Raw genomic sequence first — 144,179 nt, forward strand, 5'->3', positions numbered from 1 at the left:
TAAACGATAAATAACCTTTTAGTAAAGTCCCTTATATTTAGGACATACTTACATAAACATTATTTATCTGAAATTCAAATTATTAAAAACTTTGACTTTTTGTGTATTTTACTCACTACATCAGGCAATCCTACCAGAGTGGTAAAAACCTGGCGGAGCTTCTGTAGCAGAGATGATAAACAAAAAACAAAACGCAACCATGACCCCAGTTTTCTGCAGCCATCCCAGCCAGCGCAAAGTCTAACTGGAAGCCAGAGCGAACAGGCGTCCAGAAAAGAGACACCGTATCTAGGCAACCACGGCGCGAACTCACCTGACCATCCGCTAGATTCGGGTTAGACGTGCGGTGCATCCTGGGAGTGAGTTTTCTAAGTTCGGATTCGCCTCCAAAGGCCACGGGACTACAACTCCCAGGAGCGCCAATGGGTCGCTGCGAGGCACGCTAGGGAGTGCTGGTTTTACCCGGTTGAAGAGTCCTGGTGGGTTGCTTGTGTAGCAAGAGACCAAGGCCGATTTTTAGAGAACCGTAACATTAAGAATTAACATAAAAGGTTAAACCGAGCATTACTGCTTTCAATACAGAGAAAACAAGTCTTCCGGAACATCGTGGTGACACGTGTAGGCGCGTGCTGACGTTACATCGCACGCTGATGGGCGGGGAGTCGCTCCTGCGCGTGACTCCAGTTCCTCTTTTTGATTGGCTGTCCTGTAGGTGCGGCGCTCGCGCGCGGACGCCCTTGATTGGTGCCTCGGAGCTGCTGGGTGGGACTCCGGCTGCAGCCGCGGGAGGTCCGGACACTGGCGGCCATGGGACTTGCCGGTAAGTACGCGTCTGACTTCCCGTCGCCGGTCCTCTCTCCATCTTCCAAATTGGGACTGGGCTGTCCTCAGGGGAGCATAGCCGGTGATGGAGGGGGAGAAGCCGACCCAGCTTGAGGCTCAGAATTCGGGGTCGAGGGGCTCGGGAGTCGAGTGGGGCTGAGGGTGCGCTGAGGCGGCCGCACTGTAGCCGGTTCCCTGTCGGCTGAGGCGGGCGGGACGAACGGCTCCGGGACCCTCGGCCTCGGTTTCCTGCTCACTTTCTGGCCGTCTTCCTCCCTTGGGTCCTGGCGAGACCCCGCGCGGGGTCGCTGACTGAGGTGGAGTCATCTCTTCCTTGGCCCTGGCGCTCCCCGGCGACCTCAGAAAGTGAAGCCGGACGGCGCCCGGGGGTTGGGTTGGAAACACGGTGCTCTTGCCTCAATCCTCCCCGCCCCCAGGGCCCCTCTAAGGTTTCTCAGAAGTCTGCTGATGATGACTGTCCAGGGACTCATTGACTGTGGCTGTGGATTTTACGGCCATCTCGCATTTGCCACTTAAGTGGCTGAGTGGGGACCTTGGACAAATCGCTCAACTTGTCATTTGGAAAATAAGAGAGTTGTTTCACTAGATCTCCAAGCTTCTCTTCAGCTTTAAAATCTTAAGATTTTGTGCTTGTACCGTTTGTTGTGCTTTTATGCCATGAAGGTGTTAGGCGTGATACCCTGATAGACAGGTTGCTTACAGAACATTGCAGGTTAATGACAGAGCTTTAAATCATTTCATTTGGTTCTTTACTCACTGTTTTCGTTATCATTCATCTTTTAAAATTGAATGGAACTGGAAATTCAGGTTTAAGTAAGAAACCACAGTAAGAAAACGTTACTGAAGCTACTTAACAGTACAAACTTATCTCTTGATTTGGTAATATTGAATCTTAATTAGTAAATTCAGCTCAACAAACACTTACTGAGTATTTCTGAGACTGTATTTAAAATAAAGATGACTTTGTTGGAGAGAATAGATTTTGCACAAGCTGTTGCTTTGCATTTTCTGAGTTTGTGGTGAATCAGAAACTCAGACATTTAGAATGGCTTCCCATTGTATAGTTGAGTTTCTGGAGGCATGGAATTCACATTTGTAAAAGCTGAGGATGAGTTTCACTTGCTTTCTCTTTACGTTAAAAGTCTTAAGAATCTGTAGTCATATTGAATGTTTAGTGGGTATTTTGCACTGATGATCTCGGGACCCCTTAGCTGAACATTTCCTACTTCAGATGTAGAAAATGGCCCCAGATCTAGCCCATCTCTAGTTTTTATCTTTAGATTCCAAACTGAAGAAAGGGTCATTCGTTGAGGGAAGATGTACATAACCGAAAGTTTTAAGAAATGAAAGGAACGGTTTGATTATCACTGTTTTTGAATAAGGAAGGGCAAAGTGAGGTCTGGCATGTGCTACCAAGTAATACTTTAAAAAGTTACTCTCAAAAGACGGTTCTTACTCTGGATATATTTTAGTGTAAATTACAGAGTTAATACTAGCGAACTTGATGGGATTCATTGAGTCAATGGCTTAAGCTCCGAAGTGAGGTTAGCAAGCCTTTTCTGTAAAGAGTTGCATGTCTAATTGTCAGGATAAACTGCTTGGTTAGTACGGCAAAGTATTATTATACTTTGGTAACAAAAATTATTTAAAATTATGTGTAGTGGTATTCTTAGATCAAAATTAAGATATGAGGACCATTGCAGTGTCTAGTTTTGTTGTATGGCCCACAGTAAATGGTATGCAAGTAAATGCTGTCAAATGCATGAATTCATTGTATGTTTTATTTCTAGGGAAAGAGCTAACAAATTTACATTAACATTAAAACGATATGTATGTCTGGATTTGGAGTGCGGAATGCATTTTGTCTCTGAGCTGAGATCCTGTCTACTCTCTCTTTCAGGTACTAGAGGACACTTGTCTTAACTGGGTTGCTCTAAGGACTAATGCCTAAACCATCTCAGCATGGCCTGTAGAGGAAGAGGTGGGCATGGCCAGCCTTCCTCAGCATCACTCTCCTGTGTCATCCCTGGAAGTCTTCACACATTTAGGACCTGTGCCCATAATGTATGCATGGTGTCGGACTTTTTCTACCCAAACATGGGAGGCGTGGAAAGTCACATTTACCAGCTCTCTCAGTGCCTGATCGAAAGAGGGCACAAGGTCATAATTGTCACCCATGCTTACGGAAATCGCAAAGGCGTCCGTTACCTCACTAATGGCCTCAAAGTCTATTACTTGCCTCTGAAAGTCATGTACAACCAATCTACAGCCACGACCCTCTTTCACAGTCTGCCATTGCTCAGGTACATATTTGTTCGGGAGAGAGTCACGATAATCCATTCACATAGTTCCTTTTCTGCCATGGCCCATGATGCCCTCTTCCACGCCAAGACAATGGGCCTCCAGACAGTCTTCACGGACCATTCCCTTTTCGGATTTGCTGATGTCAGCTCGGTGCTTACAAACAAGCTTCTAACTGTGTCTCTTTGTGACACAAACCACATAATTTGTGTCTCTTACACTAGTAAGGAAAACACTGTGCTAAGAGCAGCACTGAATCCTGAAATAGTATCCGTCATTCCTAATGCTGTAGATCCTACTGACTTCACTCCAGACCCAGTTAGAAGGCATGATAGTATAATAACTATTGTTGTTGTCAGCAGACTTGTTTACAGAAAAGGTAATGAAATGATAGCTACAATTGTACTGCATAGCCTTTTTTTCCTTGTAGAAAGCTGTTGAATATCTGTGTTAAAATGATTGTTGGGCTTCTCATTTTGTTTTACGGTTTTATAACTACTTCTGTGTTAAATACAGTAAAGAAGGGTCTAATGTGTTTTATACATCCTAAAGGAGAAATTTCTAGAACAGTGGTAAATACTATTTCTACCCTCACCCCCCCCCCCACCTTTGATGTTTTAATAGTTGCTTAAAGGAAAAACAACCTGATGCTGTTTAATAGTTAAGGTCTGTTGAAAATTTCCCTGCATATACAGTGAAAAGTACAGCCCACCACATAACCCTTTTTTTTCATTGCAGATATTTTGAAAGCTAAGAAAATCACAAGGGTGAAAACTAATATCAGCTGTAACTGTGTGATTCAGGGATGACCCTAATGAATGTTTTGATTTATAGCTTTCCTGTTGTTTTTAATTCATTTACTCAGAGTCAGTGAGCTTGTTCTGCACATTGCCGTTCTGTAGCTTGCTTATTTCCTTTCAGTGTAGATAAGACAATAATGTATTGGCAGGTAAGTGATGAAGAAAGTGGGGTTAGATGGCCCAAAATCCTATCCTGGTTCTGTCCTGCTGTGTCATCGATGACAAGCTACTTAACACCTCTGAGTCTCACTGTTTCCGTTCTGTGTGATCTGAGCAGCAGTGGTAATCTTAGGAGGTTCAGTGATGGGTCCTATAAAGTACTCGGGAAGGGTCTGCTGTGCTCAGAGAGGATGGCTTCAGTGCCTCTGCAGCATTTCACAGATACCACAGCCTCGCTGACTGAGAGTCTGAAGCAGTCCGGTTATTCAAAACATAAATGGTCTTCTGGATGGTATCAGAAAACCAATTGTCAGCCATCAAAATTGTCACTAGAAGTAGGGAATTGTGAAAAAGATAATATGTAACCACCCTTTTAAATATTTGAATTTACTCAAAATACTGTTACCATGCACCGAATTGCCAATAAGAAGATGTAGGCCTGTAGGCTTAAGAGTATTGGTTCATTGGTTTGAGTGGAATCATCTTTCTTGCACAGCCATCTTCAAGAAGCATAATTTACAGTTGCCAGTCTGGGTCTCTTACGTGTGATGAGACCCTAAAGGCGTGTGAAGTGATGTACCTCTGAATTTTTCATTTGTTTTTGATCTTACACAATGGTTCAGGATACCCCCTGATCTGACAAGGACTTTTTCTATATCTTGACTGAGTGTTTCAGGCTGTTCAGCTTAGCTTCACAGAAACTCATTTTGTCCGTTTATGTGCTATTTAATTAGGTAAGCCAAATACAGTAACAAGTGCAGTTGGTATCAAATAGATTTGTGGAGAAATGCAGCTGATTCCTGGTAAGCATTCAGCTCAGCAGTGGGGTCCGAAGTGTCCCAGTGCACTGGGGAGTGCAGATGTGGGCCTTGGTCAGAGTGGTTTAGGAATGGAGAGTCTTGGTCTGCAGTGAGCCGATAAACCGAGGTTGGTGAGAAAACCACTGAACTGCGTTTTGAGGGGTGCAGGCAGTGGCATGCTTTCATTCTTTACTTGAAGAAGATGTGAATGGAGCAGCATTCTGTGTTCTGAATCCCTCTTGGGATATTGGTGATGTGTTTATGCCTTTTTTTTTTTTTTTTTTAAAGCACCCTGGTGACATAACCAGCTAAGAAAGTGTATGATGCATACATGGTCAAGGATCAGAGCAGAATTAACTTATCTGTTCAAAGATTGAACCTGGTACCTTTACCTCACTAATCATGGTATTTTAACCAGCTGAATTAACCAACAGCAGGTATAGCCTTTCCTGTTCTCAGTTCAATAATTAAAAAAATGTATCAAACCCTCTCCATTTGCCAGTAACACTCTAAGACAGAACAGCCATATCTGTAGCCCCAAAGTGAGTAGTTATATTAATGATCTGTTAATTATTAATAGATTAATTTCTTTAGGTGGTGTTCATGTGGACCAGATATCAAGGCCACTGGAACGTATTAAGTAAGAGGATAACTCAAAGTTCCTGCTTCCCAGGACCCCTGGCCGGCCTCTTTCCGCCTCTGTCGGGCCTGCTTTGCTCTTCAGCAGGGCTCCGCGGTGCTCCTGTGCGTGCGCAGGCGTGCCCTGCTTCTTGCTGTAGTGGTAATGACGACCTGCACTTATATTCTGCAGTTGATAAAGCCTGTGCGTGGTACAGTACCTCACTTGACCCTCCCAACTGTAGTGTAGATGTTATCTGCATGTAACAAAGAAACTGAGTCTCAGAGAGGGTAAGTAACTCACCCAGTTTACACAGTAAGTAAGAGAGAGAACCAGCCTGAGTTGAGCTCTTCTCAAGTTAAGGTCTCCTGTTCCCTCCATCCTCAGCCCAGCCATTAGCCTAGGTATAGATTCAGAAAGTTCCTTAAAATACTGTCAGACTGTGCTTTAGAAGAACTTTGAATCAGAAATTTTCTAGTCCATTTTGTGTGAATATGGCAATTGAAAGTCTTTGTGTGTGTTTTGTTGCGTTAGGCTCTTGCTAGAGGTACCAGAGCATTTTTTATTTGTGGGGAGCACTCAGTAGATGTTAGCTGTTGTTAATGACTCCGATTATTACTCTATATGTTGTTCTAACCTTTGTATTAGAAGAAAGAGGGGAAGGAATTATAGGATGCTGATTGATAGACGTCAGTAAAACATCTGGTTTATCTAGAAATCCAGTTGATGGGCTTGATGATACACTTGAAACAGAGATAGCTAAGATTTTAATGAGAAGGTTTCATAATTCATAAATAAGATTTTAATGAGAAGGTTTCATAATTCATAAATGCCACATGTGAGTTTGCTAATGGAGTCATATTTTAAAAATACTAGCAGAGTTTATTTAATCCTACTTTGAATTATTTAGTTAAAATGAGCCTTTATTATTTCTCCTGCCATCTTTTTAATAATTAATCTGCCTATATGTGGGAAGATTGACTGAAGTGCAGTTCTTGTGTATGTGTCTATGTGCATTTTTTAAGCTTTAATTGGCTTATTTTACATTTACTTTTGAATGTGTATGGTTTGTCATTGTTAATGAACTAAATTCTCAAACATCACTACTGTCTCTTTGTATAGCCACTTTTCAGACTAGTGGAGCAAAATTTACTTTGCTGCTTTTTATTACCTGAGGTTGTATATACATATTATGAGAAAGTATTTCATTAAAAGGAAAGAAAGGACCAACATACACCCTTTTGTTCTATAGACTGTAATGATCTGGCACATGAGGTCCTGCCACCTTCATCCACTGTCATTTGGGGCAAGTGGGCTATCACAGGTTTAGATGGACTATTCTTATAAATTTTGCTAATACCATAGCATTCGTTGCAAAATCCTGTGTACAAACTGCATTCTTAACAAAATGGAGGCAGCAGTTATGTTTTGCTGCTTAGCCCTTTCCTATAGTAGGAGGTAGAATCACAGTTCAGTAGAATTTGTGGTTGAGAGAGACCTTTGACTTTAGGTACAGTACTCTGTTCGTTTTCTTTATCAGGAAACTTTCCCATTGTCAAAGACCTTGCTTGTACAAAGGCCGGAATAAGACCCAGATCTCCAGTCACCTCTCCCGTTCTGTAGAAAAATTTAACTGAAATGTTAGCTACCTTTAATGCCTTTTTTAGTCACAGGCGTTGTGTAATCACAGGTGAATAACTTGAATGCTGTTGAAACAAAATAGTCCACGAACTGAGTGGGTAGACGGTAACAATGGGTGTCAGTATATATCTTGCAGAATTCTTGGGGGACCGCTGATGGTTTGTGAGTGATTCCGCCATTCTAGGAAAGGGTTAAGGGAATTTGTTTCTCTGCTTATGTAAGCTAATACTTTTCAAAGTGAGTGGGTTCTCAGTTCTGATAAAAATTTTAAGTTTAATTATTAACATCTCCAACATTCAACTTTATGTTTTCAGGGACCGATTTACTTAGTGGTATAATACCTGAACTCTGTCAGAAATATCCTGATTTAAAATTCATAATTGGAGGAGAGGGACCAAAGAGAATCATTTTGGAAGAAGTACGGGAAAGATACCAGCTCCATGACAGGTATTAATGGATTCCATATTGTCTTGGGTGAGAAAATATCTTACATAAATTTGGTTTTGGTTTCATGCCTGCATTAAGTGGGCTGCTTCTGCTACATGTACTTGATAAAACAAAGTAATGCGAAGCCTGTTTTAAAAAATTATATAAAATGGAAACCCTAGATAGGGTATTCGTAATTTTTTTGTTAGCCCAATATTACTTGACCTTAGGGGACACTGGTTGGGGCACCCAAGAATGCACAAAAAACAGCTACTTTGATTGGAAATGTTTGCAGATTCTCAAGCCATACTGAGTTGTGATTTAAATAGCATGGCCCAAATCATGTAAACTGCTTTGCACATACAGATTCAAACATTTCTCTTCCTTGTTAACTTAGATAACATGTGAGCTATGTGCATGTGGAGCCTCAATTTAAAAGAGACATTTTCCTATGTAGAAATGATAATTTAACATTTACTCATCAAAGTGTATTAATCTTTTCATGGAATGCAAACTAATTTTGGAGAGGATGAAATTTGATCTATGACAGAAGTTAGAAATATGTATAGCTGTATGAGTTTTAACCAAACAGTTTTATATGACTTTTAGATCAGAGTTGGGTGACACCAGTCTTTTGAGATGGAAAACGTTAGAAGCTTATGAACGATATTTCTTTTATACCATGATTGTTACTCCCCTCTTTCTTCTCTTGTTTCAAAAATCAGAGTGTGTCTCTTGGGAGCCTTAGAACACAAGGATGTTAGAAATGTCTTAGTTCAAGGACATATTTTTCTTAATACTTCTCTTACGGAAGCATTCTGCATGGCGATTGTGGAAGCAGCCAGTTGTGGTTTACAGGTAAAAAGCTCGGAGGGCTTATTACATTGTTGGGGTTTCTGCATGTGTATTTTGAAAAATAATCAGATGCAGTCTGTTACATTTTTTTAAGTTGGTTTTGCTTGTTTACCTGAGATGAATTCTGGTGGATCACATTTTTTTGTTTTGTTTTGTTTTTCTTTTTAAGGTTGTAAGTACCAGGGTTGGTGGAATTCCTGAAGTACTTCCAGAAAATCTTATCATTTTATGTGAGCCTTCTGTAAAATCTTTGTGTGAGGGATTGGAAAAAGCTATTTTCCAACTGAAGTCAGGAGCATTGCCACCTCCAGAAAATATCCATAACATTGTAAAGACTTTCTACACCTGGAGGAACGTTGCAGAGAGAACTGAAAAAGTACGTCACGTGCTAGAGAAGGGTATTTGAAGATTGTGTCTGGAATTCTTACCTGATGTTTCACATACACATTTACTCCTTTTATATAGGTTTACCATTTCTGCTCTATTGCTTAAATTTATGAGGTCTCTTTCCAAATGAGACTTCTTTTTGTGTATACTAGGCTAAGTTTCTAGTCAGATCATTGCCTTTGACATCTGAAAAATAGTAATGCAGTATCTAGACATTTCATTAAACTGGCCATATAAGAGTTACAGATTTTTCTAGAAGTAACAACAATTAGAGGCAAAACTAATATTAAAATCTACTTTTAAACATTTTCTTGAGGCTGTTTATAATTCTAAAGCATATAGGTCTATTAGAAAATACCTGGTTTTGCTTAGCCCAGTTGTGGCAACTTTGTAACTTACAAATATTTAATTCAGGCTACTTCCTAAAACTTATGTGGCTCTTGCTAGCTGCTGTGATTTTTTTTTTTTTAATTGAAAGGAGATTTTTGCATCTTTGGGCTGATGGGGAACATAGTAAGTTAGAATTCCAAATGCACATGACAAATGTAAGTAGGATCACAAATGGAAAGCAGCAGTAGAGAATTTCCAAAAGGACAGGTGCAGGAAATAGGTTAATGTCCTTAGGTGGGAGAGTACAGTTGTGGGAAATGTGTCTTTATTTTGAGGTCAGTACTTCAGTTATTCTACTCAATTTCATCTTTGTTTAACTGCCTCTCATTACTTCGTCTGCCTCCTGCCTCTTATTACAACATAATAAGCTGAATGGAAATGCTGTGCTTCTTAGTATTTGGAAACTTAGTATGCAAAAGGACAGTTGGTTGGGAGCCTGGAGAAGATAGTGCTGGGTACTCTTACTAGATTCAGTGGAGCAACTAGTTTCTAGCCCAAAGTTGAGAGCTAGATAGAGCTGAGTAAGCAGAAAGGCTTTCTTGTGTTTATATATATATATATATATATATATATATATATATATATATATATATAAAATTGCTTTACAATGTTGTGTTAGTTTCTGCTATACAATAAAGTGAATCAGCTACATGCATACATATATCCGGTCCCTCCCACCCAGCCCCTCTAGGTCATTACAGAGTCTTAACTGGCCTAAATTGTAAATTCCCATACATAAGGTGAGCCCGTATTTGAATGGAAGGGCAACAAAACTCTCCAAAAATTGTCATACAAATTTTCCATTGAAACATGAGATAATTTGTATTAACAAACAGTTTTGACTGAAATGACCCTGAGATATTTTCTAGACGTTAACTCCACCAGTGACTCCACCAGTTTGAAATAACTACATTTCCTTGTTTTCCTGTGGAAGTTGGGGCACAGCACTGAGTACTTGCTGGGAGTGCGTGGCAGAATTGTCTCAGGAGTGTTTTCAGGCTCAGTTCATTCTATTTTCCTGTGCCCTTGCCACTGCTGGATTCTCACAAGACCCTTTGCTGGAGGGTAGGGGCGAAATTCAGGAGTGGCGGGCAGGGATATTTGGTTAGGCAGATTTTCTTAGTGAGGCCCATCCTGACTGAGAACCATATCTCTAATTGTGCCTTGCCTTTTTGATCAACATGCAAACCTCAGAAGTGTGCCCTGTTATACATAACAAGTTCAGGGACAAAGAACTACGGTGACAGTTTTTCAGCCTGTGTTAAAGGAGTGGATTAGGGTTTTAGTTAAGCCACAAATTTTCCTTCAGTTACGCTTAAAGTAATAGTAGAACATCTGTATTGTTTTCAGTTTTACCCTATGACGGTTTATAGTATACATGCAAAGAAGAAAGTGAATCCTTATTGCTAATGGATTGTCAAGCCTGTCATTCTCTCCATAGTAGCAAAGTATTATTTTGTCACTTGAGATCATAAGTTAACTGACCTAGAAATAAAGGTGGACACACGGGTCAGTTTCTAGTTGCTCTTTTAATTCTACCTGTTTCACACAGGATGTTTGATCCCTTTAAACTCCTTAGTTTAACTGCTATTTAGAAAAATTAATCAAGAAATTAAATTGGTGTTTGTGCTGGAAACATACTTTTTCAGTTATAATTCACCACTCAGTGTAATGCTTGACATTTATTGTTCAGTCGCTAAGTTGTGTCTGCCACTTCGTGGCCCTGTGGCCAGGCTTCCCTGTCCTTCACTGTCTCCTGAGGTTGGCTTAAGTTCCTGTCCATTGAGTCAGTGATGCTATCTAACCATCTCCATTTCCTGGAGGAGGAAATGGCAAACCACTCCAGTGTTCTTACCAGGAGAACCCCATGAACAGTATGAAAATGCTCGACACGAGGAACTCGACAAAACCAGCCCGTGCCTTTCAGAGACCATTGATCTTTAGAACTTGCTCTGCACATCAGAACATTCCTGAGGTCAAAACGAGACAGTTTACAGATCTGATACCACGAGAATGAGCACGAGTAATGCCCAAGTGCAGTTAAAAAACACGAAGGCCAGCCCATTTTATGTGTTTGAAGTAACTTCAGAGAGCTTTTTTTTTTTTTTTTTTTAATATTTCAGAGTTTAGTGCTTAGCAGTTCTTAAAAAAGCAAGCCATCTACTTACCAATTCTCAGAAGTGAACTTTATTTGCCAGTGTTTGGCCTGTCCCCTCTACCCAAATTTCCCCTACCCCTCTCCCCTCCTTTGATTTGGCACCCATGAAATGTTTCTGTTTCCTCCTTGCCTGTGCACAGCAACTAAGCCTCTCCTGGCTGTGAAGAGAAGAGCCTCTCTGAGCCCTGGATTGTAGCTCCCTGGTGGTAGTTGAATCAGGAGTCCTAAAGGGCCAGTCCCGCTTTTGGACGTCACTGCTGAATTAAATAAGTCTCGGCAGAGGTGACCCCAAAAGCCATTCCAGCTTCTCAGGACTTTGGAATTCTCCTAGTTGGTTAAATATTGATAGGGATCCCCTAGGGTACAGGAGCCATGGTAAATTCATCTGGGTCAATACACCCCCGTGATTTGTCCAGAGGAGGCACTCCATAAGTGAGTCAAATGGCAGTACTAAGTGTAAGCAGTTTCATTCATCACATCTTTACTGTAACAACAGTGAAATGTAAGTGCCTCCTGTTTACATCTCTAAAGCACTCCTGACTTGTGCAGGTCGTTGTTTTGTTGCAGCCTGCGATGTTTTGCTCATTTTTGGTTCTGTCCCACCAGGTGTACGACCAAGTGGTAGGAGAAGCTGTGTTACCCATGAGCAAACGGCTGGACAGACTCATCTCTCACTGTGGCCCTGTGACAGGCTGCATTTTTGCTCTGTTGGCTGTATTCAACTTTCTCTTCCTCGTTTTCCTGAGATGGGTGACTCCAGATTCTTTCATTGATGTTGCAGTAGATGCCACAGGGCCAAAGGGTGCCTGGGCTCATCGATATCCTTATCAATATAGTAAAAGGGGGGCTGAGAATACTGAGCTGTCTGAAACAAGATAGAAGAAAGCCTGAATTGTGAGATTTTCAATACTTGTAATAGTTCTATTAAGACTATTGAAAATAACCTTGCTTTTTTTCTTTTTCATTTTAAACTTAATTTAGTAAGTTATGCTACCTCTATATCATTCAATGTTTTATTTTGAGGAAAGATAAACACTTATGCAATTCCTGAGTGCTGAAACTCCTTGCACTTATTTAAAATTTAGGAGAGAGCATTGAAGCCACTCAGGTATGCAATTTTTCAGACTACTGAAATCCCTCTAGCAGAGATGTTTTAATGTTATATTTTGGAAGCTTTGGGTGCTGAAGGGCCAAACGTTTCCTGGGCATTTTTTGGCCAGTTTTAAATGTTCTACCATTAGACGTTCACCAGATGTTTACAGGTTTTCTTTAGGGAAGTACAACAACTCTATGAGCTATTTTTTTAAGTCATGTTCATACTACGTTTATTAGACGTTGAAGTCATGTTCATAACTTATTGGGTACACTCAGTAAGTGTTCTATATAATCAGGTTTCTTGAGTAAAATGGGCTGTCAGCAACCAGCCTGTTTGAAGCACCTGTCACATGTCGAACTAGATGCTTCCTGCGTTAAGAACCAGGGGATGCATTCATTCCTTGTTGATCACTCAAATAAATGGCTCACTTCGTCATAGTCATATTTGACATGAAGTGGTAAGATATCCACCACGCCAAAAATGCTGATGGTTTTTAATGCCAGGAAAAAATTGCCTGCATACTCCGAGTTCTTCTCTGATCCTGTTGAATGCATTCTCCTAGGTCAAGCCTTCGTCTTCAGTTGTATGTATGAAAATGCTTCTTCCTTTTAAATACTAGGGACCGATCCCACTGTTGATGATAGTGCAGAGAAACCCTCCACATCTCTCAGTGCATAATTTAGTCCTCTGTCAATGCCTTCGTGTTTTCCGAGCAGAATGTACGAGGTGTGCCATCTCAAAATCAGCTGCTACCCTGGATCTTTGATAGAAGTCACCTCCCTTCACTTGTGGCCTAGCTGATGCCTGATAAGTATTGTCAGTGTGCAGAAGTCTTGACCCAGAATATTTTGTTTATAGCTAGTTGAGTCTGAAAATTTTAGGAACAGTCTCTTTGTGGATGGATGTTTTTAACTATAATTGTTGTTGCCCAGAGCCATGGGTTTTTAAACCCCAAATTATCCACATGGTGTGTCTTATTAATTCTTTGAACTCCTTATTAGAATAAATTTTTGTGATAAAGGACTGTGAAATCACAAAAGTGAGGCACTGTGGACGTGCTAGTTAGACGCTGGCAGTATTGTGATTCTTTACAGGATTTTTTTTAATGACAACATTCACAGAACTTTTAAAAAAGTATCTTAACATGTCTGTTAATTGGTTGCCACTGATACATAAGAAATATATTTGTGTTTTAAAACACAAATGCAAGAGTACAGTTTTTAATATCTAGAAGTTAGGGGTTCTTTTGTTAACGAAAAACAGACTGACCCAAACCATTCGATCTCACTGGGATTTTTAGGCATAGAAACTGAATTATATAAATATGAAATAAACAGTGCCAGTATTCTTGATAAAGCGGGGAACTATATAACATTTGTTTTTATCTGTTCATTAATTTTTAAAGGCATACTCCTGTTTTTTCTTGTGTTTTATTCTTAGCTTTTTTTCCCTTCAAAATTATCATTTAACTATTAAACTGCCATTTATTTCACATGGAAAGAGGATTTAATGTTCTTGCATGAAAAATATGTAAGTTGCATATTTTCCTTATTTTTTTCTTTAATAAGTGGAAGTAAACTTGCTTGTTCTAGTACATCTGAATTTTCAGGCTTCCTGAATACCTTAATTGTAACTGTCAGTGTTGCACTGGTCAATATGTGGAAACATATTGTTCTACCCTGCTACTTTTACATTTATTTGAAAGTGAACTTGCAGTGATAAGGAATATATGAAAAATATATTGTGTTTCTTTTGATGTTGCAAAAAGTAGCACATGTAAAGCTGGTTTATAAAAACACGCTACCTGTCCAAAAATAAAGACCAAAATGACATTTTGACATTTTTCTGAATTTGCCTTGTTTGAGAAATAGAATATTATTAACTAATTGAGCAATACTCCCCCCACCTACCTACCTCACATGCTTTTTTTAATTTTAGTGCAATCTGATGTTTTGCTTGGTCCGTTAGTGAAACAGGAAATATGGAAATATCTTAGTTGATTAATTACTCTGTCATCTTTTCTTTCTAGAATATTCTTTGTTTTAATCATGGAATAGCAAGTTCAATTGTGCCTTTGTTTCCTGATCCAAACAAGCCTGTATTTTTCACTTCACTAGAATTACTATGTAAGACAAGTGAATACTCCTGTAAACTATTGTATATGTGAATTACATAATTATACTCTATCTTGTAAGCTATTTTAAGAAAAATTGGAATTTTGACTTCATTTACTGAAACCTAGTATACCATCAGTCCCTGCTTCACCTGCAGCCTACTCACAGGACTGACCTTCCTACGTACTTGACCTGGCCCCAGCTAGTGCTTGCTTTAATCTTTACATCAAACATCTCTACCTGATAGCTTGTCAAAGGAGCTGTGAGGGGTGTGTCCCTGTGCTATTTCCCTGGTAACTGGTGAGCCACCTGACATCAGTTCCCCTATAGCTGCTAATCTGCCCCTTCCCTTAGTAGCGAAACCTCCTATCTCCATGTCCTGCCATCCTGCTACCTGTTACTTGCAGCACACAGTGGGGTGTCACTCCAGGACCTTGCTTCAGATGTGTAAGATTCCCCATCTATTAAACCATTGATGTCTCTATCACTGACTCTGGGCTCTTTGATCTTGAGGTGGGGCAAGTACAGGGCTTGGCAGGCCTATGGGGTACAGCCCAATGCCCAGTTTCTCCCACCTCCTTTGTTGGAAGCAGTGAAAAGCAGTTCCCTACATTGATAAATTCTTTTTTGTTGTTGTTTTTAATATTTATTTACATAGTTATTTGACTGCTCAAGGTCTTAGTTGTGGCATGTGGGATCTAGTTTCCTGACCAAGGATCAGACCCAGGCCCCTTGTACTGGGAACTCGGAATCTTAGCCACTCTACCAGCACGAAAGTCTCCAGTGATATGTTCTGATTTATATTACACCAAAACTTACTTTTAGCTCAGTCACGGTATAATAGGTCTGTGTTTAGTTTCACAAAGTTTTTTTACAGGCCATTTTATCCTTCTCTGCATTCCCCAAAGATGCTAAATTGTATTATCCTGTGCTGGATTTTTAAAATATGAAATTCTGAAAATCAAAGCTCTCTACAGTAGATTTTTATTTGTATTCAATAATCCTTTGGGGAGTTGATTTTCCGTTATCCTTTACACTTGGCTATGGCTCAGTTATTCTCAGCAGGATGTGACGGTGGTGATTTTGTCCCCTAGGGGACATCTGGCAATGCCTGGAGATATTTCTGGTTGTTCCAACTGGCTAAGAGTGGGGCATTGGCATCGCACACCAAAGAATTATCTGGTCCAAAATGTCAGTAGTGCCAAGGCTGAGAAACCCTGATGCTCTAGATGGTTTTGCCTTCTTTACAAGATACTGTGAGTTAACTCATCTTTTCAGTAGCCTTTTACGCCCATCTCAAACGTAGTGCTCAAATTTAGTAAAGATAATCTCTTACATAGTACGAACGTCAAGCTTCTCACGGCCAGCTTTTCTGGTATGTAAAATGAAGAGTACAGTCATGTTTTAGATGAAAAAATTAGGTTCAAAACAAGATCGAGTAATATTAGGTATTACTAGATACGTCACTGGGCCAACATGGGTAAATGATCACCTTCTTCCAGAACAGTTGGAGAAAGAAACATGAAAAGAACTTAAATACTTACGTTTATGTATTTTAATAGCTTGGTTAGGTAATCTGAGCTTGGTAAAGAAAACCTTGCATGCTAGTATCTGTTCTTGCAAATGGAAACCACACAGGTTCACACAAGTTTGTGCTGGCGTGGAGATACTACACTGAAATGGGTACGTTATGTATTGTGCCTTGGGGTTGATTCTCATTCTAATTTGTCTGAGTGCTAGGAGAAACTCCTGTAGTTTTGCATCAAGCATTTATTAAATAAGGTTGATTTAGTTGTCTCCTATAATTTTATTTGGGTTTGTCTTTTCCAATAGGTTGTAGAAATTTAGAAAATGTAATGTAGCCAAGAATGAAAGAGGAGACTTCGAGTTTCTGCATCTATTTTTCCCAGGCGAGGTATATTAAACAAATCAACTTTACTTGTATTGGCCAGCCGATGCATGTTGAAGAGTTAGGATTACAGGAGAATATTATCCAGCTAGGGAAGATACTGATTGACTCTTTGGATACCTCACCCGGAGTCTAGGGCATCTTCATCCTTTTCATTATAAGTCCTCCATGATTGACTATAGCCCACATTTTCGAGAAGGAAGCACCACCTTTCCTGACAATAGGAAGTAAAGATCAGAAATGTTACTAGGGGACTTTGTCATGGATGAACCTATTACAGCAAGTGGTCTAATGCTTCCAGTCTGGAGAGGCATCCAAGCTGGGCCTTTTATTAAATACTGCCTTAGAGTAAATAGCCTTTCATAACTGGTCATATTTTAGATTTGGGCTTTATAGCCTCAGCATGAAGAGAATATTGAAGCGTTCCAGGGGCTGGTACTTCCCACCAAAAGCACAGAATGTAATATTAGTACTTCTTTTTTATGAACTTCAAATAACTTGTTTCATCTCCACAGGATCTGAGAAGCTTGTTCTATCTTTCCAATCCTGCCTTTCAATAGAACGTAGTAAAAACTGGAATTGAGGGGTAAAAACATTTTGGACTTGAATCCTGTTTGTTAAACAACACTGAGAAATGTAGGTCTAGAACTATTGGTGTTTCTGGTTCGAAGGAAATTTCTTTCGTTCATTTCACATTGCCATGAATGTCAGTGTATGCAGTCGCCAAATCACAGTTAGCTTAGAATCTACAAACTCAGTTCTCCGTAACAGGAGCACAGAGAGCTAGAAGGTTTAAAATAGATGTCATATGATACCAATTATAACTCAGTGAAATTTTGCAGTCCCAAGAACCTATACAGAGTGTAAGCCAAAATGGAGGACGGTTCTGTTTCCTATGGCTTTAAAAACATTTTTATTACAATGTTTGCTACTTTTTTTTTCTTCAAGCTTTTAATTAAAGTGTTCTTGGCACTCCTAACCCATTTCTATATCGTCAAAGGAAATAGAAAAGAAGCGGCTAGAATAGCAGAAGAGATCTTTGGTGAAATTTCAGGTAAAAATACATGAATTTGTTCCCAATTCTTTAAAAGAAACCTCCTAGATAATTCATATGAATAGTATTTCTAGAAGACAAATTTTATTTATACTTTGGCTTTGAGTATTTTATTTATACTTTGGGTTATTTTAAAAAATTATTATTTAAAGTAGCAAAGGGTGTTGACTGCACCAATTTGTGAAAGATTCTCAGCTTTTCTGCAAGTTAGTAGTTTCATTAGCAGTTACTTTTTAAGAAATAAATAGAATAGTGGCTTTCTAAGAGTGCTTTGAGAAACCTCATTTCTACTAACAACAAAATTACTTTATAGAATTATTTTCTTAAATATTTTAATCAAATGTTAACAATACATTCTAACAAAACTTTCCCCAGGAAATGGACTGACCAGTAAATTTGATTTAAAGTAGCCATAGGTATGCTGTGTGTGTGTGACACATACACATATATATATGTGCTGTCATTTGCAATTTGAATTGCTTAGCCACTTGTCACTGTCAGGGGAAACCCCTTCACTGAATCCATTTATACCCAACAGGGTGCAAAGCACAGCAAACATTATTACAATATGAAATGCCGACCTTTGGGCAAAACAATTTAAGGTCTCATGCTTTGCAGAATTTAGTCTCTACTACTTTTAAGAAATGATGCACCTTAATTGTAGGGAGATGCTGCAAAAGTAAATGAATCAGATATTGTTACTGCTGGGACTGCCACTTGATAAGAGGAGGATTTATTCATAAACAGAGTTCCTTATTTCCCTATGTATTTTTAGTGTTTGTAGGGGTTCCAGGGTTACCTCATTCTTTATCTAGTATCCATTTCATCTTGCATCCTAGATTCTCTTTTCAAAATAGACTTACGTTGTGTGATTCCAATACAGTAGACAACTTTAAGGACGCTAGGGAAAGCAGCCCTATCCAAAGAGATAAGACCTCCAAAAGCAAAGCCTCAGAATGCTTCAATTAACGGGGGAAAATGAGAAGAATCTCGAAGGTTCGGAAAGTGGCAGAAGCCTTGGAGTGTGGAAAGAGATTTCTTTTGGGGATTATATTTGTCATACATTTCAGGGAGGTATGTTGCTTTGACTTGGTTTAAAAAAAAAAACCTAAAAGTAACTTGAATTTCAAGTTAAGCATAATCTGAAAAGCTATTTTCTAATTTAACTTGTAAATCGAGTCGGGGCTGTCAAAGTTTTCATCACACAGTTTTGATGTTCTCATAGATACATCCTCACAGTTTAAATTAGGTAAAGTCAGATAGTCAATATCAGCAAGAGCGTGTTGAAAACATTTTCTCTTGGTGCTCATGTGCATTATTTCTGCCTTTGTGGCCCTCAGTGAAGTACTCTCTTAAGAAAGGTTTATAATAATAAAAACCTGGAGCCGTAATACAATTTTCATAAATAGAACTCACTTATTCTTTAGCTCAAATATCTTTACTTGTTGAAGCTCCTAGGATAATATTCATTTAATTTGCAAATGGCATGGTGTTACAAAAGTCAGAAACATGCTTTTTCGATGATCACTAACAAGAAGCAATGGATTGAATAGTGCTTGTTAATTTTGCAGTTTAATTTTCTTGCTGTATACATACATATATATGTGTGTGAGGATGGTGCATTTGCTTCTACACATTGCACACATATATAATAGTATATCCAGATTTGGTAAACAAGGCCTTTTATAATGATGTAGGTGGTAATATGCGAGAAACAGTGGTTTTTACATGATTCCAAGAGTTTTTTTTCTTTTGACACTGTTAATAGATACTATATACATTTAAAACTAGACATTTTAAAAACCAAGAACAAAATTTTGTCTGAGTGTTCAACTCAGATCAGAAATTGACTTTGCTGCTCGTTGGTCAGACAAATGTTTGTTGGGAAAATATGTGACATTTAATCAGTAAGTCAGCTAACTGATTTACTGAAATCTCAGCCCAAGGTTACCTTTCTTGACTCCAATAGCATATTCTGTTTCTGTAAATTATCGTCAGGGCTATCAAAAACAAGGAGAGGCAGTAAAGACGTCAGCCAGGACAGAGTTGAGCCTGCCATAGATCCTAGCACTTTAAGTTGCTGTACCTAGCATCACATCCCTCATTTAGTATCATTTTTTAGCTGTAAAATTTTTTGTAAAGTTTTTTTTAAAAAATATTCTGGAGTACATCATTCAATACTTTCTTTATGGTTTAAACTGTTCCATTTGTAAATAAGTCATCAGAATTGAGTTCAGCTATGGGCTTGGGTGGGTTTTTAGTTTTTTCAGGCTTCTTTGTGTAATTTGTCAATAATAGATACATATTTTGCAGTTTGAAACATTGTTATTGACCTTTGATATTCTCATATCTCCAGCACCTGATGCCTCACTGGTCCTCCCTTCAGCACCTGGTCCTCCCTTCAGCCGTAAATGTTTCTCTAGACACATTCTCTCTCCTGAGGGATGTGTATGATTTTTCAACCTTTGCTAATTTGGCCAGAACTGAAGCTCTATATTTAGTACAATAACTTGGTCATCAAACTTGATAAAAATAAAGTGTAGATTCAGGTTGATAATTTGTTATTCACAACCCTTGGGCCAGACACATTTCAGGATTCAGGCGTGCAGGGGATACTGAAAGGATTACGCAGTGTTTATACTGGGTATTACCACAGCATTCCCAGCAGAGCCTGGAGCTGCCTCCTGCAGGCAAAGGTTTCAATATTTCTATAGTGAAAGTATCAATATTCACACTAAGCGAAAATACAAATTAAAAATAATAGGTTGTTAAACCTGAGTCATGACCATGTTTTGCTGTTAAAGGATCTTGGATACAACTGGGGAAAGACTTGGTTTTCAGAATTTGGGGAATTTTACAATTGCAGATAAGAGATAGTGGAATTACACCCTTGGAAAAAAGAATGAATTCTCTTCCAAGTGTTTTGCCTAAAATCAGTTGTCCTTCTTGTTTTTCTAAATTCAAAGGACTGACTGACCTTGATTTGATGGCCACACCTCTGCCTGACTTATCACCCTGACTTCTTTTTCCTGACCTTCCCACTTCCCCGGTTTTTTCCTGCCTTCAGTCCGTTCTTGCCCAGCCCTCCAGCTCATCTTGTTCAGTGTGCTTGTCTCTGCAAGCCTCGGCCCACCCATCCTCTGAGTGGTTATGTATCACAGTGCCTGTCGGCTGTCCCACGTTGGAACTAACAGCCCTCGGCAGGGCTCTGCCACCCGACCTGTCATCTGCTCAACTCTCTTGACTCCTAATGGGTTCAGAGGAAGCTTCTTTCTGTCTCACTACAGAATGATGTTCATTGACAGTAGTTCATCTCTTGACCAGAGCTGAGTGTTCCAGAGAGAGTGCATTTTAACCCAGTTGTATTATAATATTTTCATTAACTGGGGGCATTTCTTATGTCTTTTCCAGTTACCTTTGTTTTCCTTAAAATATTTAATTCTATTAAGTTCTTATCTGTATTTTGATTCACATCCAAAATTCTTTTGAAATTTTCTTTTTTTGGTAAATGCTGTTGGAGAAGATATTCCTTCATATGATTTTGGAATTTGAGAGAATAAATATTGCTCCATGGGCACTAGAGATGATAACCAGTCAGGCAATTTTTTTTTAAATAAATAAACCAGTTGTCTCAAATACTTGTTGAAATTAGGAAGGGTAAAATTGCAAAAAATTAATAATTGATTTTTATCTTGAATACCTGGAACTTGGACAACTGTATTCCATCTGAACCCATTTTGTTCTTGAAATCTATGGTTTTGGACGTTGTCATGAAATTGTTATTCCAAGAGCCTGAGAACCAGAGATATAAATCACATTCTGAGAAGAAGTCAAAGAGGGGGATGAAAAAGTACTTGAACATTTTCCATACACCTCATCAGGAACAAGTAAACATATTGGTAAAGTAAACTTATCTTCAAAATGTGCCCGCGGCCCTGTGACACAGGAAGCCTGCCAAATAACTAAAAATAGACTGCTTCAGAAGCGAAGGGCTGATTCCTACTTCAGCATTCATTTATTTGGAGAGCTTAGATGCATATTTCCTGAAAGGAATGGAAAAACTCTCTAGCTGCCAAATAACTTCTATCCTCAATTTCTCACAATTAGCTCCAATTTGCAAAACAAGAATGATAAGAGCAAGAGACTGTGTGTTGGGAATCAGAATAGAAAAACAAGAGCCCACCATAGCAAAGTTTCTGGAAAAGGGTTTTTTGTGAATACCCTTCAAGGTCCTTTGAAGCAAGTGATGGGAAACAGAGTGACTGGGAAGGTGACTTCCCCGAGAGTGGCTTTATTTCTAGTGGGGAAACCGAAATGACTTCCATACTGAAGGCAATCCACTTGATTTATTTCCTGTGGTTTACAGAGAGAAGAGGCATACAGCAAAGTGCTCCCCACGAGTCAATCTACCAGAAGGATGAGCAGGGTGGAAAAAGCACTCGCTCTTAAAACCAGAAGAGGATGTCTTCTCAATTCTCAAAACCTTTAATTTCAGTCCTGTTTCTGCCACTTAACCAGAAATAAGATCTGAGGTGGGGTGAAGGGTTTGTTTTACATCTGGAGTCTTGAGAGCATAGGGATGGAGTGTCCAGGAGGAAGTAAGTTTAGATCAGTTGGAGCCAGGAAGGAGGGGAGCCTGGCATTTCACCTTAGAGCCGGAAGTCTGTTTAGGCAGGTGACTCACCAAAGTGCCCCTGTGCTCCTCAACTGGGAGTAAGAGAACTGGAGAGTGGTGAGCAGACAAGCCCAGGATCACTGTTCTCTTTTCCTCCAAGGATCGCAAGGTGGCCTGAAGGCTTGCCTCGGCCTCGCCAGCCTGGGTGGGGGAGTTGCGGGCATCAGAGGATGCAACACAGATGAGGGGGACAGGAGGAGGGAGAGGTGGCCAAGGCCAGTGTGTAGGGCAGGGGCCTAGGAGGGAGCCCCAGTGTGGAGAGCTAGCATGGGAACCAGGAGCAAGACTGCTATTGAGGCCCAGTGGGCAAGACTGGCCTCCTTCCAGCCCCCGGAAAGGTGGGTCCCCACCCCCCTCGCCTCTTCCCACCCCTCCCACCCCCATGGTACCAGAGGAGCTGGCATGTCAAGAAGGAAGTGGGGACCTGTGTGAGAACGTGTTGCCCTTCTTGGGCGGAGAGACGGCCACCTCTTGCCGAGTGTGGGCAGAGGAGTGGAGATGACAGTTTAAATCGGACTGAGCGGTAGATGGGTGGTTTTGAAATCGCTTTCTTGCAGTAGGATATAAATACAGATAAGTGCACAAACCATGGTGCTTTTGACTCCAAACACCCCAGGTGAGTCTGGCCCCTTTTGTACTTTGTGGAGATGGAATCATGTGGCATATCCTCTTCTGTGTCTGGCTGCTTCATCAGCGTGACATTTTGAGAGATTGGTCCAGGCTGTGTGTATGGTGTGGGTCTTAGGGGCCTAATGAGTAAGAGAAAGTTACTAGAAATAGGATGAAATCGTGGTTAAGATGGCCTGCTTCCTAGCAGGAAAGGGGACATCAAAGTCTGCCTGGAGGCGAGTTTTAGATAAGGCCATTTCATGTTGCTATTCTTAAGTTAATATTGCTAGAATTATTCTCATAATAGCAAGTTGCCATTTAAATCTTGGTTTTAAGCAAATACTTAAAGAGTGCCTTCAGGTGACTCGGGTTGACTGGTTATTATTAGGACACAAGAATAACCAAGCCATGGCTGTGGGCTTGCCTTTTACATTGCCCAGGGCACTGAGTTGCCATCCATCGGGAAGACCACCCTGCTAAGCCCACTGCTTGTCCATCTCTGAGTGCGATGACATGGAGATGTAGTCAAAGAAAACCAAGGCTGACTATTGAGGATTCTTTGCATACATTATCTCATTATTCCCAGCTTATGCAAATGATCAGTGTCCAAAGAGATTTAAAAATCCACTCATCAGCTTAACTGACTCAAGAACAAGCGGAGATAAAAACATAACATTTTCAGGTTAAACTTTCGGTCTGTTTTTCTTATTAGAAAAAGCATTCTACATGTCAGGAGTATGCAATTCACCAGTGATTAGATAGATGAGATAGATAGATACACTTTTTATTTTGGAACTAAAGTGGTACAAATAATTCCCATTTCTCTTTGCTCAGCCTACATTCACATTTACCCAACTGTCCCGTTAATAATCCTTTATATAGATATATATCTGTAGAGAAATAGAGAACCAGATGGGTCACCAGATCCCACATTCAGCCCATAGATAGTTCTGTAAGCACTATCTTTTCATATATTGAAAATCACATTTTCATACCAGTTGCTCTAATTGTGCCAGTTTCAATACAACCCTGTAGAGCCCATTCTAGCAAAAGGATCCAATCCAGGCACCCATATTGTCTTTAGATGTTGTGTTCCATCAGCCTCCTTCAGTCTGGTTACAGGCCAATTATTTTTGAGACTGTCACTCATTTTGAGTTGGTTCTTGGTGTCCTCATAATTAGATAACAGGCTATGCATTTTGAGCAGGAATGTTCCAAGCGACGCTGTGTTCTTTTCACTGTGTTCCCTCCTGTGGTACGTGACATGGCTTGTCGCATTCCCTCAGATGGTATACTGTGCCAACTGGTTCCATCACTTCTCAGGTTAACTTTGATCCCCCCAGGCAAGGTGGTGCCTACAATTTTGTTCAACTGTACACCTACCCTTGTTCCCTTGATAACTATTTAATTATTCTGTGGGGAGAACATTTGAGGTCGATTTTATGATTTCTCCTACGTGTCTTAAGTTGGTGTTCTACTATGAGGAAGAGCTTCCTCTTCTCCCTATTATATTTATATCAGTGAGGCCTTAGAGATTCCCATTTTTGCTTGGGTATAATCATGATTTATTTTCATGCTCAAATCGTCCTGTATTTGGCCAGTGGAATCCCCTTCAAGGCACCTTCTGTACTTTTTGACATTCCCAATCATTCATTGAACACTTTCTGACAAGATATTTGTAGCCCATCTTATATCTTTCCTGGCTTAGCTTTGAAATCAGCCATTTCTCCAAGGAGTCCTGGTTAGGTTTCCTCACAACACAGACAGTGCTAATCTATCTGTCTGTCGAGATACGTCTGTATATCTATCTATAGGTATAGATATATTGATATATCTGTAGAGAAATAGAGAATCAGATGGGTCACCAGATCCCACATTCAGCCCATAGATATTTCTGTAAGCACTATCTTTTCATATATTGAAAATCACATTTTCATACCAGTTGCTCTAATTGCTCCAATTTCAGTACAACCCTATAGAGCCCATTCTAGCTTTTTCCCTTTTCATAACCCAAAGGGTTAGAGAAAATAAAAATCTGGTGGGATTTTTTTCTTTGTCAAGGTTGCAGATATGGGAAAGGCTGAGTTCTTAGCACCATCAGGATCACCTGGAAAAGGGTGATAAGATAGACCCTCTGTGTTAAATGCAAACTGTATGACATGATTGACAGTGTACCAAGAACACAGCTATTTTTTGAAGAAAGGCCAAATTTTGCAAACTGGTATAGGTTTTCTTCCAAAAAAGATGATTACCTTTGGCATGTTTCATACAAGGTTGCTTCTCAAATGCACATTTAAGCAGGTTAGTCTTGTTTCTTGACAAGCAATTACAAGAAAATATATTTGTAAGGCAGTTCTGAGGTTGTTTCTTAGAGCCCTACCCTACTATGTGTACTTATTAATCATTTTCTTGAGCGCCTAACATCATGGATGTACTTTATCAGCCTGCTTAGAGACCAAAAAAAACCTGCTAAATACTAGATTACTGTTCCCCCAATTTACAGATCAGGAAATTGAAGCTCAAATGATTTTTGTAACTTGTGCATTTTGCCAGAGATAGTGGTTGAGGCAGGACTTGAATCTAGGCAGTGGGGCTCCACTGGCCCCGTGCTTATCCATCACATTCAAACTGCCCAGCATAAACTTTTGGAGAATTATGTCATCTGAACAACATTTTGCATAATGATAACAGATTGGCTTCATTACCAAAAGGAAAGAATTATCTAGGGGATTTCAAACAAAACCATTTTCCCTGATCCCTTAAGATTCTCCTTTCTGGCATTTAAGATATTGAGTCTTAGGGTTGAGGTGAAGGCGGGGCGGGAGGCAGGGGCAGAAGGAAAGTGGGAAAGTTCACGAACCACCTTTGCCCTTCACTTTGCCTATTCGGAGTTACTAGATTCAATCACTGAGCAGTATTTATTTGAATGAAATGTATTCCTTATGAAAACTGCCCCCAAAGCCAGAGAGATGGACTGTGCTCCCTGTCCACGCACAGCACCACACCCCTGTGTCACCTGAGAGCGGCTGACCGGAACACCTGATGCAGGTGCCAGCTCCCCACATCTTCCCTCAGACCTCCTCTCCTCACAGTAGGAGGAAGAGTTCTCCTGATCTTGACTCTGAGCTTGATGTGTATTTCAGATTGCTGGGCTGATCGGTCTCCACTTCATGAAGCGGCAGCTCAGGGGCGCCTACTGGCCCTGAAAACTTTAATTGCACAAGTAAGTAAATGAGAGACTCGATCCTTTGTGCTTGTGCTATAATCAGGCATTATTCTTAATCAGCTTTAAAAGTAGCAGGGATCTTGCTGGCCCCATCTGGGTCCCAGCATGACCGTTCTAGATGTATGTGTCCTCTCCCAACTCACTGTTCCTCCTGCCTCTCCTTTCTTGGGGAACTGGCTGATTTTCTGCTCATTTCCATCCTTCCCCTTCTGGGTCTTTCTTTGCATCATAGAACGTTTCCCCCTGATGCTGTTGGAGGATGCAGCTCAAACTTTTGTTGCACTGACTCACCTTATTCTCTCCCATTGTGCCTTAATAATAGCAGCCTTGAAGTTGCATTTATCAGCTATTGCTCTGCAACAAAGTATCTTGAAACATAGTGGCTGAAAAGGACAAATGCTTAGACTCTCATGCTGTCTGTAGACCAAGAAGCAGCTTAGGCTGGGTGGATCTGGCTCCAAGTCTTTTGACTCCAAGTCTCTCAGAGCCAGAACCATGGCGGTTCAGGCTGCAGAGTGTCAGCCAGGGCTGCAGTCATCTCACAGCTTGATCAGGGGAAGGATCTGGTTCTAACCTCACTTATGAGGTTGTTGGCCACTTTCAATGCATTGACGCATGGGCCTCACCTTGGGACTGTGTCATGAAATGGTAGCTGGCTTCTTCCATAGACATCATGAGAGCCTCAGTACATAGCCTATAGCCTATCTCCAAAGTGACATCTGATTGCTTCTGCCACATTCTCTTCATTAACTGGGTGTCAGTAAATCCTGCCCACACCCAAGAGGAGCAGAGTATACAAGTGAGCTAATACCAGGAGGCAGGAGCCATCTTGATCACTGGGAGCCATCTTAGAGGCTCACTACCCCGATGATCTACTATTTCAAGAGCAAACATGAAATAGGTCAACAAGTGGGTAGATCTTACGCCTTAGGAAAGATTTATTCAAATCATAGTTACTAAGGCTACTTTATTTATGACTGTATCCCTAGCAGTGTGAATAGTAAGTATCTGTGAGATGGATGAAAGCATCCACAGTCCATTACTTTGTTTCAAGAGTCTATGTGTGTACAGATGAAGTAAGTCATTAGAGCTTTTTCCCCACATCTTGCTGCTGCTGCTGCTAAGTCGCTTCAGTCGTGTCCGACTCTGTGTGACCCCATAGACAGCAGCCCACCAGGCTCCCCCATCCCTGGGATTCTCCAGGCAAGAACACTGGAGTGGGTTGCCATTTCCTTCTCCAGTGCATGAAAGTGAAAAGTGAAAGTGAAGTCGCTCAGTCGAGTCCGACCCGTAGCGACCCCATGGATTGCAGCCTACCAGACTCCTCCGTCCCTGGGGTTTTCCAGGCAAGAGTGCTGGAGTGGGGTGCCATTGCCTTCTCCATCCCCACATCCTAAGTACCACCAAAGCTGGCTTCCTTATTTTGAATTGAAACAGCTGGACACACTGTTCTTTTTCTCTGTGTGTATGTGCCTTTTTTTCCTTTCTCCCTTGAGCTGTGTTACTTCTTAAGAAAGTAGAGGCAAAAGGAAAACAGTACTGCCAGTTGAATGGACTTTGCACTTGATTTTATTAAGTACTTATAATTTATTTGGTTCGATTTTTTCCTTCCAGTTTTATTGAGATATAATTGACATCCAGCACTGTAATAAGTTTAAGGTGTACAGCATAATGATTTGACTTACATACATCATGAAATGATTACCACAATAAGTTTAGTGAGCATCTGATGTCTCACATAGATCCCACGCTGAAAAAAATTTTTTCCCTTGTGATGAGAATTTTCAGTATTTACTCTCAACTTTCACATATAACACACAGCAATGTTCATTCTATTCATCATGTTGTACATTATATCCCTAGTACTTATACCTGGAAGTTTGTACCTTTTGACTCCCTCAATCCAGATCTCACCCCCACCCTCTCCTCTGGTAACCACAAATCTGATCTCTTTTTCTGTGAGTTCATTTGCTTTTGAAGTATAATTGACCTACAACACTATGTTAGTTCCTCTTACACCACATAGTCATTTGCTCTTTCTGTATTTCAAAATATTTCAAATGTATTTTCAAATGTATGTTCAAAATATTCTGTATTTCAAAATAATTACCATGAGAGGTCTAGTTACCCTCTGTCACTAAAGATATCACAGAATTATTGACTATATTTCCCATACTGTACGTTTGATCCCCATGACTCATTTGTTTTGTAACAGAAGGTTGGTACCTCTTAATCTATGTCATCTATTTCTCTCCTCCTCCTCAGTCATTAAGCACTTAAAATGTTACTTGGTTGGAGTATTTTTAATATGTGACATGTTTACATAGCTTAAAAATTAAAATGATAGGAACCTCCCTGGTGGTCCGGTGGTTGAGACTTTGCACTTCCAGTGCAAGGGGCATGGGTTCGATCCCTGGTTGGGGGCTGGAGTCATGCATGCCACACAGACGAAAAAAGAAAAGGAAAATTAAAATGACAGAAAAACATACACAGTGAAAAGTCTTGCATTCACTTCCTTCCTCCAGTCTCCCCACCTGAATATTTTTATTAGTTTTTTGTGCATGTGTGCTCAGTCACTCAGACTGATCCGACTCTGCGACCCCATGACCCTATGGACTGTAACCATCCTCTGTCCCTGGAATTCTCCAGGCAAGAATACTACTGGAGTGGGTTGCCATTTCCTACTCCAATTAGTCAATATACTTTTTCTTTTAGGACACTTTTAAAGAAGAGTTGCAAAGATAGTACACAGAGTTCCAGCATACCCTTCACCCAACTTTCCCTCCTGTTCATATTGTACGTAACCCTGGTAACTAGTCAAAAATAAGAAATGAACATTAGGAGAACACCACTAACTGAACTACAGACTACTGGGATGACACCAGTCTTCCCACTAAGCTCCCTTTTCTTTTCCAGGATCCAGTCCAGGCTATCACATTGCTTTTAGCACTTTATTTTTAACTGTACTTCAAAAGCATGTTGGTTACTATAGTATCCTTAAAAATGTAAAGAGCATTTTTCATGAATTTTTCAGCTTTTTCATAGCACACCCCCATTTATTTACCCTTACACACTGGTAAACATTGGATTATTCTCTTTTCTACTCTGTTTTACATACAGATAGTTTGATGTTCTATGAGCAAAACATTAAACCAAGGATCGGGAGCTTATGATGATCACACCGGCTGTCACTGACAGCTTGGGAACCTCAAATCTTATCAGTAATTTGAACTCTGCTCCTCTGTTTTCTCATGTGATTCACTGTAGCTCATCTTCCAGGCCCGTCCACTATTTCTTGTTGTTGTTCAGTTGCTCAGTCATGTCCGACTCTTTGCAACCCCATGGACTGCAGCACACCTGGCTTCCCTGTCCATCACCAACTCCTGGAGCTTGCTCAAACTCATGTCCATCGAGTCAGTGATGCCATCCAACCATCTCATCCTGTGTCGTCCCCTTCTCCTGCCCTCAACCTCTCCCAGCATCAGAGTCTTTTCTAATGAGTCAGCTCTTCACATCAGGTGGCCAAAGTATTGGAGCTTCAGCATCAGTCCTTCCAATGAATATTCAGGACTGATTTCCTTTAGGATTGACTGGTTTGATCTTGCTGTCTAAGGGACTCTCAAGAGTCTTCTCCAGCGTTGTATTTGGACAAGTCCAGGGATTCTGAGTTTGCACAGGAACAACGTTTTTTTCCTAGCACACTGCCGCCACCTTGTGGACATTTTTTGCCCAAGCTCCAGGGCTTGCGGAATTCTGGTTGCCTGACTAGGGATTGAACTGGGAGCAAGGTTGGAGGGGGCGCTCGGCAGTGAAAGCACGGAGTCCTAACCACTGGTCTGCCAGGAAATTTCTTGTGGACTACTTGTTAACATGCTGTAATTTTTATTTTCTTAAAATGAAAATATATATGGGAAAAGGAAAAGAAACCTCCTTGTGTTAGATATCCAATTGTAAATATACAGCACATCTCTAGAGTAATGACATCACATTCCGGACATAAACATAGACAGATCAGGGAGGCACAGTGGGCAGTCCCAGCTGCTGGCCGCTGGAGGGATGCAGCCAGCACCATGGAGGTCTGATAAGAGGGGTGGGAACAGATTGGGCTTTGGGGTTCAGGATCATGAACCTGGGGTTTTGGAGGGTTTCAGTAGGTCGGTTACGAGGCAGGAAATCAAAAGCACAACTTGACTGGGTCCTGGCAGAACCTAAATGCTTTTGCAGACTAACAGTGGTGATCATAGGGAAGCAATAAGGGCTAAGTTGTTAGAATCAAGACATGGGGATTTCCCTGGCAGTCCAGTGGCTGACTCCGTACTTCCAATACAGGGAGCATGGGGCGCAGGTTCAGCCCCTGGTTGGGGAACTAAATTCCCACATGCCACAGTGCAGCCCGCCCCCCGTCCCCCCCCGGCCAAAAAAAATAAAAATAGAATCAGGGCATGAAGTCAGCACTGGCTGGCAGCTTGGTTGAGCCTAGCATCTCACATGGACTCCAAGGGGAGGAAAGTGGAGCACAGCAGGATGGGGAGGGCAGATGTGCTAGGACTGGGCGTAGGTGTGGGGATCTAAGGAAGGAGATGAGTGTCAGTGGAGGTGTGATGGTCAGCATCACTGCTACTACGGCACGGGAATCCTGGGAGCACTGTCTGCTTTACTGACTACTCTTGAGCCTGAGCAGCATCCTTCTGTGCCAAATCCAGTTGTACCCCCCACCCTGGGACTCTGCCACCTGGATCAGAAAGAGTCCACACGTGACAGAGGCAGAGGAAGAAAGGGGAAGTGGGTAGACAAGGAAGACGAAGGAAGAAGTACGAGAAGGAAGAAGTATGAGATGAGGGGAAGAAGAAGGGAACCAGAAAGTCCTTGATTACCAAACAGGGTGCATGTCTTACAGGGAACAAGGTGCCTGTCAAGTCTGTTTAGCTGTGGAAGGTCTGCAGCCAATATGTGAATAGCAGTGTTCTGGCTGGGTTTCCCCACTTCACCCCACTCCACCACCATTTCTGTCTCCCCACTAAGCTCTTAGAGGAGAGAGATCCATGTTACAAGCTTTGAAGCTCCAAATGCTGGCACATCGCCCGGTCCAGAGTGCTGAATGAACTTTTGCTGAATCAGTGAATCAGAGGCTCCTAGCCATGTTTCAGTTTCCCTGGTCATGGCCTCTACTCCTCTCTAGATGGTATCTGCAATCTGTGAACACTTCACCAAAAGACCCACAACCTTGTTTTCACTCTTACTGCTTACACAGCCTTTAACCCACTTCTCTCCAAATTGTAGGGTGTCAATGTGAACCTGGTAACAATTAACCGGGTCTCTTCTCTCCATGAGGCGTGCCTTGGAGGACATGTGGCCTGCGCTAAGGCCTTACTGGAGAACGGTGCCCACGTGAGTAGCATCCCTGCCTGCAGGTTTGGTGCCCTGGGACAGCTCCTAATCCCTAAAGACCCGTCACCTTCCAGAATGTGCTTATCTGTGGTGGGGTGTGCAGGCCTGGCCCATCTGGGCTCATGTTCTTGGATGGTCAGGAAAATGCTGCTGGTATATTCCTTTCTTCAGCCTCTTTAGTAGTAGTAGTTTAGTTTCTAAGTTGTGTCCAACTCTTGCGACCCCACAGACTGTAGCCTGTCAGGCTCCTCTGTCCATGGGATTCTCCAGGCGAGAATACTGGAGTAGGTTGCCATTTCCTTCTCCAGGGGATCTTTCTGACCCAGGAATTGACCTGGGTCTCCTGCATTGCAGGCAGATTCCTTACCGACTGAGCTACGGCCTCTATGTCCCTGTGCAAATGTTCAGATGAGGTAATTCACAGAACTCATTCAAAACTCATATTAACTTGGGCAAAAACAAACAAACAAAAAAAAACAGCCTGAGTAAAAGTCATTTGAAAACTGATCTTGTAAAATTTATTTTAAAAATCTTTAAAAGAACACATTTTAAAAGAACAAAAGCCACTTTTAATTCAGCATTGTACACCCACAACGATTTTTATTGAGCAAAATTAGACTAAATGAGCTTGTAATAAACTAGTACCATGGAAAAACAGTACGAAGTGAACTTTAAAATTCTCTCCTTTTCAAGGAGTGACTGAGGGGCTGTATGTAGTACAGATATCAGAATAGAATTATGAATTTAATACTTGTGAAAATCTCAGTGACCTTTATTTAGTTACCGGATACTGATTTTTTAAAATTTTTATTAGAGGATATGATTTACAGTGTTGCATTCGCACCAGATATTGTTTTGATGTTAATTCCACTTTTAAACTCAGCCCTTGTATTCTTTTCTTTGTGAACTGTAATGTTTTTAAGTGCTTAATGAAGATATGTCTTTGCGTTTTATATGGAAGTTGGGTTTCTACTTGTAGAACTGAATGTAACAGTCGTCCTTAGGCAAAGTGATTTTCCTGATGCCACAGTGGTTGTGCATGTTCATTAGGTTGTGCTTCTTTGAGGGCAAGGTTGGGTGGGGGCCATTTCCTGTCAAGCTAGGTGACTGGAGTCACAGGTGGGAAATTGAGGAGCCTCTTGGAGGTTCTGTGGGGGACAAAGAAAGGAGAACAACATGGTCTCTTGTCTTTGGCAGTCTCATGAGGGAGCAGTCAGTAAATATTATCTTATTTAACATTCAGATCAGAATAAGAGAGGAATAAGAGAAACTTGATTTATCAATAGAAAATTCCTCAAAATTGTCAGTTCCACGGGTACCTCGAACTTGGTGCATCTGAAACTGTGCTTATCGTGATCTTCCCTCTAGGACCAGCTCCTCCTCTTGGATTTGCAGCCCCAAACCTGAAGTCATCTTCATTCTTCCATCTCTCCATCTGATTAATCACAACATCCCAGGAATCCCTAGGGTGTTATGAATTTACCTACACTTGTCCCTGTCCTTGTCTGTCTCTGCCATCTTAGTATTTTATTTAACTTTCCAATTCAGAGGGGGCTATCCTGGCACTGTGGGGAAATATCTTGTTTCTGAAACAAGATAATTGAGGATCCCATTGATCACAAGCATATATCCTTAGTTGTTGAGGCAAAATGGTTTGACATTCAACCCTCATTGTCCTATATTTCAGTCTTATCAGAGTCTCTGCACTGAATGCCTTGATTCCAGAATGTTCTTTCCAATCTGTTGCTAATACTCAAAGATACCTCCCAGCTGTGCTTGTTCTCACAGGCCTCTCAGATCCCTGGAAGGCACTGAGATTGGTTAAAGACATCATGTTTTTTTTTTAATTAGTTTATTTTAATTGGAGGCTAATTGCTTTACAATATTGTAGTGGTTTTTGCCATAATGCTCAAAATTCTCCAAGTCAGGCTTCAGCAGTACATGAACCGTGAACTTTCAGATGTTCAAGCTGGTTTTAAAAAAGGCAGAGGAACCAGAGATCAAATTGCCAACATCCGCTGGATCATCGAAAAAGCAAGAGAGTTCCAGAAAAACATCTATTTTTGCTTTATTGACTACACCAAAGCCTTTGACTGTGTGGATCACAATAAACTGTGGAAAATTCTGAAAGAGATGGGAATACCAGACCACCTGACCTGCCTCTTGAGAAACCTGTATGCAGGTCAGGAAGCAACAGTTAGAACTGGACATGGAACAACAGACTGGTTCCAAATAGGAAAAGGAGTGCATCAAGGCTGTATATTGTCACCCTGCTTATTTAACTTATATGCAGAGTACATCATGAGAAACTCTGGGCTGGAAGAAGCACAAGCTGGAATCAAGATTGCCGGGAGAAATATCAATAACCTCAGATATGCAGATGATACCATCCTTATGGCAGAAAGTGAAGAGGAACTAAAAAGCCTCTTGATGAAAGTGAAAGAGGAGAGTGAAAAAGTTGGCTTAAAGCTTAACATTCAGAAAACTAAGATCATGGCATCTGGTCCCATCACCTCATGAGAAATAGATGGGGAGACAGTGGAAACAGTGTCAGACTTTATTTTTTGGGGCTCCAAAATCACTGCAGATGGTGACTGCAGCCATGAAATTAAAAGACACTTACTCCTTGGAAGGAAAGTTATGACCAACCTAGATAGCATATTAAAAAGCAGAGATACTACTTTGCCAACAAAGGTCCGTCTGGTCAAGGCTATGGTTTTTCCAGTGGTCATGTATGGATGTGAGAGTTGGACTGTAAAGAAAGCTGAGTGCCGAAAAATTGATGCTTTTGAACTGTGGTGTTGGAGAAGACTCTTGAGAGTCCCTTGAACTGCAAGGAGATCCAACCAGTCCATCCTAAAGGAGATCAGTCCTGGGTGTTCATTGGAAGGACTGATGCTGAAGCTGAAACTCCAATACTTTGGCCACCTCATGTGAAGAGTTGACTCATTGGAAAAGACCCTGATGCTGGGAGGGATTGGGGCAGGAGGAGAAGGGGATGACAGAGGATGAGATGGCTGGATGGCATCACCAACTTGATGGACATGAGTTTGAGTAAACTCCGGGAGTTGGTGATGGACAGGGAGGCCTGGCATGCTGCGATTCATGGGGTCGCAGAGTCGGACACGACTGAGTGACTGAACTGAACTGATGTGAATCAGCCATGAGTGTACATGTGTTCCCCATCCTGAACCCCCCTCCCACCTCCCTCCCCATCCCATCCCTCAGGGTCATCCCAGTGCACCAGCCCTGAGCACCCTGTCTCATGCATCAAACCTGGACTGGCGATCTGTTTCACATATGATAATATACATGTTTCAATGCTATTCTCTCAAATCATCCCACCCTCGCCTTCTCCCACAGAGTCCAAAAGACTGTTCTTTACATCTATGTAAAGACACCCATGTTGGTGGCTGTTTTCTTTGTGTATTTCGCCTGGTCACAATCTCTTCAGGAGTCGTTTTGGCATATGCAATTTGTGTGGATTGTAATAGACCAGAAAGGAAATCTGTGGCAAGAAAGAACTATGGGGGAATCACTGAGGAGGTTTTTTTGTAAGCACAGATTCTGGGACCTTACGCTAGATGATTTCTGTTGTACTTTTTGTTCCTGACATGTTTGTTCATGATTTGGAGGGGGAGTCGGCTCCATATGAATGGAAAGTGGAGATAATTGTTGTTGTAAATGTTTATTGAATGCTTACTGGGCACCAGGCAATGTTCTTGGGCACCAGGCAATGTTCTAGGTGTTTCCCATATAGGAACTGAGCTGATCCACCCAGTAACCTCATGAGGTCAATTATTTTATGGTCCTCATTTTACAAGTAAGGAAACCCAGGCACTGGAGGTTACTATCCCAAGCAAGATATCTGAGCACATAAAGAGAGCTGGGATCTGAATACAAGCCATAGTTGTTCCAGAGACCGTGTTCTACGCCACAGTATAGGACCACTCCTCAATAGCCAGGAGGCTCCTAAGAAGCTCTTAAGTACCTCTGAATACATTTAAAAAACTGTCCCTGTTTGCCCCACTTGTGATGCTATTTATAGGTGACAGTTGATAGACTACTGGTACCTAAAAAACACAGTACTGTAAGGACATAGAGTTGTCTCGCTCATTGACCAGCATGGCACGTTTCCCCATGCAGATACATAGGAATGCACACTGGGAGATGGTGAGAAAGAAATAGCAGACTGTCTGGTTCTCTCCTTGCCGCTCGTTAGGTCAATGGGGTGACAGTTCATGGAGCCACGCCCCTCTTCAATGCTTGCTGCAGTGGCAGTGCTGCGTGTGTCAACGTGCTGCTGGAGTTTGGCGCCAAGGCCCAGCTCGAGGTGCATCTGGCCTCACCCATCCACGAAGCCGTGAAGAGAGGTAAATGAGGCATCACACCACACACAGAGCATTCAGGGGGCTCCCTTCTGTCTGCATGAATCAAGGGTAGAGTGTTCACCCTGCAAGGATCTCCCAGTCCTTCTTCACCAGTAGACTAGGTGTGCTTAGTTAATCCTACAGCAGTAACTTCAATAGGAAATAACACCGGGGAGTGACATAGCTTTTCTTAGAACTGGGAATGGCTGTCTGCCTCAGACGTCCCATTTCCTGGGCTCAGTCTCTCAGTCGGCCTTACTTGAGGCTCTTTGCTGGTGTTTGGGTGGGAGCTGGTGGAGTTAAGCATACAGGGGTAACTTCATGAGTTGTGCTGTGTTTCTGTCTCTGTCCTCACTAGAAAAGAACAGCTCATGCCCCAAAGTCCATAAAACATCAACCACGACCATAAAATTGATTGTGAAAGTGTCTGAAAGCCCAGACTAATCGTTTCTCTAATGGAAGATTAAAGGTGACTGTCCACAACAAGCAATATATTCTAGATGAGCTAATGGCTCTCACGGTCATTAGTTCTTGAAAAAAAGGCTCCAGCTTTAAAAAGCATGCCATTGGAAACCTTGAATGGACTCTAGATTTCTATATTCTCATAGAAATGGTGGAAAGAGTAAAATTAAGGAATTAGAAAATGATGTGCAGAGACTTCCCTGGTGGTTTAGTGACTGAGACTCTGAGCTCCCAGTGCCGATGGCCTGAGTTCGATCCCTGGTCAGGGAACTAGATCCCATATGCTGCAACTAAAGATTCTGCATGCCACAACTAAGACCTGATGCAGCCAAATAGATAACTATGTGCATAGACTAGACGTGAACAAGAAGAGCCATCAAAAGGCCAACACCATCTGACAGAGGTAACACCCAAAGAAGAACATTTCTGTTAACCAGCAGTGGAGATGTTCTCTTATATTGAGATCAGAAATACAGCAGAGGGAGTTCACTGGTGGCATAGTGCTTAGGTGGCATCAGCTCTTCCACTGCTGGGGCCTGGGTTTGGTCCCTGGTCAGGGAACTGAGATCCTGCAAGCTGTGTAGTATAGCCAAAGTTTTTTAAAAGTTTTAATTAAAAAAAAAAGAAATACAATGGAGAAGTTAGAACACTGTAGAACAGTGATTTTTGCTGGTATAATGAGGATTAAAGTGTTTCAAAAGGCAATAGTGAAAGATTTTTCCTAGGTTGTTAAACCTGTCACTTGGTAAAATTATTATTATTATTATTATTATTATTATTATTTTGCAGAGGATTACTATCAATGATAGGGCTTCCCAGGTGGCACAGTGGTAAAGAATCCTCTTGCAATGCCAGAGACTGGGTTTGATCCCTGGGTCAGGAAGATCCCCTGGAGAAGGAAGTGGCAACCCACTCCAGTATTCTTGCCTGGAAAATCCCATGGACAGAGGAGCCTGGTGGGCTACAGTTTATGGGATTGCAGAGTCAGACATGACTGAGCGCGTACACACACACACTATAAATGGTACAAAATCCCTAAATCTCAATGCAAAATCTCTATGGTATTGATGTCCTGTACATATTTGATAAACATTTCTTAATTAATAATTGATGCTGATTATTTCCCAAACTTAAAGTAAGTCCTTTAAATTGTAGGGAAATAGTCTACTTTGGAAATGAAATAAAAGTGTTTAAAATGTCTTAAATTTTGATTCGAAGTAAAATTTAATCTGTTATTTGCATTTCCATCCAAAAGTTTTAAAATGGATGAATACTGGGAGTGGTTTGAAATAAGTAGTTCTGCAGTGTTTAGATGGTTATATATGGAGTGTTTGGTATCTATGTGTGTGACATATATATATACACACACACATATATATGCCTATCATAAACAATGAGTTCATCTGTCTCCTCACATTTTTTTCTTTGTCATAAAAACATGTTAGGGACCAATGTCCACAGAACAGAAGAGCAAATAGCAAATTTCTTATTCTAGATACTATATTAGTGCCAATCATTTGACTTTTATATAATCATTTTTAAAAATCTTCCTGAGAATACTTAAATTTAACTCAAGCTAGATTCAGTTTCTTCTGTTAAAAAAAAGGGACAGGAATTATTTTAAAATGTTTATTAGATGCACTGTATTTACCAGGCAGTTTTAGGTCCTGATTAGATATTATTTCTGAATTCCTACAGCTTTAAACCTCTACGGACAAGTGGAAGGGGGTGGTCAGTTTGAGTCAGTACTTTGACAGATTAATGCTATAATCCAGGTATAAAATTACTTAGTTGAACAAATAGATTTGAATTTGCTGAATCTTTATTTATAGGTTTTAATGCATAATTATGCTTAATTCAGACTTTGTGATAAATCAAGCAGGCTTGATGAAGCTTACTTTTATGTCATCTATAAAGAAAAGGTTGGTTAAGCTAATCAACAATAAGATTTTTTTTTAAGGAAACATTTAAACCTTCAAAAAAGAACAACCTCTTTGTAAAACTCCCATCAATACCTCAGAAGCAATTGCTCCCAAACAGATCATTCATATGCTTCAAATTAATCATGTCTGTCTATTAATGGGGCCAACTCTCAAAGGATATTGCTTGCTTATATAGTTCTTGTTAGCCACTAAACTTAGACACTAAAGTGCATTTGAATAGATTTTATACTTGAAGCTTTTTATTAATTCTCATAGGAGTCTTCCAGGTTAACCAAAATAAGGAGGTACATGGAATGGCCATCCACCTAATCTTACATGCATGGGCAAAGAAGAGAAGGAGAGATTTGTAATGGAGAGGGATGGGTCAGGGCTGGGCCTTGGATCTGAGCACTGGCTTTTCAGAGTAATAATGGCATGAGTCATTTGTCCCCCTGGGTCTTGTAGCCTCTGCCTGTAAACCAGGGACTTATTATAGAGAGTGATTTCATCTGTATTCCTTGGAACCCTTGGTTTGGTTGGAGGTACCTCAAAGGCTGTGAGGAAGAATTTCAGTGGGGGGTGCATGGGCATGCTCTTTTTTTTAATGGTTTTATTTTGGAAATTTCTAAGATTTCCCCCACTCCTAAAGTTTTTTTTGCTATTGAAAAGAAAATCTAGGTTGTTTCTAAAGCCCATTCCAGATAACCAATCTTATAATTCTGTGAATAGTTAATATTTTCCTTACTTGAGTGAGGTTTTCTTGTGTTCTACCAGGTAATAGAGAGTGCATGGAGATTCTACTGGCAAATAACGTTAACATTGACCAAGAAGTGCCTCACCTCGGAACTCCCTTGTATGTGGCTTGCACCTACCAGAGACTTGACTGTGTGAAGAAGCTTCTAGAATTAGGTAACTTCCAGTAGTCTTTTCATGAGAAGAACTGAATAATCTTGCTTTTCCATGGCTTCAGAGACAAAGTTCTTGTCAGGCTGGACAAAATTCTGACAGCATTTGATGTTTCAGTGCTTGAAATGGAACTTCAGAAATGAGTATCTGTAGCTCTCAGTTGTGCTTCCTTTGATGTTGGCTCCATTTACCTGTTATGGTTCTCCTTGGTGGCCTCAAGGGAGAGCAAGAGTCTCTTTCCCATAAATCCAAGGGGAAAACAACCAGTTGTATTTAACTGGCTCTTTTTGAGTCACATGCCCATCTCTGAACCAATCATGGTGGCCAAGGGAATACCCTGACCAGATTGGCTTAGGCCTAGATTTCAGTCTGCACTGCAGTGGTTGAGCTTCACTGGAAACAGGAGCTGGGAATCACAGAAGATGGTTACCCAGAGGGAAATCTAGGTGTGGTTACCAGGAGGATCAGTTCAGTTCAGTTCAATTGCTCAGTCATGTCCGACTCTTTGCAACCCCATGGACTGCAGCATGCCAGGCTTCCCTGTCCATCACCAACTCCCAGAGCTTGCTCAAACTCATGTCCATTGAGTTGGTGATGCCATCCAACCATCTCATCCTCTGTTGTCCCCTTCTCTTCCTGCCTTCCATCTTTCCCAGCATCAGGGTCTTTTCCAGTGAGTCAACTCTTTGCATCAGGTGGCCAAAGTATTGGAGCTTCAGCTTCAGCATCAGTCCTTCCAATGAGTATTCAGGACTGATTTCCTTTAGGATGGACTGGTTGGATCTCCTTGCAGTTCAAGGGGCTCTCAAGAGTCTTCTCCAACACCACAGTTCAAAAGCATCAATTCTTCAGCACTCAGCCTTCTTTATGGTCCAACTCTCACATCTGTACATGACTGCTGGAAAAACCATAGCTTTGACTAGATGGACCTTTGTTGGCAAAGTAATGTCTCTGCTTTTTAATATGCTGTCTAGGTTTGTCATAGCTTTTCTTCCAAGGAGCAAGCATCTTTTAGCAGACACTTCCCATAGAATACTTTAGATCAACCCTGCTAAATTATTTAGTCGTTTTTAAATTCTCAAAGACATATACAGAAACTGAGAGTCCAAGGAAAAGTAAAAGGTCTTGAAACTTATTTGGTTAAAGGTTCCCTAAACTTAGCCACTGCCATAAAGGTGCAGATTATAGTAAGAACCTTTAAATAGGAATTTTTTTCTCTGAGGTTTTTGTCTTTTTTTTTTTAATCCCCTATCATTTGCCAGTCCCTATATTAATTCATAAAACTTTTTTTGATTCCAGTTTCAATACTAAATACTTATTTAGTATTAATCCCAGTGTAAGTACTAAGTAAACTTAGCTTGTCCTTTGCCGAAACACAAAATAGCTACTAAAAGGAGCTGCAAATATTTTATTTTGAATGTCACACAATTCCTATAAGAAAGCAGGTAAAGCATTTAAAATGACTAAAAATATCTTTTTAAATTGACATCTTCATCTTTATTAGTTAATGACAAATGATTTTTCACACAGTTGTGCCAACCTGAACTAGCTAATCTTATGTGAAGTTTTGCCAATAGTTTACTACTAAAAATGCATCTTTTATTTTTCAACTTCTCAAACTATAACACACAGCAAGGCATGCATATATGAAAATATGTAACTTAAAGTAATAAACAACTGCCATTGCAACCCAACCCATGAAAACATATAAAACATTGCAAAGACAAGTCCCCCTTGTGACATCTCCGCAAAACTATACCTTCCCCACCTCCTTCAAAAAAGTTACTAACATCTTGTCCTTTATGGTAATGATTTCTTTCCTTTTCCCTTTAATTTTGCCACCTAAGTTCTAATTAATAATAAGAATTTTTAGTTAGATTACATATTTTAAATTTTGTATAACAGGCATCATATAATATGTTTAATATTGCACTGGCCATCTCTTGCTCAACTATATTTGTTTATGTTATTACAAGTAGCTGTAGTTGTTCAGTTTCATTGCTGAGTAATACATAATGTGTATCTATATAGTGCAGTGTCTTTATATATTCTACTATTGAGGCTTCCCAGGTGGCGCTAGTGGTAAAGAACCCCCCTGCCAATGCAGGAGACATAAGAGATGCAGGTTCAATCCCTGGGTCGGGAAGATCCCCTGGAGAAGGACACACTGAGCGACCAATAAACACATACAATATCTGATATGAAGTGCTGGTCATAGGGTATGCAAATATCTGTTCATTATGAGATATTGTGTGTGTGTGCCAGTCGCTCAGTTGTGTCCAACTCTGCGAAAAGGAAAGATGAATGCAGAGTTCCAAAGAATAGCAAGGAGAGATAAGAAAGCCTTCCTCAGCAATCAATGCAAAGAAATAGAGGAAAACAACAGAATGGGAAAGACTAGAGATCTCTTCAAGAAAATTAGAGATACCAAGGGAACATTTCATGCAAAGATGGGCACAATAAAGGACAGAAATGGTATGGACCTAACAGAAGCAGAAGATAAGAAGAAGAGGTTGCAAGAATACACAGAAGAACTGTGCAAAAAAAGATCTTCACGACCCAGATAATCACAAAGGTGTGATCACTCACCTAGAGCCAGACATCCTGGAATGTGAAGTCAAGTGGGCCTCAGGAAGCATCACTACGAACAAAGCTAGTGGAGGTGATGGAATTCCAGTTGAGCTATTTTAAATCCTGAAAGATGATGCTGTGAAAGTGCTGTACTCAATATGCCAGAAAGTTTGGAAAACTCAGCAGTGGCCACACGACTGGATTCATTCTAATCCCAAAGAAAGGCAATGCCAAAGAATGCTCAAACTACTGCACAATTGCACACATCACATGCTCGTAAAGTAATGCTCAAAGTTCTCCAAACCAGGCTTCAGCAACACGTGAACCATGAACTTCCAGATGTTCAAGCTGGTTTTAGAAAAGGCAGAGGAACCAGAGATCAAATTGCCAACATCCGCTGGATCATCGAAAAAGCAAGAGAGTTCCAGAAAAACATCTATTTCTGCTTTATTGACTATGCCAAACCCTTTGACTGTGTGGATCACAATAAACTGTGGACAATTCTGAAAGAGATGGGAATACCAGACCACCTGACCTGCCTCTTGAGAAACCTGTATGCATGTCAGGAAGCAACAGTTAGAACTGGACATGGAACAACAGACTGGTTCCAAATAGGAAAAGGAGTACGTCAAGGCTGTATATTGTCACCGTGCTTGTTTTAACTTATATGCAGAGTACATCATGAGAAACGCTGGGCTGGAAGAAGCACAAGCTGGAATCAAGATTGCCAGGAGAAATATCAATAACCTCAGATATGCAGATGACACCACCCTTATGGCAGAAAGTGAAGAGGAACTAAAAAGCCTCTTGATGAAAGTGAAAGAGGAGAGTGAAAAAGTTGGCTTAAAGCTTAACATTCAGAAAACTAAGATCATGGCATTTGATCCCATCACCTCATGGGAAATAGATGGGGAGACAGTGGAAACAGTGTCAAACTTTATTTTTTGGGGCTCCAAAATCACTGCAGATGGTGACTGCAGCCATGAAATTAAAAGACACTCCTTGGAAGGAAAGTTATGACCAACCTAGATAGCATATTAAAAAGCAGAGACATTACTTTGCCAACAAAGGTCCATCTAGTCAAAGCTATGGTTTTTCCAGTAGTCATGTACAGATGTGAGAGTTGAACCATAAAGAAGGCTGAGTGCTGAAGAATTGATGCTTCTGAACTGTGGTGTTGGAGAAGACTCTTGAGAGCCCCTTGGACTGCAAGGAGATCCAACCAGTCCATCCTAAAGCAGATCAGTCCTGGGTGTTCATTGGAAGGACTGATGCTGAAGCTGAAACTCCAATACTTTGGCCACCTCATGTGAAGAGTTGACTCATTGGAAAAGACCCTGATGCTGGGAGGGATTGGGGCAGGAGGAGAAGGGGGTGACAGAGGATGAGATGGTTGGATGGCATCACTGACTTGATGGACATGAGTTTGGGTAAACTCTGGGAGTTTGTGATGGACAGGGAGGCCTGGTGTGCTGCGATTCATGAGGTCGCAAAGAGTCGGACACGACTGAGCGACTGAACTGAGGTGTGTGACCCCATGGACTGTAGCCCTCCAGACTCCTCTGTCCATGGGATTCTCCAGGCAGGAATACTGGAGTGGGTTGCCATTTCCTTCTCCAGGATAAAAGTACCATTTTTCAATACTTTTCTCGTCAAAATATTTGGAAACTGTCTTAGTAGGCATTGCCGAGGGTTTAGGCTTCAGTCACATATTTTCACAGATTTGTCAAATATGTCATGGCGTTTAAGATGTCTTTGTGGACAGCTAGCATACTTGAGGCTCACTGTGTTTCTCCACTAATGTGTAGTGTTAAATTGTGGTCATATGCTTTCTTAAGGAGCCAATGTTAACCACGGTCAATGGCTGGACACCCCTCTTCATGCTGCCGCCAAGCAGAGCAGTGTGGAAATCATCCACCTGCTGATAGACTACGGGGCTAACCTCAAGTGCAAAAATGCCCAGGGCCAAAGCGCACTTGATCTGGCAGCTCCAAAGAGCAGCATAGAGCAGGCGCTCCTGCTCCGGGAAGGTAAGGAAGGGTGGGCATCCCCTTTTCCACAAGCACATGTACTCTCTCTCCTTCCTGCCTCCCTGTAGACTGTCTTACCTATTTGCTTTTCCTCTTTCTAATTGGGAATGGCACGTGGGAGCAGGCGAGTGCTAGCATTGCCAGACGGGATTTTGTCACTTATAACAAAGGGGCATTTTCATATACCTGTTATGTGGCCTTGTTTGTGCATTAACAAGAAAAGAGAGAAATTTGTTTTCACCTTAAAAAGGTGGAACTGCCCCATGTATCCTGGTATAAGCACATGATTGAGCAGACTGCTTTGTAATACTTGAAGGCAATTTAGGGGAAATGAGAAAAATTTGAGTTAGATATGGTCAAGTGGACACAGAGTGTGTCTTTCAGAAACTGGACTAAATGGTGAAGTTGTTTGCCTATTCTCCAGCTCAGGGAGTCAGTGAATCTGTGCTCCCCATTGCCCCATGCCCATATCCACCATGGGCTAATGAATCTCTAGACGCTGGAGGAGGGAAGGCAGGCCCTCTACCAGGCTTGATATCCCAGATTCTACGGAGAACCATGCTGTGTCCCCATAAAAAGAGAACACTATCTGAGCCTCTCCTGAGCATGTGTGTGCTCAGGAGACCATTAAAGTAATAGTAATTATTCAGCTTTCCATATGTCAGGCATTGAGCTAGGTTTGAAAGAAACATTGATGCATCTCACTGAATTCTCAAAACCTCAAAGCTATGAGAACTTTATGGTAACTTGTGCTTTAACCCAGCTCCAAATAGAAACAAGAGGAGCACAAAGAGATGGGCTTTCAGAAGGTCACACAGCTACTAAAATGTAGGACTAGGATGCTAACTAAGAGCTAAGATTCTAACTTGCACTCTTCTTATTACTATTATTGGAGTACTATGGATTTTTGGCTTCCTTGGTGAGTCAGCTGGTAAAGAACCCACTTGCCAATGCAGGAGATGCAAGAGATGTGGGTTCGATCCCTGGGTCAGGAAGATTCCCTGGAGAAGGAAATGGCAACCTGCTCCAGTATTCTTGCCTGGAAAATTCCATGGACAGAGGAGCCTGGTGGGCTATAGTCCATGGGGTCGCAGAGAGTCAGACATGACTGAGTGCATACACATATTATTAATTTACAATGTCATGTTAGTTTCAGGTGTATAGCAAAATGATTTGATATATATATATATATGATTTATATATGTATAAATATAGATATGTATATATAGATATAGATATATATGGGCTTCCCAAGTGGTACTAGTGGTAAAGAACCCACCTGCCAGTGCAGGAGATGTAAGAGATGTGGGTTCGATTCCTGGGTCGGGAAGATCCCCTGGAGGAGGGCATGGCAACCCACTCCAGTATTCTTGCCTGGAGAATCTCATGGACAGAGGAACCTGGCAGGCTACCGTCCATAGGGTTGCAAAGAGTCAGATGTGACTGAAGTGACATAGCATGCATGTATATGTATATTCTTTTTCAGATTCTTTTCCCTTGTTGGTTATTATAAAATATTGAGCATAGGTCCCTGTGCTATACAGTATGTCCTTATTGTTTCTCTCGTTTTATATATACTAGTATGTATCTATTAACCCCACAGTCCTAATTTATCCCTCCCTTCCTTCCCCTTTGGTAACCATATTTCCAGTGTGCATTGTTATAGTTTGGATGCCACAATCCTGAATCTTCTGAAACAATTTCTAATGAGGAAGAGTTTAATTTCACTCACCAGATCCAGTTTGTGAAACCACCCCCATGTCTTGTATACCTTATACCTTCCAAGTGGGAGGCTTGCATCTGTAGTTTTAGTGCTTCTTAAGCTTCATGGTGCTTACAGATCACCTGGAAATCTCCTTAAAATGCAGATTCTGATTCAGGAACTCTGGGGTGGGGCCCCAAAGTCTATATGGCCACCAGCTCCCAGGTGATGCTGATGTTGCCAGTCTGAGGACACACTTTGAGTAAGACTGGTCTACATTATTTCCAGTAGTCCGTGTCATTAATGGTTGTTCTTTGATTTGAGTCTCTACTCACAGCTCCCAGTTTGGAAATACCGGGTACTTAACAATTATTAGCTAAGAATATGGTTTATAGCCACTGTCACATTTCCTGTTTCCTTCCATCAAAGATGTCTCTGGGTCCAAGATTTATATTTCTTCTAAACAAGTTCCTCTGCCTTCCATCTTCATAAATACAGCTGCTCACTCTAGAAGACTGGACACCAGCTATGTCAGAGGTCACTCTGAGGAGCTTTAGTTGTGTGACAGGAGAGACACTTTGCATTCTAGCTTCCTAAGGTCTTGACTAAGGGCGATGGTCTGCTCCTCCAGGTATCTTTTAGGCACATGGGTGCTCCTTGGCAATATCAATCCCAAGTGTTATGTGGCTCTCGGCCTGCGTAGTCACTATTTCTCATGGGGTGCAAGATGCTGTGACAGTGGGCTTTTCTTGGAAAGGAAAGCTTTGTATAGTCCAGTAATTACATAGATCTACTTGCAGCAGTCTTTGTTGATACAGTAACGAAAAGAAATAACAGGGCATTACAAATGCCCGTGCATGCCGAGGATCCCAGCCAAATGCTCATTCAGCCTGTTCCACCATGTTTTTGACCGTGGTTAATTTGTTTTCCTTCGGGACTCAAAACCACAGGCATGACAACTCTTTGAGACCTCAGAAGACTGAGGTGCAGGCTATAACTGGGTCTAAGTGGGTTGTATCCTTTCTCCAGATCCTCTGTTGAGCTGGGATCCTTGTCAGAACGAAGGCCCCCGCTCTGAGTGTGAGTAGGGACCCAGCCAGCACCACCTCAGGGGCAGCTCAGGTCAGGAGGTCCCTGAGGCCTGACTGTCAGGCCCTGCACGTCTCCTCCCGCCTCCTCTGTGACCGTGTGTTTGAATTCCTCCCGCAGGCCCACCTGCTCTTTCCCAGCTGTGCCGCCTGTGTGTCCGGAAGTGCTTGGGTCGCAACTGTCACAAGATCATCCACAAACTATACCTGCCGGACCCACTGGAAAAATTCCTCCTTTACCAGTAGTCCCAACTGTCTATAGGAAGATGCTTGGAAATAAAGAGGTTGTTGCCTGCTGTACCCAGGGTGCCTAGTGTAGATGCACAACAGCTAGACTCCTGGTGTCTTCACATGAGCTAAGCTAGTTAGAGCATAACACTGATGAACTGGAGTATGTGGGGAATGGAGACTCCTGATTAATTTAGCATTCTTTTTAACCAAGGCGCAGTCAGAAACCTTTTCATTTTTAGTTCTCGTTAAGAAATTTTTAAAAATTGTGAAGTAGAGTGAAACTAGTAGGCAGTTTTTCAAGATTCATGATTCTCTATTATCTAATGGTTACCATTCTGAATAGCATGTAGACACGTAAATCTGGGTGGATAAGATTATGATGAATATAAGTCTTGCACGATAGATTCTTGATTCAGTTATTCCCTCCTTCCCCTTTGTTTCCTTTCATGAATAAATCTCTGCTAAAATTTTATTTCCTTGTGTTTTATTTTATATATAAAAAAGCCAAATACTTTAAAACATCACAGTTAATTGAAGCTTGCAGTTATCGAGGTCCTGGTTGATGTTGGTTACACCTGGGAATGATAATATTTTGAATGTATTGGGCTGGCCAAAAAGTTGATTTGGGTTTTCCCAGACAGTGTTATAAAAACTCGAACAAACTTTTTGGCCAATTCACTATTAGGTTAAACACAGTTCATTATTAAAATTAGTTTCACTTCTTTTTAAATGTGACTGCAATCCAATTTTAAATTATACATGTGGCTAACATTATATTTCAGTTGATACTGTTCTAGACTTTTTCTGATTTTCATGACTCAGATATCAATAAGTACTCGTAGTTAACTATTTGGGGGATAAAGATTAAATTCTTATTTCATATCAATTTAGAAACAAATATTGGTTTTTAGAAAATGTTAAAACATTTCAAATGATGGTATAAAATACTGGAATAAAATGTTCATGAATATAAATGAAAGGGGAGCTCTTTTCTAAGGATACTATCAAAGAAACTTGAAAGGAAAATACTGATAGATTAAAATAGGTATCACAGAATATGCAGGAATTGGAGGCTTTCTGTCTTCTGAGTGTTTGCCAGAGTGCCGTTTTTGGTCTGCTTGCATCTTGCTGAATGTCTAAAGTCTGTGTTAAGCCCAGGATGTCCTAGGGTGTTCAGTCTGTCTGTGACCACAAGGAACTTGACAATCCTGCTGTTGCATCCACTTTTGAAAATTTTAGACCATGAATTTCATGAATCGCTTGTATGAATCTCCCAAATCTGGTAAGTGTGTGTGTGTGTGTGTGTGTGTAGGGGGGCTCTGTGTGTGTGTGTGTGTGTGTGTGTGTGTGTGTGTAGGGGGCGCTGTGCTCCTAAACTGAATCCCAAGAGATCACTCCCCCAAACCGATCCTTCTGCATCCAGAATGGGTATGGAACAAGTCCAGATCCCTGCATCTTGGTGGTATTGTGATGTTTGATGGTTTATGATTGGACACGAGATAGTATTTCTTCTTCTTCTTTTTTTAATGAGATAGTCTTTGCATTCCCTTTGAGCCCTGCATTCCATCAAGCTAGAATTAGACCCTAAGTTGAATCATCTAGTTTATATGAGATTATATGGCTTGCTTTTGGGGGTTCTGACCACTAATACGGATTATTTCATTTTTTTCACAGGGTATGGAATGTTTTATTCCCAAAGTGGTGTGACTTCTTGCCATTTCAATCATATTTGAAATACTCTGCAGTAACTTCTCCATTCATTCATGCATTTTTTACTCAGCATCTATTATGTGCCAGACACAGTTTGAGGCTATGAGAAAGAAAGATGAGGTTCTTGCCCTTGAAAAACTTATGTGTCAGTGGAGGCAACAGGGAATAAGCATACACATGTCATCATGACAGGAAATGATAAAAATAAAGGAAATTGTGGTTAAGAGTGATGATGAGAGCCACTGTTTTAAGTAAGTTGATTAGGCAAGGTCCCTGGCTAGGTGACTGAATTTTGAAAGAAGTATCCATGTGTGTATCTAATATTTATTATTTAGTTTTTGCTATTAAGGTTTTAGTGACTGTTTTCAGTGTATTTTTAGTACATCTTGACGGGTTTTTTTGTTTGTGTCTTTGCTTGATTTAATGTAACAATCCTATTACAAAAGTATTCTTTTAATTGAAGTATAGTTGATTTACAGTGTTTAGTTTCTGGTGTACAGCAGAGTGATCCAGTTATACACATATATACCCATTGTTTTCCACTTTCTTTTCCATTATGTTTATTGCAGGATGTTGAATATAGTTCCCTGTGCTATACAGTAGGTCCTTGTTTATCTATTTTATATATAGTAGTTTGTATCTGCTAACCTCAAACTCCTAATTTATCTGTGCCCCCTCTTTGGTAAACCATAAGTTTGTTCTCTATGCCCATGAGTCTGTTTCTGTTTTGTAAGTAAGTTCATTGGTCACATTTTAGATTCCACATTTAAGTAATATCATATGGTACTTGTCTTTTTCTGTCTGACTTTGCTTAGTATGATCTGTAGGTTCATTGATGTTGCTGCAAATGACGTTATTTCATTCTTTTTTGTGACTGAGTAACATTCTGTTGTGTGTGTATACCACATCTTTGTTACACATTTATCTGTTGATGGATATTTCGGTTGCTTCCATGTCTTGGTTATTGTGAATACTATTGCTGTGAACACTGGGGTGCATGTGTATTATCAGATTAGAGTTTTCTTCAGATATGTGCAAAGGAGTGGCATTTCTGGATGATATGGCAACTCTATTTGTAGTTTTTAAGGAACCTACATACTGTTCTCCATGGTGGTGGCACTAATGTGCATTCCCACCAACAGTGTAGTGGGGGTTCCCTTTTCTCCACACCCTCTCCAGCATTTGTTTTTTGTAGATTTTTTTGATGATGGCCATTCTGACTTGTGTGAGGTGGTACCTCATTGTAGTTTTGATTTGCATTTCTCTAACAATTAGTGATGTTGAGCATCTTTTCGTGTGCCTGTTGACCATCTGTGTATGTATTCTTAGAGAAATGTCTATTTAGGTCTTCTGCTCATTTTTTGATTGGTTGTTTTGTTTTTTTTTTAGGGTATTGAGCTGCATGAGCTGTTTGTATATTTTGGAAATTAAGCCCTTGTCAGTTGCATCATTTGCAAATATTTTCTCCCAGTCCATAGGTTGTCTTTTCATTTTGTTTATGGTTTCCTTTGCTATGCAAAAGCTTATAAGTTTGATTAGGTCTCATTTGTTTATTTTTGTTACAAATGTATTTTTTGATTCCTGTTCTCCCGACAAACTATTTTGTAATGATTTTCTAAGTTTCAAACTCTTTGGAACTATCCTTTAAAATGGTGGTTACAATTTCTTAGCTATTTCCATATTGTTGGGTATTTAATTATTTATTTCTAATGTCTTGCTATTATAAATAATGAGTGTGAACTTCATTTTGATAAATCTTAAAACAGTTGACGTATTTCTTAGATTTTCAGAAGTGGTATTTCCTAAGAAAATGATTTAAAATAATAGTATAAAATACTTTAAAATATCTACATAATGAATCATTTTAAGGTTAAATTATTTTCATAACCAAACATATACCACATATTATCTGTTCAAATGCCATCTGTCTCCTTACAGAGATATCCAATATATTCATCTGTATACCATGTGCCTATCATCTGTCTATCCATCCATCATTTATCTGACTGTATCCATCATCTGCCATGACCCATTATTTTAAAAACTAAGCTTGCATGTGTCACTTCAAGATGCAAACCTCAACTCTCTGAAAAGCCCATCAATTATTTAAAAGGTTGGGTACATCATGCAACATCTCTAAGTTTTTGTTCATATTTTATTAAGGAACCATTTCTCCCAAAGTAATTCTCCTCCCTGATATTTCTAATATTGCCATGTCAAACAAACCTGAGGTTTACAGATAATTCTCTTTTCAATAACAGTGTTCGTTGCAGAGACGATTTTATGTGCTTCCCACATAGAGAACAGCTGACTCTTCAGAGACAGTGCCTGAAGTTGTCATGGTGAGGGCTGAATCATTGTCAGGGAAGGGCACTCTGTACACTGGAGGACCTCTCGTTTACTCCCATTCCAAATCCTTGCCAGGGGCTACTCCTGCATGAACATTTGCATGTGAAATATCAGTACATCATCTTTCTTTAGCAGAGTCTGTACCAGGACAAAGGCAGGGGTCAGACAGGGTCACGGTCACAATAGCAGCTTCATCTTTTAACATGAGTGTAACCTGTAGAAAATTATATACTAAGTTTTAGTTTTCATTAATTAAATTTCCTCTCCTGCCAGCGTTATGTCTTGAAAATCTTTCAACTTGCAAAAAAACTTGCAAGAATAATACAATGAATATTTGTCCATCTTATCACTTCGCTTTGTCAGTTGATAAGATTTGCCACATTTGCTTATGCCTTTTTGTATGTGTATATGAACATATGTATGTATATATACATATTTGTATGAATGTGTGTATACACACTTACATATATAAGTAGGCCCATGAATAATGAATACCTGTACACATATTTTAAAAAAATGAACCCTTCGTAAGTAAACTATGAGTGTTAACAATTCTTCACCAGGGCTAGGATTAGGAGGAGGTGAGTGAGGCAAAAAATTTAAGGGGGCACCGAAAAATATCATCAGAAGAAAAATTGTAGTGCAGTATTAAGAAAATTCAAATGTTAAGGGAAAAAGGTCCCCAATGACCAAAATATCAAAAATTTTAATAAAGACAGGCTGTGGTTTGTTTTACAGCCCTGCATAACAGTGTAATGAAAACAGTGTTCCCAATCAGCCCAAGGTCCTGGGACATGGGGCTGCTGGGTTTATGAGGAATGACAGTGGCTTGTGAACAGAATGGGCAGTGCTGACTTTACATATACTCAAGCAGTTTGACCATAGAGCTTACATTAACTTTTTCTTAAAAAAAATTTTTATTAGGCTGCCCCAGGTTTTAGTTGTGGCATGTGGGATCTTAGTTCCCTGACCAGAGATCAAACTTGGGCCCCTGCATTGGGAGCACAGAGTCTTTAACTACTGGACCACCAAGGAAGTCCCAAGTTTTTCTGTTTGGTGCAAAATATGTACATAGGGACATACGTTTCTCTCACACTTCCACAAGATGAGTACTTCAAGTAAGCATGTCCTAAGAACACAGCTTCTTTGACAAGTGTGGGCGATGCAGTGATCACATGCAGGAAGTTTGACATTGATGCACTTGGAGTATCCGATATACATCTATATTTAAATTTCTGTGGTTGTGGCACTGATGTCTTTTATGCCTTATCCTCCCCAATCAGGATCCAATCAAGGATCATCACATTTACTGATCAAGTCTCTTCATTCTCCTGTCATTTAGAAAGCCTCCCCCCGCCAACTTTTGTGTTTTATGGCACCCCACTGGCATTTTTGAAGAGTTCAGCCTCATTGTTATGAAGACTCTCTCTCAGTTTTGATTTGCCTGATTGTTTGCTCAAGAATACTACATTATGCCCGATTTTCAAAAAAAACACATCCTTGTTTGAATCATATTGCACTGATCTATGGAGTAAGAATGAGTGACAGCTTTCTAAAGTAACAACAGCAGCCAGCTCAGTGTGCGGAGCCAGTTAGGCGGGCACAACTAAGACAGGACTTGGTTCAGGAAAAGCAGATCACACCAAATGACCAGAGGAGAGGTGCACCTTTTAGGTTTTAAATGTTTTGTACTGGAAAACTTGCCGGCTGCAATGACAAGAGGTTTCAGCTCTGGGGCCGACTTTGACTGATTGAAGGTGACTTCCAAGTCTCTCCAAGGTGCAGGAGAAAAGTCTTGGAATCCCATGAGTGATGTCAGCCACAGATCTACAGGTGAGGGGTGGGGCAGAGTCAGTGGCCAGTGTTAAGTCTGCATTTGATAAAGAATGATTATGGCCTTACTGCTGCTACAGGCCATAATTCTTTTTTCTTACCTAACCTGGGCTGAGTTTCCTAAACATGCAGACAGAAACAGAGACCGACTCAAAGCTGGTAGATTGTTTTGCTCTTGCGGCTTCTTGTAAGCCAAGCTGTTTCTCTTTAATGAAAGCTCATGTACATGTAGTTCAACTCTATCCACATGTGGATCCTTAAAAATGCATCAACTTCCCTCGTAATATTTTTCTAATTCCTGACTAGAACTGTTGTTAAACAGTTTAAAAAAAAACAACAACAAACAGTTCCCATCTTCCAGCATCCACAGGTGTTGATCAGCATTATGAGAAGATAAAATGGTGATTAATTCCTTCCCAGATGCTAAGGCAACAAGCTTCAAATCTTCTTTATTGTTGTTTTGGACAATCAAGTTAACTTTGAACATAGAGAAACATTATCTTCTTGGAATTTAATGAAAAGTAAATAAAGCTTTACAGTGAAGATTTTGCTCAGAGAATGGGATGCTTTCCAGCTCTCCTGCTGCACTGTCTATTTAACTCCTTGACAGCCAGTCTACACTGGGAGTAAATTTCTCCCTCTGCCAAATACAAGGTTCATTTTTCTTCAGATCTTTCCTGATACAGAAATGAACCATATATATATGCTTATGGCATTCTCCGTTAATTCTACAAATAGAGCTGGAGGGCAATTTCAGTTCAGTTCAGTCGCTCAGTCGTGTCCAACTCTTTGCAACCCCATGAACCACAGCACGCCAGGCCTCCCTATCCATCACCAACTCCGGAGTTTACCCAAACTTGTGTCCATTGAGTCGGTGATGCCATCCAACCATCTCATCCTCTGTCGTCCCCTTCTTCTCCTGCTCTCAATCTTTCCCAGCATCAGGGTCTTTTCAAATGAGTCAGCTCTTCGCATCAGGTGGCCAAAGTATTGGAATTTCAGCTTCAACATCAGTCCTTCCAATGAACACCCAGAACTGATCTCCTTTAGGATGGACTGGTTGAATCTCCTTGCAGTCCAAGGGACTCTCAAGAGTCTTCTCCAACACCACAGTTCAAAAGCATCAATTCTTCGGCACTCAGCTTTCTTTAGTCCAACTCTCACATCCATACATGACTACTGGAAAAACCATAGCCTTGACTAGATGGAACTTTGTTGACAAAGTAATGTCTCTGCTTTTTAATATGCTGTCTATGTTGGTCATAACTTTCCTTCTAAGGAATAAGTGTCTTAATTTCATGGCTGCAATCACCATCTGCAGTGATTTTGGAACCCCCCAAAATAAAGTCAGCCACTGTTTCCCCATCTATCTGCCATGAAGTGATGGGACCGGATGCCATGATCTTAGTTTTCTGAATGTTGAGCTTTAAGCCAACTTTTTCACTCTCTTTCACTTTCATCAAGAGGCTCTTTAGTTCTTCTTCACTTTCTGCCATAAGGGTGGTGTCATCTGCATATCTGAGGTTATTGATATTTCTCCTGGCAATCTTGATTCCAGCTTGTGCTTCATCCAGCCCAGCATTTTGCATGATGTACTCTGCATATAAGTTAAATAAGCAGGGTGACAATATACAGCCTTGACATACTCCTTTTCCTATTTGGAACCAGTCTGTTGTTCCATGTCCAGTTCTAACTGTTGCTTCCTCGACCTGCATACAGGTTTCTCAAGAGGCAGGTCAGGTGGTCTGGTATTCCCATCTCTTTCAGAATTGTCCACAGTTTATTGTGATCCACACAGTCAAAGGCTTTGACATAGTCAATAAAGCAGAAATAGATGTTTTTCTGGAACTCTCTTGCTTTTTCAATGATCCAGCAGATGTTGGCAATTTTCTCTGCCTTTTCTAAAACCAGCTTGAATATCTGGAAGTTCATGGTTCACGTATTGCTGAAGCCTGGCTTGGAGAATTTTGAGCATTACTTTACTAGCATGTGAGATGAGTGCAATTGTGCAGTAGTTTGAACATTCTTTGGCATTTCCTTTCTTTGGGATTGGAATGAAAACTGACCTTTTTCAGTCCTGTGGCCACTGCTGAGTTTTCTAAATTTGCTGACATATTGAGTGCAGCACTTTAACAGCATCATCTTTTAGGATTTTAAATAGCTCAGCTGGAATTCCATCACCTCCACTAGCTTTGTTTGTAGTGATGCTTCTTAAGGCCCACTTGACTTCACATTCCAAGATGTCTGGCTCTAGGTGAGTGGCAATTTGGCAGTATTTAAATTTTAAGTGAACTGATTAATAATTATAGATTCATATGCAGTTACAAGAAATAATACAGAAAGGGCTCCTATAGGTTGGCCCAGTTTCCCCCAATGATAACTTTGTGCAAAACTGTAGTACAATATCACAACCAGGAAATCAACATTGAGACCATCCATTGATCTCATTTGGGATTCTTGTTTGACTTGTACCCACTTCTATGTGTCTTTAGTTCTGTAGAAAAGATCACATGTGTATGAGCACAACTTGGACCCAGTGTGTCCACTCTTAGTAATCTCACCTCTGGAAATAATTGCATATTGTCACTGAGCCAAATCTGGGTCCACTCAATGTGGTAAAGTTTATTGACACTGCGTTGTGATGAAGGAATGTATAGCGTTTATTACAGAATACCAACCAAGGAGAATGGGCAGCTCATGCTGCCCAAACTCTCCAATGGCCTTTAGGGGAGGGGTTTTAAAGGCATTGTGAGTGAGGGAGCTTCAGGCTGTGTGATGAGCTTGTGCACAGTTCTTGGATTGGTTAGCATCATGATGATGTTTCAAGCATCATCAACCTTTGCTTTTTGACCAGTCTGAGATCTACATGCTTATGGTCAGTTTTCATCTGGAGGGGGCCTGCTTCCTGTAAAAACAACTTAGGAATGTGTGTCAAACCTTTGTATCTTTCAGGGAACTGAGAATTCAGTTAGTCCCCTATGTGGCAGATTTATAGTCTAAATTGTTACCATTTTCCCAGCCTAACAGCTATTCTTTGTTTCTAGTCTTCACATTTCCTACTTACTAATTCAGATTGGGGAGGCCTGGGAGAGTAAAGCAAAAAAGCCTTTTACTGAAAAGAACAGGGACACGGGGGCATGTGTAGGGCTCCAGTTACCCCTTTTCTTTGATAGTCTTCTGTCTTTAGGGGCACAGGTTCAGGACAAGAAAGGGAATACACTTTCAAATAGGTTAATCATAAACTTGGGGAACAGAGTTTAAGGGGGACTCAGTCTCAATATGTGCATGAAGCCATATGTAGAAATCTATGAAGTGCAGTATTTTTGCAGTAGTAAAAGAAAATGGTAACACCCTGCCTCCATCATTAGGGGAATAATGAAATACTTTTGGTGTGAAATACTTACGAAATGCTCTGCTGTAGTGAATAAAGAAAAGGACAGAGCTATTGAGTTACTCTGCTGAAATGAAAAGATCCCCAAGACAAAGTAAGTATAAAAAGTGTTTGTGTTAATGTAATTACAATCATGTGGAAAAGGCACAGCAATAAATGTGTATCCCCATGTATGCAGGAAAATGCACTTTAAAATATGCAGGACATTCCTCAGACTGTAAGCAGTGGCTCCCACATGGGTCAACTGAGGCTCGGTGAATCTGAAACAGTAAGGCTGTATCTTTGACATTAAAAATAATCGGTGATCACTGCACAAGCAGACTATGCTTGAGACTAACTCAGAGCCTTCCCAAATGGGGAAGGAAAGTCCCTTTCTACTTGGAGAGGGAGTGGAAATCCAGGGGTGGCCATCAGCCTGAGCCAGCACCCGAGGGTATGGGGAAGCTGGGTATATTTGAAAAAGACACGGATAAAACCCCAAATGTTTTGTAACGGCAAATGGGGAAAACTCCACACAGTAAAACTTTTTATAACTAATCATTGAAAGATAGTAGCTCACCTCCAGGCTCCCCTGCTGCCCAGCAATCCATTTTTTTTTCCAGTAGCAACCCTGAATTATTTATTTAGAAGTTAAAATATAATGTGTGGAGGAGGGTGAGCAGGCATTTAGTGCAACCCCTGCAGTCAGAAGGTAGAAACTAGAAGTTCTTTCCAAATGTGCATTTTTGTAACATATAGACACATTTTCCCATAAGAAACTCCCAGAAAAATTGAAACCACATGTGCAGATGGTCAGGGCGTGCTGTGTTAAGTTGCTGTGCAAGCAATTCAGCAGGGCTGCAGCAAAACCAGCTTTCTCAGCTCCTGGGTTCTGGGGCTTGTCTCAACAACAAGAAACCCCCAAACAACAAGTGGATCCAGTAGGCAAACAGTGTTGCAGCAGGCCAGCGGTCTCCTCCCCCAACCCTGTTCCCTGGGCTCTCCCAAAGTTACAGACTGTGAGTTTCCTTCCTGATAAACCTCAAGGCTTCCTCACTGATTGGTCTCAGTTTTGGAAAGGACGTGACATCAGCAACTTTGCAGACTTTAGGCTGGGGGGCTGCTGTGGGCTTTGGGCAGCCTCCAGCCTGTTAGGTAGAGCGTGCGTGCGTGCGTGTGTGTGTGTGTGTGTGTGTGTGTGCCCCCGTGTGCGCGTGTCTATTTGACCACAGGTAGTACTCAGATTACCCTGCCTGTCCTGTTCTCTGCCATCTGACCAGGAGGGTGCCGCTCAGCCACTCACAGCCCTGGAATTTCCCAGGAGCCGGGGGAGCATGGAATTTGGACTTTCCTGAACAGCTGAAGTGGAGTGTGGAGCTTGCCCAGCCCAGGAGAGCACCATGGATGGTGAACCACCGGGCAGAAACGGCAGCAAGCCCCCGGACATGAGGCTACTTTCCAACCCATTGATGGGGGGTGAGTTTAGGGGCTGTGTTGTCAGCCTGCTGGGGAGGTCGGTTAAAGTGCTTAGGAGAGAAGAGAGACGAGGGTGGGGCGATTTCATGGCTTCATCTGAAATGTGGCCACGGGGTAGTTACTGGACAGATGTCCATGACTTGCTGGTATCTGTCCTTCACATGGTTGTTCCAAAATGTGTCCACCTCTCTCTGCAGGGTCCTGTGGACCACGTCAAGTCACTGATCACAGTTTATTCCCCAGGAGAAATGTCAGCTGCAAAGAATTATTTTTTGTGGGTCAAATATATCACTGATATTCCATTGGAGGTTTGAAAGTCATTTCTAAATAGGAACATCTTCACTGCTAAAACATTTATTAAAAGGTCTTAGGTATGTGTCATTTGGGTGGGGCTGGGTTTATAAATGATGTTCAAAAATTGAGCCCTGATTGATTCACTTTAAAAGGAGCCTTTTTTTTTTAACCTGTGGAGCAGTGTCTTAGAGGTATGATTCTCCCCTGTCTTGTGGTGTCTTTGTTAATGCATAGAGTCCTATACCTCTGGGAAACTGTCATTTCCTGTGAGCACTCAGCAGGTACCTGCTGACTGAAAGGATTCTGAAAAATGGGTCTAGACATTAGAGGAGGCTGATTATATGATTATATTCAGCACCCTGGGAGGCTGCTCACAACACTTGTTGGTCAAAGGGACAAAAAGCAGGGACCCTAAATTCAGCTAGGACTTACAACTCTCCTGCTGTTTAGGTGCTGAAGGGGGAAAACACACACACAAAAAGAAATACAAAATGTCTTCCCTCTGGCTCATGGAGCAGACAGGACTGCTCAGGTTAGTCGTTCGTTTATCCACTTTGGCTCATAAAAGGAGCAGAATCCTCAACAGCAAGTAGGATTTGGATCTGCCAAGGCAGACCTGGCTTAATCAGAGATACTGAGTATGAACTTAGAGCAGTAGAAAGCAGAGTAGCACCATAAATAACTTTAAAAAATGGATTTGATAAATATATTTTTAAAGCAGCAAACCAATCAGTATGGAGAAGAATCAGTAATGTGGTTGACTTCTGCATGATGATTTTATTTTCATTTCTACCTAAGATGGGGCACCAGCCACTTTTCACTGTTCAGGGTTTCTAAAGGTCCTAATCCAGGAATTTCCTGGCAGTTCAGTGGTTAGGACTCCACGCTTCCACTGCAGGGGGCATAGGTTCGATCCCTGGTCAGGGAACTAAGATCCTGCATGCTGTACTGCTGTGGCCAAAAATATAAATAAATGAAGGTCCTAATCCAACCCTGGTTGGAGCTGGCTGGGTGGGTGTGGGTGGGCAGGCACTATATATTTAGTGCACTGTCACAGCTGGACTGCAGTGTCTTAAGGAGTCTAATGAGAACAAGTGTGGAGAGATGAAATCTGAAAATGAAGCTTCAGAAGCTAGGTGGAAGAGTTCAGCCTTCATGAGGCAGGGAACTAGGAGCCATTGATGGTTCTGGAGTGGAAGCTTGGCCATAATAAAGACTGTAAGTAAATTAATGTGGTAGCCATAGTCAGGATAGACTGTGGAGAATTTATGAGAAATTACTGTACTAATCCACTGCTTCTCAAACTCGTATACATCAGTATCACCTGGATGGATTGTTAAAACGCTGATGGCTGGGCTCCACCATCTCAGATACTAGGTCTGGGGTGGGGCCTGGAAATCTGTATTTATAACAAGCTCCCAGGTAATGCTGGTGGTGCTGTTTGGGGACAATACCTTGAGAACCACTGTGTGAAGCTGATATCTGGATCAAGCATCAGAAATGACAGAGAAAGGGAAAATATGGCTTGTATTTTCAGAGGAAAGAGATATCAAGCTCTGTTGCTTGATTAACTCAGCTGGTAAAGAATCCACCTGCCATGCAGGAGACCCAGTTCGATTCCTGGGCTGGGAAGATCTCCTGGAGAAGGGATAGGCTGCCCACTGTAATATTCTTGGGCTTCCCTTGTGGCTCAGCATGGTAAAAAATCCACCTGCAATGCGGGAGACCTGGGTTCAATCCCCAAATTGGGAAGATCCCCTGGAGGAGGGCATGGCAGCCCATTCCAGTATTCTGGCCTGGAGAATCCCATGGACAGAGGAGCCTGGCGGGCTACAGTCCATGAGGTTGCAAAGAGTCGGACATGATGGAGCGACTAAGCACAGCACAAAGGAGAGAAGGTGGCCAGAACTGCAGTGTTTTCAAAGCCTAGGGTAATGTCAACTCAGAGGGCTCGATGAGAGAGAAGTCGGGAAGGGGAGCCGGCTTGGGGATCAGAGTGAGATAGGGAGGAGGACTTGTGTTTGAACGGGAATGTGCCAATGGCCATGCCCAGGGCTCAGCATGAAGGTGCGGGACAGAGGCTGGGCAGTGAATTCAGGTTGGGAATCAGGCCTCAGGCTGTTCTGCAGAGGGGCTGGGCTGAAATTCTGGAGAAGGAGACATTGTCTGATAGCTGATGGCTGAGAGCCAAGGATGGAGCCCTGGGACAGACTTCCATTTGAGGACGGAGAACCAGTAAAATTGGACAGAGAAGCAGGAAGAGACTCAGATGCTGTCATTTCACAGGGACTAAAGGAAGAGTTTTCCAAGAAGCGGAAGTCACAAGGGTGGGCGCCAGGGCCCCTCTGCTTACCCAACTCCTCTACAAATGACCCACAGACTACTGCATTTTCGAAGCCACTGCCCTCAGGAAGCCCTCCCAGACTTTCTCCCAGCCCTTACCCAAGTGGAGGCTCGCTCTCCCTACTGTGCATCAGCCCTGCCCCTTGGGCAGAATTTCACTGATAGCCGGATTGCATTTATTTATGCTTCGGAAGCCTTGACCTTGGTGAAGTGTGGAATGTGAAACACTCAGAATGTTGTTTCCAGGCCTTGATGAGAAACTCAACTCAGGTGAAGCGAATCCCCTGGCACTGGACCAGGACAGAGGTCAGTGAGGTGTGGTTAGCTTTGGGGAGCTCTGCTGCTCCCACCTGCACTAGCAGGCTTTTCTTGGCTGCCTCCTCTGGAGGAAGGGAGGAAAGGGTATGCAGATGGCAACAAAGTATTTATAGAGATAGAATTCTTGACTCTTCTGTCCCAGGAGTGGGAATAGAATGTCTTTCTTTTCCCCCTGAAAATACCTTGTTATTGATCACGTTGTGTCCCCGCAAAAAACATAAGCTAAAGTCTTCAGCCCCTGGACCTCAGGATGTGACCTGATTAGAAACAGTCATTGCAGGTGCAATCCATTAAGGCCCGGTCACAGTGGAGCAGGAGGGCGCCACATCCAATGACTGGTCCATGGAAGAAGAGCAGAGGAGGCAGAGAGGGATGAAGGCTTGTGACGACAGAGGCGGAGATTGTAAAGACGCACCTGAAGAGCCAAGAAACCACAAAGACGGACAGCCAACACCAGAGGCTAGAAGGGGTGAGGGAGGACTCGTTCTCTTAGGGTGGATTTTTAGCTGTCGGGCCACCTCAGCAGGGGCAGTTTTTCTGGGGGAAACCTGCCTGATCACACAGGATGGGTTGAGGGGGTGAGGTCTCTATGGAGGAGGCAACCGGAGACAGAGACCCAGACAGGAGAGGCAGGGTGATGGAACAGGGAGAAAGAATTGCGGTAGACAGGACTGATGTGCCCAAGAGTTGCCTTGTTGGGCCTTTGTGTTTGTCTCTTTGCGACCGTGAGCCTCTGTTTCTTTCTCCCATTTGTCCTGCCATCTAACCAAGGTCCACAGCCACTGTAAACACAACACCCAGATCCTCTCCAGCGTTGGTACTCACCACTGAACCTACCCCATCACCATCAGAAGACTGAAGGCTTGTGCTCCCACTGTCTCTGAGCAACGCAGCCTCTCTCCCCTGCCTTGCCCTTGCAAAATGTTTCCCAGGAGGAACGGTGGATACTACTCCCAGCATTCATTGTGGGCTTTCAGAGCTTCATGAATAATAGCTCTTTTCAGGATGTACTAATTAGTACATTTTCAATCTCTTGTGAATAATGGAAATTTAAAAAATCATTCCAGAAATGGCAATAAAGATGAAATGGCAGCTTTCCTAATGTGCTGCAGGGTTTGATGGAGACTCAATTTAAAAGAAAGGTAAGTTGAATAGCACTAATTGGAGGACTTGTGGCATTGTTTCATGAGGAGAGCTCTTGCCTCATGTCAACCACGAGCTACACTAGTGAATCTGTGGCATCGCCAGTGACCCCATTTGGCTTCTATTTCTTGGCAGTAAAACCAACAGTTCTTAGCTGATAAAGTACTAGGGAAAAATTCTTAATATGTACCGAGCGCTTGTATGATGTGTTATATAGATATAATAGCCCTTGAGTTTCCAGGGGTCAGTGGAAAAGGGAATGTGACTTTGAATTTTCCCTCCATCCATAGCCACCTCCTGTGAGCAGCATCCATGTTCTGGCAGGAATAGTCCCCTTTCCTGCTTATTCTACTCTTTTCCAGTTGTCAGCAGGAAGGCGGGCAAAGCTGCTTTGGGCTTTAATTGCTCATGTGTTGAGCTTGTAGCTCATTGCCTGCTTGTGATGTGGGCTCTGGAAACATCTCCTGGATATCTCATCAGTGTTTTCAAGAGCTAAAGAGAGTGTTAGACCAATCCATGTTTCAAATTATAGCATTTGCTAAATGAACTATGCATGAAGTCCATGCTCTCAATGCTAGAAAAATGTCAGCCTTTCACAGTTTTAAGTCTGTAGATAATCAAGTGTTGAGGGACCAGCTGAGGCTCAAGTCTTTGTATATGTTTGAGGTGACCTTTGGCTATACAAGAACCTAAGGTTTTCTTCCGGCCTGGAGTACTGGAATGCTCTGGTAGATTCACCAAATCATAGTCTGAAAGGACTTTAACTTAGGAAGGGAAGTCTCATGTATTGCTGCTGGTAATATAGCGTGGTGCAGCTGCTTTGGAAAGTAGTCTGGCAGTTTCTCAAAAGGCTAAACACTGGGTTACCATATTATATAGCAATTCCATTCCTGGGTGTCTACCCAAGAGAATTGAAAACATATATCCACTCAAAAATTGGTACATGAATGTTTAGAGCAGAATTATTGATAACAGCCAAGAAGTGGAAACAAGATAAATGTCTATGAGCTTTTTGATCTATCTATACAAATATTATTTGGCCATAAAAAAGGATGAAGTGCTGATACATACTCCAATGTGGATGGACCTTGAAACATTATACTTGGTGAAATAAGCCAGTCACAAAGGACCACAGATTGTATGATTCCATTTGTGTGGAAAGTCCGCCCCCCCCCCCAAAAAAAAAACAACTCCATAGAGACAGAAAGTAGGTCAATGGTTGCGAGGGGTTGGGGGAGGTGGAGATGAGGGAAGTGATTGCTGATGGGCAAGGGGTTTCTTTTTGGGATACTGAAAATGTTATAAAGTTGATTGTGATGATAGATGTACAACTCTGAAATCTACTGAAAACCACTGAATTATATATTTGAAAGGGGTATATGTGAGTGATAAATCATTAAAGCTGGACAATACTCTGTGCTTCTTGAAGACATAGATAGTCTCCACTTTGTAAATATTGGGTTGGCCAAAAAGTTCGTTTTGTCTTTTTTGTGACGTATGGGAAAACCAGAACAAAGTTTATGGCCAACCCAATAATACTATGTCCTAATGTATGGGTGCAAAACCTCAGGTAGTCTTTTTTTTAATGTACTTTTTTATTTTTCTTTTTTTATGTACTTCTTCAAGTACATAATTCTTTATTTACCCTAAGTAAAAGGAGTCTGCTTCCATGATGAATGCAAACAAAGTAAAGCCCATTTTGGTCTACACTTGATAAGATAATTGCATCACTTTTATGAAATCTAAACAGAGTTACAGTTTAGGACCCAAATTACCTGTCTGGCTGTCAACTCTGATTATCTGAGGTAGTTTTAAGAAAGGTTGAGGAGTGTGGCAGTGATATTTCTTAACAGCTGAGAACTTGGAAGGAAAAAAATGGCTTAATCCTCACAAACATGGTGATCCAACTGATTTTTGAAATCTTTCTCAGCTTGTGGCTCTTCTCACTCAACAGTTTGTATGGATGGTATTTTGCCTTTGAATGAAGGTAGAATGAGTTGTCCTTTTACTTCTAACTTGGGGGTCAGTCTTTCCCTGTCTGCTGTCTGCACTGCAGTCGCCAAGCCCTGGAAGCAGTAGTATTTCTCCTGAGAGCATTAGGACTCTCAGAGAATGATGCAAGGACTCTAATTTTCTACTGAGTATAAATTTTTAGAAGTTAGGAAAAGTCATTTCCCTGAAGGTACCTCGGGCATGGTGATGAGCCCAGAAGGGAAGCCTTGGATGGACGGTGTGGAGGCGGGCTCATTCAGCATGCTCTTCTCTGTTAAGAGCCTCATCAATCCATCCGGAAGAATGGTAATGTGCTCACTGGGACAGATTTTCCGGGACACTGATAGCTCCAGGTGGCAGGCCCATGTCAGCCAACACATGTTAGGTCCAAAGTGTTCCAGCCGCCTCCTTGATGTGCTGGCATTGGCCAGGCTTTAGTAAACTGCCTTGCTTCTCCAGGTCTTCGGACTTTGAGGAGATACCAGTTCAGTCACGAAGCATGACTGATATCAGACCATCCTGCCTCGTTGGTGTGTTGTAGTGTGCTTACTCAATCAGGCAGAGCCTGAGCTGCGGCAAGCGCAGACTAGCCGCCTCATGTTCTGACTTCCTGCCTTTGTTCTGAAAACCAGATGCAGCTGGAGATGAGAAAAATTCAGGTCTATGCCAAATTCAGGGCACATTCAGTTGATGAGAAAGAGGGGGAAGCATTTAATGTGTTGAGGTGCATTTTACAGACTTCTTTCCTAAGAAAGTATATTCTTTGCATATGGTTAGAGAATACATTTGCTATTTTTTTTAAAGATTTTTTTTTCTGATGTGGACCATTTTTAAAGTCTTTATTGAATTTGTTACAATATTGCTTCTGTTTTTATGTTTTGGTTTTTTGACCACGAGGCATGTGGGATGTTAGCTCCTCGACCAGGGACTGAACCTGTACCCCATGTATGGGAAAGTGAATTCATAACCACTGGACCAGCAGTGGTCCATGCTATTTTAAATAGCAGTGACTGTGGGGTATAATCAATACCCTCTAATTAGTGTTAGGGTGGGATAATAATAGTAGCTAATAGAAGTTGAGCCATAGGTAAGTATATTGCTGTCCTGACTTTACAGAGAAGAGAACTGAAGCTAGGTTCTGCTCCAGAGACCCACAGCTCAGAAGAAGTCAAGTGGGTCTGAATTCACAGATTTCTCTTAATCACAATGGCACACTGCCTTTGTGGGTAAATCACATCCCTCTTGCAAGGTCAGAGTGAAGTCTGATTTGTGCTTGATATTGGGACAGGAGGTAATCTCTAAATAGATAGGATTTTGTTTAGATTTGATTCCAAGCCTAATGGCGTCTGTAATGACATGATTACTACTATTAGTATATGACACTGTTTGCTGAGGTGCCAGAGTTTGTATTTCATGCAGGAAACTAGGCTGGCAAACACAGTTTAATGCACTAATGCTGCTAATTAGTGAAGCTCTCATTTAACTAAATGGATCATTTGCCTTTGAAACCAGTGTGTAAATCGAAGTACAGTAATCTGTCATCCCAGTCCACCTCTTTGTCTTCAGTTTGAAAGCAGACTCTAGTTATTGCTTTAGCTAGCTAGACATTTCAAATAAGCTGTATTCAAGAAACATCCATAGAGGGGAGAAATGCTAAAGGCCTGATGAAGGGAGTTGGTTGCTTGACTCCAATGTTTCCCTCCAGTAAGACCAGTTAGGCTCTTATTGACGGGCAAGGATAAGCCTCTGGCTCTAAAGCACAATAGTGGGACGTAACCAACCTCTTCCTCCCTTTCCATACAGATATTGTATCTGATTGGTCTCCTGTGCATGAAGCAGCCATTCATGGACGTCTGCTTTCTTTGAGGAGCCTCATCAACCAGGTAGGTAACTTTTGGGGGAAAAAAATGATGACTATTAGGCAAGTTCTTCTGCTTACCACACTGACGAAAAGAAGTCATAGTCTGATCTTAGGATGTAAATTTCCTGTTTAGCAGAATGAGATGAATCCTGTCTTCCTTTATTTGGAGGCTGGCATAATACTAGAGTTTAGTACAATTTTATGCACAAAGTAGATTCTGTAGTATCTATTGAATGAATAGTGAGCAAATTAGTGCATTCAAGTTGCTCTCACTTTATTCCATAGACTGTATCCTGGAAAATTATCATCTAAAGCAGTGGTTTTCAATTGGGGCAGTTTTGCCCCAAATGGGGACATTTGACATTGGCTGAAGACATTTTTGGTTGTCATAACTGGGAGCAGGAGTGGGAATGGGGTTGGGGTGATGTTGGCATCTAGTAGCTGGAGACCAAGAAAGTTATTAAACATCTGACAGTGCACACGATGACTCTCCCCATTAAACAGTTATCCAGCCCCCAGTATCAGTAGTGCTGAGGTTGAAGATCCTTCACATAAAATAAATGCTTGAAAATGTCTTTTAAAATATGTCATCTTAAAATATCAAAGAAAATTTCAGTTCTATTGAATCTCCAGTGAAAATGGCTCTGCCAGTTTGATATTAGTTTCTCTGCTCCTTCGATGTGATACTTTCAAGTACACATTAATTGGAATTTTGGTGGTTTGAAATTATTTGAAACTTAAGCAAAGGTGCTTTTAAGAAAGTAGTTTCAATCACCATTCAAAATTCCAATAAAATTTTTGTTCATAGTGTTTGTCCTCTGAAGAGACAATATAGACCTTGTAAGTTAGGAGCTCTTGGCCCTTTCATGGACCCCTTTGATAGTCTGGCAAAATCTAAGGACCTCTTCTCAGACTAATGTCTTAAATGCATAAAACACATTATAGAGGAACCCTACTAAACAAATGTGTAACATAGTACTATATGAACTTCTTTATTAACACATTCAGTAAGAAGATTTAGTGGCAATTCTAATTATTACCATACTTTCTAAGTAGGATGAATGTATATTTTGAGCTACTTTATTGATTATCTGCAATAATCAGTGCAATTAAAAATATCTGTGATTCCTCTCAGTGATGTCCTATTACTACTGTGGTTTATGGTCTAGATTCACAATTGAAGGACATGATAAATTTCAGGTGTTAATTCTGGAAATATTAATAAATGTGCTTTGAAAAATTCCAATTTCACAGAACTATCTAGACTAAGAAATCCTCCTATAAGAAGACAATTTTTAAAGATAAATTTCAGACTACTCTGAGTCACTATCTTAAGCTGTTTATGGTAGCAGCAGCCTCTTATAAATAGAAATATAGATAGTAGCACATAACTCTAGCTAAATGAAGGTGTGTGTGTGTGTGTGTGTGTGTGTGTGCTGAGTTGTCAGTCATGTCCAACTCTTTGTGACCCCATGGACTGTAGCCTGCCAGGCTCCTCTGTCTATGGAATTTTCCAGGCAAGAATACTGGAGTGCATTGCCATTTCCTTCTCCAGGGGATCTTCCTGACCCAGGGATCAAACCCATGTCTCTTGCATCTCCTGCATTGGCAGGTGGATTCTTTACTACTATACCACCTGAGAAGCTCCTGAGCATTCCAATACCTACCTCCAGACTAATACCTCCAGTATTAGTCAGGTCTTGCTGTGTAAGAAAAAAGCCCAAACTCAGTAGCAAAATACAATAAACATTTATTTCTTGCCGGTAAGACTTTGGATCAGCTGATCTGCCCTGATCTTGGCTTCAAGCTGCGGGTTGGGTACAGCTCTCCTGCACTCATTTCCCATCCTTGTTTAACCAGTGACTACCTGAGGAATTTTCGCCCTGTGGCAGAAGGTGGTAGCATAGCAGGGCAAGCCCAACCACGAGAGAAAACTTCCAATCTGCTTATGTTACATCTGCTAACATCCCATTAGTCAGAGCAAGTCAGATGGCCAAGTCCAAAGTCAAGGATAAGGAAGTACATTTTGTCAACTATGAGGTCATGACAAGGGTGTGACTATATTACACTGTTAGGGGAGAGTGAAGAATTGAGACCCCAAATTCAGTCTTTTACGTTACCTTATATATGAGTTTGAGAGAATTAACTGAGGTAACATTATGTACCTGCTCTAGTTACTCTTCACAAATGAAGAGTACCTATTTTGTTATTACAATCTACATAGCACTTCAGATAATCAAAAACTACTGGAAAATACTGCTGCTAAACTAAACAAACAAACTTTAGTAAGGGATATAAGACCAAACATTCAAATGTCTATAACAAAAAGAAAAGAAAATTATAAAAAATAATTCTCACTTGGTCCAAGAAGGGAGAAACTGAATCTGTAACTAATTATTCTTTACCATGACTTCACATTAAAATAATGTGAGATTTAAAAAGAACACGACAACTGGCTTTCACTCTAGATATTCTGATTTAGCCTAGGCCAGGCTTCATGCATTGGTATTTTTTAAGCTCCTGTAGAATCACTATGTTGAGGAATTTTTTTAAAAAGGCCATTTTGCCAGTAGAGAAAGAGGGAAGAAGGCATTTGACATGAAAGAGAAATAGTATGTGGAAAGGAACAAAAACATTGATAGGTTGGATTTCATTAAAGTTAAGGACTTGTTCATCAAAGGCAGCATTGTAAAAGCAATAAGGCAAGACATACATGACAAAATATTTGAGATATCTATCTCTCTATCTATGACTAAGAACTCTTATTCCTAGCCTAAAATCAATACATAAAAGACTGACAACAGAAAAATGAGCAAGAAACTCGGACTGGCAATTTATAGAAAGATATCCAAGTGTTCAATAAATATATCAAATTGTGCTTATTAGTAAAATTAGTAAATGTGTAATTCAAATTACAAATAAATTATGTTACTCACTCCTCCCACTAGAAGGGTTAAATTTGGAAAGACAGATAATACCAAGTGTCAGCAAGAATGTGGAGCAACTGGAACTCTCATACATTGCTGGTGGGAATGTAAATTTGTGCAAACCAATTTGGGAACTATTAAGGAATATCTACTAAAGCTACAAATATCTATACCCTACAACCAAACACTTTCATTTCTATGTTTATATGCAACAGATATGTATACATGAGTTCATCAAAAAACATGTATAGGTATATTCATAGAAGCCTTATTCCTAACAGCAAAAAAAAAAAAAAAAAAAAAAAAAAAAATACCCTTGAAAAAAACCTAAGTGAAAATGAAAGTGTTAGTTGCTCAGTTGTGTCTGACTCTTTGCGACCCCATGGACTGTAGCCTGCCAGGCTCCTCTGTCCATGGAATTTTCCAGGCAAGAATGCTGGAGTGGGTTGCCATTCCCTTCTCCAAGGGATCTTCCTGACCCAGGAATTGAACCAGGTCTCCTGCACTGCAGGCAAATTCTTTACTGTCTGAGCCACTAAAGAAACAGCCTTATTCATAACAGAAAAAAAAAACCTTGAAAACAACCTAAGTGTCCATCAAAAGTAAGTGGATAAATATATTTTGGTATATTACTCTACTATACAACGCTATGCACCAATGAAAATGCATGAATGAATGAGTTTGAAAAACAGATGTTAAACAAAGTAGCTGAGCACACATACAAAAATACTATACTTCATGCTTCAATTAATAAAGCATTCAAAACCAAGGAAAACTATGATGCTAGAAGCCATTATTCTGAATGCCTTTGTGGATGTAATTTGGGTAGGATGTATGTGGGTTTCTGGTAATTTTTTTTTCCTTTACCTGTATAGTGGTTATATAGTTAGATTGTCTTTGTGATAATTCACTGAGGTTTACACTAAGGATTTATGAACCTTTCTTTGTATCTGTTACACTTCAATAGTAATTTATTTTTTAAAAAGCAATTTGTTAGGCCAGCATAAAGCAATTAAGGCAACCTTGGACACTCTGTGACCTTAATTTAATGGTTCATATTAGCATCCCTTTGGGCTGGGGTTGCATGGGAAATCTTAAAAATACCAGTGCCTGGATTCAGCTACCTTTGGTTATATTGCAGTTTCTGTGGGATGCAGCTTGGGTATCAGGACTTTTTTTTAAAGCTCCCCTGAAGATTAAATGCACAGCCCTATAAACCTTCCCAGTAAAGTTCCACTGCATGCACTGGATGAGGACTGACTTTTTTGTTTCTTTTTGTTTGTTTGTTTGTTTTTGTTTTGTATTTTATTTTATTTTTTTATTTTTATTTTTTTCATTTATGTTTATTAGTTGGAGGCTAATTACTTTACAATAGCACATGGGTCTTGTCATACATTGACATGAATCAGCCATGGATTTACATGTATTCCCCATCCCGATCCTCCCTCCCACCTCCCTCTCTACCCAATCCCTCTGGGTCTTCCCAGTGCACCAGGCCCGAGCACTTGTCTCATGCATCCAACCTGGGCTGGTGATCTGTTTCACTATAGATAATATACATGTTTCGATGCTGTTCTCTTGAAACATCCCACCCTCGCCTTCTCCCACAGAGTCCAAAAGTCTGTTCTGTACATCTGTGTCTCTTTTTCTGTTTTGCATATAGGGTTATCGTTACCATCTTTCTAAATTCCATATATATGCGTTAGTATACTGTAATGGTCTTTATCTTTCTGGCTTACTTCACTCTGTATAATGGGCTCCAGTTTCATCCATCTCATTAGAACTGATTCAAATGAATTCTTTTTAATGGCTGAGTAATATTCCATGGTGTATATGTACCACAGCTTCCTCATCCATTCGTCTGCTGATGGGCATCTAGGTTGCTTCCATGTCCTGGCTATTATAAGCAGTGCTGCAATGAACATTGGGGTGCACGTGTCTCTTTCAGATCTTGTTTCCTTGGTGTGTATGCCCAGAAGTGGGATTGATGGGTCATATGGCAGCTCTATTTTTGTTTCTTGAATGAAAACTCTTTATGCTGCTCCATGCAGTCTTTAAAGGATTAAGTCACTATCAGGGTGGATACTAGGAAAGATCCTGGGCATTCTGAAATATCAGACCTATAGGATGTAGCAGGCTTTCCTGATAGCTCATTTGGTAAAGAATCTGCCTGCAATGCAGGAGACCCCGATTCAATTCCTGGGTCGGGAAGATCTGCTGGAGAAGGGATAGGCTACCCACTCCAGTATTCTTGGGCTTCCCTGTGGCTCAGCTGGTAAAGGTGTAGCAGCTGATTCAAGGCTCAGTGATAAAGAATTAAAAGAAATCTCATCTATTAACTGCCTGGAAATTACTGAGTGCTAAACACTTTGCATACATCATTTTTTAAGTCTTCATAACCAACCTGGTAGGGTAGGTGAAATTGTCCCCATTTTACAGATGGAAATTGAGGCTTTGAGAGAAAAGTAGCTGGCCCAAGGTCACACTACTAATTAGGTGATGGTGCCAGCATTTGAACTTGGGAATCATTCTGCTATCCTCTGTCTGAGATTTCAGTCCTAGGTTTGAAATGAAGATAGTGGCACCATTCAGAGAATCAGGTCTGGCAGAAAAGGAGCTCTTTTCAGGAGAGTTTGGTTGGCAAAGGCTAAATTTGTGTCATGAGCTGGGTCTCTGGGTGATTATGTCTTAGCAGGGAATTAGGAATGTGTACTGGGGCTGGAGATTTAGATTTGAAAGCAATATGTAATATATAGAGGGTATTGAGAGAAAAGAAAAGGATTTGGGGGCAAATCCTTGAGGAAATACCTACATTAGGAGATGTAAGGAGGAGAAGAACGGAGTTAGTGAAAGAGACAGAAAAAATGGCAATCAGAGACTGGAGATAATTTCAGGTAGAAGTCTGTTTTAGAAGCCAGGGCACAGGTTCCATGAGGTCAGGATGAATATGTTGCAAATTCAGAGGTGGAAGGAGGTGGGGAACAGAGCAAGGCATACTGGATTCTGAAAGTCACTGGTGGTCTTTAAAAGCCAGATCAGCAGGATTCTGTTGGTAGAAAATGAGAGAAGGTATAAAAGTAGAGGTAATGGGGGTAGACTATTTTTGGAAAAAAAGGGGGGGCCAGTGAAGGGATGAAGAGCATTGAATGGATGCTTCTCAGAGGCTCAGGACTGAGGGCTGGGAGCTTTGAAAGCAAAAAGAAAGTGTACCTTAAGAGGAGAGAGCAGGGGAACGCATGTGAGAAGGTAGATGAGAGAAAGTCATGGGGGTGGTGGGAGGACCAGGTGAGGTCATGGGCTATTGGACTGAGCTCATATATTTCTCCCACAGAGAAAGGAGCAATGGGAGAAAAGAAGACTGGAGAAATATTAAGAGATGTTAGGGGTGGAGAGGAGGGTAATGTAGGAAGCTCTCACATCAAATGGTTTTGACCTCCTTGGTGAAGTAGGGAGGAAGTGATGTGTTTGGATGAACATGAGATGGAGGTCTGTGATCTTCCTTTCTGCTGAGTGTAGAGAAGGAAGCGATAACTGTGGACAGGATAAACGATAAAGTCTAACCTTCTTGTGGTCGATTGGTTCAGTCTGGGTAGGCGTATGATTTGGAGCTGGGACAGAAAGTTGCCAGGCACTAAGCACTATGTCACCCGTAGCTTCCCTGATATTGCACAGTCCCATGGAATCATCAGAGCTTCTGACTATATGCTGAGATTAGGGGACAGACAGTTGATGATAGAAAAATTAGATGTCAGCTCTTCAATCCATTTTTTTCTAACTAAGAACCCTCTGTAGACTGGATCCTCTCTGAAGTAATGGGTTAAAAATTACCTTAAATAGTATATGATTCAGACTTGACAGTATTTCAGACAAACTGCCACAGTTCATTTAAAGTCAAAATTGCATATCTGTGATGAATTGTAAATACAGTCCTCAGTTTGCACGGGGAAGCTTAATTTAAAGGAACTTCTTTGTAATGTGAATATGTAATGAGTGGTGAACATTTTTGGAGTGTAAATAATTGGTTTTTTGTTTTTTCATTTACCTGGATTTATGTATAAGCACCTAAATGATTTTGAAATGGCAGTAGTGGCTATACGAGTACATTTGTAATAGAAGAACTCTTAATAAAGAATTCCTTTAAAGAATAGTCTTCTTTCATCTCATGATCTGTAGCACAGGGAAAAATGCAGTTAACATTTTGCTGTGAATTTCCTGTGTATTCTACCAGTGTGTGGGGAAGAGCCTGGACGAACATAGAGCACTGAGAGTGGGGAAAATGGCTTTGAGAACAGATCTTTGAGAGGAATGCCTGTAATAAAATAATAATGGCAGTAATAAGACAAAAGACGCTACACCATGAAGTCCATGGGCAGTGCTTGTGAAGGGAATAAATGCTACAATCCAAATTTTTCTCAAGTCAGGGTGTCAGTGAGCATTTGTTGAATACAGATGGGATTTGAGGTTGTGAAAGAAGGGAAGAAACAGCCCTGTCCCTCCCTGCAAACAGCAGAGCTGGTATGGCAAAGTGCTGAAATGGATTTTCAAATTTCTCATTTACAAGCAGATTATTTTGAGTCTCCTAGAATGCCTTCCTAGACCCACCTTAAAAAAAAAATCTCTGGGTTTGAGATCCTGTGAACTCAAGCGTATATCCAGAGTGATGGGATATATCAACCAGTCAGAGGATAACAGCCCAAAGGACAGCATGACTAGGGGCTGACAAAAATGCCCACGAAAGTAGAAGAGTGTGTGTTAGGGATGATGGTGAGTGAGATAATTTAATGGAATGATTTTAGGCAAATTTATTCCAAAAAAATTTATTTATTCTGAGCTTCCCTAGTGGCTCAGATGGTAAAGAATCTGCCTGCAGTGCAGGGGACCTGGCTTCGATCCCTGGGTTGGGAAGATTCCCTTGGAGAAGAGCATGGCAGTCTACTCCAGTATTCTTGCCTGGAGAATCCCATGGACAGAGGAGCCTGGTAGACTACAGTCCATAGGGTCACACAGAGTCAGACTTGACTGCAGCAACTTAGCCTGCATGCATTCTGGGAAGAAAAGGTGTAATATATTGAGTTGACCAAAAAGTTCATTTGGGTTTTTCTGTAACATCTTATGGAAAAACCCAAATGAACTTTTTAATCTAACCCAGTATTACCAAGATGTTGATTAAACTGTCCATGCTGTTAATTGACATATGCTAAGGAAAAGAACTTTTATTGTACCTGATTTCTTCCTGTTAGGAATAGATTATATATTCCAAGATCAGGGGGTCTGTGAAGGCTCTCCTTGAGTTCTTTTGATGTTCTGCTTGGATTAGGTTCAGGATCCATATCCTGGAGAGCACACTTTGCAAGAGGTTGAAGAACCCCACAACCTTTCTAGACGCTTCCTTGCTTCTTTAGCTCTAGGCTACTAGAGTGAGAATGTAATTGTCCCTTTGCCTCTCTGTCGATAGAGGTTCACCTAATGCTTTGGACTGTCTTAGTCATGTTTTGCTGTGTAACATATTATCCTCCAAATTAGTGGCTTAATGTAACAGACATGTATTCACAGTGTCTATGGGGCAGGAATCTAGACACAATTTACCTGGGTCAGGGACTCTTTTATGAATCTGCAGTCATAAGAATATATATCGGCTTCCCTGGTGGCTCAGTGGTAAAGAACCCTCCTGTCAATGCAGGAGATGCAGGTTTGATCCCTGGGTCAGGAAGATCCTCTGGAGAAGGAAATGGCAACCCACTCCAGTATTCTTGCCTGGGAGAATTCCGTGGACAGAGGAGCCTGGTGGGCTACAGTCCACAGGGTCACAAAGAGTCAGACACAACTGAGTGGCTGAACACATAGGTGAGCCAGGTTAACTTTTAAAAGAATCGTGGATTCATGGCTGAGCCCTACAGAACTGTTACACTGCACTCCTTACTCTGCCCATTTCCCCTCCTCCAGGGGTGGCCGGTGAACGTCATCACGGCAGATCGTGTGTCTCCACTCCATGAAGCCTGTCTTGGAGGTCATCCTTCCTGTGCAAACATGTTATTGAGGCACGGAGCTCAGGTGAGCACAGCTCAAAACATGTCTTAGACACCACTACTGAAAAATGACTGTTTCTATCCCTTCTAAATACTTTCCAGCATTTTTGATTAGCCTGTTTTGAAATATGAAGAGGGTTTTTTCCCCCAAAAGTATTGTGTCCATCAAGCTTATTTACTTTAGCGGTAGATGAAATACTGCATTTTTAGCTAGAAAGTCATGGTCTGAGCCTATATCATTTTCTTTAGCTGTCACTACTAATAAATAGCTGTTACATTTCTGCCTTCACTCCTATGGCTGGAAGGTAGTGACATATTCTAAAAAATATACAACATTTGGCTCCGTAAGACCTGAATAATGGTCCCAGACCATCGCTACCATTTACTAACATTGGAAATTTGGACAAGCTACTTAGCCTGTGAGTTTTAGAGTATATATATGAAAAATAATGGGGAAAATAGCAAAAAAGTTATGTAGCATATTTTGTGGAACTGGGAGGATTGAGAGGGGTAAGGCATGTGGTTATTTGGAGAATGGGAATCAGGGTGACATAATGAGATTACAGAGAAGGAAGTTACAAAATCATTGAATTTGAAAGTAGGGACCAGTATTTCTTCCATTAACTAAGTCCCCTCTTGCTCAAAAGTGATGGGAAAATGTGATCAGAAGATTCTATATAGATTGCTCATCTTTTCTCAACCAGTCTGTACTGAACATTTATTATGTGCCTAACTCTAAATAAAGATTTTCAGGAACTTCTAAACTAAGTGAGGAGGTAACCAGATAAACAGGTAAATGGCTGAATGTAACACTAAATGCTTCAGTAGATAAACTCTGAAATCTCAGTAACCTCATAGAATAAAAGTTTATTTCTTGTTCAACTTAGACTCCTATGTGGGTATTGCCGGTTGGGTGGCTGTTTTCCAAGGGTCATTCAAGGACACAGGCTCCTTTCATCCTGTTGCTCCTCTGCCTTCAACAAGTGGCTCCCATGTGTGCTCTGTTCCAGATGGCTGGAAGAGGAAAAGACATGAAGGATTGTGAATGGAGACTTTTCAAAGGCCAGTCTTGGCAGTGACATATGTCACTTTTGCTCACATCCCATTGGCCAGAGTTCAGGCCATGTCTAACTGCCAGGAAGGTGGGAAAGTGTATGGCTGTGTGCCCGGGAGAGAGGGAGTGTTTGGTGAATGCGTAATATCTCAGCCACAGCAGGCAATTACAATACACTGTTTTTATCCATCAGTTTCTGCTGTGTAACAAACCACCTGACTTAATGACTTTAGACAGTAGCCATTTCTTTATCTCACAGTTCCTTGTGTTGTGTGGACAGCTCTTCTGGTCTGGCCTGCTTTGGCTAGCCTCAGCTGGGCTTACAGAGGCATTTGGGGTTAGCCGAGAGGTGGGCTGTAACAGACTGCTTCATGGTGACTGTGGCTGGGGCCGCTGGGAGGTCTGGGGAGAAAGAAAATCTCCCTGTGGTCTCTCATCCTTTAGCAGGCAGCCTGGGCCTGTTCACATTGTAGCAGGGATTCCGAGAGCAGCAAAAAGGGGGAGCTCTTTGCTTGCATCACGCTTGTTAACTGTCCCATTGACCAAAAAGTGATTCATGTGGACAAGCCCAGATTCCAGGATTGAAAAAATAGTCTCTGTCTTGTGATGGGAGGAGTCGCAGAGCCACATTACAAAGGAATGTGCATCCTGGGCCCAGAGTCTGTGGCCATTTTTTGCTACCGCATGCTACCAAAATATAATAAGTATTAATAGTAAGAGAATTGTTGGCAACATGTAAAAATGTTCCTAACCTGTTTATTTCTGATGGAGAGAGGGAGTGAAAAGATGCTTCCTGCAGGAAGTGACATCACAGTTGAAATCTACAGGACCTGTTGGAGTACTCAGCTCATTGGTGGGTTGGGGAAAATGATGAGCTTCCTACCCACTGGGAACGAGAAACGCAAAAGCCTTGAAGTGAAAGTGGGGGCATTTTGTGTGATTTCAAATCATTCCTTATAGCAGCAGGGTAGAGCAGGGGACAGGGGTCAGAGCAAAGCAAGCTTGCTGTCCATGCCAAGAAAATGGACTTTGTCCTGAGGGCAGCCGAGAGCCATGATAAGTATATCCACAGGTTTATAAGTATATCCTCAGGCTAAGAAAACTTACCCTGAACTTGGAAACAGGGCCAGGACTAAGCAGAGGCAAAAGAGGAGCCTGAGGGTGCAAACGTGAGGGAGCTGCCCCTCTCAGGTTGTGCTGCACTTTTGTGATCCTGGGAGTGAGTGTCTCCTTCAGGTTTGCACCTGGGGCATCTTAAAGTTAAATATATATATATATATTCACAATTTTAAGAGGTTACTCTAACTGCTGTGCGGAAATTGGATTGGTGTGGGATGGGTCTAGTATAGAGTGTTTAAAATAAGGTGAGTAGTTTGTGACCTCTTCAGTTTATCCTAACTAGTGTCCAAGTTCATGTTCCTGGGGGAGGGCATGGAGGAGACAAAATATTCAGAAACATTCTTGGGGCCCGACAGCCCATACCTCATTCAGTTTTTCACAACAGCTTTTTGGCATTTGTTCTTTTCTGTCTCCATCTTGTAGCTGTGGAATTTAAGGCTCTGATAAGCGAGAAAACAGCTTGAAAATGGTGGCGCTTACCATAGAATCCAGGGTACTTCACTGCCTGCCTTCATCTCGGAGTTTTTCCTTACAGGTGAATGGTGTCACTGTGGACTGGCACACTCCCTTGTTTAATGCTTGTGTCAGCGGCAGCCATGAGTGTGTGAATTTGCTTCTGCAATATGGAGCCAGTCCCCACCCTGCGAGTGACCTGGCATCCCCCATCCACGAAGCTGCTAAGAGAGGTAAATCTATTGAGAATTGAAGTTTTCCACCCACTCCTTCAAGGGACATCTTACGATTGAAGAGGGAAAAGGAGGTATACAAAGCACTCGTTCTCCATGTGGGATCCTGGGATCCACACAGAACTAAAATGGTATAACAAGATAAATGCAAAGGAGCAGTGTTTCAGTATGACATTCTAGACCAAGGAAGAATGATTCTGCTTTCACCAAACCTAGTTGGCCACACAGGGCCCCACTCATGTTGGATTTGGCACCGTCTCTTAAGCCTCTCCAGTGCCCACCGTGGGCTGTTTCTCCCAGGGCCTGCTTTTGGTGAGGTTGTAAGTTTCCTTCCCTGTTCCATGGCCCACTGTCTGTGCTGTCTTCTTAAGGCCCACCTTGTCCCTCTTCCACACCTCTTCCCAACTCTCACTTCGATTTCTGAGCTCAGATTACAAAGCCACAAACAACTAAAAAAGGTGGATGGTTGCTTGTTGCCTACCGTGGCTAATAAACTCAAGTGGAGTTCCACCCAGAGCTCCAGATGGTGTCTTATGGAACACCCCGTTAACTAGTGATGGTGTTGAAGATCATTTGCTATTCTAAGTAAAGAACATAGCTTTTGGTCCCTAGTTAAGTCATTGGAAATTTTCAACGCACAGAATATGGGCAAGGTGGTGTTTCCCTAGCTGTGAGAATTAGTGCTGTAACTGTCTTCTTCCACTTTGGACTTCAGGCCACGTGGAGTGCATTGAGTCTCTTGTGGCTCACGGGGGCGACATTGACCAAAACATCTGCCACCTGGGCACACCATTATATTTGGCTTGTGAAAACCTGCAGGTGGCCTGCGTCAGGAAACTTCTGGAGTCAGGTAAAACCAAAAGCACAACAGAACAAGGAGAGTAAATGAAAAGTACATTCAAGGTATTTGAAAGCTCTTGCTGTTGTAGCAGAGGAAAAAGTGTGGGCAGTGGGGTTGGACAAGATCAGAGTTCATCGTGACTGTGTTCCCCTGGGGAATTATTTGATACTGTTTCAATTTGAGTTCTCTTACTTGTAATAAGAATCATGATGACGATGATGTCCCTGCTCCCAGGATGGTCCTCAGTGATTATTAGTTTCTCCTCCCTTTCCTCTGCCTCCCTCCCTCTGGCCATTGATATCACTAGTTTCAGCATAACTCCCACAGCTGCTGGGTTAGGACTGGGCCTTTGAATTTTAGGCCACGTTCAGCAGTTCTCTTTGATTTGGAAATATACTGGCCTCAGTTTTAGTCCATTGTAGATGTTGTATTTTTGAAAAGGCCCATGTCCCACCATTCTTTTTCATTTCCTGCTATTGTCCAACCCCTTCAACACTTGGAATACCCCCTTTAAACGTTTTAAGTTATTTGAGTCTTGGTTATCTTTAAAAATCAGGCAATCTTTCCCTCTGCTGAAGGTTTATTGTTCTCATTGCCTTCTACTCAATTGGCAGCCATTACCACGAACCAGGAGAAGGTTGGTTTTCTCTCGCCTTCTCTCTCTCTCTTCTCTTGTTTTAGATGGCTTTTAAGCTCCTAGTCAGGAAAGGGTCAGATCTGGCATCCCTCAAAAAGCTAAGAACAATACAAGAACAATTCAGTTAACATTTGTTGACTGGACATAGGTTCCCATTTTTCTAGAGAGACAGCAGCTCAGACAAAGCTGTATGTCCCCACACATCCCAGTGGGAGCCAGTGTCTAGTGTAGGGATAGAATTGGGTGGGGATGGTCCTAGGAATCCACCTGATCCCCAAAGAGGATGACTTTGCCACCTGCCCTGTGATCTTAGGATTGGCCACCCCAGTCTAGGCAATGTCGTCATAATGGATTGCTCTTCACAGACCAGTTCACATGGTCTCAAGTCTCCAGTTTAAACTTCATCACAGTTTCTGGGCGTGTGAGTGTGGCAAATTGCCATCGGTGAGATTTTGCCATCTAGCCTCACTTCCGGTCTGTGCCGGCTAATATTTGGGCTCCAGTAATAATGAATGTGCAGCTTTCACACTGCCAGTGTTTTTCCTTAATCCATCACAGCTATGTATGATGCTCAAAGGTGAGGTTTTTCAACCTCATCTGCCATATGGCTCATGTCATACCTTTACTCATGTTGTCAAGTGGCCTTTTCCCCATATTATTAAATGGAATCAAGTCATCTCCTGATGACTTGGAGAACTGCCATGCCCACTGTGGAGGCACAGCACTTTTAGAAGGGGGTGCTTGCGCTCTGCGGCTTGACTGACTCTGTTGTTCTCCTGACTGTTTAGGAGTGAATGTGAACCAGGGCCGGGGGCTGGACTCCCCTCTTCATGCAGTGGCCAGGGCATCCAGTGGGGAGCTGGTCAGCCTGCTCCTGGACTTTGGAGCAGACACCCAGGCCAGGAATGCTGAAGGCAAACGACCCTTGGAACTGGTGCCTCCAGAGAGCCCCCTGAGGCAGCTCTTGCAGAGAGAAGGTGCTTCTCCTTTGCCTGAATCTAAGCCCTAATCTGTATAGACTCTCATGGGCTCTAGCAGGAGGCAGGTACTTAACCAAGTTCTGACTTTGCATTCTATTAAACAGATCACGCTCTCCCTTCCCCAAATGTGGGGAGCTGAGATAATTTAGTATTAAAGGTACAGTATTGGCTGCATAATAAACAACCATCCTGCTGTTTGGCATGTTGGAGAGAGGCTGGTTTGGATGATCTAATATTCATGGGTATGCCAGCTCTCAAAGAATTAAGATATTGTTTTAAATTGTCAAAAATTAAGACATGCTTAATTTTTTAAAATTTAATTTATTGAAATATATTTGGTTTACAGTGTTGTTTATTTCTGCTGTATAGCAAAGTGACTCAGTTATACATATATATTTGTTCCTTTTCTTTTTTTTTTTTCCATTTATTTTTATTAGTTGGAGGCTAATTACTTTACATCATTACAGTAGTTTTTGTCATATATTGAAATGAATTAGCCATGGATTTACATGTATTCCCCATCCCGGTCCCCCCTCCCACCTCCCTCTCCACCCGATCCCTCTGGGTCTTCCCAGTGCACCAGGCCCGAGCACTTGTCTCATGCACCAAACCTGGGCTGGTGATCTGTTTCACCCTAGATAATATACATGTTTCAATGCTGTTCTCTTGAAACATACCACCCTCGCCTTCTCCCAGAGTCCGCAAGTCTGTTCTATACATCTGAGTCTCTTTTTCTGTTTTGCATATAGAGTTATCGTTACCATCTTTCTAAATTCCATATATATGTGTTAGTATACTGTAATGGTCTTTATCTTTCTGGCTTACTTCGCTCTGTATAATGGGCTCCAGCAACCTAGATGCCCATCAGCAGACGAATGGATGAGGAAGCTGTGGTACATATACACCATGGAATATTACTCAGCTATTTGTTGCTTTTCATATTCTTTTCCATTGTGATTTATCACAGGATACTGAATATAGTTCCCTGTGCTCTACACTAGGACCTTGTTGTTTGTCCATCCTATATATAACAGTTAGCGTCTGCTAACCCTAAACTCCCAGTCTAGCCTTCTCCCAAGCTCCTTCCCCTTGAAAACACAAGTCTGTTCTCTATGTCTGTGAGTCTGTTTCTGTTTTGTAGATAAGTTCATTTGTGTCATATTTTAGATTCCACGTATAAGTGATATCATATGATATTTGTAAGCCATGCTTTAGAGTGATGTGGCAGAAGCCTCTTTGAGGTTATACAAGCCCCAGTATGTCCTAATGTGAACTACTGGGCATTAGGCTTCTGAGATAGGGGGTAAGAATGCAACTCATTGAGCATTACACAGTATTGCTTTCATGATCCATGGCAATCTGAAGACATTTACTGTTATAACTAAATCAACACTGAGCCCATATACCTTCATAAATAAAAACTGACACTTCTGACCCAAACAACTAAACACTGGGGTTGAGCAGTGTGCAAGGAGGTGGAGGCACTTCCCTGTGTTGGGGGTGGGCTGGGAGTAAGGAGCAGAGACCCTTCAGATTGCATTCTTTTTTTGTGTGTGGATACAAATTCTATTTTTTAGTTTTTACTTTATTTTTAAAATTAATTTTTACTGGGGTATCGTTGCTAAAAATGTTGTGTTAGAGTCTTAATTGTCTTGGGAGGTGGAGAGCAGCCAGCTGAGGACCTATTTATTTGACCAGAGTATGGACTTCATTGAGTCTTAGAGGTTGTGGAAGTTTGAAGCAGGCTTCCCAACCAGGAGGATTCTGATATCATGTCATGTGGTTATTTTCTCCCCATATGCTGAGAATTAGGGTTCTGGGCAGAATTGTAAAGTGGCCCCTGAATCCTTCTTCCTCCTACACCCATCACCCCAGGGTACTTGGGGGTCATAGCCTGCCTTGGGCCCCCCCGCAAACAAGGAACAAAACAATGGAAAACCCTTATGTGAAGCAGTGGGGTAACCCCCGGGCAGTTGTGCCCACGTTTTGACAATTTCTTGGTTTTAAAAAATTACATCTAGACAGGGCAGATTTCTCCAGCAGGCACAGATGGCACAATACGTGGGGCCTACTGTCTTTTTAGGGGTCCACAGAAATGTTTTAATTTCTTTTAAAATCAAAAGGAAAAAAATGAATATAACTCAACCTGGATTATTTTCATCCTTATATGGACACAGTTGTAAAATTACCAGCTGTAAAATATCTTTTTTTTCAATTGAGAAAGAGATCCACAAAGGCATAAGTGCCTCAGGCCCCCCTAAAGTCATTAAATCATATATGTAGACACACACACATTTGAAAGATGTTCGAGAATATGACCACCCCCTCCCTCGCCAAAGCATCTAAAGCAGTGTTTTTTCCTGACATTAGCTGACACAACGACAACTAATAGGGACTCTCTCACCCCAGCACCACAGGAGCCACCTTGAATGCACTTTGGTCTTAAAGCATCATGAGTGTTGGTGCAGGAAAAAAAAGAACTGGAACCCCAAAGTAATATGCCCATCAGTAAATATAGATTTAGTCGATTCCATTATGGAGTAAAGTAACGCCCCATGAATATTTGCAGGTGCCAACAAGTGGCTACAAAGCACTAGTGAGTTTTCAGCTCTATTTATATGGAATGAAGGCTCTAGTTATACAGCATCCCACTTGTAAATAGCAGATGTTCCGTTTCCATTGGTAGTTATGCTGAGTTTCCTCCAATGGCCTGCTTTGCCTAAGTCTCTATCAGGCTTACTCTGATGTCTTGTTCTCTGTACTCATTTATCAGTATCTCCTGCACTTGTCCCTGACATTGTATCTAGCACATGTGATTAGTCATGTCCTTCAACATGCTTTAGTGAGATGAGGTTCAGTTCAGTTCCCCCACACTATGCTTTTTGCTGTTTGTTAATAAGTGCTTTAAGTACACTGGGAAATCCTTCATTAATAATATGCCTTAAGTACACTTAACATAATCTGGAAGGTGCCCTAAATTCCAACAGTGACCTTATGAATGTGTGGTGAGGGCCTCATTGAAAATATTTTCTTTCTTTCTTTCCTTGTATATGTGTCTAGTTCCATCTCTCCCTGTTTTCCATCACCTGAGAAGTATGCAACCCAGTTTATCCTGTAGCTTGCAGTGATGCTCTAGGAAATTGAAGTCTAATCCAGCCTTTGTACCCTGCCCAACACACTGAATTGAATCTTGGAGACAGAGTTTTGGGTGAAGAAGAAAAGAATAGTTTTATTGCTTTGCCAGGCAAAGAGGGACACAGTGGCCTACTACCTTCAAAACTGTGTTCCCACCTAGAGGGGGTAGTGAGGAGTTTTATAGTAATGGTTCAAAGAGGGCGTGATCAGCTTGTGGACATTCTTCTGATTGGTTGGTGGTGAGGTAAGTGGGAGTCAGCATCATCAACCTTCTGGTTCCAACTGGTCTGGGGTCTGTGCTTGTGGGCAGCATGCAGTTAACTTCTCCCACCTGGTGGGGGTTTCAGTATCTGCAAAACAGCTCAAAGATATTGTGTGTATCCCTTGATGGGGGACCAGGACCCTGCCCAAGGCTGCACTATTGTTCCTCCCTTGTCTCAGGATCCCCTCCTTCCCTAACTAGCATCTGTTTGAACCTGCTCCTTGAACTCAGGGAAGGTCTGGAAGCTGAATGAAGCCTATTTCCTGTAATCAAGAAATGGGGACACAGAAAGGCTTTTGTGCCCAGGAGCCCCACAGGGTCCTGCTTGGTATCAAAATCACAGGCCACTGTACCCTTTGAATTACATTCTCAATCCTGGCCACACAATACAATGACCTGGGGTGCATGCCTGTATGCATGCATACAGATGCTTAGCCCACCTGATGATGGCCGTTGAAGCAACATCTCAGGGTGGGCCCAACATCCCCCCAGCTCCGCAGAGTCTGGCGTGAGGGCTACTGCTTTATGGGATTCCTGAAGGTGTGCATACATGCTTAGTGGCGAAGTCGTGTCCAACTCTTTGCGACCCCATGGACTGTAGCCTGCCAGGCTCCTCTGTCCATGGGATTCTCCAGGCAAGAATACTGGAGTGGGTTGCCATTTCCTTCTCCAGGGGATCTTCCCAACCCAGGGATTGAACCCAGGTCTCCTGCACTGCAGGCAGATTCTTTACCATCTGAGCCACCAGGAAAGCCCTGAAAGTGAAAGTGTTAGTCGCTTAGTCATGTCCAACTCTTTGCGACCCCATAGACTAGCCCGCCTAGGCTTTTCTGTCCATGGGATTCTCCAGGCAAGAATACTGGAGTGGGTTGCCATCCCCTTCTCCAGGGGATCTTCCCAACCCAGGGATCGAACCCAGGTCTCCTGCATTGCAGACAGATTCTTTACCACTGAGCCACCAGGGAAGCCCCTCTTTAGGGTATACAGCTTTGCTTTTTAAAATGTTCTTAATAATCAAAAGAGAACTCCTGTTACAATTTAGTGCAGGAGTTGGGGCTGGGAAACAATTTCCCACCCTTTTACCCTATGATAGGGTTTCCCAAGCTCAGCACTATTTACATTTTGGGCCAGTTGGGGGCAGTCCTGTTCTGCACATTGGACATGTTTAGCAGCATCCCTGTTGTCCACCCTCTAGATGCTAATAGCCCACCCCCCAAGTTGTGACAAACAAAAGTGTCTCCAGACAGTACCAAGGGTCCCTAGGGAGCAAAATACACTCCTCCCACCCCCTGCCCCATTGAGAATTGCTATCTTAGGATGTAAACTCTTGGCTGGATCTGTGCAAGGTTTGTGCTAGTTCATTTTCCACTATGAGCTGAAGCACTGGGGTGGTTCTAAATGCAGAATATAAAAACAAACATGACTTCAGATCACACTTAGGTTTCACAGATAGCTCCTTATATTTGAATGTCTTAAAGTTGCTAAATTATAAAATTAGAGTATTTGCATCCAGAAATATAGACTTATATTTTTTACTGTGAAGACAAGAAAACCATTAAACATGGGTTTTCTTGTCATTGCTGGGGATTTCATAGCTTTGTAATTTCAAAATTAGCTTCCATAAGCCTCCATTGGTGAGACCGAGCTTTACATTTCTTTGTTTTAAATCAAAACCTAACAGCCTGATTTCAGTTAGATACCAGAAAAGAGAGACCATGGCCTTAAAATATCTCTTATTAAACCCAGAACATGGTCTTAAGCAGTACCATATTATTTCTTGATAATAGTGTTAAATCTTTTATGCTTTCAACGAAGGAAAGGAAAAGTCTTGGATCAATGAAACCCATGTGTGACTTGTCTTATCATCTTTCTCCAGGGCCCTCTTCTTTGATGCAGTTATGCCGCCTTAGAATTCGGAAGTGCTTTGGGATCCAGCAGCATCATAAGATCACTGGACTCAGCCTCCCTGAGGAGCTGAAACGGTTTCTCCTCCACATTTAAATGTGTCAAGGGAATGGAGCCACAGACAACAGACAAACGTTATCGAGTGTTGAGACCACTGGGATTTTTAAGTAAAGTCAGGTTTATAGAGTTCAGCTAAATTTTTTTTTTCAGTGGGATTTTTATTTGTAACTCTTTGTACTAGGTTCTTTTGTGCTGTTGGTTGGAGGGTATGAAAAATCTTCTCCCCTGCCTGGAAGAGGGTGGCTAAGATATCCATGGTATTGCATACCTTACCTTGCCAAGCACTGAGCTGAGAACACTTTATGCTTCGTCTAATTTAGTCCCCAGAGCAACCCCACCAGGTAGGCACTGTTCCTCCCCTCTTCCCTAGGTGACCCCCTAAGACTTGGGGAGGTCAATTTGTTTAGTTACCCACAGTGAGGCTAGGCAGCCAGATTCAAGCGTAGGTTTTCTGATGCTAACCTGGGGATTTGTGAGGGAGGCAGAATTTTCCAGTATCGCTATCCTGGCTCTGTCTCCACTTTGTGGGGAAAAAAGATTAAAGAAGTGTGACATTTCTGTGACTATGTCTGACTTTATTTACTTTTTTTTTTTTTAAACCTTCCTTGTTCTTATTATAAGACCACTACTGCCTTAGTGGGCAGTTCTTTTTCTCAACCAAAATGTTCTATATATATCAGGTATATTCTAGAACTGTGCTGTTCATTGCAGTGGCTACTAGCCCACTGGTTCTCAACCAGGGGTGATTTTGCCCCTTAGAGAGGGTATTTGGCAAAATTCAGGGGGTGGGTACTCCTAGCCAGTGACTAGAGGCCAGGACTGTTGCTAAACATTGTACAGTGTACAACACAGTCTCCACAGCAAAGAATGATCAAGCCCCAAATGTCAATAGTCCCAAGGCTGAGAAACCCTACACTCACCATATGTGACTTTTGAAAAATGTAAATTAGTTAAAATTAAATACAGTTAAAAATCCAGTTCATCAGCATCATTAGCCTCATTTTAGATGTTTAATAACCTCAAGTGGCTAGTGACTACCGTATTGGACAGCACAAACATGTATAGATCATCACAGAAAGTTCTATTGCTCCGTTGTTGCAGAAATTCCTATTGGACAGCACTCTTCCGATGCTCGAGAAATGGATTTTAACTGCTTCTCAGTTTCTGATTTATATGAGACCTGTGATATAATTTAGCAATGATGGCTGTAGTTTGTCTTCTCTCCCAGACATGAATTTGGGGCTCCATTGGATCAAGAGAAAATAAGAAAATATTGTACCCACTTAAGGCAAATCCTTACCTGTAAGATGACATATGGCCTAGATGATCTCTAAAGATATTTCCTATGTAATCTTCTGTGATTCTAAACTCAATTTGGTATATGAAAAAACAAAACAACTCTAGACTGTTATTCTAAAATGTCCAACTAGTTACCCAGAAGATGGCGCTGCTGCCACATGATGATTTAAGCAAAAAGGTTACTGGTCATAAACTATCCATTGTAAGATCGTTTACAACATAGGCTCTGGAAATTTCCATGCAGGAGTGAAAACTTTGTAGTGATAAATTCCATATACACTCCGTTTTCTTCTTCTCTTCCAATATGGTCAAAAATTCAAATATGACTTTACATTCCTTCCCTGCTCCCTTCCTTTTCTTTCCCTTTTTGGTCTGATCATGTTCACATTTTTAATTGCTCAGAATTTAGACAGAAAATGAGCACCAATACCGTATCACTTTCTAATTCATTTAACTTCATTAATTAATTTATTCAGGACATACTTAGTCAGTGCCAGGTGCCATTCTTGGCACCAGGGTAGCAACAGTGAAGGAAACGGGCAAAGACACAGACTTTCCAGACCTTGCACTCTAGTCGGGGGAATCATTTGCTAAAAAGTAAAGAGCCAAAGGCACTGGCCGATAGTTTTCTTTTTGAAAACACTAGTTTTTAAAAATATAGCCTGGTTTCTCATATAAAATGTATTGGACAGGCTCTCGCTTATGTTAATCTTCCCTCAGTCAAACCTGAGCTTAACCCAGTACTGTACAAAATTACTAGAACAGCATTTTTCTTCTCAGATCTTCCAGCCAGTTAACCAATCTGCAAATCCATATAGTAGATGGTCATCTCCAGAAAGGGGGAAAATACCACTGCTACCTCCCTCATTGCAATTTGGGAAAATTACAAATTACTTCACTTAGCAATGTTCAGAAAGAAGCTTCTATTTAAACAGGCAGTCTATTTTTATGAGCCTAGATGTGGTTATATTTATAAGTGACATATACCTTTGAAAGCTGTATCATCACGATCTGGCTGGCACAGCCTCATAAATTCCATCAAAGCTGGTTCGGTGACATTTACTAGAACCCCACCTTCCTGAATGAGGGATGTAAATTTTTAGCATCCTGATACCATCTTTTAAAAATGTTAATTACTTTGTTTTAAGAGTGAGGACTTCCCATTATTTCATGTAGCCCACTCTCATATTGTTGCTTTACTACATTCCCTTACTTTTATCCAGTAGTAACGCTGACCAGTTGGTACAGCACAGGTTGTGATGAAAGAAGTAAAGCAAGAAGAGGCCAGTGAAGGACGATTGCTTTCTTTCTGTGTGTATGTTGGGGCTGATTGACAGGGTTTGATACTCCTTGTTCCATTTTGGAGTGGTCAGTCATTCAGCAATCACTTCGGCTCCAAAACAAGGGACCAAGATGTGGTCTGCTGCCTGACCTGGGGCATGGGGATGGGCACTTACGATCTGATGAGCGCCCAGCTTTCGGGCTTGTGTAGATCAGCATCAAAATCAGCCAAACACCAGCTTGCGTTTTGACGGCTTGCTAGGGCTAGGCCCCACTCACCAGTGTTCTGTCTTACCTCCAACCTTCACAACTCTGTTATCCCCATTTTACAGATCGGGGTGCTGAGGGCATAAGGAATTTGCAGAACATCACAGTTAGCAGGCAAAACCAGAGTTTTATACAGAAGCCAGAGCTCCTTTTTCTTTAATTTTGACTATAAGGTATATGGGATCTTAATTCCCTGACCAGGGATCGAATCCACGCCCCCTGCATTGTCAGCATGAAGTCTTAACTGCTGGACTGCCAGAGAAGTCCAGTCAGAGCGCTTAATCATACTCTCTGCCTTCTGGGAAAGACTGAAGGCAGGAGGAGAAGGGGGCGACAGAGGAAGAGATGGTTGGATGGCATCACTGACTCAGTGGACATGAGTTTGAGCAAACTCCGGGAGATGGTGAAGGACAGAAAAGCCCGGCGTGCTGCGGTCCACAGGGTTGCAAACAGCCGGATACAACTGAGCAACAGCTGCCTTATGGGTCCTAAAACCCCCTTCTTAGTTTCCCAGCATGCCTTGCAAGTGGAGGTGGAGCCAAGTATGTAGGTACGTAGGTCAAAGGTCTTGGCGTAAGGTCGGGCAGCTGTTCGAGGTTTAGATGGAGCCTGAGAGAGATATCTCCAGGCCAGGGGAGCCAGCTCGGGAGGCCTGAAGCCTGCTGCCTCTTAAAGCAGGTGGGTCAGCCGCGCTCTGTCAGTGACACTGGTGAGTACAGAACCACGCTGTCCTGTGGGACCAAGCCCAGCGTGGCAAATGAAGGGTTTTTTTTGAACTGGAAGTATTTTGTAATGACTTTGTCAGTGATAGAGTCTTTATCTGTGCTGGGCAGGGTTGGGGGGAAGCTGTCTGGGCTTTGAATAAAAATCCTCCGGCCGCTCATTTGCAAGTTCTGTATGTTTGCTTCTTTCTGGCTCTATTAGGGTTATACTGCTGCAAGACAAATGATCACAAACAACTTAGTGTTAACCCAAGTTGGTGTGCGCAATACAGAGTGAGGCCAAAGAAACGGAAACGCCGGAGTTTGGGGCAGACGTCTATCACGAGGTCTTGCAAGGAGAGGTGTCTCAGGCCCTAAAAAGCCGAAGGGTTTTGGCAAAGCCCTTTGAAAAGCCAGGTGAGGCAGTGGGGTCGCAGGGTGTGTGATCAGCTTGTGCAGAGTTCTCTGGCTGGTGGTGAGGTATCAGGGTGGTGTCATGGGGATGAACTGTATCAGTCCTTAGGCTCCAGGGGGCCTGGGACTGTGTGCTCATGGTCACCAAGTAGTGGACATCTTCCATTTGGTAGACAGGGAGAAGTTTTTTTACATCTGCAACACAGCTCAGGGAATGATGCATCAAATACTATTATCTAGGTGCTTCAGAGAGGAGCTAAAGCAGAGGATATGGGGGAAGGCCTGTCCCAGGAAGGCCCCGTAGGGTCCTGCTCCATTGCATTAGCGGCTTAAAGCAACATGAATTTGTTATTTCATAGTTTCTCTACGTCAGAGGTCCAGGCATGGCATGACTGCATTCTCTGCTCAGGGGCTCACAGGGCTGAACTCAAGGTATTGACTGAGGCTACAGTTCTCACCCAGGGCTCAGGGGGTCTCCCTTTGTGGGCAGAAATCAATTCTTTGCACCGTGGGACTCGGGTCCCTGTTTTCATGTGTGCTAGCTGTCAGCTCGGGACTGCTCTCAGGACCTAGAGACCACCCACGCTTCCCTGCCCAGTCATCCCCTCCATAGGAAGTTCATGACATGGATGCCGGTTCTCCTCCAGGATGGATGGAGCGCATCTCCCCGTGCTCCTAATTGTGACCAGCTGGAGCAAACTCTCTGCTTCTGAAGGGCCCGCGTGATTGGGGCAGGCCTTCCCGAACAATCTCCTCATTTAGTACCTTCTTTACACCTGCAGAGTCCCTTCAAATGTGCACCTGGATTAGCATTTAATTGAATAACTAGCAGAAGGCATGTGTAATGCTAGGGGCCCAGAATCTTGGGGGCCATTTTAGAGTTCTGCCTACCATACCTACTAATGGCTAATCACCATCAATGTTGTATCAAGTTTACCTTAAGTCTGATGTATAATAATGGTGATTTTTGTTATGTTATCAAATTCATATATAGTGCTTACACTCTGTTGGGCATGGCTCTTTAAGAATTTCACAAATATCAACTTATATAATACTTACAATAGTCCTATGATATAAATGTGTTATACATTTTCTAGTAAGGAGACAACCACAGAGAAGTCATGTAACTTCTCCCAGTTCATACAGGGCTGTCAGGAACCACATAATATCTTTAATCACATCAAGTCTAGATTGGCAAGTTGGGCAGTGAGGAAGGAAGGGCCGGGTGGGGCCAAGAAGTGGGACTTCTCAGCCTTGCCTTCATTCCCTTTGGAATCTGCTCGGTAAGTGCCAGCTCATGCCTGCCTGGGGATGAGGTGACGGAGGACTGCTCTCTCTTGAACTGGCCTTTGTGAAGCTTCTGTAAATCTAGGTATGTTGTGGACTAAAATCATATGTTGAAATCTTAATCCCTGATGGAATAGTATTAGGAGGTGGTGGCTTTGGGAGGTGATTAGGTCATAAATGTGGGGCCCTCATGATGGGATCAATGCCCTTATAAAGGTGACCCCAGAGTGCTCTTCATTTCCTCTACCATGGGAGGACACAGCGAGACGATGACCATCTGTGAGTCAGAAAGCTAGTCCCCACCTGACACCTCATCCAATGATGCCTTGATCTGAGACTCCCAGCCTCCAGAAGTGTGAGGAATAAATCCTTACTGTTTAAGTCACCTAGCCTTTGGTGTTTTTGTCATGGCAGCTTGAATAGGACCAAGACAAGGAAGGACAGTTTCAACTAGGCAGATGTTTTATAGGAGACTTCACTGAAGTTTATAGAAACCCAAAGGGAAACCAAGTAATATGCTTATACAATGCAACTACGTTTGCTACTGGTCCCCCTTCTGGCCAGCTGCCTTCAGGCAGAGGACACTGGTCCTTCCCTCCCCTGACTTGCCTTCAGCACTTACCTGTGAGGTCTCCTCCACGTCCAGGAGTGGAAAGCCCAGAGAGGGCAAGGAGCCTCCAGGTCTGCCCCCTGCTCAAGTCCCGCCTTCCATAATCCAATTTCCAGTCTAATTCCTTGGGGATGTTACTGGGAGTGACCAGCCCCTGCTCCCCAAAGCGTGGATTTACTCTGCGGTCACAGGAGGGCTCTTGTATCAGACAGCCCGGCAGCCCCCAAAGGCCAGAGGCAGTCACCATCAGAGGCAGGATAAGGGGTCTTCGGTTGGATGTAACCTGGAGGCTTGTATTCGTGAGTCAGGAACAGGCTTCCAGGCCTTCCTGTGTCTCTCCAGCCCCACCCTTTAGAGTGAGGGGACAGGGGCCAGGTAAATGGAGTTCAGGTTTGGCTTCTGCCATGGACTCATCTTTTTTTTTCATTTATTTTTATTAGTTGGAGGTTAATTACTTTACAATATTGTAGTGGTTTTTGCCATTCATTGACATGAATCAGCCATGGATTTACATGTATTCCCCATCCCGATCCCCCCTCCCGCCTCCCTCCCCATCCCATCCCTCTGGGTCTTCCCAGTGCACCAGCCCCGAGCACTTGTCTCATGCATCCAGCCTGGGCTGGTGATCTGTTTCACCCTTGATAGTATACATGTTTCAATGCTATTCTCTCAGAATATCCCACCCTCGCCTTCTCCCACAGAGCATGGACTCCTCTTGATGAGGAATATGGTAGGCATTCTTGGCATGGTCTCCTTGGCACCGAAAACGACCCTGCCCTCACACTGTACCTTCCAGGATGTGCTGGACGAGCACATTCTCCTGCCTGATACACCCTCCAGGACCTTTTGACTCCTTCAAGTGTATAAATTCTCACCGATTTGCCAGGATTGATTTTCTACCCTTTACTTTGCAAAATCCGTTGTGAGGCTGAAGCAAGTGAAATTGATTTCCACTCACTTTCCTCCCCACCCAAGGCCTCTTTGCTCACTCCAGGCGATAGGAGATTTTCTCAACTTTCGATGCCCTTTTGAAAAGCTTTTTCTTTTTTAAAGTACAGTGAAATCAGGTGGTTCTACAGGCCTCTGTGGGCATTTTAATGTGATGTTTTAAGTGTTTAAACTTCATTGGCTTAGAAGACATCTCTTTTGGAACAGACTTCTGTTAGAAGATGCCTCTGCTGGATACTTGAGTATTTACATTGTAAACATTTATGTTGGTTGTCCTGACTCACATGCTCAGGTAGTTTCTATTTTTCCAGTGAAACCGGAAGAGTGAGTATGGGGAGGTGACTCTGGAGGTCAGAGAGTAGAAAAGATGTGAAATGACTGTGTCTACGAGTGGGACAGTTAACTGTACCAGATGACTGTGCTAGCAGACAGAGTGGAGAGCCGGGTGTAATACACAAAGTACCCACCTGAGATCTGCTGCCAGGGCTGTGTTTCTCCTCCAGCCACACTCAGTGCTCAGGTGCAGCTGTGGTGTAAGGGCAGAGCTGGGAAAGAAGAACAAGGGGGTTAAGGGGAGCACACGGGTATGCTGCTGCTGCCGCTAAGTCACTTCAGTCGTGTCCGACTCTGTGCGACCCCATGGATGTCAGCCCATTGGGCTCCCCCACCCCTGGGATTCTCTAGGCAAGAACACTGGAGTGAGTTGCCATTGCCTTCTCTCACACAGAGGTATGGTTGCTGTCTAAATTGGGCGAGGAGAGAGAGGACAGGCTGGTGGGCAGTAAAGATGTAGTTGAACCAGTGGGTTAGAAGTCCTAGTGACCTCAGTGAGCCCAAGCGCTATTGGTGTCCAGAGCATGTGGGTTAGAGCAAGAAGGGTTGACAGTGAGAGGCTCGAAATCCAGATTTTGGAGATAGTTTGGTTATTGGAGATGACAGACTCTAAGAAAAAGTGAGTGCATTAAGTGGGTGGGTTAAGGAAAAGATGATTGGAAGTGAAGGCAGCAAGGGACAGAGAAGTAAAGATGCAGAGTGATTTACCTTCTCCACGAGCAGAAAAATTGCCAAGAACAATGACAACCATAAAAGATTAAGAGGAAGACAGCTAGGTCTAAAAACCAGACATTTGTTGAGGACCATAACAGAGCAGTGGTGGGTTGTATCCTCTGATGATATTCATTTAAAAGGAGAGGTTTGAGGGAGGAGGAAGAGCAGTGATCTAGAACAGAGATCGGCAAAGAATGATTAGCAGACCCCAAACCATCTTGCTTCCTGTTTTCGTAAGTAAAGTTTTACTGGAACACAGGGACACCCATTCATTTACATATTCTCTAGGTTTGCTTTGGCATTATGTTAAAATTGGTAGCTGTGATGAAGACCATATGTCCTATGAAGCTTAAATTATTCACTCTCTGGTCCTTTACAGAAAACAGTTTGCTGACCCCTGATCCAGAATTACCAGTAAAGAATGTTAACCTCACACTGAAAAGTAAGCACAATTAATATCACAATAACTTATTTTGCCATATACATGTCAAATTCTTCTGTTCCTTTCAGGCTGGATCTGATCTTGGTCACCAGATCAAACATTTTGACTGAATAGGTTTTTATTTTTTCCCCCATAGTGAATCATCCCATCCAATGGTTGAAATGGTAGAATGACCACTTTAACTTGTACATGGATATATTTTTCCATGTAAGCCAAAGCCAGTGTACATGACTGTAATGTATGAAATGTATGAGGTAAATTTCAGCAGGTGCAAATCTAGATTGCCATTTATTCAAACGTAAACTGCATGCTATATTGCAGTACCTTATGGCTTATTAGGGAACTGAGTAGAAATGATGTGGATCTGTCTTCCACAACCAATATCCTGTTCTAAGAACAATTTCCTTGTTCCTTGCTGCTAGTTTTATGAATGGGAAACCATTCTAAATGGTTTTGCCCAGTGTAATAAGACAGGAATGCATAGCATTCCTAGAGTAGTCAATCTGAGTTTTGTTAGTAGTCACTTATTCCTTCTCTGGAAAATTTGAATCAGCAAACACAGAGACTCTGAGAAGGATTAACTGACTCAAGTATTGATGATTGATGGGGCACCAGAGTAAGTATTCATGTGTGCCTATTGTTGTTGTTCAGTCACTAAGTCGTTTGTGTCTGACTCTTTGCAACCCCATGGACTGCAGCAAGCCAGGCTTCCCTGTCCTTCACTATCTCCCAGAGTTTGCTCAAACTCATGTCCGTTGAGTCAGTGATGCCATCCAACCATCTCATCCTCTGTCTCTTCTCCTGCCCTCAATCTTTTCCAGCATCAGGGTCTTTTCCAGTGAGTCGGCTCTTCGCATCAGGTGGCCAAAGTATTGGAGCTTCAGCATCAGTCCTTCCAATGAATATTCAGGGTTGATTTCCTTTAGGATTGACTGGTTTGATCTCCTTGCAGTCCAAGGGACTCTCAAGAGTCTTCTCCAGCACCACAGTTCAAAAGCATCAATTCTTTGGCACTCAGCCTTCTTTATGGTCCAACTCTCACATCCGTACATGACTACTGGAAAAACCATAGCTTTGACTATACAATCTGTCACTGCTTCCATTTTCCCCCTTCTGTTTGCCATGAAGTGATGGGACTGGATGCCATGATCTTCATTTTTTGAATGTTGAGTTTTAAGCCAGCTTTTTCACTCTTCTCTTTCACCCTCATCAGAGGCTCTTTAGTTCCTTGTGCTTCATTCAGCCCAGCATTTTGCATGATGTACTCTGCATATAAGTTAAATAAGCAGGGTGACAATATGCAGCCTTGACGTACTCCTTTCCCAATTTGGAAACAGTCCATTGTTCCATGTCTGGTTCTAATTGTTACTTCTTGACCTGCATACAGGTTTCTCAGGAGGCAGGTAAGGTGGTCTGGTATTCCCATTTTTTGAAGAATTTTCCACAGTTTATTGTGATCCACACAGTCAGAGGCTTTAGCATAGTCAGTGAAGCAGAAATAGATGTTTTTCTGGAATTCTCTTGCTTTTTCTATGATCCAATGGATGTTGGCAATTTGATCTCTGGTTCCTCTGCCTTTTCTAAATCCAGCTTGTACATCTGGAAGGTTTTGATTCACGAACTACTGAAGCCTAACTTGAAGTATTTTGAGCATTACCTTGCTAGCATGTGAGAGGAGTGCAACTGCATGGTAGTTAGAACATTTCTTGGCATTGCCCTTCTTTGGGACTGGAATGAAAACTGACATTTTCCAGTCCTGCGGCCACTGCTGAGTTTTCCAGATTTGCTGACATATTGAGTGCAGCACTTTAACAGCATCATCTTTTAGGATTTTAAATAGCTCAGTTGGAATTCCATCACCTAGCTTTGTTCATAGTAATGCTTCCTAAGACCCACTTGACTTCACACTCCAGAATGTCTGGCTCTAGGTGAGTGACCACACTATTATGGTTATCTGGGTCATTAAGACCATTTTTGTATAGTTCTTCTGTGTATTCTTGCCACCTCTTCTTAATCTCTTCTGCTTCTGTTAGGTCCTTGCCATTTCTGTCCTTTATTGTGCCCATCCTTGCATGAAATGTTCCCTTGGTATCTCCAATTTTCTTGAAGAGATCTCTAGTCTTTCCCATTCTGTTGTTTTCCTCTATTTCTTTGCATTGTTCACTTAAGAAGGCCTTTCTTATCTCTCCTTGCTATTCTCTGGAACTCTGCATTCAGTTGGGTATATCTTTCCCTTTCTCCTTTGCCTTTCACTTCTCTTCTTTTCTCAGCTATTTGTAAGGCCTCCTCAGACAACCACTTTGCCTTCTTGCATTTCTTTTTCTTGGGGATGGTTTTGGTCATCACTTCCTGCACATCGTTCCAATCCCCTGTGATGAAAAGGACATCTTTTTTGATGTTGTTAGTTCTAGAAGGTCTTGTAGGTCTTCATAGAACTGTTCAACTTCAGCTTCTTTGGCATCAGTGGTTGGGGCATAGACTTGGATTACTGTGATGTTGAATGGTTTGCCTTGGAAATGAACCGAGATCATTCTGTTGTTTTTGAGATTGCACCCAAGTACTGCATTTTGGACTCTTTTGTTGACTATGAGGGCTACTCCATTTCTTCTAAGGGATTCTTGCCCATAGTAGTAGATGTAATGGTCATCTGAATTAAATCTGTCCATTCCCATCCATTTTAGTTCACTGATTCCTAAGGTGTCGATGTTCACCCTTGCCATCTCCTGCTTGATATTGGATATTTGGCTGCTGTCAATGTAGAGCAGCCTTGGAGGAAGCACTTTACCCGACTAGTGGAGGCAACATAATGACATTTTCGTTTTGTCTACCTGAACATGGACAGTAGCTGTTTTCTAAAAAAAAGTTACTGAAGTATAGTAGATTTGCAATGTTGTCTTAATTTCTGCTGTACAGCAAAGTAATTCAGTTATACAGATTTTCTTTTTCATTATGGTTTATTACAGGGTGTTTAATACAGTTCCCCGTGCTAAAGAGTAGGACGTCATTGTTTATCCATTCCATGTGTAGTGGTTTGGTCAGCTACTCCTAGGCTCTCTGTCCTTCTCTCTCCCACCTCTTTCCCCTTTGGAAACTATGAGTCTGTTTTCTATGTCTGTCAGTCTCTCTTTTGTAAATAAGTTCATTTGTATCAATACTGTTTTAGGTCCTATATAAGTGATATCACATGATATTTGTCTTTCTCTGTCTGATTTACTTCACTTAGTATGATAATCTCTAGGTCCATGGTGTTATTTGATTATTTTGTGGCTGAGTAATATTCCATTGTATATATGTACCACATCTTCTTTATCCATTCCTCTGTTGATGGACATTCAGGTTGCTTCCATGTCTTGGCTATTGTGAAGAGTGCTGCTATGAACATAGGGGTGCATGTATCTTTTTGAGTTACAGTTTTGGACGGTAGCTTTTGACAGTGCTATGTTGGTAAACATTTAACAACCAGAAAAAAAAAAAATCTGGTTTGTAGTGTGTATCAGTTTCTGTGGTGTAAAGATGCCTTTAGTGGCCAATTTCAGGCCTCCAACTGAATGTCATTGAGTGCAGAGTGGGAAACAAAATGAGTTCAGTCAGTTCTTAGGAGACACCACTGTCTTCTAGGAATCGTTAGACCACACACAGCAAGACTGGCTCCTGTCAACCGCTTCAGAAGAATATCTGATGGGGAGGAGAGTTAAGATGTTTTGATGATGTCACTTTTAACTGTGGCTCATCTTAATGGCTTAAACATGAGCTGTCTCACTTGATGTAGATTCCTTTGACCACTCCAGGTACATTGTATGTGACCTCCGATGACTTACATTTTTCACTGTGGTAGTACAGAATTTGAGAAAGAGCTTTATATTGGGGTGTGGTTGGGGCACATTGCAGGAAAAGATCTTGCTCCCATCTACACTTCTTTCAAGTACTATTTCACTCATGGACAAAGCGTATGTCACCCAGCCCCTTCATGGCCTCCCTGGCAACTTATGAATAACATCCAGGGACCAACCAATTCAAAAGCAAACGTAGAGGTCTATGCGTTTCACCTTTTGTCCACTCTCTTCTCCCTCTGGAAGTTCAAATACTAGCGCAAGGAATGGAAAACAGAAACATGGATGTCAGCCAACTCACAGAGCCCAGAGCAACTGCAGAGTCTCCTCTGAAAGGACTTCACCACTTTGGCATGTAAGAATGTAATGTGCAGAATGGTGACTGTAGTCAACAACCAGTGTTGTCTATTTGAAAGTTGCTAAGAGAGCAGAGCTTAAAAGTTATCACAAGAAAAACAATTATGACTAAGTGAGGTGATGTATGTTAACTAGATTTAAAGTGTACATTTCACTATATATATGTATATCAAATTCTGTTGTGCACTTTAATACAATGTTATATGTCAGTTTATTTCAACAGAACTTGGAAAAATTAAAAATCAAGAAACCAGATTCCTTGAAAGAAAAGAAAAGGAGTTTTCCCCTATAATTCAAAAAGAGTACATATACTTTGCATAGTGAAATCACCAAACACTTTTCACTTCATTAATTCTCTATAATACAATTTGGAGAAGGTATTCCCCAACTGTAAAATCATATACAGAAGTTTGGAAAACAATGATTTTCCAGATCCCACCTCATACCTGATGATTTAGAATCCCAATCAGGGTGAGGAGTAGAGAGGAAGGGCAGAGCATGCCTTTAAAAACATTCCTCCAAGATTCTGATGCAGTTGAAGATTTGGAAGTCACTGCTCTAGACCATGGAGGGACTTGGTTCTTGCTCAGCTAAGCAGCACTCAGTATTAAGCTGTGTTTTCGAGATCAGCTGTCCGCATGGGAGCCTAGAAAGACTGAGACCTTTATAGATGAATGTTGCCACTGATAAGAAGCCAAAATATTAGGGAAACTGCTGATTGCCTTCAGACTCTGGAATAGCTGTCAGAAAGAGAAGCTCTTAGCTACTTGCAGCCCTTCATGGACATCAGGTTTTGGTCTTCTAGTCAACGTAGATTAGGTACATTGATTCCTATTGTAGGCAACTGTCAGTCAACATCTCTGTCCCTTATGATAACTGACTTGAGTATAATCAGCAGGTGAACACACACTCTATCATTGTCCATCTTTCTTAGCCTCTCTGTATTGATTTTCAGCCTCAGAGCTTGGCCAAAACAGCCTTGAACTCTAAGTGATTTTTCTTCTCTGTCTCTTTCTTCAGTTCATTCATTCATCAGATAATGTAGAAAGTGTTATGATTCAGAAATACTTCTATTAAAAAACTTGGACCAGAAACCCTGACCTCATGGAGTCTCCGAGCAAGAGAATGATAAAAAATAATAAAGGACAATCAATAAATATGTTAATATGATGAGCACAATAAGTAAAATACATATTATGTCAGACGGTGCTAAGTACCACAGAGAGAAGGAAAGCAGACAATGAGGAGGGAGAGTTGTGGTCAGAATTATTCACTGATGATGACTGTTCAACAGGGTTTGATTGCTAAAGAAGACCCAGAGGAACTTCAGTGACAGTGCTTCAAAATCTGGAGTTTATTGCAGGAAGAGAATATCCACTAGAGAAAGAGTATTAGCATGAGAATATGCATCACAACCAGAGACTGTCCCCTGGCAAGGGGTCTGGAGGAGCCAGGGGTGGGGATCTGTTGTCTTCTATCTGTAAGGGTCATGGCATGACACACTCTTGTTTTCTCATCAGGAGTCATAGATGTGTGCGTAGTACCTCTGGGAATCGGGAACCCAAAATGGAGTCTTGGCTGGAGTTACTCATATTTTGCTGGTTCACTGTGCATAGTTCTGCTGTGTAACCATCCTTAACAGTGGAGACTTCTGAGGGTCTCACCCTGACCAGGCGCAGACTGTTAATCTCCCGGTTGTCAATTAACAGTGCTGACAAGCTGGTACAAACCTCCTCAAAGTCCTTGAACCCACGGTCACACAGCACCATGATTAATTAATAGGTTTTGTGCCTTGACCAGGGGTCAGTGCCATATACATGCATTTATTTCAGCAGAACAGCTTAGGCCAATTCTAGGCATGCTGCAATTAACTCATAGCACAGATTGCAACTCTTATTTTGAAATGAACTCTAGTTCCTTTTACATTTTGTGTTAATTTCAGGTGTACAGCAAAGTGATTCACCTATATGTGTGTGTGTGTGTATGTATATTCTTTTTCCATATTCTTCTCCATTACAAAATGGATAAATTAGTTTGGGATTGACATATACACTCTACTATGTATATGGTACATAAACAACAAACACTGTATAGCACAGGGAACTATATTCAATATATTGTAATAACCTATAACAGATTGTAATTCTAAATATTAACATTAAGTCAGGGAGAGCTTAACTGAGAGGGTGACATTTAGGCCAAAATCTCAAGGTGGTGACAGAACTAGCTATGTAGAAATCTGAAGGCAGCTCCCCACACTGCTCCAGGCAGGAAAATTGGCAAGTGCAAAGGACCCTGAGGCAGGATTGTATTCAGGGGAGAGCACGGGGACCTATGAGGTCAAGGCTGAATTAATGTTGGGGAAAAGCTTAGCAGATGATCTCAAAGAGGTCAGAGAGGTAAGGAGCAGGTATTGGGTGGAAATCTGAATCATGTGGCCTTTGAAATGTTTCTCGACTCTGCCTTGCTTTTCCCTTCATGTTGCAATGGATGATATCAGTCCATGAGAACAGGAAGTCTTAATCTAGGAGTCAAAGGATAGAATTCAAGAAGCCTATAAACAGATATTTTAAAATATCTGTATTTTCATTAACTTTTAACTGATGTCAGGTATTTCTTTCAATTAAGGATACAGGCATAGATATATGCATGTGTATGTGTCTGACTAAATCAATTTGCTATATACCTAAAACTAGCATAACACTGTAAATCAACTACACTCCACTACACTCCAATATAAAATAAAAAATACAAAATCATATAAAAGATCAGCTTTGAAAGAAAAATAAATTCAGGCAGAGTAGTATTCACAGAACTTGTTATTTCTGCATCCATAGATCTCATAGACTTTTTTGTATCACACTGTAGTTGTTGCAGATATCCTGAACTATCTTTTATGTTCCTCACTTCTTGGAAATTACTGTAGTTAGTAACCTGCTGCTAGATTATACACAACCATGATCTTCCTGTCTCTTGAATATTTTCATAACTGGAGTCGAACTCAGAATGTTTTAAGGGAGTAGATTTGAAAGTTGCTAAGAGCAAATCTTAAAAGTTCTGATCACAAGCAAAGAAATTCTGCAACTATGTGTGGTAGGAATGTTAACTAGGTTTATTGTGGTGATCATTTTGCAATATATACAAATATTGAATCATTATGTTGTATACCTGAAACTAATATAGTGTTCTATGTTAAGTGCACCTCAATTAAAAATACAAGCCCAACAGCACCACTACCAAAGCAAAGCCAAACACACAGCTCTGGAGACTTCTGGTGTCTTTAAGTGAAGAGTATCTTTGCCTTGTAAAATGGCCTGTGGAAATTTAATTCCATTTGCAACAATGTACCTCAGTGGATTGACTTTTCAGCACTGGAAACTGTAACAACAAACAAAAGGATGTAGGTCATGTTGATTAGATAGCCAACAAGATGTGCTTCCAACCTTTATCAAAGACCAGTCCACAGTTCAAAGTTTTGTTTTTGAAACTAAGCAACAGCAGCTTTTACACAAAACTGTCTTTTACAAAATCTTTTAACTTGTATGTGTGTGTTGTATTGTTATTGTTTTTGCTATTTAGGGCGATGACAGATGCACATAAATTTCATGTCATAAATGGATTAATTTTCTTTATTTTTTAAGATTCATTGAAGTATACTTTACATATATTTCATAGAACTTTACTAGCTGCAAAAAAAAGAAAAAAATGAGCTCAGCAAGAACATTTCCTATTAGCTGTTCCAAGCAGATATGCAAGGTCTCCGGGATAACAGCTGGTATCTTGAGAAATTGAATTTTCCAGTGCCAGGTAAGGTTGATGAGGTATTAGCTCCTGAATGGAATATATCATATAAGATTTGACAAGCTTGAATTAATACCTAATGTTCTCGAAAGGGGTGGGAAATGATTGGAGAGCAATCAGGGAGCGTTCCCGAAGAGGCCATGGACAACGTGAAAGCAGATAAATACAAAAATGCACCCCATTAGCAGGTCAGGAATGGACTGGCATCAGGTGTGTTATTGCCCAGGGTAAAATGAAAGCTGAAGGAGATGTGTGAACACAGCAAGGAACCAACACCTCTGCTGATTTTCGCTCCTCAGGTAACCAGAGATTTGTTTATAGGGCTGTGCAGAAATGCTTTTGGCTAAAGGCTCCACTTAAAGAAAAAAGGCCTGCTCAGCCATACCCCCTGAGCTGAGAAATATGCACCCCTTGGGGTCTGTTTCAGTTATTGATCTGGGTTCTAACCACATCTGACAGTCATCTAAATTCAGTGCTGACATCCAGCATCTAATCCAGCAGCCCTTTCTCCACTCCGTTCAATGTGGGAGAATCTTCTGGAATCCTCTTTGGTTCATTGACTTCTTGGGCCTGTGGGTGTCCTCAACTGCGGGGTATTTAGGCCCTTCCCAGGGGACATTTGACAATGTCTAGAGATATTTACTGGCATCTAGTGGGTAGAGGCTAAAGTGAAAAGTGAAAGTTGCTCAGTCATGCCCAACTCTGTGACCCCATGGACTGTAGCTTGCCAGGCCCCTCTGTCCATGGGATTTTCCAGGCAAGAATACTGGAATGGGTTGCCATTTCCTTCTCTCCAGGGGGATCTTCCCGACCCAGGGATCGAACCTGCATCTCCTGTGTCTCCTGCATTGCAGGCGGATTCTTTACTGTCTGAGCCAGCAAGGAAGATGAGGACACTGCTGAACATCCTACGATGTCCAGGACAGCCCCCAGGACCGAGAAGCCTGGTCTAGAGTGGGAGCAGTGCCAGGTTTGGGAACCCCTGGTGTAGAGGGGATGCACAGAGTTGCCTGATAGTGTCAGCCCTGCATGAGAGGAGGATCTCGATGGAGGAGCAAAGTGGCCCAGGTAAAGAAGGGAAGAAAAGGCACACCATTTTGTCTGTTCTGACACGTTTTCCAAACATGCCTCTGCTTTGGACTTAAAATTGTTTCATGCAGACTCCTCACTTCTGTCCTGCTTTCATCTTTCCCGTGCATAAAAAGGGGCAGCTACAATCAGGAAATGCTATAACAGGGCTCTGGTGCCACCCAGAAAAGCATGCACACTTGGAACTCTTTTGTTCAATTATTTTTTCCTTAAATTTTGGTCTATTGGATTGGCCAAAAACTTCGTTTGGGTTTTCCATTACATCTTATGGGAAAAACCTGAATAAACTTTTTGGCCAACCCAATATTATCACTGAATATTGGCCTGTCATACATCAGTCATAATATACTGTGTATACTGAGGTCATCTGCCCAATTAATATTATTTTTAGCTCTTATCCAAATAGGTTGAATGTAGTCATAACTCACATGGTAGAGTGATTGGGTAATAAATGGGTTTTCAAGTAATATTCCACCTCTTACCTAACGTTGGAGTTCTAGGTACTCTGATTTGTCCCGTGGAAAGGAAAGGCCATGTTGGGACAATGAAAATGATGGGAGAGAAGTAAGGAAGCACATTTTCAGAGGGTTATGGGAGATGTATTGGGATTCAGACAAGACCTACAGCAGATTGCAAAGTAGGGCAAACTTGTAATAAGTAGCTGTCTTTAATCATATCTTGTGGTCCCTTTTCCCACCACAGAATCCATGATCCATTTATGCAACCATCTTGGGGTCTACTGATTGCTAATTATTCCTGCTGTGATGTTTGTTAATGAAAGCCCCCGGTACTCTCTAGCAATGTATTTGGAGATTCTGGTAAACAGAAAAGTCCTCAAAACACAAAAGAATAGCTTCTAATGTTGTGTTTCAGTAGTCTGGAAGAACAGATATTGGAGCTCAGAGAGACACTGAGAGAATTCCTTAGTCACCACCACCATCTAGGGTGTCCGCTGTCTCTGTCCTCCTAAGCAACTGAGCTTACTCTTGGCACCACACTCCTAAAGATCCATAAAGCTCCAGATGGCCTTACCCATTCCCATGGCTATGAAAGCCATCTTTTTACCAACAACTCTCAAACATAAGAACTCAGAAGTGACCATCTGATGTGGCAATTATCAATATGTCCCTCAAACAGTAACTTGGCTTCTTTGAGTTTGAAATTTGATCATGGTGGATTGGAAACAAATGGAAGGTGAGAAAGTGGAGATGGCTACTCTTTCAAGAAGAAACCAGTGATGAAGTTCTGGAGAAGAGAAGATTTTGGCTAACCTTTTGAGGAAAACGCCTCTGGTACCTGGGTCATATTCACTTGGTTTACTTCTGATTTCACTTGCAGCCGAGCTGGACAGTTCCTTGCAAATCTAGACTCAGCTTGCCCTTAAGGCCCTGTCCCAAGCACACACATTTCTGCCTTCTGCTTCAAGATCTCTTCTGACACCCTGGAGATTCATTAGGTTTTTGTATGAGCACAGCCCATAAATAAGGGAATTAACCCCAGGATCTACCCTCACTATGAGGGGAGGAAGCTAATGTATAAATGCTTCAACCTCCCTTTTGAGGGTGGTCACTTTTTTCTGCTTTTGTGGTGGAATGGTGTCCCCATTTCTCACAGCAGTGCCTTTGAAAATGTACCCTGATACTGGCTTTGCCTCCTTTCCTGTCCACTCTTCCTACTCACTTATTCATTCCTGATTATTATTGCCAAATGCTTTTGCTTAGATCTCGTCATTACCAGCACTGAGTGAATGCTTGACTCTGCAGTCTTGGCACTTCATTGTTTTACTGCGTATGTTCACAATTGTATTGAATATCTTCTGTGGATACCGAGTTGGATATCTGTGCTTCTGAGCTCTCCCTTGTACTGCGGGGGCTTAAAGACTAGAAACTCTATTGCCCAGATCCCTTGGCATGTGGGTTCCAGTTTCATTCTGTTACTGAGACCATGGTTTGGAAAGCCATTATCTTTCCATGGAAGCTGGAGGTAGTGACTGGGACTGTAGATGAATACTTGAAAATTGCTCACTTTAATAGCACAGGTATCTGAGGTTATTGGTGCCTGTGACTTGGTCAGTTGCACACTTGGTCAGTTCCTGTGACTTCCTTATGTTCTGATCAGTTTTCCTGACTTTCATTCTTAGAACCCTTTAGGAGTTGTGTAATCCTCTAATTCCCTATGGCAAATCCCTTCATTCAAAATACCTAGAGTGATTTCTGTTTTTGTGGCCAAACCCTGACTGATACACATATGATCTAATTTTGTTGTGAGAAAAGATCTAAGAGATTTGCCAATGATGGTTAACAGGTGAAGGAAAGATAATATGAACCAGCTCAGACCACAAAGCACAGGTATTTTTAGAGATGTTAGAACAATGAAGCAAACACATTACATTAGAAGTCAAGGTGAAAATCATTTCAAGGGAAAGGGAATCCTTGATGATGAATATTCTCTTGTCTCTCAAGAGATGTCAGCCTGTATCAAGCTGATGGATATAAAACTGCAGTTTTTAAAGGCATGGAATTGAAGCCTTCTATAAGTCACTGCAAGTGAATGTAGAAGGAAGGATGAGCTGACCATAAACACCTCATTAACACGCATGCAGTGGCTGTGTTATCTGAATTCTCACAGGCACTGATGCAGTGATGTTGGGAATTGTGTACTGTGTGGTGCTGGGAAGTGGAAAGTACAATTTACTGCAAAAATTAAGAATTATAGGTGACACTGCAGCTCATAAATCTATCATATAATGCTTCCTTAATGGATGAGGAAGGTGGCATTTTTAAAGTTTTTTTTGGGTTTTGAGGGGTTTTTGGTTTTGGTTTTTAGCTCTTTGGCATACTGGAGATTAGGATGAAATTTGGGGGGATAAAATAAATCTCTACTTATCTGAGTCCAGGCGAGATCACATATGTTCAGGGTGGTATGGCCATAGACTACATGAGTACAAAATGCCTGAATCATGTAATAAATGAATGCTTAAGTGAATGTGTTCCCAGGGTTAACATTCTCTGTCTATAGCTTTTTTGCACTGTTTGCCCAGAAATTTTGCACAAAATGTTTTAGCCAATGATCTTAATTTGTAGTCTATAATTTTGGTAAAATATTGATGGTAGTCTTAAATTTAAAAAAGACTCCAATAAAAAGCCACGTGGATTAGTCAGGGTTCTCCAGAGAAACAGAATGAATAGGATGTGTATATGCATACATATTTAAAGAAATTTGCTCACTTGATAGTGTTGGCGAGCCAGACACCCAGGAGAGGTGATGATGATGTTCCAGTTGGAGTCTGATGATTTGAGAACCAAGGGAGGTGATGGTATAATTTAGTCCAAAGGCCTGCAGACTTGAGGCCAAGGAAGAGCTGATGTTTTAATTCAAGTCCAGAGACAGGAGAAAGAAACCAGTCTCCCAGCTTGAAGGCAGTCAGATAGGAGAAGTTTGGTCTGGCTTGCAAGAGAGTCTTTGTTGTGTTAGGTCTTGAACTGATTGAATGAGGCCCACTCATGTTAGGCAGGGCAATCTGCTTAATTCACTTTACCCATTTAAGTGTTAATCTCTTCCAGAAACACCCTCACAGACATACCCAGAAGAGTTATTTTTAATATTTATTTATTTGGCTGTGTGGCGTCTTAGTTGCAGCATGTGGGCTCTTTGTTGCCATGAAGGCTCTGTAGTTGTGGCCCATGGGCTTGGTTGCCCCACGACATGTGGGATTTTAGTTCCCTGACTGGAGATTGATCCCTGCATTGCGTGTCCCCTGCATTGGAAGGCGGATTCTTAACCACTGGACCACCAGGAAAGTCCCCAGAATAATGTTTAATCAAATGCCTGGGCATCCTACCTGTGGCCCAGTCAAGTCAACAAGTAAAATTATCCGTCGCATCAATGTGAAAGGGAGCACATGATTTCTGGCTAAGAACACCCAGAGTAGACCCATCTATGTATCTAAAACACATTTCCAAGCGCAAGCTCAGGAAGAGCTCCTGTTTTAGTTGCTAGGCCTACAGAGACAATGATCGTATTTTTAAGGATCCCCTAGTCCACTAAGAGAAACAGACAGGTTTTGGAAAACTGCATTGCAATGTGATAGAGACACATATGTGCCAGATGTTGAGGGAGCTCCAACGAGGTGCCACAAGGGAGCTGGAGATGGGTTCTTGGAAGAGCTGATACCCGATCTGTGTCTCAAAGGACAAGCAACGTTTAGCTAGACAGAGGAGAGGTTGAAAAGGAAATGTTAGATGACAGAGACAAGAAAGAGAACAGCACCGTCAGGAAATTACAGATAGTTACCATGAGGATGCACTGAAAGAATGTATTTAAGCACCAATGAAATAACAGCTCTGAGCACCAATATCTGACACTCAAGTAAATGTTAACCCATCTCTACTTTCCCTCTTTTCCTTATTGTTGCTGTATATTCTTTGGGGGGACAATACGATTTTCAAATGTCGGACAGTACTTGGATAAGCACTTGCATGTAATTCACTACACTTAAATCATTGCCTCCTTGTCAAAGCTGCACCTTAACAGATGTATCTGGGTGAATTTATTCATCATATCGAGCATAGCCTTGCAACGTGGGATGCTTTTCAAAAGCCCCTTTTAGGTGAACAGATTGTGTTGCTGCTGAGGGAATTCACAGGAATGAGGCAGTCACTGTAATTCAAACAATTTCTCCTCATTTAAGAGCACCACTGTTGGTATTAGCACTGACATGATCCATTTATGAAGCATCTTAGCACAGTTGTCTGAAATTTTTGGCTGTCAAATGGTCATCAGAACTGAATTGGCTCTAATTGCAAGCAAGATCCTTCTGATCTCTTTATCCAAAACCTTTACTGAACTGCCTCCGTATTTGGGAGTTATGTGTGACACTACACCATGAGGAAAGTGGCCAACTTATTTATTTACTAAGCAGCATTACTCACATGCCTGCCACACTATGCTGGCTCTAAGAATACAGGGATAAATAAGATATCCTCTCAAAGAGTTCTCAGTCTAGTAATAGAGAAAGATACAGAAACAAATGATTGCAGCAGAGTGTTATTTAAACGATAAATACTGGAACAATGACATATGGAGAAGGGCATCCTTGAACTGGATTTTTAATGTAGAAAAGGTAGGAGGAAAGAAATATAAATACCGAGGACAGCATTATGCAAGAGAAGGGGTGTATAAAACAGTCTAGTCCAGTGAGAAAAGAGAAATGGACTTGGCATGATTCTAACATGTTGGGAAAGGGCAGGGGATGATTCAGAAAGTCAGGCAAAGACCCAATTAGACCTAGATGGTGTGTGTGTGTGCACACGTGTGTGTACATGAGACTCCTCTTAAAGTGTGAGCTAGATTAACACCTTCTCTTTGACCTTCATATGACACATCAACACAGTGGGTATGATATCTGCTTCATAAACATTGCATTTTCTCAAATGCATCATTATAAGAAAGTAATGAATTCATTGCAGTTCAGTAAGGTGGCAAAGCTGTTCTGAACAACTTCTTGATAATCTGTCCAATTCCCAACTTCACTTTCACTATGCCTTCTCATTTCCTCTACTCAGAAACTGGCTACATGTTGAATGAAGCCCATCTCAGCCTGTTTTCCCTGATGTCATTGAGAAGGCATGGTAGTGATCACTTGAATGGCTGTGGCATGCTTTGGAATTTCAACCTTACTTTCTAGGGAATAGTGTGCAGAAGCATACCACGATCTGATTTAGGCTACAGAAAGATGATTGCAGCAGTGGGATGGATGGTAGATGAGAGGGCAGGGATGAAACTGGAAGTAGAGAGACTACAAGATGATGGTCTTAATTCCTGAGAAATGCTGAGGTCCTGAATCAAGCCTGTAACATCGAGTTGGAGAGGAGGAGATGGATATAAAAGAGGAAATTTTTTTCAGCTTTATTGAGATATAATTGACATGTAACATTGTGTAAGTTTAAGGTGTAGAATGTGATGATTTGGTACACATATATGTTGCAAAATGATGATCACATCAGGCTAACACCTCCCTCACGTCATATAATGACCTGTGTGTGTATGTGTGGTGAGAACATTTAAGATCCATGCTCTTTTTTCAAGTATACACTACAGTATCAACCGTAGTCACCATGCTCTACATTACATCTCAGAACTTCTTCATCTTAAAAGTGAAGGTCTTTACCCTTTGACCAATATCTCCTCATTTCCCCTTCCTTTCAGCCCCCAGCAACCACTATTCTCCTCTCTGTTAGAATGAGTTCAGCTTTTTAAGATTCCACATATAAGTGATATCATCTGATATTTGTCTTTCTCTGCCTGATTGATGTCACTTAGAATAATATGCTCCAGGTTTATCCATGTTGTTGGCAAGTGGCAGGATTTTCTTCTTTCTCGTGGCTGAGTAATATTCCTGTCTACCTCACTGTCTTTACCCATTTATCTGTTGAGAAACAGCTGGATTGTTTCCATACCCTGGCTATCATGGGAATACAGATATCTCTTTGAGATTCTGATTTCATTTCCTTTGGAAGTATGCCCACAGATAGATTTTCTGGGACATATAGTAATTCTATTTTTGATTTTTTGAGATATCTCCATACTGTTTTCCAAGGTGGCTGCACGAGTTTACATTCCCATCAACAGTTCACAAGGGTTCCCTTTTCTTCACATCCTTCTCAACCCTTGTCTTTGATCTTTTTCTTGATGGTCATTCTAACAGGTGTGAAATGATATCATTGTGGTTTTCATTTCCCTGATGCCATCTTGCTGACATCACTTGGTCTGAAAGAGAAAATGTCACAGCAGTAGACGAGGCATGCCAGTGGAGGCCGGGTGTGGGGTTACAAGGAGATGGAGAAGGCTAGGACAATATCCACTTTTCTGACTTGAGATCCTGTCTAGATGACAGTTCTATAGATCAGAACAGGCTGATGGGAGAAGGAATTTTCTTTTACAGTAGTGGGATGGGGAGAAAGTGGAACAGAAGACTTCTGAAACACTAGCAGTCGGATGGAGATTTGGCACCAAACATCAGGAAGGTCTGAAGTAGGTCATGAGTTAGATCGAGACTCCTTAGAGAGGGAGTGTGCAGGTGAGATGAAAACAGGGAACAGAGGATCCTTTGCTGATTTTGACTCATGTCCCTGATTTGGGAGGGTTCATTTTTCAATGAACTGGCTGCCTGTCTCTTTCTCCCCGCTTCATCCTTCTCCTCCTCCAGATGGTCTTTTATAACCCCAAGGCTATAAATGCCACCATTATATCAACAACTCTCAAACATAAGGAATGAGAGGTGACCATCTGATTTGGCAATTACCACGACAGTAACCTAACAGTCACTGAGCTTCAGTGAGTTTGAAATTTCATCATGATGAGTTGAAAACAAATGAGGGTGGGTTGAAATCAAATAGTAGATGAGGAAGTGGAGATACCCAGTCTTTGAGGAAGAAACAAATAATGAAGGGGAAAGGAAGCTTTGGGCTGATGTCATAAGGAAGACACCTCTGGTACCTGTGTACTATTCCTTGGCCTGTCACTGATTTCAGCTGTAGCTGAGCTGGACAGTTCCTTGCAAATCTAGACTCAGCTTGCACTTACAAGGCTCCACCTCAAGCCCACACCTCTCTGCATTCTGCTTCTAGATCTCTTTTGACACCTTGGCAGCTGACTAAACCCTTGTACAAGCCTAGCCCAGAAATATGAAGAAGCCCCACCAGGGACTACCATTCCTATGAGGGAAGGAAGCTAACGTATAAACCCTCCAACCTCCTCCTCTTCCTCTTTAGGATGGTCATTTTTTCTGATTTGTGGTAGAATGGAGCCTCCATTTCTCACAGCTTTGACTTTGATAAGGTGCCCCTGTATTGGCTTTTCCTCCTTCCATGTCTCATTTTTCCCATTCCCTTATTTATCTTTTCTTGCCAAACAGCCCACCAGAACATACCGGGTGCTGTGCTGTGCTTAGTCGCTCAGTCATATCCGACTCTGTGACTCCATGGACTGTAGCCTGCCAGGCTTCTCTGTCCATGGGAATTCTCCAGGCAAGAATACTGGAGTGGGTAGCCTTTCCCTTCTCCAAGGGATCTTCCCAACCCAGGGGTCAAATCCAGGTCTCCCTCATTGCAGGCAGATTCTTTACCATCTGAGCCACCAGGGAAGCTGACCCTTATTCACCTCTCAAATAAGCTGTCTTGGTCTCTGATTTTGTGTGGTCCAACTGAGACATCCCCTCCCTCCTGAGTTCTGAACTTCATCCCACCCAAGCCAGACATCTGAGTTTCATCTCTTAACCACCTGGTTCACTGGTCCAGATGGAAGGGGATGATGAGTAATTTCAGAAGACATCTGAGCATCTGCCCATTGACCAGTAAAGGAGCTCATTCTTTTTCAGAAGAGAAGCGTTAGGTCTAGTCAGTACTAGATCCTGACTGGAGGGTCCTTCCTCCCCAAAGCCCTGACCCTGTGATGACCCCGTGAGAAGTAGAACCAGTCCCCAAAGCTCCTATTCCTAGGCAGTCCCATCAGGGAGCTTCAGGTGCTATCTTAGGAAATCTACTTCAGGATTTGAAATATTGTTAATTCCTGGTTAATCTTAACCAGTTTTAGTAGTTTTGGCAGTAAAAGGCATTAATTTCCACAAATACCATATATTCCCTTGATTGCTTTTTTAAGTTCTATTTTTAAGAAAGGAAGATGAAGAGAGTTGACAATTTAAGTTTACTTTTGGTACTGTTTAGGTCAGCTAGAACTTAAATCTAACAAGTAGTCACTCGTTCTGTCCTGTTTTTGAGAAACATCTATTTATTTTCTGTGTAAGATACTGTGCTGGCTGTAAAAAAAAGATGAACAGAACACAGTCCCCACTTCAAGGAGCTCATAGCCTCATGGGTGTGTTTGAAATTTTACACAAGGCATGGGTGAGTCTTCATAATGCTTGTTTGTGTGCTAAGTCACTTCAGTTGTGTCTTCCTCTGTGTGACCCTGTGGACTGCATACAGACAGGTAAATGGGAAAAACAAACTATGTAGGTTTTGTTTTAAACTCACTATTTATGTATCAGAATAAAAACAGCTCATGTTTATTGTGTGCTTACTATACCAAATGCTAGTCTAAGCATTTTACATGAATAATTTCATTTAACCCAAATCATACCAGTAGCAGGGTATTCCGTTCAGTTCAGTCGCTCAGTCATGTCCAGACTCTTTGCAACCCCATGGACTGCAACACGCCAGGCTTCCCTGTCCATCACCAACTCCCAGAATCTATGCAAACTCATGTCCATTGCATCAGTGATGCCATCCAACCATCTCATCCTCTGTCATCCCCTTCTCCTCCTGCCTTCACTCTTTCCCAGCATCAGGGTCTTTTCCAATGAGTCAGTTCTTCACATCAGGTGGCCAAAGTATTGGAGCTTCAGCTTCAGCATCAGTCCTTCCAATGAATTTCCTAAAGGACTGATTTCCTTTAGGATTGACTGGTTGGATGTATTACTAGTTCCATTATGTAAATGAGGAAACTGAGGACTGAGTGGTTGAGTATGTTGACAAAGTCACATACCAAGTAAATAAAAGAACTGAAATTGGAAGTCAGGGTGACTCTAGAGCCCAAATATTTCACTGTAATATTACACTACCTGTCTTTCTACCTTTCTATAGCTCTTTCTCTTCTTTCTGTCCTACCTGTTCATCCATCTACCTACCCATCCATTCATCCCTTGAAAAATCTATCCATCTATTCACTCACCCATTATTTTATTTCAATAGACACATTAAAGACACAAAAAAGCTCCATGGGAAATAATTAGGTTGAATGAATCAGGGAAGTCTTAATGGTAGTTTAAATATGCATATGATTTTGAAACATTGGGGTGAAGTGGAGAATAAGGGGTATTTGCAGCAAAGATTAGGAAGGACCGATGTATGTGTGAAATGGAGTTTTTGTGATGCTGGTGATAGAGAAGAAATGATTTGATTGTTACAACCACCCTAAGTATTGACAAAATGATAGTGCTATAGAAACAGTAGAATTCTTTGCAAATGTAAGGTACTATTATAGAAAACAGTCCCAGGTCACCTTCTTTGTGTCATATATCTCCATGGCAAAGGACTATTAGGTCTTGAACCAGATGTTGGCCAAGAAACTTAGTAACTGGCAATGCTGATTTAAGTGTGCCTGAGGCTTTAATTATATTTTGCTGTTTCTGCATTTCTGGCAAAAATGTAGCTGTGGAGCATGGTTTGTTAATCTGTACACATGTGGACTGCAGCTGGGGTTTAAATAAAGCCTGTTTTCCCCTGTTTCTTGCCAAAATGGAGCTGAAGCATCTTTTTGAGTGCAGTGAAAATATAAACAGGCTCCTCCCAGAAGATGCTAGTTTGTAATGCCACACTCTGATGCCTTTCTCATTGTTTCCAAATGCCCCTCGCATGACAAAAAGTCACCTGGAGCAGATTTCTTTCTTTCCTTTAAATCATAGAATTCCAAGACCTCACTTTTCTCCTAGTCATTTCACAGCCCCAGAGTGAGGGAGTTTGGATTGTTCTGTCACATTCTTCATGGCACTAGGTTTTGCATTTGCTCTGGGATGTCTGTCAGTGTGACAGACTCATGACTGTACACATGGTGACCAGGCCTCAGCAGAATACTCCTGTCGAGAATATTCTGTCCCAGCTTGTGAGTTAACTGTGGTCAGATTTCCAGCTGGCCAGTTTTTCAGGCCACCCGACATTTGTGGCCCTCAGCTTCACCACAAGGCTGCCATCCGCCTCTAGGGCCTAGATCGGTCCTAGTTGCGGGCTTTCCTAATGGCTCAGCAGATAGAGACTCTGCCTGGAATGCAGGAGACAAAAGAGACATGGGTTCAGTCCCTGGCCCAGGAAGGTCCTCTGGAAGAGAGGTGGCAACCACTCAGTATTCTTGCCTGGAGAATCCCATGGACAGAGGAGCCTGGTGAGCTATGGTCCATGGGGTCACAAAGAGTTGAACATGACTGGGCTACTGAGCATGCATGATCCTAGTAGCCTGCAGGAGGTTGAGGTGGAAAATGGATTGACTCAATTGATTCATTTCCATTCTTTGGCAAGGATCCTGCCAACATCAGCAGTTACAACCCATTTTAATGAAATTCTCAAGCCTTTGGATGGCTCCTTCCACTTGGCAGGTTTATGGTGACTGTCAACTGGTGCCAAAAAGAATTTTTCTTTTGGCATGAACTGTATGAAGTAGAGACTTAGAACTGTTCTTCAAAATCCTCTGCTCTGCGTGCACATAGTCAGACCACTCCCCAACATTCCTTGAGGTTCATTGAAGCTGTGACCAGAGGATTGTAGACAGAACTGGGAAATGCCACTTCCAGCCTGGCTCAGGAAAAGCCCCACAGCCTCAGGACAGAAAGGGTCTGAGCCCTGAATCACTGCTTTGAGAAAAGCCATGACTGTTGAGTACATTTAAATATTATCTGAGTGAAAAGTAAACTATTACTGTGGTAAGCCGCAAAATTTAGGGGTGTACCTGTTAAACAGCTGTTGCCCTGATCACATTTCTGTTATGAGGGACAGGGTGTTACAGAGACTTGATAGATGCTGGGAGGGATTCTGCTAAAGGAGAAAGGAATTCCATGGCTAGGGAGCCCCATGTGAATGGTTCACCCACTCTCCTGTGTAGTAAGCAGTGCTACCTGGAGGTCTGGTCACAAATTCAAGTCCATAAGCCTTGCCTGTGAGCTGAGGAGAGGCCTGGGAATGTGCACTTTGAGTATTAGTTTCCATGATTTTGATGCAGGTACACCAAGAAGGCTGTTCTGAGAAGCAGGGAGAACAAGCTCTCCCCAGGCGAAGGAGATGTTTGTCAAATGAATAATTAAATGGACAAGAAGTGGGAGAAGAGAGAGCAAAAGTGAGATTACAGTGAGGAGACATGAAAGGGAGGTACCCAGCTGGGCAGAGCCTCGCCCTGAGGCACATTAGAAGGTGGGACGTCTGGTCACAGGTGGCTGTGGCTGACGGTGGAGTGGAGGCAGATGGAGTGTGCTCCTGAGCTTGCCAGCCCTAATTTCCCGGGGGAAGCCCTCTGTTTTGAGGAGCCTGCTTTTTATCAGGCGTTTTATGTACATCCTGCTGTCATCATCCCCTAACAAGCTGCTCCTCTGCTAGAGGCATTTTCGTGGCTAATGGCATCATTGACTTTTTTGAAGATTCTGGGGGCAACAGAAAAACACCATGTAGACAGATAGATTGGAATCGGTTGCCACATGCCAGCTTCCGTTCATTTGCTGCACAAATTTAAGCCAGAAAGATGCAGCATCTTCATCTTGCTTTCCTGCCACCCAGGTAATAAGGAGCCTACCTGTGATTTGCTGAAATCAGTGTCATTTTGTCCACAAGGAGGCTGAAGGGAAACCCACCCAGGGCTCATCTGGTGCAAATGGCCAACCGGGGTCAGAGCCAAGTCAGCATCAGGAGCTAAGGGGTCAGGATGGAATGTACCTTGAGTGATGGGAGCAGATGCCACTCAGAGGCTAGAAGTGATAGACAGGTGACGGAGTGTGAAGATGGAGAAAGGTGGACGGGGTGTGCTGGGGCACTGACCACTCCAGCAGGCTACTTGTCTGCTGCTCTGGCTACGCAGGGATCATTACACTAGATACCTCTTTCCAATCTGGCTGTCTTGAAGGTCTCATGTGTCTTCTTCTAGTGTCATAGTAAGCTCCTTTCAAAAGAAATGAAATGCCTTTATGGCCAAAGGTCGCCAGTTGATGATTAATATTGTACCTTTAAGGGTTTGAGGTGTGCTGGTGTGTTAAGTCAGTATTCCTCCAGGAACGCCAATTAGAATTAATCTTTGCTTCTTAAAACTTTAGGTAGGAAATAGTATTATAATATCCCATCCATCCATTATAACAAGAGCTTCGATTTATGGACCCCTCAGTGCGTGGCTCGTATCATGCAAAATGCTTTACATATGTTGCCTTATTCAATTCTGATAACAACCTTGTTGAGACCAAGACCTTAGATGTCAGGTTAGAGTCCAGGAGACTGAGTCTTAGAGAAGAAGAAACATGTCCAAGGTCTCCAACCCACTAAGCAGCAGTGCCAGCTTTTGAACATAAGCCTGAAGATCATTGTTTTAGCATCAATCTATTTTTTAAAAAATTACATCATGCAAGTGAAATTAGCCAGACAGGGAAAGACAAAAACTGTATGACCTCTTATATGTGGAATCTAAAGAAAAAAAGCTAAAGTCATAGAAATAGAGAGTAGAGGCGTGACTACCAGGGACTAGAGGGTGAGGCGAGATGGGGAGATGCGAAGGGAACAGGCTTCAGCTCCAAGATGGATAAGTCTGGAGCTCTAATGTACAGTGTGGTGACTGGTTAATGACACAGTATCATATACTTGAGAGTAGACCTTAAACCTTCTCCCCTCACACACATACATGATAGTGATGTGAGGTGACAGATGTGTTAATTAACTTGATTGTGGTAATCCTTTCACCAAGTATATGGATGTCCAATCATCACATTGTACACTTTAAGTATATATAATTTCATCTGTCAGTTACACCTCGCTAAAGGTGAAAAAAAATGTAAGCACTTTAAAAACTCTTTTTCAGCTAACTTTGATCGAGGGAGATGTAATGAGCCTTTATACATATCACATCCTTTAATCTTCACAACAGCTCCATGGAGTAGGCATTCCAGTTTTCAGATTGAGATGGAGGAAATGAGGGGTGGGGACTCTGGGTGACTTGCCTGAGATCACCTGGCTCTTAAGGAAGACAGAGCTGTGATCTGTTGATCCCAGGGGTTGCTCCCGACTCTTCTGTGCTGGCTGATCCGTCAGTTAGATTGCGATTTGGAGCTCCCAGAGGCGGAGATCCAGCCTCCACTGTCCCAGCCTGTCAGCCTGTTATATGCACCATTGAGGAAGGGTATACTTTATTATTTAAAACTCCCATTTCTAAGTTGTTGGTACTCTGGACTTAGGAGGCTCCAGGGAGCTTCTGTGAGGGGCCTGGGAGATTAATTTCAGTGGAAATGCTGGCAGACGGATGTGAAATGGTGGACGCTTCAGAGATTTAAAATAAATCGCAGTTTGTGTGTTATTTCCTTCTCATATCACTCTTGGGGGTTAGCTAAAGGAAAGTTATCACATGTTCGCCTCAGCCCCAGTGTTGTCCCAAGGGTGATAAACAATCTTGTCTGAACTGGGGCCAGGTACTTGCCTGAAAAAGGAAGTCAGCCGTGTGTAGAAATACACACACAGCTGGCGTCAAATGGGGAACTGTTTAATCTGTCTTTTGAATGGATTAACAGTTGGCTTTAAGAAGGCGCTTCTGACTTTTGGCTCCTTAGACCAGGTGGAGAGGCTGTGCTACATAATGAGCATGAGTACCAACGGGGAATTAGTAGGGAAAAAAAAGCCATAAAATGATTTTCATGAGACTCAGACTTCCTCATGTCAAAATGGGATGGAAAAAATCACCCATGTAGGACCCTTTCTATCAGTGTTGAAAAGTAATTGCTTTCAAAAGCAGCCTGACGTAGACCTGGGCTTTCTCATACAGTGGCTACTAGCCTCGGGTTGCCAGGGAACGTGTGAAAAGTGGCTAGTTCAAAGTAAGATATGTTGTCGGGCTAAAAGACACTCCAGATTTCGAAGACTTACGAAGTCTTCGAAGAAAGCCAGAGAGCTCCTTGATCATTTTTTAACACTGATTACCTGCCAACATGATATTTTGGATCTATTTCACTAAATAAAGTGTGTTTTTAAAAGGAATTCTGCCTTTTTTACGTTTTAAAATTAGACTACTAGGAAATTTGAAATTACATATGTGGCTTGCATTTTATTTCTGGGAAGGCAGTGGTCTAGATTCTGGGCTTTGTGTCCGATGACACTGGACTAAAAGCGTCTCTGGCACTTACTTGCTGTGGAACTCTGGCAAGAGAACACCTTTCTGAACTTCAGTTTCCACTTATGTAAAATGGCCAACTACTACCTGTTTTAAGATTATTATGATGGTAAATTAACAAGCATTGTGAAGGCAGCTGGCAAAATGGCCCGCACTAGATAAACACTAGTTGTCTTCTTCCCTCTTGCCACATATTTTTTAAAAACTCGAGGGAAATGATTTTGAATTTTGAATCCTATATTCTGGCAGACTGCCATTCAAGTGTAAAGAAAAATAAAGACCTTTTGGATATTCAGAGACACTTTTTGGATAGTCAGAGATTTAGGGATATTTAGAGGTACTTTGAAAGCATTACTTAAAGATGAACGCCAACAGAATGAAAATGTAAATGGAGAGAACATGAGAGTAACAGTAGTAAGCAGAAAATCAGAAAAAACTATTGACAATTGCACAAATAATAGAAGCAAAACTAAAATGATGATAATAATGCTAACAATATAATCCAGTATCTAAAATTCTAGATATTAAAAAGGAGATTAAAGGGAGAGGGAAGTGAGGTTTCTGCCTTGTTTAGCAGGAGGATTTAGATACCGATGGCCTTTCAATATGACTAAAATACTGTCATTTAAAATATACTTCAGTTAAGAATGTAAGACTATCAAGTAGCCTGTAATGATGTAAAGTAATTAGCCTCCAACTAATAAAAATAAATGGAAAAAAAAAAGAAACTAAAAAAAAAAACAAATAAATTTTTAAAAATAATAAAATGCTATAGACACTTAAATAAAAAAAAAAAAAAGAAAAGAAAAATGATGACTAGTTCCAGTTTCCTAGAGGAAAATTAAGTGGAACAAAAGACTATCAACACAGTAGGCAGGAAGTAAAAAGAAGAAATGAGAAGTCACGATAAACAGGAAAAATGAAACAAGGCCTGAACAAATTCAAGAATATTAATAACATCAAATATGATAAGTTAATACAACTTTCAAAAAAAGAAAAGGAAAAACTGATGAATAAATTAAAAAATTCAGCTGTATTCTGTTTTACAAGAAATAACCTTAAAATGAAATAACATAAAAAAGAAAAAGTAAATGATGGAAAAGACACATCATGAAATGCTAAAAAGAAAGGGCAGAAATAGCAATATGAAAATAAAAGTGAAAGTCAAAAGTAGCAAAAGAGAAAAAGAGTTCATATTGACAATGGATATATTTCTTTAAGAAGATAAAACAGCTATGAACAACAGAATTTTGATGTAAAGGAGAATATATAAATTTCCAAACATATTGGTAGAATTTAATACAACTTCTCAGAAACTGATATCAAAAACATAAAAGCAATGGTGTATAAAGCTTTTAATTACACATTTATGAAGCTTCAGTTCAGTTCAGTCGCTAAGTTGTATCCAACTCTTTGCGACCCCATGGACTGCAACACACCAGGCCTCCTTGTCCATCACTAACTCTCGGAGTTTACTCAAACTCATGTCCATTGAGTTGGTGATGCCATTCAACCATCTCATCCTCTGTCGTCGCGGTCTTCTCCTGCCTTCAATCTTTCCCAGCATCAGGGTCTTTTCAAATGAGTCAGCTCTTCACATCAGGTGGCCAAAGTATTGGAGTTTCAGCTTCAACATCAGTCTTTCCAATGAACATTCAGGACTGATTTCCTTTAGGATGGACTGGTTGGATCTCCTTGCAGTCCAAGGGACTCTCAAGAGTCTTCTCCAACACCACAGTTCAAAAGCATCAGTTCTTTGGTGCTCAGCTTTCTTTATAGTCCAACTCTCGACATCCATACATGACTACTGGAAAAACCATAGCCTTGACTAGACAGACCTTTTTTTTTTTTAATTTTTAATTTCCATCATCCAAAAAGATGTCTCTCACATCATTAATAACATCTTCGATCACAGATCTATAATTTAGGCCATTTGTATTTGCCGAGTTCGCCATTTCCACAGACAACACAAACAAGAGTGGGGGGGGGCACCCAGAGGAAACAAGATGAAAACAAAACGAAAAAGAAAGAGAGGAAAAAAAAAAGAACACTCGAGGGTGACCCAAGCCAATGCAAAACTGAGGGGAAAATCTTTCAAACAAAATCAGATCCTGATGGAGGAGAGGGGAGTGGCGAGAGGAGGAAGGGGAGACGGAGGGAGGGGGAGTCCTCCCAGAGCTAAAAAAAACCCGAGAATCGCCCTTTTTAAAAAAAAAAAAAAGGCCACGACCCTTCAGGGGTCCCGGGGGGCGTTGCCCACTTCCCACCCTCCTGCAAGGAGGGAAGCCACCACCAGTCACCACTCCCTGTACTGCTCCCGCCGGCTGCAGCTCCAGCCATTTGGTCCACCCGCTTCTCCCCTTTATATAGGTGAGCCAATGAGCTGCGCGAGCTGCTGCTGCCGAGAGACTGGACAGACCTTTGTTGGCAAAGTAATGTCTCTGCTTTTTAATATGCTGTCTAGGCTGGTCATAGCTTTCCTGCCAAGGAGTAAGTGTCTTTTAATTTCATGGCTGCAGTCACCATTTGCAGTGATTTTGGAGCCCCCCCAAAATAAAGTCTCTCACTGTTTCCACTGTTTCCCCATCTATTTGCCATGAAGTGATGGGACTGGATGACATGATCTTAGTTTTCTGAATGTTGAGCTTTAAGCCAACTTTTTCACTCTCTCTTTCACTTTCATCAAGAGGTGCTTTAGTTCTTCACTTTCTGCCATAAGGATGGTGTCATCTGCATATCTGAGGTTATTGATATTTCTCCTGGCAATCTTGATTCCAGCTTGTGCTTCATCCAGCCCAGCATTTCTCATAATGTACTCTGCATATAAGTTAAACAAACAGGGTGACAGTATACAGCCTTGATGTACTCCTTTTCCTGTTTGGGTCCAGTCTGTTGTTCCATATCAAGTTCTAACGGTTGCTTCCTGACCTGCATACAGGTTTCTCAAGAGGCAAGCCAGGTGGTCTGGTATTCCCATCTCTTTGAGAATTTTCCATAGTTTGTTGTGATCCACATAGTCAAAGGCTTTGGCATAGTTAATAAAGCAGAAATAGATGTTTTTAAAAAAATAGATTTTTTCTGGAAACCTTGATTTTTTGATGATCCAGCAGATGTTGGCCATTTGATCTCTGGTTCCTCTGCCTTTTCTAAAACCAGCTTGGACATCTAGAAGTCCACAGTTCACGTATTGTTGAAGCCTGGCTTGCAGAATTTTGAGCATTACTTTACGAGCATGTGAGATGAATGCAAGCTTATGAAGCTTAGCTTGATATTTTTGCTTTTCATTTTACATATCACTATTTAGATACTTTAAAAAATTCTTTATTTAGTTTTGGATGCACGGGACCTTGTTGCTGTGAGCAGGCTTTCTCTAGCTGTGGCAAGCAGGCTTCTCATTGTGGTGGCTTCTCGTTGCAGAGTGTGGGCTCTGGGTTGTGCGGGCTTCAGTAGTTGCAGCTTGCAGGCTCAGTAGTTGTGATACATGGGCTTAGTTGCTCTGAAGCATGTGGAATCTTCCTGGACCAGGGATTGAACCTGTGTCCCCTGCATTGGCAGGCAGACTCCCAACCACTGGACCACCAGGGAAGTCCCAGATACGGCTTTTATAGCAAGAGACTGAAGATAATATTATTCCATACATGTATGGTAACAAATTCTCCAAAGCAGAAAACACAGGCCATAATTTTAGGATCAGTAGTAAAATTAGAAATTAGTGACAAAATAGAAGCCAGAAGTAAGCTAAATTACTCTTGGAATGAAGACGAAAACAAAGAAAATTATAAGGTCAATCAAGGTCAATGAGAGCTGTACAGAAAACAAAATGTGGAGTACAGCCAAAAAATACTTGAAGAAAAAATACAGTTATAAATATGTTTCCTAGAGAAAGCTGTCAAGTTCAGAGGGCTTACATGCAAATTGTATAACAATATGAAAAGCTTCTAAATTCATATTTTTGAGGCTAGTATATTGATAGAAAAATCAGAAAACTATCACATGCATGCACGCACGCACATGCCAATCTCATCTTGGAGCCCCTATGCAAAAGTCCTAAGTAAATTTAGTATTTGAAATCCAGCAGTTTATTCAATCAGTATTACATAATGATCATGCAGGGTTTATTCAAGGAATGCAGGAATGGTTTAGAATTTTGATATTTATGTGCTATTTATGACAGCAACAGATTAAAGGAGTCAAACTTAGTAATCATCTCATGCATGCTGAAAACAATCACTTGATGATTAAATTTAAGACTGATTTCTCCTGTGCTTACTAGAGAAGTGTAAGAAGCATTTTTATTAAATCCAGGAGGAATGTAAAATGCTCATTTTCACTGCTGTACTTCAAAAACAGGATGACAGGGAAAAGACACTAGAGGCATAAATATGGAGAGAAGAGGGAAAAGTGTCTTTTCCTTAAGATAATACTGATTATCTGGTTTGAAAATCCAAAAGGTTTCTCTTAAAAGTGGCCAAAACTGTTAATGATATTCATATAATTAAGGAGATATAAAAATAGAAACATTAATAGTCTTTTTATATTAGTAATCTATTTGAAAATGAATTTTAAAAAGATTATATTCACAATAATGGCAATTACATACACATTAAAAAAAAAACAAGAGTTAACCTAACATAGTTTGTAAAATTTCTTTTCAATTTGCATGACTTTCTTGAAGAAAATAAATCATTACTGAAAGACATTAAATAATATCTGAAAAAGTAAAATCTGAAAAGTTACATCATGTTTCTGGATGATAAAACTCAGTGTTGTAAAAGTATAAGGTTTTGTCAGATTCATTTATAAAGTCAGGGCTCTTCAACTCAAAATTCTAACATAGAATTTTGGAAGGAAGTTAACAATCCAACTCTAAAATTCAGATAAAAGTAAAAATGTATTAAAAAGAACCAAGAGAGTCTAATAAAGAAAAAATGAGGAAAACTTGCCACATCAGAAATGAAATATTTTATAAATACTCTATGAGGCCATTTATATATGAAATACTCTATGAGGCCACAGGACTTCAAATAAAACCTATGTACTTAAAAACTAAGAAAAGTGAACTAATAGAAGGGAAAAAGGATATTAGAATCTGGTGCATGTTAATTTGTAATTAATTCACAGCATTGTATTTTGTATCTTTATTTAAATTATTTAATAAGAAATAAATTGCAGTTGGAGTCAAGATCTAAATGTAAAATCAAAATTATGAAAGTATTAGAAAAGACTTAGGAGAATTTAAATAACATAAAATAATCTCCAACTTTATTGTTATTTAATAAATGGAAAAAGAGAAATCACAGCATAATGCATGTCATGTGTCATGTCAAAGTAGAAACAGTTATCTAGACAAAGAACCAGAATGATCCATAGCAATATGCTAAAGAGTGGTTACTTGTAGAAGCCACTTACATGTCCAGCAAGAGAAAAATAGTTAAATTATGAAAATTCCTTAAAAGCAGTATTATTCAGCCATGAAATGAGTGAAGAGTATATTTACTTACATGGAATGACCTCCAGATCATTTTGTTAGTTGAATTAAAAAGGAACATCACCAGGCAATATGTATATATATATATACACACATGTGTTTATATTTATAATTAAGGCCATAGAAAAACTAATACAAGGTAGAAGGACTGGGATGATGATATATAACATTTTGTCAGGAGTGATGACCTTTAGGGAGAGGGCAATGATTTGGGTATTTTGCTGATTACCTGTTTTTTTTTTAATTGAAGTATAGTTGATTTACAATATTGTGTTAGTTTCAGGTATACAGCAAAGTGATTCAGTATATATATTTTTTTTCAGATTATTTTCCATTATAGGTTATTATAAGATATTGAATATTGTTCCCTGTGTTATACAGTAAATCCTTGTTGTTTATCTAATTTATATACAGCAGTGTGTATCTGTTAATCCCATGCTCCTAATTTATCTTTGTCCCCTTCTTTCCCCTTTGGTAATTGTAAGTTTGTTTTCTATGTCTGTGATTCTATTTTTGTTTTGTAAATAGATTGATTTATATTACTTTTTAGGTTCCACATATTAGTGATACCATATAATATCTGTCTTTGTTCGACATCACTTAGTATGATACTCTCTAGGTCCATTCATATTGTGACAAATGGCAATATTTCATTCTTTTTTCCAGTGGATGAGTAGTATTCCATTGTACTTATGCACTACATCTTCTTTATCCAGTCATCTGTAGATGGACATTTCGGTGGCTTCCATGTCTTGCCTATTATAAATAGTGCTGTATTGAACATTGGGGTGCATGTATTTTGCTGGTTAACTCTTCAACATTGTCCAGTATAACTTCCTGTGAAGAGGGAACTGTGCTGTGTCTATGCTGTCCTTTTCACTCGCCACTAGCTGTTGGGCACTTGAAATATGGCTAGTGTGACCGAGGAAATCAATCTTTACATTTTGCTTAATTTTAATTTAAATAGCCACATATGACTAGTGATTACTGTGTTGGACAATGCAGCTCTATATACTTTTGTATGGTTTGGAAAAAGCTTAATTTTTAACAATAATAATGCCTACCTCTATTATGGTTTAGGTCATGCCGTGATGACAAACTGCCCTAAAAAAAAGAAAGAAAGAATAAAAGAAAGAAACTATGACTTAACAAATGCTTATGTTCATCGTGGGTTGACTGATGGGCTATGCTCCATGTCCTGTTATCCTAGGACCCAGACTGATAAAGCCTATGCCTGAAGCTTCACTGGTCACCATGGCAAAAGGAAAGGGAGACAGATGGTCTCATGGTAGCAATATAAAGCCTTTCTCCTGAAAAGAATGAACACATATCCCTTTTTTAATTTCATTGGCCAAAGAGAGTCACATGGCCACCCTGAGTCCAAGGTGGTGGGGAAATAGAAACAGAGCATGTGCCCAGAGAGAAGAAAATTAGCATACATACAGCCCAATATCACCCACATTTGTATGATATTCTTTTTAATGACGAAAGGATGAAGAAAAAGTTAAATGAGAAAACTGGAGCTCAGACCTCTATGGTGATACTCATCAAAGCTTAATCAATATTGAAAAGTTACTCACCTACCCCCTCCCTCATTTGAATAAAAAACATTTTTCATTTATAGAACCAGAGAACTTAGAATATACTGAAAAAGTAGGTTGTTGCTTTCTACAGCTATTTTGGCTGAATACCTGGGGAAATATTTCAGTAGGATTTAACATTTGTAATTGGGTAAAGTATTCCAGCTGATACTGAATACATATCTTTTTTCCCAAATAGTCATTTATTTCAAGAAAATATACCAATTACTGATACTACTATGATTAATGATATTTCTACAGTGGTTTACACGTCTTCTAGTAATATGATAGTGTATGATTTTGATGGCATCTGGAAAATTGGTAGAAGTCAGAATTTACTTCTCATTTACACTCTTCAGTGACTGCAAATGAAAGTATTGTCATATAAGAGAGTATAAAACACTTACTGGAAAAAATGTGAAGGTAAATGAGGCAGGAATTCAGGCCACACCAACTCTAAACAATGAATCTCTGGGTCCTTCTAAGAACTGGTTTTGCTTAGTCTGTGCAGGTTTGAGTCTGATAAGGACCTAATGTGGGTGGTGGGACCCATTTTATCCTACAAAACCTTACTTTCTCTTGTTGGAGTCTTGGCATGAATGGGAGAATGAATTGAGTCACTCTGAATACATTACTGACTATCCTATTGAGAAGTGGTAGAAAAGGAAGATCGAGTTTTATCAGTGATTGCTTCCTTCATCTGTCTAGAACCCAGCACACTGCTCAGCATGACTAAATCCTAAACTCACTCAGTGATACCATTTAAGTCTCCTTAATACTATTTCAGGCATTCTGTCTATCAGATCTAATCCCTTGAATCTGTTTGTCACTTCCACTGTATAATCATAAGGGATTTGATTTAGGTCATACCTGAATGGTCTGGTGGTTTTCCCTACTTTCTTCAATTTAAGTCTGAGTTTTGCAATAAGGAGTTTCATGATCTGAGCCACAGTCAGCTCCTGGTCTTGTTTTTGCTGACTGTATAGAGCTTCTCCATCTTTGGCTGCAAATAATATAATCAGTCTGATTTTGGTGTTGACCATCTGGTGATGTCCATGTGTAGAGTCGTCTCTTGTGTTGTTGGAAGAGGGTGTTTGCTATGACCAGTGCGTTCTCTTGGCAAAACTCTGTTAGCCTTTGCCCTGCTTCATTTTGTACTCCAAGGCCAAATTTGCCTGTTACTCCAGGTATCTCTTGACTTCCTACTTTTGCATTCCAGTCCCCTTATAATGAAAAGGACATCTTTTTTGGGTGTTAGTTCTAGAAGGTCTTGTAGGTCTTTCATAGAACCATTCAATTTCAGCTTTTTCAGCATTACTGGTTGTCTGAGGAGGTCTTACAAATAGCTGAGAAAATAAGAGAAGCAAAAGGCAAAGGAGAAAAGAAAAGGAAAGATATACCATTTGAATGCAGAGTTCCAAAGAATAGCAAGGAGAGATAAGAAAGCCTTCCTCAGTGATCAATGCAAAGAAATAGAGGAAAACAATAGAATGGGAAAGACTAGAGATCTCTTCAAGAAAATTAGAGATACCAAGGGAATATTTCATGCAAAGATGAGCACAATAAAGGACAGAAATGGTATGGACCTAACAGAAGCAGAAGATATTAAGAAGTGGAAAGAATACACAGAAGAACTATGCAAAAAAGATCTTCATGACCAAGATAACCACGATGGTATGATCACTCACCTAGAGCCAGACATCCTGGATTCAAAGTCAAGTGGGCCTTAGGAAACATCAGTATGGGCAAAGCTAGTGGAGGTGATGGAATTCCAGTTGAGCTATTTCAAATCCTGAAAGATGATGCTGTGAAAGTGCTGCACTCAATATGCCAGCAAATCTGGAAAACTCAGCAGTGGCCATAGGACTGGAAAAGGCCAGTTTTCATTCCAATCCAAAGAAAGGTAATGCCAAAAATGCTCAAACTACTGCACAATTGCACTCATCTCACACGCTAGCAAAGTAATGCTCAAAATTCTCCAAGTGAGGCTTCAACAGTATGTGAACCGTGAAATTCCAGATGTTCAAGCTGGATTTAGAAAAGGCAGAGGAACCAGAGATCAAATTGCCAACATCCGCTGGATCATCAAAAAAGCAAGAGAGTTCCAGAAAAATATCTACTTCTGCTTTATTGACTATGCCAAAGCCTTTGACTGTGTGGATCACAGTAAACTGTGGAAAATTCTTAAAGAGATGAGAATACCAGACCACCTGACCTGCCTCCTGGGAAATCTGTATGCAGGTCAAGAAGCAACAGTTAGAACTGAACATGGAACAATAGACTGGTTCCAAATCAGGAAAGGAGTACGTCAAGGCTGTATATTGTCACCTGCTTATTTAACTTATATGCAGAGTACATCATGAGAAATGCCAGGCTGGATGAAGCACAAGCTGGAATCAAGATTTCTGGGAGAAATATCAATAACCTCAGATATGCAGATGACACCACCCTTATGGCAGAAAGTGAAGAACTAAAGAGCCTCTTGATGAAAGTGAAAGAGGAGAGTGAAAAAGTTGGCTTAAAACTCAACATTCAGAAAACTAAGATCATGGCATCTGGTCCCATCACTTCATGGCAAATAGATGGGGGAACAATGGAAACAGTGACAGACTTTTTTCTTGGGCTTCAAAATCACTGCAGATAGTGACTGCAGCCATGAAATTAAAAGACACTTGCTCCTTGGAAGAGTAGCTATGATCAACCTAGATATCATATTAAAAAGCGGAGACATTACTTTGCCAAGAAAGGTCCGTCAAAGCTATGGTTTTTCCAGTACTCATGTATGGATGTGAGAGTTGGACTATAAAGAAAGCTGAGCGCCAAAGAATTGATGCTTTTGAACTGTGGTGTTGGAGAAGACTCTTGAGAGTCCCTTGGACTGCAAGGAGATCCAACCAGTCCATCCTAAAGGAAATCAGTCCTGAATATTCATTGGAAGGACTGATGCTAAAGCTGAAACTCCAGTACTTTGGCCACCTGATGTGAAGAACTGACTCATTTGAAAAGACCCTGATGCTGGGAAAGATTGAAGGTGGGAGGAGAAGGGGATGACAGAGGATGAGATGGTTGGATGGCATCACTGACTGGATGGACATGAGTTTGAGTAAACTCTGGGAGTTGGTGATGGACAGGGAAGCCTGGTGTGCTGCAGTCCATGGGGTTGCAAAGAGTTGGACATGACTGAGCGACTGAACTGAACTGAATACTACTTAACTGTACTTGAAATTCAGTGTGTTTCAAACCGATGTCAGAGTACTTATCTCTTTGAAAAGCAGTGAGTTACCGAAAGGAGCGAGATGAAGCCACTGAACAAACACACCGAGGATATCCCTGCTCTCGACCAAATTCAGTTTTATTGAGATTGTTGCCACAAGAAATACCATCTGTCAGAGGACCATGGACATCTCAGTAAGAGGAATCTGGGAAGATCTCCTTAGAGCAGAGGTCTCCAACCTCCAGGCTGCAGACCCATAACTTCTGTCAGATTAATGGCAGCATTAGATGAGAAATTAAGTGCACAATAAATATAATGCACTTGAAATCCCGAAACAATGCCCCCACCCCTCAGTCTGTGGGAAAATCGTCTTCCAAGAAATTGGGCCCCAGTGCCAAAAAGGTTTGGAGACTACTGCCTTGGAGGGCTTTGACTTGAGCTAAATATTCTAAGGAGGATTTAAGAAACCAGTGCCTCTTCTAACTTGCTTGTTATCACTGAGCTGGAAGGATCTGGTGATTGGGTACTTTAAGAGTATTTGTCTAGGAGGCAGGAAGGTTAAAGCCAGGCTTGAGTGGTTATTGGTAAAGCAGCAGCAGGTACTTGGGTTGGTCCTAAGAGAAGGGTACTTCATCATTTTTGCAGTTGTGGATTCGCCCTGTTTCAGTCATGATCACAGGGTGACCTTGTCAGGGCATTTTCTGTCAGCTTTGCTTATGGTCAGTTGAGAACAGTATGGTTGTCTCTAGTAAGGCTGCTTTTGTTTTCTTTTTCTTTAAAAAAAAAAAAAAAATATATATATATATATATATATACACATTTTTTTTATTAGTTGGAGGCTAATTACTTTACAATATTTTAGTGGTTCTTGTCATACATTGACATGAATCAGCCATGGATTTACATGTATTCCCCATCCCGGTCCCCCCTCCCACCTCCCTCTCCACCCGATCCCTCTGGGTCTTCCCAGTGCACCAGGCCTGAGCACTTGTCTCATGCATCCAACCTGGGCTGGTGATCAGAATCTGGAGTGGGTAGCCGTTCCCTTCTCCAGGGGATCTTCCCAACCCAGGGATTGAACCCAGGTCTCCCGCATTGCAGGTGGATTTTTTTTTTTTACCAGCTGAGCCACCAGGGAAGCCCTAAAAAGATGAGAAGAGGTTACCTAAACAAAGGAAGTGAGCAGGTTTGGGGAGGAGGAGTTTTTCAGGAAGAGGGAAGAGTGCTAGAGATTCAGTGGAGGGGAGCACAGGATTCAATAGTGAAGGGAGTGCATTAAGACCGGCAAGAAAGGCAGGGACTAGAAAACAACCCCACAGGGGCAGATTTGGGAATTTAACCTAACAGTAATGGAAACCTATGAAAGAAGTGTAACCCGGGAGTGACATGATCTCATTTACTTTTTGAAAGATCACTTTGGTTGCTGAGGTATTAGTATAATTGGGATAGAATTTGGGACAAATAAGTCCTGGCATTTTTCCATCTTTGTCAGGGTGCCGCACAATACAAATTGACTCTCTCATTTATTCCATTAAAATCAATGACTTTGTTTAGGCAAAGTGGCTCCTGGACCTCATCCCAGAGAGAGGTTAGAAGGGTTCCTCAAAAAATTCTAAATTTTCTAAATGAAAATTAGAGAGTAGCCAAGAGGATTGATTTTGGGGCAAGCCAACAGTTCTTGGTGGCACTGCGCCAAGGCAAAGAAGGGCCATTAGGCTGGGTTTAGAAGACTGTGGCCATGAGTAACTAAGAGGGTGCCATTTTTTTTCCCCAGTGATGACTCATTGTGGAAATGAGATTGATAAAATAGTTTTTTTTTTCCTGTATGAAAGCTAAAAAGACCCAACCCTTTCCAGCCCTCTCTCTAATTACTCAGATTTGGATCTCATCTGGAGGTGCACTTTGAGGCTATGTCATATGTCAGAACATTCGATTCTCTCATTTAGCAGTTTTAGAGGGCTGATAGCACATAGCCTTTCATAGGAAAACAAAATTAAGGTAAAAGTGAAATCAGATTGACACTAAGTCTTAGAAACTTGGAAATTCTGAAGACAGGAAATTAAATGACAAGAAGAAATTTAGCTTGCTCTTTAAAGTTGGCATGTTTGTTTAAAAAAATTAAGAATTTTAGAGACATTCAAAAATGGACTATGGATTGCTGATTTTGCTAGTTACTTAGGGTTTGGGCCCTGGTTTGTCTTTATATCCTAGGGTATCCATGCTTTGATTTCCAGAATGAAGGACTTATGAGGGGAACTTCAGTGGCACCAAAGTTGTGTACAGGCTAAAATGTCACATAATTGTTAGGAGAGCACATTTTTAGGAAGTTGAATCGTGCAAGTATAAATCATGTTAAATGTTGACAAGTTTTAAGAATTTCCCAAATTCAGCCCTGTTGACATTTGGAGCTAGAAAATTCTTTGTTGTGGGGCCTGTTCTGTGCATTGCTGGAAGTCTAGCAGCATCGCTGGCCTCTACCCACTGGATGCCGATAGCCAACAGTACCCTCCACAAGTAGTGACAAATAAAAGTGTCTCCAGATACTGCAAATGTTCCCATGAGGTGCCACATCACCCTGGGTTGACAACTAATGGGTTAGATACTATCTAAACACTGTTTTTGAAATGACTATTGGACAAATTTTTAAACTGTTATTTTAAAAATTGTGCCCCATTAGAAGATTGACTATTTATAAATAGGTTCAGAGCTCCACAGCAGGCCAAGAGGAAGACATTTGGATGTGTTATCCTGTGTTTTCCATCATGGCTGAAGCTGTGAGTGAACACTGTGGTGAAATGTCAGAGGTATTAGTTGGATTTTAGAAAATCATTCATCGGTCTCTGATGAGGGTGAAAGAATTTAAAAGGGGTGTGTGTGTCTGTGTGTGTGTGTGTGTGTTAGAAAATGAGAATGTGAGGGAGGGCCTCAAGATCTAGTTTTGGAAGAGCTTGGAAAGGTCTCAGAATTCAATGTGTTTTATGCATGTGACAGAGCATGAAAAAATATTCATTGAATGAAATATTCATTAAAATCGTTTGCTTTTTCTGTTTACCTTTAGCTATTAGAACAGGGATTGAGAAATACTGTGGATTACCAGGATGAAGGTCTGCTGACTTGGGTCACATGTGGTTGTGTTTAAGAACACGCAGGAAGGGCCAAATAAAACTTGTGACCACAAACAAGTGATAAAGGAAATGGAGAGGATGATTTTAGAGTTGACTTTCATTTAAAGAATTACTGGGATATGAAATGAGGAACTCGGCTCCCTAGAGAAATAGCTGAAGTCACCAAGCATCAGGTAATTTGAAATAGGGAGGGATGAGTCACAGCATGTCTTAGGAGAGTTTGTCTAGCTCTGAAATACTGATGAGAGGATTAGTCCAGAAAATTAATGAGATAAATGTACATGTTGCCAAATCACCAAAGAGAGCCGAAGATGAAAATGGAGAATACAAATAACCCATTCACTAAAGGAGACTGGAACACCCAAGTGCAGATAACTCTGCAAAGTGCTAGCATGGAATCATATTCTCACACCTGGAAGGGCCCTGTAATGGCTGAGGGTGTGAGCTCTTAAAACAGACTGGATGGGATCAAATCCCAGCTCCACCACTTACTAGATGTATAGCCTTGAGTACAATACTTTCTCTGTGGCTCAGTGTCTTCATTTATAAAATGGGAAGGGTAAGAGCAGTACCTACCTTATAGGGTTGTTGTGTGAATTAAATAAGTTAAACCATGCAGAAGAGTTACAACTGTTTTGTTCTATTTAGAAAATGTTAGCTTTAATTCTCCATAGGAAATATTGGCTATTATTAATCAAGGCTCAGTGGGACTATGACTTGCCCATATTCAGCAATCTAGCTGGGTACAAAGCTAGGCCTTGGACTCTCAGTTCATAGCATTTATGTTGATGTCAGGCTGTTTTCTTCCATGTGATATACCTCTGTACATGTATGAGTTGAGGAAGGTAAGAGATAAACCTGGAAGCAATAGTAGCAAAATACAATTGTTTAGGATTTTTATATCACTTTTACATTGTGTTCAGTCACTAAGTCATGTCCTACTCTTTGTGACCCCATAGACTGCAGCACACCAGGCTCCCTTGTCCTTCACTATCTCCTGGAGTTTGCTCAAATTCATGTCCATTGAGTTGGTGGTGCTATCTAACCATCTCATCCTCTGCTGTCCCCTTCTCCTTTTGCCTTCAGTCTTTCCCAGTCTTCACTTTTATAGCACTATCATATTTGAATCTCAAAACAACTTTACAGGATAAGATTAAAATTTCTCCATTTTATAGATATATGATAGAAAAGCTAAGCAATTTGCCTTAAATGGCAGAACTGATAAGTAGAACTGAAATTCAAAACCAGGGATTTGGAGTCTTGTTCTGTGCCTCTTTCTTTGCATTCCACTCAGCAGCTATGAACGCGGGAGGAAGCACAGTAGGAACATAAGTGGGGTTATATGAAGCATGGTGGAACAGAGGATTTTCAGGGCAGTGAAACTACTCTGCATGATGCTATAATAAAGGATATATGTCATTATACATGTCCAAACCCATAGAATGTCCACCCTGCCTCTTGTCCTGCAGGCAGGGTCCATTAGGGAGGGCTTGTTGGAAGAGAGGATACCAGTCTAAGTACATTTCTATCCCTCCTCCGAAGACCTTTGGAATCCATCCATTTAATTCCAACCCTCCCCACGTCCATGTCCTCCATCATCTCTTACCTGGACTTGTATCTTTAGACTGGTCAATCCATGCTCTTCATGTGGTCCTAGTGATTAGTGTAAGAAATAAATCTGACCATATTTCTCCCATCACCTCTTTCACCCTCATCACTTCAGTGACTCTTCATTGCCTCCATATCAAGCCAACTTCCTCCACAGTAGTTACATTCCTTCAGTTCTGACCTGTGTTCCTTTATCAAGACCCACCTCTCTCCACTACCCTGATGCTCCCTCTGTGCTGACATATATTTCATCCAAAAGACATTCCACGTTGTATGGGAAATGGGAATGAAAACAATGAGATACCACTGTTTACTTATCAGAATGGCGAAAATCCAAAACACTGACATCACCAAAAACTGACAAGGAGGTGGAGTAACAGGAACTCTTATTCATTGCTGGTGAACATGCAAAATGACACAACTACTTTAAAAGACATTTTGGCAGTTTCTTACAAAACTAAACATAGTCTTATATGATTAAATGGTTGCAATTCTTGGTCTTTACCTGAAGTAGTTAAATACGTATGTCCATGCAAAAACCTGTATGTGGATGTTGATAGCAGTTTTACTTGTATTTGCCAAAACTTGGAAGCAACCAAGATGTTCCTTAGTAGGTGAATGGATAAATAAACTGTGGTACATCCAGAAAATGGAATATTCTTCAGTGCTGAAAAGAAGTGACTTAACAATCTGTGAAAAGATGCAGGATAAACTTAAATGGGTATTACTGAGTGAGAGAAACCAATCTGTAAAGGCTCTACATTGTATGATTCCAACTCTAAGACATTCTAGAAAAGGCAAATCCTTGGAAACAGTGAAAAGATCAGTGGTTGCCAGGAGTTGGGAGGAGGGAGGGATGAACAGGCAGAGCACAGAGGATTTTCAGGGCAGTGAAACTACTCTGTATGATGCTATAATGATGGATACATGTCATTATACATGTCCAAACCCATAGAATGTTCAACACCAAGAGTGAACCGTCATGTAAACTGTGCATTTGGGTGATGATAATGTGTCACTAGTTTCATCAATTCTAACAAATGTACCACTCGGGTGGAGGTATTGGTGATGGGGGAGTCAGTGCATGTGTGGGGGTGGAGGATATATGAGAAATCTCTGTACCTTCTGCTCTATTTTTCTGTGGACCTAAAATAGCTCTTTTAAAAAAAGTATTAGAAATGACAATATAAATTATAACAAATTATATGATAAAATAAAAATAATCCATAATGAAATATATATGTATATTTTAACCTTCTCTAATGCATCATGATCTCTTGTCTTCCTACCTTCTGCATGTAACCTTGTGGCATTTGACACATTCTATTTTAATTGTCTCTTTGGACTTTGAAAAATGAACAGTTTCATCAGGCAATGAAACCTGGGCAGAAGGCCTTGGCAAAATCAGAGATTATTAATATTTAACATGCATTAAATGTTATTGCTCTGTAGATGCTATAAATTGGCCTTGTTTAAATTTTATCCTTGGAGCCAACATTTCAGAAAGGATCCTTCACCCTTTATGAATTGGAAAACCAAAAAGCTCTTTAGAGACATGTCTGCTCTCCCCAGCTTATTCATCCTGTCCTCAGCCTAAGGGCATCTCTGATTCTCAGTGAAGGTGCATCCGGGTGTATCTGCAGTCTGGGCTCACAGTGAATCCCCTTGCTGCTCTGAGGCCCTGTACTCCCTAGGGCTCATTTGTATCTTTGTGATCAGTAGGAATGGCCTAAGAGTTCACGAATGGGGCATGTAATTACATTGGCTATGGCTTATGGGAACACATCTTTAACAGTAATAAAATACTCTGTTTGACCAAGAAAAGAAAGGTTTATCTGGGAGACTCACTCTAGGTCCTTCAGATCAACCCCAGTAGGGAAGGAAATAAACTGACTGAAAGGATTCCAACTGCAAATGTCCCAGATCTTCAGGGCAATTTAATAATATAAACCAACCTAAGGATTTGGGCTTTCTTAAATTAAAAAACTTTGGAGATTATAGAAATACCCTATAATTATATGGAAATTGCTGTTCAAGTCATAATTATTTTCTCCATTAATTTTCAGGTCCATGGTGACATCTGAAAGAAGCTATTTTAGTCTAGTAAGCATCATAAGTGATTATGGTTTCTTTTTAATATAAATGAGAGTAGATTAAAATGGAAAAGAGGCTTTTGCTTCAGTTTGTGTATATGACATACTGAGACAACGTTCACCTATAAATAACCTAGTAAGCGTAAGTAGAAATCTTATTCCCAAGCATAGCTAGAAATATCTCCATTCATGTTCCCAAATATAAAATGATCTAGAATATAAACTTCAATACTTGCTTTACTTTTTGTTGCCTTTACATGTTTTTTGATGGATTATCTCATTTTGCTAAGACTTGAAGGCTTATGTGTACTGGTCTAACTTATCTATATAATTCTAACTTCCAGATAATAGGGGTCTTCCTATCCACGCTCTGCCAACCTTACATCTGGCAGGACCTTCTGTTACTATCATAGGCAAAGGAGAGTGAGTCAGAGAATAAAGCTCTAGATCAGTGGTTCTCAGCCAGGAGTGATTTTGCTGCATCCCGCTCCCCCAGAGGATATGTGTAATGTCTAAAGATATTTTCGGTTGTCACAACTGGAGAGGCGGGGTGTTACTGGCTCTGGTGGGTAGAGATCAGAGATACTGCTGAATGCCCCACAGTGCACAGGGCAGGTGCCTACAGTGAAGAGTTATCCAGCCCCAAATCTCAGTAATTCCAGAGTGCAAAAACTGACCTAGAATCATGGTTATAGGTTTTTCACATGCAAAAAATTAAGAATATAGTACTATCTATCACTCTCTCTAACACTGGCCTGATAGAGGAAAGCAAGAACCTGCTTACCCAGTTCTGGTGGTCCCTCCAGCAAGGGGCATTGAAGCAATAGATAGAAGAATCCCTCTAGGTCTTACAGACATCGTAAGTGTGTCCATGTGTCTTGAAGAGAGTGTGAAGACAATATACTTAATTTTGTCAAATGCTTTTTCTGCATCTATTGAGATGATCATGTGGTTTTTGACTTTTCTTTTGTTAATGTGGTGTATTACATTGATTGATTTGCATATGTTGAACCATCCTTGTGAATTTGGGGTGAACTCCACTTGGTCATGGTATATGATCTTTTTAATGTGCTGTTGGATTCGGTTTCCTAATAGTTTGTTGAGAATGTCTGCGTCTATATTCATCAAAGATATTGGCCTGCAATTTTCTTTTTTTGGGTGGTGGTGGCTTCATGAATGTCTTTGGGAGTATCCCCTACTTTTCAATCTTTTGGAAGAGTTTAGAAGGATGGGTATAAGTTCTTTGTATGTTTGATAGAATTCGCCTGTAAAGCCTTCTGGTCCTGGACTTTTGACTGCAGAGGGTTTTTTTTTACTACAAATTCTATTTCACTTCTAGTGATTGGTCTGTTCAAATTATCTATTTAAAAAAATTTATCCTTTTATGATTCTTTTTTAATTTCTGTGATATCGGTTGAAATGTCTCTTTCTTTTTTGGACCACATCATGCAGTGGGATGTTTATTTAGTTCCTTGACCAGGGATTGAACCTGGCTGTGCCCCCTGCAGTGAAAGCATGGAGACCTAACCACTGAACCTCCAGGGAGGTCCCAGCATTTCTTATTTTGTTTATTTGGGTTCTCTCTCTTTTCTTCTTGCTGAGCCTGGCCAGAGTTTTGTCAGTGTTGTTTTCCCTGTCAAAGAACCAACTCTTGGTTTTATCGATTTTTTCTATTGTTTTTTTCAATCTCTATTTCGTCCCTGGTCTTTATTATTTCCTTCCTTCTGCTGACTTTAGATTTTGTGTAATGGTACACTTAAGATCTTGGAGAAGGGTAGGCTTTCTGTTTGTGTCATCCAAACCTACTCTTCTGGGGTCTTCAAGGCTGTGGTCAGCTATGTCATTAAGGACATTAATGAGGAGAAGACAAAGGAGCAGATGGGCACCAGCTTTCATGGGAGCTCCAAAGCTTGGCAGGTACATATGTAAGCAAGTTGACAGTTGCAGTGAATTGAGGCCTGGTGGCCGACTGGAAAACTGTATGCAGAATCTAGCATGTAGGTTCTCTACTTGCAGTATTGTGAATCAGTGTATCACTTAACATGAGATCCAGAACTGAGAAATCCAAGAGAGAAATAAGTCAAAACAACTTGGATACATGAGGTTGTCTAATATTTGGAAGCTTGTGTGGAAAGAATGGTAGACTGGGCTAAATCCTGTGGGTAACAGAGAGCAGATTCAACACCTCCATTTTGGTGCTCAATCTGTGTGTGGGAATACAATACTGCTTATTTTGCCTTTCCTAGTCTTTTCCCTAGAGGTCCATCAATTTACCATGCCCCCAGAGGTCTCCTTGTTCTTGCCAACATTATAATCTTTTTTGAAGGTGAAAGTCACTCAGTCGTGTCTGACTCTTTATGACCCCATGGATTATACAGTCCATGGAATTCTCCAGGCCAGAATTTCCCTTTTCCAGGGGCTCTTCCCAACCCAGGGATCAAAATCAGGTCTCCCACACTGCAGGCAGATTCTTTACTTACTATATCAGAATCTGCACCTTAATAAGATCATGGCCATTTGTATGCAGTGCCTTAAGGGTTTATGATCTTGGCCCAAATCAGGACTGCATTTGTGAATGCAGCTTAACTATACAGTAACAAACCAATAAGCAGTTATTATTTTGAACCCAAACCTTTCCAAAGTTATCATATCTCGTTGTGTACCTGAACAGAGTGCACCATGGTGGTAAAGGTCAACAATGTGTTGCTGGGCATGAGTGGAGAGAAAGCTGATGAACTGTGCAGGAGTTCTAAGAAGATACTACTTCCTTTTTGCAAAGTTCAAACCAAAAGAGAAAAAGAGAATGGGATCAGAAAAGTTACCTAGGTGTCGTCTTAAGGGGCTACTTCTCAGAGCATGGCCTATTTTGTCTCAACAATCTTTGGGAACTACAGAAAATGATAGAAGGGTAGATACTCTTACTTTTATTGTTGATGATTTGCAATGCATCAAAGGAGACTGACTTTGATCAACTAAACCATATTTCCTGAGATTATTTCAGTTTTTCGGAGAGAGCTTCCTTTATGCACTGTTTAATATTGAGCTACAAAGTACCATGGTATGGTGTATATCACGTTTAATTCCCCAGAATCCATACCATTCCAGCCAATGAGTCTCCAAGGCAGTCACAGAAATTCCATATCTCTTGACAGTAATTTAGTTCAGGGCTGGGCAGGCATAAGCCATTTTGGACCAAAGAGAGATGCTTGGAGAGACTAGCCAAGGACATCTGAGAAAGGAGCTTCCTCAGTGTTAGAAGTGACCTAGGAGAGGGCTCCCTTCACTTAAGAGACTTAGGCGAGGGGGAGTGGGGTGCAGGTTACTACCTATAGCCATCTGGTAACTACAAAGGGAACATGCTGTAGGATGAAGACAACCCTAGAGGCTTGAGAAGAAACTAGTTCTTTTTAAAATCTTTTTTACAAAGTTCAAATCCACAGAGGGAAGAAACAGAAAGAATTCAAGTCCCTGATGTCACTATTGAATCCCTGAAGCTAACCCTATTTCTTGACTTCCTGTTGCATGTGTTATTGTGTGATCTCCCTGCCTAAGTTGTCAGTTTGATGTGAAGTTCATTGCTGCCCACAGCCATAAACATCCTTACTGATAAAAATCACTGGCAAGAATCCTCTCTTCATGGCGAGCACGGCACAACGGCATAATTAGCATGGATTCACAATCGTCATTTCTGAAGTGATGCTATTTAAAATCAGAGGCACTTATCCCAGGTGAAAGAATACAATTTTCACCAAGTCTAATGAGATTCAACAATTACAGCGGAGTAATTTTGAAAACAGATGTCATGATACTCCCATCTTGTGCAAAGCTTATTTTAGTATTTTTATTGGCAATTCTTCACAAGGTGCTCAAGGCTGCTGTCGCTGTAATTGATAAGACTGATTGCATCATGAAGAACATTAACATTCTAATTTCATTTCAACTTTTAGACCATATGTATTGAGTAGACTCTATGGGAGGCTCTCATTATTTTCACTTAAGCTCCAAACAGGGCTCAGTTTTCCATTTTATTATCTCTACCTTTAACCATTCACAGTACCACATGTCTTAACATGTCTAAAATTTGCATCTCAGGGAAGAAAGTGATTTTAGAATCTTGGCAAGCTGGTAACAGATTATATCTGTTAGGGCTGGAAATGAAAGTCTGTGGTCATTATTCCTAAAGAAGAGTCAGCGAGTCACATTTTTGAAGCTAATACATAATATTCTTGTCAGGTATTAGTGTTCATCATTCACGACATGTTAGTTCTTTTCCCTCAGCTAGCCCTTCCTTGTTTTTGCTGCTAATTCAAATCTTGACTATCCCCTGATTTTTAAGACTTAGTTCAAGTAAAATTTCTTCTTTAAACCTTCTCTGAGTTACATCATAGACTGGAGGATAGCAGGGGCCATATTGACAAAACTGGGTCTTCAATTTTAGCACTCAGCAGCAGAGAGCAATTAGACAATCAATATTGTATAACCCTTGTTCTAAGTTCTAGATTCGCCCTGCCTTCTGAGCCTTAGTATTCTTATCTGTGAAATGGGAAAATTGAAAGTATATAACTCAAAAAGTTGTTATGAGGATGAAATGAGATAGTCCAAATAATGTCTTAATCCAGTGCCTAGCACATGGAGAATGTTCAATAAAAGTTGTTATAATTATAGTTTTCATATAATATTTCAATGATCAGAGATAAATATACTTAGGGGCGGGTACAGAATTCTCTCTATATATTGCCCTAACTTTGCTTATTAAAAAATTCTGTGTTTTATTCCCTTGGTTCAACTTAGGCTCTGAGTTTCACATATAATGATGGAAAGTTTTGCTTAATCAAATCATTTGGTATCTTCCCAGTTAAAAAATAACTGTTTTACTGATGTGGACATCTTACATATATATGCACATGTAGAATCAAGAGTCATGAGTGACAACCAGCCTCTGAATTTCCTTTGAGATTTTGAGTAGCAGCAAGAGTCCATTCAACAAATGGACAAGTAGATGCCAACCATCTATTGCTTAAAGGGCATGGAGTGCCTCTTTGGCAGCTGTGGGAAGGAAAAAGAGGATATGCAAAAACAGCAAGTTTTCATAAATGAATGCTTCATGGGTTGTATAGGGAAAGTAGTTTATATTAGAGGCAGAAACAATTGTCTTTCAAGATAAATGAGAACCAGTTAACATCCCAAATTTATTTTCATTGTGTAGTTTCCTCAAGTTAATATCCTCTCTCATTTCTGAATTATCCTTTTGGGAGAATACGGAATACTTGCTGCAGTCCAAACTATGAAATTTAGGTATGAATTCTGGCTTCATCACTAACCCCCTGGGTGACCTTGGGCAACTCATTTAACTTTCTTTTTTTTTTTTTACTTTTCATTTTTTCTTAGCACCATTTTTTTTTTCAGCAAAAGGGACTACATTATCTCTTCCATTATCCAGTTTTGTACATTAAGGGGCTAAACTCAACTTGTAGCTTCTCCCATTAAAAACTGTTCTTTGCTTTTGTTTCAGGAAGACTTTTTAGGTAACTAATTCCATTGTAAGGCTTAGTCAATTAACCACTGTTGGAAATTCTATTAATATTAAGAAAAAAATACCACTACTCAACAATTCTTTCCATTATTTTCGGTTACATCAGTGAAAGTAATAAGCGAAATTAGAGATCATCCAGGAAGTTATCCAGTATTTCTGAAAATTGTTTGACTAGAGTGTTCATTTCTTGTGGAACACATCTGGGATGAATTTAGGGGGAAACACAAGCCAGTATATTAATAGTATTTACCAGGCAAGTGGTCCCAATAAAGATTAAGATGTGAGTGGAGTTACTTAGCCAACTCTTGCTACTGTTTTTTTGTTGCAAATGAGATAACATATGCAGAAGACTTTGGAAATTCTAATGCCCTGTGTATAAAGAAAACACAGGAGAAGTTTTGTCATAATAGGGTTGATAAAATAGAGCATGTGGATTTTTGAAAAAAATCCTGTCAAATAAAATACCACAAAAAATTTTAAAGGCAATCAATAAAGCAAGAAAAAAATATTTGCAATACACATCAGAAAGAACTAATTTCCCTATGTAGAAATTGATCATGCAAATCTGTAAGAAAAGACCAACAATCAAATAGAAGAATTGTCAGAGGCACAAAGAGTTAATCAGTTCATAGAAAATAAAGGATAATCAGTTTTGCTCCTAGTTAAGAAAATGAATATAAAACAAATCAGTCACCATTTCCTACCTGTTAGGTTGGCACATGATTTTATGGTACCCAGTTTTGGTGTGGTATGAGGAAACAGACACTTGGGAGAATCTCTTTTGAAGACAATTTATTAGTTTCTGTCAAGATTGCAAAGTTCCATGACATTTAACTCAATAATCCCTTTCCTAGGAATTTGTCTTAATATACGTTTACACACACACATATATACAAAGCCATATATTTGAGACTATTTATGGTAGCATGGTTTAACAATGAGAAGCTGAAAAAGAAAATTTCACCATCTGTCACTGGGGACTGGATAAAATACATTATGGGATACCTGTACAGTGGCAAACTGCAGGCAAGAAAAAAAAACAGGTCATTGGAATGATCTCTATGAGGCATTATTAGTTAGAAACAGCATTTAGATTGGCTGATACGGAGACATTTCAACCAAATGCAATTTGTGGACCTTATTTGAAACCTTAAACCAAATCAACTTTAAAAGTGCAATTATGAACCATTTGGGGAAGTTTGGACACTGGATATTTTGATGATGTGAAATAGTTATTGTTTTTAGGTTTGATAATGCTGTTGAGGTTTTATTTAAGGAAGAGCCCTTAAATTACAGACATGCATAATGAACCATTCTGGACGAAGTGATATGGTGTTTTGGATTTGCTTAATAATAATCTGTGGGTTGTGAAGATGAACAGTCTGTTAATCCGTGGGAAGGAAGGAGTGGATGGATGATAGAAACACGGAGTTTTAAAAACTGAAGTGTGAAACATTCAACTAAAAAGTTAAAAGTTAATAAAACAAAAATGGAAAAACACGGTGGGTAATACAAGTGTAGTAATCTGACAATAAATCTGCATAGAAAACTACTGGGGAAAAGCCCTGCTGATGATGTTTTCCTTCTTGGGAGGGCTGATGGCAGCTTAAGATAGAAGGAATACTTACTTACTCTTCATTATTTTTATAACTTTTTGAAAGAAAGAATAAAAACAAAGTGTTATACAAATATTAAACCTCCTACTATAAATAATGTATGCCACAGTTAAATCCAAATAAGGGAATGTGCTCAGCAGTGCTATCCAGTGATTAGCACTTTTATTAATTCAGGTCCTGCTTAGACTTCTACTAACATGGTAATTATTTTAATTAAAGTCTTCAGTTTTCTTGCAATCATTTAGTACTTGGTAGAATAGGGTGATGGAGAAGGCAATGGCACCCCACTCCAGTATTCTTGCCTGGAAAATCCCATGGATGGAGGAGCCTGGTGAGCTGCAGTCCATGGGGTCGCAAAGAGTCGGACACGGCTGAGCCACTTCACTTTCACTTTTCACTTTCATGCATTGGAGAAGGGAATGGCAACCCACTCTTGTGTTCTTGCCTGGAAAATCCCAGGGACTGTGGAGCCTGGTGGGCTGCCGTCTATGGGGTCACACAGAGTTGGACACGACTGAAGTGACTTAGCAGCAGCAGCAGCAGAATAGAGTGATATACTATATATCACCCTATATATAGGTAAACACTATTCTTATTTATTTATATATAATTAAATATCAATATAATATACATTTAATTAAAATACATTTTTTATATGCAGGCATACCTCAGAGATATTATGGGCTTTCTTCCAGACCACTTCAGTACAGCAAGTCACATGAATTTTTTGGCTCCCCAGAGCATATAAAAGTGATGTTAACACTCTCCTGTAGTTTACTAGGTATGCAATAGAATTAAGTCTAAAAAAGCCATGTACATTAAACATAATGCTGTTGAAGAAATGGCGCCCATAGACTTGCTTGATGCAGAAATCAATTTGTAAAAAACACAGTATCTGTAAAGTGTAATAAAACAAGGTATGCCTGTATTGGATATATATTTAATTAATATATATAACTAAATCTGCAGATTTGATTTAATTCATTAAACATTTATAGGAATGTGTATCAGTTTTTCAAATAGAAATACAATGGATGTCCATTGTCTAGATTTTCCCATATTGGCTTCATCTGTTTTGTCTGAAGTGTTTTAAAGTAACTTATAGACATGTTAAAACTCACCCCTTAATAGCACAATATGCATCTCTCAGCTGTGTCCAGTCTATGAATAAACCCCTCAGAGGGATTCTTCATTTCAGTTATGGTGCTTTTTGATCTCTAGCATTTCTTTTTATCCTTTAGGATTTCCATCTCTCTGTTTTACATTGCTCATCTATTTTCTTTCCCATCTATTCTTGTGTGCTCTTTTGTCCATGTGAGACCTTAACATATTCATCAGAGTTGATTTAAATGGGCTGATAATTCCAAAATTCCTGCTGTATCTGGTTCCGATGCTTGCTCTGTCTTTTCCAACTGTAGGTTTTTTTTTTTTTGCCTTTTAGTATATATTTGTTATTTTTTCTTGATAGCAAAAAAGGGTGTATGGGGTAAAAGGAACTGATATCCACAAGCCTTTAGCAAAGTGGTGATAAGGGGTGTCAGAGGGGGTGATGGAGAGTTAGCCTTCAGTTAACCAGATGCAATTGTCCCCAGCAGCAGCACCACCCCTTTCCGCTCCCCCCGCCTCCAATGACGGAAGTAGGGCAGTGATGGGAAGTTCAGAGCAGTGGGAGGAGAAATTTCTCCAGGTGGATAGGAAAGGGTCTGGTTCAGACTCTTTCCCTCCCCCCTCTCCTTTCCACCCACTGGGGGAGCCACGACCATCTCCCCCACCTCCACAGCTCCACACCAAGGCTGTTCTCACCAGCTGCTGTAGATGACAAATGAGGCAAATGTACAGAGTCTGCATCCTTTTTGCCTGCACCTTAAAAAAATTATTTATTTTAATTGGAGGCTAATTACAATATTGTAGTGGTTTTTGCCATACATTGACATGAATCAGTCATGGGTGTACATGTGTCCCCCATCCTGAACCCCCCTCCTCCCTCCCTCCCTCCCCTCCTCACCCTTTGATAAGACGGACAGCATGGCTAGAGTGGGCTGGGGTTGGGTACTCCACTTCCTCTGGGTCACTTAGGCTCTGGTGAAATTGTTTACCTGAGGGTAGACTGTGTTAAGAAAGAATGCTCTGCTGTCTATCAAAATGGTTCCTTTTCCCTGCCTCCCATCAGAAGCACAAGGGGATTTTTCTCTGCTACTTACAACTGACATCCTGCTCGAGCTCCTGGACTCATAAAAGCGTGGGGCCCCTGCTGTGACCGGGTCCGCTAGGAGCCTGAGTTTTGTCCACTTTGAGCTGACAGCAGTTCATCAGTTACAGTTCTGGCTCCCACAGAAGCTGCAGCTCTTGAACTTATGCCCTGGTAGGCTGTGATTCTCTATTTGTCCGTCTCTCCAGTTTGCCATTTGCAGGGGATCTGTGGCTCAGCGGTAGAGAATCTGCCCGCTGGGTCACAGGGCGACCCAGGTTCAATCCCTGGGTTGGGAAGATCCCTGGAGAAGGGAATGGCAACCCACTCCAGTATTCCTGCCTGGAGAATCCCATGGACAGAGGAGCCTGGCGGGCATGGGGTCGCGAAAGAATCAGATATGATTTATCTAC

The 144,179-nt window shown here is 41.2% G+C and overlaps 3 protein-coding genes across 9 annotated transcripts; all 3 read left to right on the plus strand.

The window, feature by feature from the left end:
* Nucleotides 1-744: 744 nt before the first annotated feature.
* PIGA (phosphatidylinositol glycan anchor biosynthesis class A) lies at nucleotides 745-15,071 on the plus strand. 2 transcript variants are annotated; one of them, XM_020911731.2, is made up of 6 exons: nucleotides 745-820; nucleotides 2,744-3,523; nucleotides 7,478-7,610; nucleotides 8,315-8,447; nucleotides 8,614-8,820; nucleotides 11,986-15,071. In XM_020911731.2, exons 2-6 carry the CDS (start codon nucleotides 2,806-2,808, stop codon nucleotides 12,256-12,258), a joined length of 1,464 nt encoding a protein of 487 aa, XP_020767390.1. In that variant the 5' UTR covers nucleotides 745-820; nucleotides 2,744-2,805; the 3' UTR covers nucleotides 12,259-15,071. The 2 variants fall into 2 exon arrangements, with proteins under 2 accessions (XP_020767390.1, XP_020767596.1); XM_020911937.2 differs by having other exon boundaries at nucleotides 2,744-2,824.
* On the plus strand, nucleotides 12,281-47,204 carry ASB11 (ankyrin repeat and SOCS box containing 11). Of its 3 annotated transcripts, XM_020912127.2 has the most exons (8): nucleotides 12,281-14,005; nucleotides 17,447-17,552; nucleotides 25,980-26,059; nucleotides 31,343-31,450; nucleotides 35,673-35,823; nucleotides 38,979-39,113; nucleotides 43,520-43,711; nucleotides 46,623-47,204. In XM_020912127.2, the coding sequence occupies exons 1-8, from the start codon at nucleotides 13,985-13,987 to the stop codon at nucleotides 46,745-46,747; spliced, it is 918 nt and encodes a 305-aa protein (XP_020767786.1). In that variant the 5' UTR covers nucleotides 12,281-13,984; the 3' UTR covers nucleotides 46,748-47,204. The 3 variants fall into 3 exon arrangements, with proteins under 3 accessions (XP_020767786.1, XP_020767702.1, XP_020767867.1); XM_020912043.2 differs by lacking the exon at nucleotides 12,281-14,005 and having other exon boundaries at nucleotides 16,523-17,552; XM_020912208.2 differs by lacking the exons at nucleotides 12,281-14,005; nucleotides 17,447-17,552 and adding an exon at nucleotides 17,630-18,626.
* Nucleotides 47,205-56,931: 9,727 nt separating this feature from the next.
* Nucleotides 56,932-85,616, plus strand: ASB9 (ankyrin repeat and SOCS box containing 9). Of its 4 annotated transcripts, none has more exons than XM_020911506.2 (8): nucleotides 56,932-57,013; nucleotides 57,275-57,470; nucleotides 65,364-65,443; nucleotides 74,292-74,399; nucleotides 77,083-77,233; nucleotides 77,949-78,083; nucleotides 79,500-79,688; nucleotides 84,965-85,616. In XM_020911506.2, exons 2-8 carry the CDS (start codon nucleotides 57,395-57,397, stop codon nucleotides 85,087-85,089), a joined length of 864 nt encoding a protein of 287 aa, XP_020767165.2. In that variant the 5' UTR covers nucleotides 56,932-57,013; nucleotides 57,275-57,394; the 3' UTR covers nucleotides 85,090-85,616. The 4 variants fall into 4 exon arrangements, with proteins under 4 accessions (XP_020767165.2, XP_020767093.2, XP_020767240.2 ...); XM_020911434.2 differs by lacking the exon at nucleotides 56,932-57,013 and adding an exon at nucleotides 57,047-57,149; XM_020911581.2 differs by lacking the exon at nucleotides 56,932-57,013 and having other exon boundaries at nucleotides 57,054-57,470; nucleotides 79,500-79,756; nucleotides 84,965-85,051.
* Nucleotides 85,617-144,179: the final 58,563 nt, after the last annotated feature.

This window comes from Odocoileus virginianus, unplaced genomic scaffold (assembly GCF_023699985.2).
Source record: "Odocoileus virginianus isolate 20LAN1187 ecotype Illinois unplaced genomic scaffold, Ovbor_1.2 Unplaced_Scaffold_6, whole genome shotgun sequence".
Taxonomy (NCBI): domain Eukaryota; kingdom Metazoa; phylum Chordata; class Mammalia; order Artiodactyla; family Cervidae; genus Odocoileus; species Odocoileus virginianus.

Excerpts from the sequence above, each read along its gene's own strand:
- ASB11 (XM_020912043.2), top strand. The coding sequence starts at position 17,372 with ATGGAGGACGGTTCTGTTTCCTATGGCTTTAAAAACATTTTTATTACA. Across the intron at positions 17,553-25,979 it reads GATCTTTGGTGAAATTTCAG|ATTGCTGGGCTGATCGGTCT; the intron begins GTAAAAATACAT and ends TGTGTATTTCAG. Across the intron at positions 35,824-38,978 it reads CCACGAAGCCGTGAAGAGAG|GTAATAGAGAGTGCATGGAG; the intron begins GTAAATGAGGCA and ends GTGTTCTACCAG.
- ASB9 (XM_020911506.2), top strand. The coding sequence starts at position 57,395 with ATGGATGGTGAACCACCGGGCAGAAACGGCAGCAAGCCCCCGGACATG. Across the intron at positions 77,234-77,948 it reads CCACGAAGCTGCTAAGAGAG|GCCACGTGGAGTGCATTGAG; the intron begins GTAAATCTATTG and ends TTTGGACTTCAG. Across the intron at positions 78,084-79,499 it reads CAGGAAACTTCTGGAGTCAG|GAGTGAATGTGAACCAGGGC; the intron begins GTAAAACCAAAA and ends CTGACTGTTTAG.
- PIGA (XM_020911731.2), top strand. The coding sequence starts at position 2,806 with ATGGCCTGTAGAGGAAGAGGTGGGCATGGCCAGCCTTCCTCAGCATCA. Across the intron at positions 3,524-7,477 it reads CAGACTTGTTTACAGAAAAG|GGACCGATTTACTTAGTGGT; the intron begins GTAATGAAATGA and ends TTATGTTTTCAG. Across the intron at positions 8,821-11,985 it reads TTGCAGAGAGAACTGAAAAA|GTGTACGACCAAGTGGTAGG; the intron begins GTACGTCACGTG and ends CTGTCCCACCAG.